Source organism: Calypte anna, chromosome 27, assembly GCF_003957555.1.
Source record: "Calypte anna isolate BGI_N300 chromosome 27, bCalAnn1_v1.p, whole genome shotgun sequence".
Classification (NCBI taxonomy): Eukaryota; Metazoa; Chordata; class Aves; order Apodiformes; family Trochilidae; genus Calypte; species Calypte anna.
In genome coordinates this window covers 1,054,187-1,156,686 of record NC_044272.1, presented here as the reverse complement: position 1 = coordinate 1,156,686, position 102,500 = coordinate 1,054,187, and the positions used below count along the sequence as shown (strand labels likewise).

At 51.5% G+C, this 102,500-nt stretch overlaps 6 protein-coding genes across 12 annotated transcripts; 4 read left to right on the top strand and 2 right to left on the bottom strand.

Moving 5' to 3' along the window:
• Positions 1–3,646: 3,646 nt before the first annotated feature.
• Positions 3,647–29,468, bottom strand: CDK12 (cyclin dependent kinase 12). Of its 4 annotated transcripts, none has more exons than XM_030465781.1 (14): positions 28,111–29,468; positions 21,750–22,631; positions 17,639–17,815; positions 16,629–16,768; positions 15,875–16,045; positions 15,063–15,252; positions 14,115–14,171; positions 13,513–13,614; positions 12,179–12,256; positions 11,625–11,741; positions 10,987–11,118; positions 10,102–10,316; positions 7,950–8,405; positions 3,647–5,549 (listed from the first exon to the last, which is right to left on the bottom strand). In XM_030465781.1, the coding sequence occupies exons 1-14, from the start codon at positions 29,154–29,156 to the stop codon at positions 4,831–4,833; spliced, it is 4,482 nt and encodes a 1,493-aa protein (XP_030321641.1). In that variant the 5' UTR covers positions 29,157–29,468; the 3' UTR covers positions 3,647–4,830. The 4 variants fall into 4 exon arrangements, with proteins under 4 accessions (XP_030321641.1, XP_030321643.1, XP_030321644.1 ...); XM_030465783.1 differs by having other exon boundaries at positions 7,950–8,402; XM_030465784.1 differs by lacking the exon at positions 3,647–5,549 and adding an exon at positions 6,591–7,058 and having other exon boundaries at positions 28,111–29,461.
• A 752-nt stretch (positions 29,469–30,220) lies between these two features.
• Positions 30,221–44,867, top strand: MED1 (mediator complex subunit 1). The gene is made up of 17 exons (XM_030466095.1): positions 30,221–30,390; positions 31,807–31,913; positions 32,485–32,563; positions 32,765–32,819; positions 32,945–33,077; positions 33,787–33,815; positions 34,179–34,250; positions 34,535–34,609; positions 35,171–35,244; positions 35,425–35,514; positions 35,921–36,032; positions 36,254–36,378; positions 36,566–36,684; positions 37,080–37,281; positions 37,912–38,007; positions 38,116–38,221; positions 39,448–44,867. The coding sequence occupies exons 1-17, from the start codon at positions 30,363–30,365 to the stop codon at positions 42,689–42,691; spliced, it is 4,746 nt and encodes a 1,581-aa protein (XP_030321955.1). The 5' UTR covers positions 30,221–30,362; the 3' UTR covers positions 42,692–44,867.
• A 1,232-nt stretch (positions 44,868–46,099) lies between these two features.
• FBXL20 (F-box and leucine rich repeat protein 20) lies at positions 46,100–80,725 on the top strand. Of its 3 annotated transcripts, none has more exons than XM_030466097.1 (15): positions 46,100–46,372; positions 59,949–60,010; positions 65,555–65,609; positions 67,852–67,926; positions 68,552–68,646; positions 69,098–69,166; positions 69,341–69,436; positions 69,793–69,868; positions 71,879–71,953; positions 73,261–73,391; positions 74,808–74,868; positions 75,382–75,426; positions 76,537–76,593; positions 77,610–77,822; positions 78,201–80,724. In XM_030466097.1, exons 1-15 carry the CDS (start codon positions 46,331–46,333, stop codon positions 78,306–78,308), a joined length of 1,260 nt encoding a protein of 419 aa, XP_030321957.1. In that variant the 5' UTR covers positions 46,100–46,330; the 3' UTR covers positions 78,309–80,724. The 3 variants fall into 3 exon arrangements, with proteins under 3 accessions (XP_030321957.1, XP_030321956.1, XP_030321958.1); XM_030466096.1 differs by having other exon boundaries at positions 69,793–69,919; XM_030466098.1 differs by lacking the exon at positions 68,552–68,646 and having other exon boundaries at positions 46,289–46,372; positions 69,793–69,919; positions 78,201–80,725.
• A 3,828-nt stretch (positions 80,726–84,553) lies between these two features.
• STAC2 (SH3 and cysteine rich domain 2) lies at positions 84,554–87,362 on the top strand. Its single transcript, XM_030465945.1, is given in 12 exon segments — positions 84,554–84,637; positions 85,011–85,102; positions 85,104–85,204; positions 85,298–85,395; positions 85,638–85,719; positions 85,827–85,930; positions 86,013–86,082; positions 86,162–86,214; positions 86,511–86,611; positions 86,725–86,776; positions 86,865–87,002; positions 87,142–87,362. Coding segments are annotated over 12 exon segments (1,071 nt in total). The 3' UTR covers positions 87,238–87,362.
• A 1,349-nt stretch (positions 87,363–88,711) lies between these two features.
• RPL19 (ribosomal protein L19) lies at positions 88,712–91,563 on the bottom strand. Its single transcript, XM_030465946.1, has 6 exons — positions 91,451–91,563; positions 90,991–91,097; positions 90,132–90,254; positions 89,624–89,744; positions 89,243–89,353; positions 88,712–88,907 (listed from the first exon to the last, which is right to left on the bottom strand). The coding sequence occupies exons 1-6, from the start codon at positions 91,453–91,455 to the stop codon at positions 88,784–88,786; spliced, it is 591 nt and encodes a 196-aa protein (XP_030321806.1). The 5' UTR covers positions 91,456–91,563; the 3' UTR covers positions 88,712–88,783.
• A 4,793-nt stretch (positions 91,564–96,356) lies between these two features.
• On the top strand, positions 96,357–102,407 carry CACNB1 (calcium voltage-gated channel auxiliary subunit beta 1). 2 transcript variants are annotated; one of them, XM_030465996.1, is made up of 7 exons: positions 96,357–96,506; positions 97,867–97,953; positions 99,583–99,702; positions 100,463–100,585; positions 101,020–101,156; positions 101,255–101,331; positions 101,647–102,407. In XM_030465996.1, exons 1-7 carry the CDS (start codon positions 96,420–96,422, stop codon positions 102,054–102,056), a joined length of 1,041 nt encoding a protein of 346 aa, XP_030321856.1. In that variant the 5' UTR covers positions 96,357–96,419; the 3' UTR covers positions 102,057–102,407. The 2 variants fall into 2 exon arrangements, with proteins under 2 accessions (XP_030321856.1, XP_030321857.1); XM_030465997.1 differs by lacking the exons at positions 96,357–96,506; positions 97,867–97,953 and adding an exon at positions 98,463–98,539.
• The last annotated feature ends 93 nt before the right edge of the window (positions 102,408–102,500 follow it).

Here is a 102,500-nt window from a genome sequence, read left to right as displayed (position 1 = left end):
CCAAAAAAAAAAAAAAAAAAAAAAAAAAAAAAAAACACCAAAAACCCAAACCCAAAACCCACAAACCCTTCTATGCCGACAGCCAGAGCAGCTGGAAGGACAAATATAGCCGGGGAAGGAGGATGGGGACACGGTGGGAGGTGGTGGCCGTGCCGAGAGCGACACCTGGTGACTGTCACACCCCGGACACGCGTGAACATGCATGTTGCACGCGCTCCCAGGTGTGCGCACACGCGTGTTCACGCGTGTGCGCACACCTGGGAGCGCGTGCAACATGCGTGAGCGTCCATCCCCGCAGCCAACACTGGAGGATTTATGGCAACTGCCACCCCCTAACCCCCCCCCCAGGGCCATTTGGCACAGCAGCTGCTTGCTGGGAGGAGTTGAATGGGTGACAAAAAAAAGGAAAAAAGAAATTAAATGGAATCAAACGCCCTCGGTCACCTTGGGATGGGGCAGAAGAGGCGGGAAGGAAGGAGGTAGCAGGAGCTGAGGGGACAAAGTGGGGACAGTGGTGGCTGCTGAGGGGATTTGTTTGCTCCTGGTTGGAAGGAAGGATGTGATGGAGCCTCAGCTGGGCTGGGATGTTCTGGAGGTGATGGAGAAGCTCTGGAGATGACAGAGCAGCTCTGGAGGTGACAAGAGTAGCTCTGGAGGTGATGGAGAAGCTCTGGAGGTGACTAAGGAGCTCTGGAGATGATGGAGAAGCTCTGGGGGTGATGGAGAAGATCTGGGAATGATGGAACAGTTCTGGTGGAGCAGCTCCAGAACCAACGAAACATCCCCAGGGCTGGGGAAGCATCCCTGGAGGTGATGGAGCAGCCCCGGAGCTGATGGAGAATTCCCAGAGCTGCTGGAACAACTCTGGAGGTGATGGAGCAGGAGGATGGATGAGCAGCTCCAGCTGCCCCGATCATAAATCACGGGAGAGGAGCTGGGGGGGGGTCCGGTCCGGGGCTCCCGGTTCGCTCCCGCTCTCCCGGGCAGAGCAACGCGCCCGGCGCCGAGGCCGCCCCCAACCCCCCCCCTTTTCCCCCCCTCGCCATCTGCACAGGGATATATTTTAAGACGTGTCAGCGGCAGAGATGCTAAACCAGGCGAGAGGAGAGCAAGAAAGCCGGGGCTGGAACGGGAGGCGATGGGCGGGCTCTGCACAGCCACGGCGTGGGGACCCCCGGGCAGAGACCCCCCCTGAGCACCCCCGTGCCCGCCTGGGGCTGCCCATACACCAGGGCTGGGACAAAGCCTCCTCTGACCCTCCCGGGAGCCACCTGGAGCTGGGACAAGCCAGGAGAACCCCCTCAAGATGGGAGATTGGTGGATGGGAGCCCCAGCCCCTCCATCACTGTGCCCTCCCCGTGTCCTCATGGCAGAATCTGCCCCCCAAGATTTCCTCCTGGGTCCTCTCCAAAGCCCAAGGGGCTGCCAGGAGCTCGGAGACAAAACTCCGAAGTGTCCCTTCCCTTTCCCATCCCCACAGCCCTGACTCCTCTCCTGGCTTCGGTTCCCACTCCCCCCATCACCCAAGCAGCAGCTGCATTCCAGCTCCCACCCATAGGACACCAAAACCCATGGGACACCAGCACCCATGGGAGGGGACATCAGCACCCATGGGAGGAGGCAACAGCACCCATGGGACAGCAGCATCCATGGGAAGGGATATCAGCACCCATGGGAGGGGACATCAGCACCCATGGGAGGAGGCAACAGCACCCATGGGACATCAGCACCCATGGGAGGGGACATCAGCACCCATGGGAGCCGAGTGATCCCTGGGGGGATAAAGTGGGCTTGGTTCTGCTCTCAATGAGCAGAGGTGAATTTGGGGGAGGGTTTACAGATGGTGCCAGCCACAAAGGGCAGAGAAGTGACAATGACAAGTCCCAGCCACTCTCAGCAGCACCAGGATTGGGGGGAAAAAAGGCTTTTGGAGACAAATCCGTGTGATTCGCAAAGGCTGTGGTGGGGTCGTTGAGTGCAAGGGAGCAAGAGGCAATACAGTAACAGGAAATATTTAATTTTCCAATCTCCACTTTCCATTTTTATAAACTGAAAAGAAAAAATTTCAATATATTACAAAATATCTGTACAGAGACAAAGGTACAACCGAAAAAAGGCGAGCTCAGTCTCAAAACAAAACTCAGGAGAGGTACAGTGAGAGCCTGCCCAGGCACTGCTCTGCTGGGAACTGGCTCCAGAGGGTCAGACATTGGCATCAAACCCAAAACTGATGGTGTGGAGGAAGAAAAGAGGGGCACGTTGCCACCTAGGACTTGTCTGTAACCTGCACCACATTTGAAATCCTTTTAAAGATTCATCTATCCCCCTGAAGTGAATCCTTTTGTCTTCTTTTGTACAGAGAGCCTTCAACAAAAGGAAAAAACCAAACAAACAGAAATGAAAAACAAAACAAAAGGAAAAAAACCCAAAACAACAACAAAAAGGAGCTTTGGGGAGGGCCTGGTAGTGACCCCCACAGCCACCTTGCAGGGATGGAAGTCTCTTACTGGGACCAGTTAAAAAAAGCCACTGGAAATGGAGCCCCTACCAGCACCATGGCCCTGACTTTCTCTGGGTGAGCTTGGACAAGGAGATGGTGAAAAGCACCTTCTGCAGGAGCCCAAAGTCACCTCCTGGGGTGTCCTGACCCTCTGGGGACAGCAGGCAGATGCCACCAGCCACCTTCATCCCAAGGGACAGCAGTCTGAGCTGTCTGTCCCTTGCTGGAGGTGGCAGAGAGGGACAGGAGCCCAGCCTGGCGCTCACTGTGACCTCCTCATCCCCGTGCTGCAACATCAACCAACACCAGAGAAGTGTCCCCAAGGTGGGGGGACCTGGTGGCACTGTCCCCCTACACCTGGGTCCCCCTGGGACAGAAGGTGGCAGGAGGCTGGGGCTGTGCTGGGGAAATGCCAGTTTGGAAAGACAAGAAATGGGCATTGGTTTCCTGAGAGGATCCAGCACTGGAACACACTGGAAAGCTTTTCCTTCCAAACTGGATAGGCTCAGGAAGAAAACCCAGAACAACAACAACAGCACCACCACCACCACAAGCTCCACCCCAGACTGGAGCTGCTCAGGGGAAAGGAAAAATAAAGAGAAATTAAAGAAGCCCTCAGGAGGTGAGCAGTTTATTTGGTGCACTCTGTACCTTCCACAACTGCCTTTTGTTTTTGTTTTTTTTTCCTTTCCCTGCAAATCAGGCCCTGAACTGGCAACTAGAAATCCCCCCAAAATCCCCAACCCAACCCATTTCTACTTCGAATTCTGCAGTGTTGCTCCTGGGTGCTGACTCAGTGCTATGGGTGGATGGTCCCCAGCACACAGGGGCCCCACACCTTAAAGATATTTTATTTTCTTTTATTTCTCCTCCTTGCCCCCACAGCAAAGCCAGGTCTGGCTGGGTAAGGCAGGTTTTCCCCAGTTAGAGAAGCACCACTTGTCCAGGTGCTTTTTTTTTTTTTTTTTTTTTTTTAATACTTTTTTTAAATGTTAAATTTCTCTCTTTATCAAAAATGAAACCAAATCCTGTTTGCAGCAAGAAGGTCTCTTGGCCCCCCAGCCTCCCACCCATCTAAGACTTCAGAACACTAAAGGAACAGAGCTGTTCTGTTTTCCATAGGAAAGGCCTAGCCAGGAAAAAAAAGCTCATAAATATGTACCTTTGTTTTATTCATCTCTTTTTAAGTCTCATTGAAATGGACAACATGGCAACGGTCTGCGGGAGGAGAAGACTCATTGTAAATACTTCCTTGACAACAACAAAAATATATATATGCTGATAGAAATGATACAGTAAACCCTGGCAAGCCTCAAAGGATTGAGCTGGGGCTTGGACAGCCCCACTGACCCCATCAGGACACACACCACCAGCTCAGGAAGATGCCAGGTACAAGACTCTTACCTGGTGGCACCTCCCCACCAAGTTGATTTTTTTTTTTTAATCCTTTTCTTTAATTCTTGAAGTGTTTTGGAAGTTAGGAAGATAAAGAAATACCCCTTGTGAGGTGAGGTGTTCTCTTCGGCTCTTAAAAAAAAAAACAGGAAGGAAAACCAAAAAGAAACAAAGCAACAAAAAAGACAATTCCCACGGTGAAGTTGTAACAGGAGAGATCCAAGGTCCAGAAGGAGCTGTCCCAAAAAGCAGCTGCCAGGAGAGACAGGACCTGGATCCAGCCCCAAGGGGCAGCTGGACACTTGGTGGGAGGAAAATAATGTCAGATAAATCAGGTACAAACCTGTGCCACAACCTGGCTCTACACAGCCAGGATAACTGATCCAAGCACCTCTGCAGCAATAAATTCCTATTTTTTTTTTTTATTTTTTTCCTTTTAAATTTAAATTGGATTGGGAAAACCAAAACCAAACCATCCCAAAACTGCTGGGAACCAGCTTCTCCCCCAGCCCTACCTGACCACTACCTGGTGCTTCCCCCACCTCCTGAAAAACTCTTTAATTTCCTTCTTCCCACCTGGATGGGTTTCATTTCATTCCTCCTATTTTGAAACAATCCCCTCCCTCTGCTGGCTCAGGGCAGGAAGCTCACTGCCCTTTGCTGTGGAGTTTAATTTTTCTTTTTAAATGGTTTTTTTTTTTTTTTTTTGTCTCTAACCAAGCATGAGAGGTTTAGGCCAGCGAGATGACCCTACAGAAAATCCTGGGGTGCCCCTTTTAGCAAGGAGTACAAGAGGGAGCTCTGCAGCAGCTGAAATGCAGACAAGACCTTGCTCTGGCCAAAAAAAAAAATTAAAAAAAAATGAAAAAAACCCACAAAAGTCATGTTGCTAAAGGTGGAGAGGTGAGGGAGGCCCAAGCTGAAAGCCATTTCTCTCAGTAAGGAACCCCCCTGCCCCGTCCCCCCCGTGCAGGCACTCTGCCAGGCCCTCGGTACTGCTGCTGCTTCCCGTAAGAAGTCGCCTGGGTTGGGGCACCCCAGCTGTGCCCTGTTCCTGCCCCACTGGAACTGGCACTGCCCGCTCCCAGCTCGCTGTAGTTTGGAATTTTGGCCTCTGGATGTCCCAGCGTGGTGGTGTTGGTGTTGGTGTTGTTGCTGCTGCTCCCCTCGGCTTTGGGAAAAGTTTGTCCCACCGAGTGGATGGCGACGGGGACTCTGGCGAAGCGGAGGTCCTGGTCCCCAGGGAACTGGACAGAGCCCATCCCCTGGTAATTGCTCGTCTCCCCGAGGTGGCTCACGGAGCCCAAGAAGGTTCTGCTTTTCCCCAGAGGTTGGGCTGAGGGTTCTAGGAGCGTCTGGCCCGAATTCAGCTCCTCGGCACCGAAACCCCCCTCTGAGCTCTCGGTGCTGTAAGTCCTGGAGGAGTGGGACCTGCTGTATTCTGAGGCTCTGGAGGTTTGGGCTTCCTGGGTGCTGTGGCCGAGTGGTTCCGTCTCCTGCTGGGAAAGGAGCTGGAGCAGAGCAGCGGTGACAGCGGGGCTGAGCTCGGGGGCAGCGCTGGACACGTCCCCTTCGGAGAGAGGAGGAGGAGGAGGCGGCGGTCCCGGGGGCTCTGGGGGTCTCTTCTCTGGTGGGAGAATGCCAGGAGGACAGGCTGTGGAAGGGTTACTTCTTTTAAACACCGTCTTAAAACATCACGCAAACAGATATAAATACATTTGTGTTTTAAAAGAAAATAAATAAATAATAAAAAAAAGGAACAAAACTGCCCAACAGCTCGCCCAGGCTGCCCCCTCTCTGGGATGCTCTGGGAAAAAGGTGCAGAGGTTTAAGAGCTGACTTTGGTTCCAAGATCAATGCAAGTGTTCCTTACATCTTCCCTGTCCCCCCAGCTGCTGTCCTAACACACGGGACTGGGGAGGGAATTCCTGCTCTGGGATTAAACCAGGAGGCAGAGGTGGAGCTGGGTGAGGGCAGGGATGGGGTTGTGGTACCCACAGAGCCTGTCCTCAGGTAGAGGTTTAGGAAATAAAAAACAACAACAAAAAGAGACAAAAGAAAAACCCCTCCCCAAACCCAGAGGTGGCAGCTCCTGCCTGCACCCAGGACAGATGATGGTTTCACCCCTTTTGTCCCCTCTCTCTGCTCCCCCTGCCTTCCACCTTTTTCACAAAGGAGGCTTCCAGTACGGAGTCCAAAACCATTTTCACCCCACAAACCTTTGCATTCATCATCCAGCCTGCCCTCTGGAGCATGAGAAAAACCTTTTGTCCCTGCTGCCCCCTCCTCCTCCCCTGGACACCCCTCTCCTCCTGCTCCCCCAGCTCAGACCTGAAGGCACAGGGATTTCTGCTCCAAAAGGACCCCCCCTAGCAGGAGCAAACCCCTCAGGACACCCCCACGCTCTTACTGCTTCGTGTTCCTGCTTCTGAGGCAGCAGGAAGGACAAAGCTGCCCGGATAGGAGGTGGGAGAGAGGGGGGAACAGAGCTCTGTCCCTCCCCCTGCTCAGAGGTGACACCACAGGGGGAGGACGCAGCTTCCAGCAGGACCCAGACCTGCTCCCAAACCAGTTCCTGACTCCTGCAGAGCAACACAACTGAACTGACTCCGGATCAGGGAGTCAAGTCCTTCCTGGAGATGCCATAAAAGGCCACGAACACCTTGTTTGGAATCAGATCCTCAAATCATTTGCAAAACTGGTTATTAAAAAGGTCAAACTTTATTGTGAAAACCAGTAGTCTTCCAGGACCACCCCTCCACCCGTATCAGTCAAGTCCACTTGAAAACTAGATTGTATTGAAATCCAGAAAACAATCTTCAGGGAATTTTTAAAGCCAAGCTGATTTGGGGGGGGAGGGGAGGGGGGACAGCATACCATCAAAAAGAATTATAAACAGAGAACAATGTTATTTGATTGAATCTGCTCTACAATAACCTAGTTATCTTCCAGTACTAGGGCAAAAAAAAAAAAAAAAAAAAGAAAAAAAAAAGCAGGGTCACAACTGGCTCGTGGTGGGCGGGTGTGTTGAAGGCACGAGAACACAGCACGTTCAGCTACATTGCAGAGGAGTTGTGTATCGGGCCAAAAGAGGCTCCCCGGAGAGTCTGAGACATACTCAGGAGGTGCTTCTAGAATTTGGTGAGGTCGTCACAGGATGTTGCTAATAATTCAGAAAAATCAACAGAAACAAAAGAGATGGAGACATTTACACTCACCTTTGAAAAGGAAACCCAAGAGTTGTTTTTTCTCGTTGGTTTGGTGTCTTTTTTTTTTTTTCCTTCCCCTCACTCTTTTTTTTTTCTCAGCCCTTCTAAACATGCCTCAAACCCTACAGGAAACAGCCCTTTGGCTCAGCTGCAGAAGTCCCTAAATTGAGGACTCAAAAGTCAGCTCTACAAATAAGCAGGCAGAGCTAAACTGGATGTGTGAATTTTTTTTAGGTACAACTGCCACCCTCCCTCCCTTCCAGCACTCTCCAGTCCTTCAGCTCTTGTGTTAAAATCATCTCTGCCCATTTTTGTTTTTTTAAATTTCTGAAAAGGCAGGAAGGGAATGGTGAAAGAGAGAGTTGGGATGTACAATCAAATGGGAAAATCCAGAGAGATCCAATGCTCTGTGCAAAAAAATGGGACAACTGATTACTGGGGGTATCAGAGGAGACAATGACCCTCCAAGTGTCCATTTCATTTTGGGGCAAAACCCAAAACCTTTAAAACTTCACTGACCCCCTCAGCGTGGAGCACTACTGGATTTTAGATGCTTTAGAGAAGTGAAGCAGAGTAGGATTTGTGTGTTTTGGCTTTTTGTAGTTGGCAAAACCCCCGGAGCAGTCCACACTTACTGCAGGGAGTGGGGCAGTGTCCTTCTCAGCCTGGAAATCTGAGGCTCGACTGCATCCTACCACCCAGCACCTTTTCCTCTTCCTATCCACAGCCCTGCCTCCCTCTGCCACAAGGCTCAGCTCTCCTCCTGGCCCTCCTCTGGAATATTTCAGTAGTTCCAACAGGCTCCCAGCATTGCGAGCAGGGCTGCTGGTTATTTATTTATTTACCTGTGCTTTCCTCTGGGTGCATGGTTGGGGTTTTCCTGGGCCCCCGTTGCTCGTTGCTCTTCTCCCCATTGCTCTCCTCCAGGGTGAGGACAGGTTCCTGGCTCTTCATCAGTTGACTCAGCAGGACAGCCAGCACGTTCTGCACATCTCCCTGAGCACTGGCTGCTTCTGGAGTCGCCTGCTCCTCCGGGAGCTGAGCCTCTGCTGGGGGCTCCTCTATGGCTTCCTCTGCTGCTGCTGCTGCTGCCTGAGACTCGTGCTGCTGAGTGGTGGCTTCTGTCAGGGCATTGATGGACTGGTTGAGAGCCTCCAGCTGCTGCTGCATCTCTGGGTTAGAGTGTACATTCAACAGCTGGGCCATCTGTGGGACGCTCAGATCCGTCTGGCTCTGCAGCAAGTTCAGCAGAACAGCCAGTTCACTCTGGTTCAGCTGCTGGGTGATATCTCCAAGGCCTGCTGGAAACACAAGCAGCATCACAGGAAGGTGAGGCAATGCCACAGCACGTGGGGTTTGTCATCATGACACTGCAATAAACACCTCTTCTCCATCCGCCCGCCTTGGGGGAAGGCACGGAGGCTCCGGGAGGATCATTCCAGGACATTTTCCTCAAATTTCCACCCTCTGCTTGCCCCTTCCTGAGCGAGATCAGCTCTGAGCAGCACTGCAGCAGCACCCGGTGGCACTGCACACACACTGCACTCACCCAGGGCTACAGCAGGGCACTGCTGTCACCTCCCCCACTGTCCCCTCAAACCTGCCACCACGACTGCACGGTGGAGCTGAGCCAAACCTCTGTTAGCCAAGAGCACCCCAAAAACCAGACTGGAGACCAAGGACACTCCCCAGTTATGGCAGCAGGTCTGGGGGTACATGCTGAAGATTGGAAACCCTTTGCCCACCTGAGGGGCAATCAGAGCAGCAGGTCTGGCAGCAGCTCAGCCCCTCCCCAGGTCCCTGCAGAATTCCCCCCTGCACTGGGAAACAGGTTTCCTGGGACAGAGCAAAGCTGCTGTTGGGGCTGGGGGAAGCAGAGTGTTCTACTAAGGCAGCAAAAAAAAAAATAATTAGGTCAAGCAGAAGGCAACTGCCTGCTGAAAGCTTGGCCTGGGATGACAGAGGACTCTGTCCTGACCTGCAAGTATCCAGGTTAGTCTAAAATACAAGCCTTGAGTGGCACCACCTCCCTTCACAGCACAGCCTCCTGAGTGACAAGTGACAAGGCTGTCCCTTCACACTGACATTTTAAGTACAGTTTTTTGGGAAAAAAGGGTGCAAGGATTTGGTTTTGGAAGCTTAAAATTAAGCTCCTCTTGCTGGTAGGCAACCAGGAACGTGACACTTGCTTCTCTCAACTCTGTGTTAATCCAACCACCTTTTGTCCATCTGCCATGTTTCATTGAACACATGGATTGTGCCTTCCCTCAAGCAAGAACTGTCTTCCCTGTTACTTGTCAGTACAACATTTGACACAAAGGAAGCTTCAACCCATATCTGTGTTTCTATAAAGCTTCTACAGAACAATCTGGGCAGCTCTCTGTATCTCTACAACCCCAGGAATCAAAATACCTCCACGCTCCAACTGTTTTCTAGACACCAAAAGATTGCTCACAGTTTTGGAAACAGTGGGCAAGTCCTGGTCCTGCAAGTCTTTCTGGCCAAGTGATCTTTCCTGCAACAAGCAAAGTAGAATAATGCACACTTTTGCCCACCAGCCACTGTTCTGTTACACCCCATGCTCAATCTTTACATAATTTGTTCAGATCAAACTTCAGCTCATTTGCACACCTTTTACAGGGCTGTACCTTCCAGCCTTTATCTGTTACTTTCCTGGCCTAAGGGACTCAATGACTTCTTTCATTATTCTCAGTTCAAAACCTGTACTATAACTCTGAGAACAAATTCATAGTCAGCTCATCAGCGAGTGATTTCTGGAGACCTGCCAGAATGCTCTGCAGCCAGTAGCTTTCAGAGCAGAGAAACAAAAAAAAAGGGAAAAAAAAATAATCAGGATAGGAAAATTCAAGAATGCTCTTTCTGTAGAAAGAGAAGTGAAAGAACCAGACTGGTCTGCAGACAGACATCAGCCTCCCACACCCAGACTAGAGAGGTAGCACATCAGAAAGCCTCTGACAGACCAGACTGGGCACTGACCTACTGCATCTCCAGCACCAGACTCTGTTTTGAGCTGGGCAGGCTGTGGGGGCACAGGACTGCTGTTGTTTTTGACAGTGTCTGTGCTGGTAACAGAGGTAGTTTCTTTCCGAGAAACTTTTGATAACGGGGGCTCCTCCACCGCCATCCCGCTCTGCCGCTGCCGCCGGCGCTTCTTACTCCACAGCTCGTGGCAATCCTGCCAGTGGGGAAGGCTGGAAGAAAACAACACTTAGCAGTTAATAAACACGGCAAGAGAAGTCATTTCATCCTCAAAACCCACTCAAAATTATTAGTGCTAACCCCCGAGTGGACTGAGTGAGCTACAAGGCACACAAGGCCCAACGAACACAAACCTGCCAAACTTTGAGGGTTTGGTGTTTGTAAGAAAGCAGCTGCCTTCCTGATTCTGAAGGAAAAGGGAATCTCCAAAGCCAATGCCAGACTTGCAAGCAAAGCAGCTAGAGCAGAGTTTTATAATCTGCTTGGATGAAGCAGGAGAAGAGGGCTGCAAACAGTGTGATGCTGCTCCACAGCCCCTCTTCTAGCCAATTAACAAGGAGCAGAAAGGAAGCTGGCTGGTCCTCCACAGCCCAGAGGACAGGGATATGCTACACTCTTGTCTATCTTCCAGCTGAGTTTTATTGCATTTTACAAGCATTAAAGTGAGCTTTGTAAAATCAGCCTGTCAGACAGAAACTCAACAGCACAAGAAGAACTCTGTGCTCAGCCAGACGACAAAACGCAAGAGCAGAGTCAAGAAAAGAACCCAGAAATAACTTAATTCTGACTGAAAAAAAAACCTCCAAGGCCAAGCCAGTGGCTCCTTCCCAAAGCTCATTAGCAGAGAGCCCACTGCAGAGGAGGATGCCAGCTGGAACTTACTCTGGAGGTGCCATTTTGCTGAGGTCAACATCCTTCAGGAAGTCACTCTGCAGGGCCTGCTCTGCCGTGCAGCGCTTGCCGGGGTCCAGCGTCAGCATGTGGTCCAGCAGGTCAAGAGCAGAGGAAGGAATGCTGCATGGAAAGTGGGAAAGATGGTGGAGTTAAGGGCTTGTATAGAACCCCCAGAAACACCTCAGGCTTAGGAAATCAAGGACATCAGATTTGATTATTTTTTCAGTTTAGGTTTTGCCATTTGTGAAGAGCAACTCCGCTTACAAATCCCAGATGATTATCACACAGTTCTGCTCTCCCTCCCCCAAAGAGGACACCTCTGAAGACAGCCAGCTTCAGCACCCTGAGGACACCAGACTGCTGGGTGTGCTTCCCAGACACACACCTCAGCTAGGACTGCCAGGAGCATGGAGACAGGGAACCCCCAGGCAGGCACCTGTGGCAGAGCAGGCATTTAAAAAAGGGATGGTGACCCCTTTCCAGATTTCCCCGGATGGGAGAAGCCCTCCTGGAGAGGGCAGAAGGGGAAGCACTGCTTTATCTGCCAAAGAATTGCAGATGAGGTGCACAACATCACAGCCCTATCCCCCAGGCAGCCACTTCTCTTCTGGCCTAACAAAACTCACAAGGAGAACTCCTCCCGCAGGCGCCGTCGGTATTGCTTCTTGGGTTTCATGGTGTTGAAGTAGGGCAGCTTGATGACATCTGGCCACACAGCTGGGCAGGGGCTGCCACAGAGTCGGCTGGGAACCAGAGAAGCAAAGTCCCATCAGTCCCCAGGCTGAGTAAAAACGTTTCCTGCCTAAGCAACTACCAATAACCTGGGTGCAGGAACACTTCGACAGAGGTTCGTTAACCCTCGGGTTAAAGAGGAGGCAGCAGGAAGAGGAAAAACACTGGAGTTTGCAAACCACCTGAAACCATCAATTTTCCAGTGTAAGAAGTAACTCAGCTTTGTGATTTTTACACTCAGCTAGCAGCAGCAACATTCACTGAGGGGGCAAACATTGGCAGGCATGGACACTTAGATGCCTAACTATTCCCATCTGCAGCTACAGCCATTTGCTGGTCCTGTTTTGCAGGCAGATTAGAGAAAGAGGGCTCTTATAACACAGAGCCTGTGTGCATGAGCAGTTTCTGCAGTACCTCTTCTCATAGGCATGCATGTGCAAAGCTTTACCTGATTAATTCAAGCTGAGCCAGTTCCAGATTGGCTTGAAAAATAGGCTTCTTTGTAAACAGTTCCCCGAGGATACAGCTGGAAAGAGGAAAAGCAAGAGGTCATGACAGCAAACCCTTGGGATGATCATTTGAACACTGCAGCATTTCTGTTCAGGAGCAGCTTTGCCTGAGGAGAGTTATTTGCATCAGGGCTTGTAGTTGAGAACTGACAAACTAACCTATGTGTCCAGAGTCACCCATCCCAGGCAGCTGGGAAATAACAGTCACTACTGGGCTGCTTCACACGTGCCAGGCTTCAGGTTTTAACTCTTTGCAGGGAAAGGAGGAGGTGCCAAGAACATGCCAAGAAAACCAGCCAGGCATCTCCTTTCCCTTCAGATTCAGCCTCTTTATTCTTTCAACTTCACTATCACAGTTTTGGGGGGGGATTATCTGCTGGCCCTGGTTTTCCTCTGCTGCCAGCAGAGCACTGAGCAGGATATTACCTTGTAGCTGCACACAAATGTTTGTGCAGCTGGGAAGGGAAGAAGAGAAGGGGCAACTCTGACTCATCCAGGGCTCAATATCCACCCTTAAGTGCTCAACATCCATAGGAATGACAATGGGTGCCAAATAAAGCTGTGGGCTGATAGAGGCACCTGTCTGCTGGAACCAAGCTGACCCCACAGGCACAGGACACTGAGGATGGAGCTTCCAGAAGTAATTAGCAAGGCCTGACTCTTACAAACCTTTGTTGTTTGAGTATTAAGCTCTGCTGAATGTTTACCTGTGAACATCCCAATGCCTTTGGTTCAGAATCACTTGGAAAAGCTGCCATTTCTGTAGGCTGAACAGCCCAGACTGCTCCCTACTCTACTAGAAACCTGAAATCTCTACTTTGAAATGTTTACTAGATTTAGCTGAAAAATTAGGTGACAGAGCAATCTGAAGAGCTTACAGAAAATCTCTATTGGGTACTTTAAACCATACACTGAAGTTATGCCCAGCAACAGGCAAGCTTGTCAGCCCTTCTGATCTTAGGGGTATGTTGTTATCAAAGGGTGGTTGGTCTGCTCTTAAATAACATGGATGCTGCTATGTGATAGCATAAAAAGCATCAAGCAAAATCTCATTCTAGGAGGTTTTTTCACTAAGTGGAACAACTTTAGAAAGGTGACACACACCCATTTCCTCAAAGCACAGAATTTTTAAGTATTGCTGTACTATTAAGACACTCTGCCTAGCTGGGACAGAGAGAGCTCCAGGAATCAGCACAAATCCAAGGCCACCTTCAACTAGAACTACTCTGCTCCTGTCCCAAACAGGAGAAAAGGATCCAAAGCAGGCACTTACCCACAGCTCCACACATCTATGGCTGGTGTGTAACGCTCCTCACCTAGCAGCAACTCTGGAGGTCGATACCATAATGTGATGACTTTGTTTGTGTAGGGACGGCTGGAAGGGAAGACACAAACACCCACTGAGGACAAGAGCCACACAAAACCCTCACAAAATTGGACTGATTACTCCCAAATTGCAGTTAGGCATGGAAGTAGAAGCAGAGGGCTTTTTCAGATGTCTACACTTCCATGGCACCTGCCTGAGTTCATGAAACTGGCACCACAGATCTTGCAGGGGGTACCCAGGACACAAAAAACTGATCAGCAGCAAAGTGCAGGGACTGAGAGTGACTGATTTCAACTGATCTCAAGAGTTAAAACTGGTCCAGAGCAGGTCCACAGCAATCAGATGTTTTGGTTGCTTATCAGCTGGTTTGTTTAACAAAAGGCTTTTAACACCAGCCAGAAGTTCACACATTTTTTTTTTCCCAACAGATGGAGCTGCATTATTCCATTTATACTGCAAAACATCTCTGGCACAGCCAGGACTTCTAAGTGAAGGGACAATGTGGACATGAGGACAGGTTCTCATCCCACCTCCACCCCACATCTCACCTCTCCTCTGAGCTGTAGAGTCGGGCAAGTCCAAAATCTGCAAGTTTGATCTGCCCACTGAAAGACAAGAAAATAAAGCAGTCACTGGTCTGAAGCACAGCTGGGTCACAGGCAGCACAGGTAAGGAAACCCTCCCACGTGGCAGAAAAGCCTGACAAATTACTGGCTGCAGTAATTACTTTTGGATATGCCAGTCTTAATTTTTCAAACATTATTTAATGCTTGGAAAAAATGGAAAAAGCAAACAAACAGTAATTTAGCCTCATCTCTATCACAAACCTTTTCCCAATAGACCAGTGTCCCAGAGAGATTTTTTTTAAAATGGATATCCAGACACGTGGAGGCAATTATGCAGAGTTTTATTCTCCCAGGCTCAAAGTTTACTTATGGGCATCCAGATGAAGCGTTGAGAATTAACAGCTAATGAGTAATTGTTCTGCATTCTGGGATGAACTATGTTACTGCCAAACACTGCTGTCTAGGGAAGAGAGAGCATTCATGGGGAACTGCTACCTCCTACCTCAACCCTCACTGGGTTCTCTGCATTAAAAACACTTCCACTGAACAGCACTTTGGCCAAAATACCACGGAGACCAAGTGTACACAGAGACCCATTTACTGCAAATCAACATGAAAGGAAGTTAACTCTAAGAAGCTGCAAACCAGTGAGCAGAGGGCCTCAGGTGGAGAGACTGCTGCTGACAGCAAGTTAAATAAAAGGTGGATGGGGCTGTTCAGGCTGGCAGGAGGAGCTGAGCCCTCAGCAGCACCCAGGAAATCCACTGGTGAATTATAACCACTTGTCACCCCACTGGTGGGAACATGCAGGGCTGTGCTCCTCCAGTGCATCAACACCTCCTCTTCCTGTGCACACTCAAGGTGAACCCAAGTGTTTGCTCTCGGCTGAACCCAGGGAAGAGCTTTGAAAGAACTGTAACTCCCAGTTACCTGTTGTTCAATAAGATGTTGGAGCACTTAATATCTCGATGAAGGAAATTCTTTTTGTGACAATAATCCAGACCCTCCATTAACTGTTTCATGAAAGACTTGATATGGTCCTCTGAGAAATGTACCAAGCCAGATTCTAGCAGCCCCATTAGGTCATGGTCCATGTACTCAAACACAAGGTAAAAGGCACCTGGTATCAAAAAGAGAGAAATGATTTAAGACAGGAGAGGAGAGACAAGAAAAAGGAGGAATAAAAGTAGATTTAATTGTTGAAATATTCTTTTCTCTGCACTGTTGTGTTCTGACTTTAAAGAAGTCTTGTGTTATTTATAGCTTACTGGGCATCCAAGATTGCCTTTTTTCCTCAAGGTGAAAAAAATAAAACAAAACAACAAAGTAGCCCCTTTTATACATCAAGCTGAACCTCTGAAATCAAAACATGAACAGTGGCAGAGCACAGACAACTTTTCACACTGTTAGTAAGTCTGTTACCAGTAATAGTGTTGAAAGTGACCCTGTAAAGGCTGATTTTTTTAAAACTGCCATTTTGTGACTCCACAGGAATGCAATGCATCTTTTTAAGGCAGTGTCTCCCTTTGCTCTGCAGTGTGCCAACTCCTTATAAACTGGAATCTCTCCCTTGATGAATCTCTCCCCCCACATCCAGATGCCAAACCGTGCACCGAGAGGGAGCGCAAAGCAGCAAACCTACCCCAGAGTTGGGAGATTTTTAGTTTGACACTGGGAACTAAACGAGGGGAGTTGCATCACCTGCCTGGCTAATCGAAACCACACCCTGCAGCAAATGCTACCTTTGTCCTTCTTGAAATCCAGTGCATCTTGTTTGTCTGTGACAATTTCCTTCATGTTGACGACGCTGCGGTGGATCAGCTGCCGGAGGATTTTGATCTCGCGGATGGCGGTGATGGGGAACCCCTCCTTCTCATTGTCCAACCTCACCTTCTTCAGAGCCACCAACTCACCTGCCAGGACAAACCAATGTCAAAGCTTCTGCACACCCCACTGCCAACAACTCTGTGGGTTTCCAGGGGGAAGCTGAGAGTAGTGATGAGCACAGAACAACTCCCGCGGGCACCCTGCCTTTTGTTAGGCTGCTCTGTCAGGAGTTACTACACCAACAACTCCAGACAGGTGACACCAGTGCTCCTCCTGATCTGCTTCAGGGGAAAAGTCACACAGATGAAGATAATTTTACCCTGGAAACTACTCTGGTCCTTTTCACAGCCTCTGCTACAATGCAGTCTGATCAAAGAACATTTAAAAGCAGGGGTTCAGCTGGCCCCTGTGGCTGCTGTGCATACAGGGCACATGATTTCACAAGCAGAGAGGGCAGGTGAGCACCAATTCACACTCAGCAGGATTTCTTTTACTCCTTTTGAAAACATCTGATATAAATGTTCATTCCAAGGACTGGAACCATCTCAGCTCCACATTTATTTGTGATTAACCAGCACCACCACTAACACCGGGATGGGTTTTGAGGCCTTGTTACTGTGGGTGTGCTTAAAGAAGAGGAGCCAGTCTGAAGCCCCTTGACATGCTCACCTGTATCTTTGTCCTTGGCTTTGTACACCTGCCCATATGTCCCTTCTCCAATAATCCCAATGATATCAAACTTGTCCACACAACGCTTCCCCCAGTCGCTTTCCGTCTGTCTCCTTTCTCCATACCGAGGACAGCAGATTCTGGAAGAGGGCAGAGGATTGTGAGAGAGAGGGAAAGAGCAGCAGAATGGATCTTGTGTCACTCTGCTCACCCTCTGTGTGCAAAACACTGAGGGAGCTTTTGACAACAGCACAAATTCTGTTATCAGAGGAAGTTCCACAACCCCTGTCTCAGTCACGCGTGGCCAAGAGGTGTTCTGCCTCCTGTTTGGCATAAACAACTTCTAGAAGCACCAAGAGCTTCACAGAGCTCATCAGGAGATTTCCTTGGTCTGCAGGCACAGCTAAATCAAAAGATGAGAGAGCTTTCAGGGGGATGTGACATGCTCAGCAATTTCCACCACTGAATGTGTCAAAGGGGAGAAGAACAGAATCAGTCACAGCCTCAGCACAGAGCCTGAGCCCTGCTCTGCTTGGTGCCCCATTTACACAACTTTTTTCCCCAAACTGCTGTGCTGTCAGTTCTCAAATAGATGGGGTAAGGCCTTCAACTGTGAGTGGTCCAAATATGAAACCACCCAGAGGAAACAGTTAATGCACCAGGAGAAGGAGAATTCTGAACTTGTTTCCTCCATGTTTCACTTCCCTTGATAAAGACAGCAAACAAAAGGATTTCGATACAACTGAACTAAATTTAGCTCAAGATTTACAACTAAGTGCATGGTAAGTGTTGTCCCCATCCAGTAAATGATGGGGAGGCTGCTGGGAAATGGTGAAGCAGCTGCCAGATTCCATTTCAAAACCAACTGTGCTCCCAGCAGCAGCACCTCCACACAGAGCTCTGCTGCGGGATACACCGAAAGTTTGGGAAACCCAGCCTGACACCTGTCAATGGCAAAAAAGCCATTAAAAAAATAAATAAAAATAAATAAAAATTAAAGGGAATCTTACTTTGGTCTCTTTTTGAACGGTTGCTGAGGTGGTGTGGCTGCCTTTGGTTCCGGGGAGTCAGGAGGAGATGGGTCCCCCCCAGGGAGCTCTGGAGGGAGCGGGAGGTCCGTGAGTAAGTGTCGTGGTCTCTGCTCTCTGTCTTTCTTCACAGGTTTTGGAGGAAGAATCTCTTTTGGACTAAACTCCAAAAAGTTAATACAATACAGAAGTCAGACTTAACAGCCAGATAGCAAAGGAAAAAACCTAGTGTAGGACAAGAGCTCTCTGCTTGGGAATGGGAAGTTAGGAGCCCAAGTTGAAGCACCAAAACGAGCACAGCCAAGTAGAAAACAAAACAGCCTTGAATTTTACAATGATAATATACCAGGAAAGAAAAGTGTTATGTTTGAATTCACTGCCTTCCAAAAAACACAAAGAAACAGCTCTTGCAGCTAGGACTCGCTCAATTTGCACAAAAAAAGCAGTTATTCTGAGTTTCCTGTAAGACAGTTCAGGTTACCAGCCAGCACCCACTTTCCCCCCATGACTTCCTCTATTTAGTCCATTTATCAAAATGAAATTAAATGCTTGACTTGTTAGGGACCACTGTAAGATCTCAGGATTCTATCTCTCTACATAAGTAACTTTTAACTTCTTGGCAAGGACTGAAACATAGCTTGAACTTGTGAAAACTGCTTAGAAACCAAAAGCTGACCTTTTCCAACAAAATCAAATTACCAAGGGCATCACAAGTTTGGTTTAAACTGGCAAGAGTCTTGTACATAGAACCCAACTTCCCTCTCATATGTGCAGCAGGGAAAATTCCTAGCTCTGAAGAGTCAGGAATTCTTCTCCATGCAAATCTTCACTTCACCAGGAAAAAGATTAAAGAGATCTGAGCAACCTTCCAAGGCTCCTTTTTAGGGCAGCCAGCAGGAGGTTTGCTGTTTGTCAGCATCACCAGGACTAACACTTCAGCACAGAGAGCTCTGCATAAACCAAGTAGGTCATTTTCCCAGGTTTTTTTTATTAGACACTGCCTAATCTGCAAGAAAAATCTCTTGTGAAATAAGAGTTAAGAAACAAGCAAGACAAAGAAAGATACTATTGTGGCCCTGAGCTCTGACATCTTCCCTAAGACATGTGGGAGCAACCTCTAAGAAGTCAGGAGGCAGAACTGATGACACCTCAGGTCAGCCCAGCACTCACCCACAGACACAAATATCCTGGAAACCCCACGAGTGGGAGAGCTGAACAGGCTGAACCTCACCCCCTTATTAAATGCAAAGCCTTCATGTGCAGGATGACACCCAGGAGGGTCACTTCACCATGGCAGAATCCAGGTTAAGCCTCAGAGAAGGTTCTTCAAAGCAGGATCTGGACAAGCAGGACCTCCAACTGCTTGTAGGAGGCCAGAGCCTTCGCTCCTGCAGAGCAGATCAACCAGGCTGGGCCTCTTTCATGTGTGGATTTGAAGCACAGATCTAACACCCAGCTCTTACAGACTGAACCTTTCCAGCCACAAAAAAGCAGCTGTTTATCTGACTGTGCTTAATCCACTTCTAATTGGCAATTCATTTGCTCCTGAGAGTATTTAAATACCTAATAATATATGCTAAGCTCAGGCCCTTTGACTCAATCCAAAAAAATGCAGCCTTTTTTCCAGACACACATCAAAAGGCAACTTCCTTGCAAGATTTCTTGGGAAGGGCAAAGCTGTGGCTGTGGGTTTAACCTGCAGGTGCCCAGCCTTCTCCCTCTTCCCACATAATTACCATTTTCTAGCTGACACACTCTGCTTAGTCACCTGCAGCTTAGTTCATCTATTTCCATAGCAGCACTGGTGCCACTGGATGGTACTGTCACTGTAACTACCCCCACAACATTTGGACATCTCACCAAGCACTTCTTTCCAAGTGAGAAAAGCCAAACAGACCCTTCAGAGCTTCCCAAGCAGAAAAACCCCAAAGTGCAAACACCCACTGCCTCAGAAAGACTCCTAGAAGCTCCCTCCCTACTCCCCCTCTCTGAAAATAGCAGGAATGTGCTCAGTCAGGGCTGTGTTTTTAGCTGTGAGTGCTGGGAAGAGCCCAGATGTTCCCAGGACCCTCCACAAGCAACCTCAAACCCCTCCAAAGTTTGTACCACTCTCTTCCAAGCAGCTTTCCCTCTCCTCCTGCTGCCCCTCCAGCCAGGTGAAGTGACCAGGGTGCACCTCTGCTGCTGTGAAACCTGAAATTCTTACAGGAAAAGGATGAGTCTTTGGAGCTCCAGCAAGATTGAAGAGTTTCTGACAGAATAAGGTGTGGTTTGCACACCTTGGGCTCTCCAAAATAAGTTTCCAGATCCTGTGCTGACCACAGCCTCAGAGCTGGAGCCTTCTGCAGCCTCTGCACATGAAACCAGGAGTCTAACAACAGTTCTGCTCACAACTACAAAGTCAGTAGGTTAAGAATGAGGCTGTGTACACAGCCAGCACCACAGGCAACTGCCACTCAGCAAAACAAAATGGGATTTCCCAGCCTTTTATTGGGAAAAAGTCACTGCAAATCCAGTTACTGAGCTTAGCAACCAGGGGCATTATCACCCACACTCCTACGCTGGCAGTGACGGCAGAGATAAAACACTTGGACAAAACTAAGCCACACCTTGGTGGCAAAAAAAACCTCAACACCTTCTAGATATGAGTGGCTAAAAAAAAAATAAAAATCAAATCAAATCCAGTATTTGCAGCCCAGTTTCTGTGTTTGGAAATCAGGGATCACAGCAGTAAAATCTTGCTTAGAGTGGCATTTGGGGTGGGAAAAATCTGCAATCTGTTAAAAGCTGCTGCTGGTGACAGATCCATTTCAACTAAATAACATTTGCTGAAAAACATTATGCAGCTTTGGAAGGGCAACATAAACATGCACAAGCCCAACTTCTGTTGATGGCAGTGACAATATTACCCTAATTTACATCAACACCAGGACAAACCATGAAAAGCAATTAAATGAATCAGGATATGGAGCATACTGTGTTCACTGACACCACAGGGTAATTATATCAAGTCATAACTATCAGGTAACACACTACTCATTAGAAGATGCTCCACTAACCAGTAAGATACCTGGGAGAGCTCTACCAATGGCCAGAGACAGTTTTTAGGGAACTACAGGCTAAGTAGATCAAGTAGAAAACAGAAAATAAACCAGTGATGACCTCATGTTAACAGCACTACAACTTCCTAACAGCTACCAAAAAGGAAAAGAAACATTTCTTTCTTCTTCTTCTCCACCCCATTCTGGATATTCTGTTCATTCTCCTCTTCTCCCCCATCAAAACCAACCCCATGGGAAGGTTTTTCAGACAAGCTCATCTATGGAGCCCAGACCACCACCAGCCAAGCCCCAGAGCAGTGAGCTAAAACTGCAGGGCAGAATTAAGCCTGCATGTTTTGATTAGAAATGGTAGGGAAACAAAAAAAGCTGAAGTTTGTGCAGCTTCACTCTTTCATTTTTAAATTCTTTTTCAACCAAACAATACCTACACTTCTTAAGCAGTGAGGACTATATTAATTATTCAAGAATTATTGACACAAACTTTTTCACAGGTGGGCATGACCTGCATGTTCAGTGAATTTGGAACAGAAACAGCTCTGGTTTGTGTCCTTGCTTTGGAACTCTTAAACCTTTTCCTGATACTTAAATACAGGTTTTGGAGGGATGAAACAAAAAATGTGTGTCAAAATACACCTGTGCAAGTTACTGCAGCACAGAGGGGTGCTGACTTATGGATCCACATTTCATCCTGTAGTAAGTAGGGAGAATTATGTGAATAGCTCTCAGTAGCACTGAAATTTACTATGTATTTTACTAAGTATTTTTATAATTACTAAGTAGCATGAAAGCAGCAGCCAAACCTCTCTTCCTCACCAAGATGAGATGTAACTACCTGCCCAGGATGATCAAACTCTCCACATAAACCTGACAAGGAAAAAAAACCAGGAACGGCCGTGCAAGAAGGCACTGAGCCCAAAAGCAGAGTGCTTACTCTGCAGAGTAAGCTAGCAACTGTCAAACTAACCAAAAAAATCAGTTTATTTACACGTTTGGCTTTTAAATGCAAGCTGGGTGCTCTGGTGTGACCTTACCTATCCAAGTCATCTTCCCCAACTAAAATAGGGGGGAGCGGAAGCGGAGGCAACGTTGAAGTTTTCAGGTGTGGGATAGCAGCCGTCACAGACACTTGGGTTTTTGTAGCGACTTGGACAGAGGACTGAGAGTTCACCTGAGAGGATAAAGTAGACGTCCTTGGGTGGGAAGAAGATGGCAAAGATGTTGGGGCTGAAGGAGGGGCCTGAACGGGAGCTGGTTGGGATGGTGGCAAAGGTGGAACAGCAGGAGATGGAGGCAAAGGCGGCAACGGTGGGGTGGGAGGTGGCGGTGTGGTTGTGGGCAGAGGTGGAGGAGGTGATTTTATTGAGGGTAGTGGGGGTGGAATCTCCTTCTCTGCTGCATCTGTCTCTTTTGGAGAGAGGAGGTCCTCTACCACTGCTACAGGCTTCAAGTCTTTTGTTCCCGTTTGTTTTGAATCTCTAACTGGAACAGGATGCTTCCTCTCCGAGTTCTCCTCTGCCTTCGCTTTCGCCGTCTCCGAAGGGGCTTTAGTCTCTGCGTTGGTATACAGTAAATTAACTAATTCTGTATCCGAAGAGGATTTTTCAGATTTAACAGTTTTGGTGACCTTTTTAGATTCCGTCCCGGATTCCTTAATTTCAGCCAAGCTGTTCTCCTTCCTAGAGAGGAAAATAGGGGAGCCCTTTGCCTCCTTCCCGTCCACCTTGGCTGCGGCCGCGGCCGCTGCCGCCCGCTCCTTCTTTTTCCTGCTGAGCTCTGCTCCCAGGCTGGAATTCAGGGGGAGCCTGGTTGGGGAGATACTGGAATGGCGACTGCGGGACCCAGACCTCGGCTTCTTGCTGTGAGATGAGTGCCTTGAATAGCCAGGACTTCTGCTTCGGGACTTCACAGATTTCCTGAGGAGAGAACGGGGAGAAAAGGGATGAAACGGAGCGTTTCTCCACCTCGGAGCTACTCACCAAGATTTTTGGAAAGTTCTCTTGGAAAAGAGTTCCAATCCATCGTTTGTCACCCAAGCTGAGTCCACAACCCCTGTGAGGAAAGACTGAAGCTTCTGAAATGAGTTCAGACTGAAGTAGTTCAACTTTCAGGTCAGCATGAAGCTTTCCAGTGTCAGGACCTCCCTCCCAGTCACACCAGGAAGGCAGAAACAAAGGCTCAAGACTGGACAAACCTCAAGGTAAGGACAAGATCACAGATCCAGGCACTAAAGAGAAGACTTCAGTGAGAGGATGAGTTGGCAGTTCATGGATATTTCACAGGAAACAACACATAAAATATGACTGCCCTCCTGGGAACACTGCCTCAGGAAACGTCTCACTTCAAGCTCATTTTCCCCCCTGGTTGTTCTACTATCAGCAGGACTCAAAGTTACATGTTGTGAGTCAGGAGAAGAAAAAAAAAAAACAAAAAACCAGGAGTTTTAATTCTCTTTGAGGTATATCCAGAGGGTCTCAGTCCTCCTCTACAATAAGTGGTTCCTAAATTAGGTCAATAGGCAGAAATAATAGTAATAATAATATAATAATAATAATAAAACCACTGAAAAATCTGTGTTGTGACACGAGGAAGACAGGAAATACCCCACACCATGGGGGAACCTGGTCAGAAGACAGCAGGAACCTCATGGTGGGCATTGGTGGGTTTAGAAGCTGTGAGACAACAGGAAACCAAGAAATGTTGAGCTCAGACCCTCTGGAGACTATAATCCAAACTGTGCTCAAAGTTTATTTTTACTGTGATTACTCAGAACATTTCTAGTGTTGAAAACAAGGATTTCTTTCAAAGAATGGTCCTCCAGTATTACGGAAAACACCTAAGAGCAAGCAGGGTTAAATGCAGCAGATGCTGACTTGCTTGTAATCATACTCAGGATGTAACCAACAAGAACTAAACTGTTTGCAGTGCTAGAGGATATAAACCTGAGGGAGCAGATGTTTGGAAATAAAACATAAAAACTGAGAGATTAATGCACAGGCCCTGGTGGGGCAGCACCTTCAAGGATGGACTGGGATTGGGGAGGCAAAGGGTCTCCAACAATCCCATACCTGGAGCTACCAGTGGTCAAAGAACACCCCAAGTGTAGGTGGTCCTTCCCTTAAGACTCAGAAAATAAACCCCCACCCAGAAACAGGAAACAAGAAGTGTCACCCAAAGCCACTCAACTATTTTCCTCTCCCACGGAGTGCTCTGCAGTGGGAATGCTGCCCCAGGATCACCTCCCTTCCCAAGGCTTCTGCTGAAGGAAGGAAGGAAGGAAGGGTCCAGGATGCACCCCATGGGCAGCACCTCATCAGGAGCTGGAAGAGCTGTGAGGTTTTTGCTGGGCTCAAAGACATTCCCAGGCCATTCCTCATGGGTCCTGTAGGATGCAGTTCACTGCAACCACCAGGTTTTGGGGCTAGCAGTCCCTACTGCAATTCTTCCAGGAGAGATGGTTGCAATACCTGCTCTCTGTCTCCCATCCTTCCCCACCATTTCCTCCCCAGCAGTAACTCCAATTCAGCTGCTCCCAGGGGATCATTCTCCACCAGCTCCCTCAGCAGATCTGACATAAAACTTTTCTCCAAATTCAATTTTACCTCCTTTTTAAGGGCTCTGTTAGAAACGCAGCCACCACAGACATGTGGACAGACACAAGGGAAGGGTAGTGCTGGGGTAGAGAGCACAGAGACAGCCAGGGCTCAGGGCAGGACCTCTGCAGCAGGAACTGCCCCACAGAGCCAGCACTTCCAAAGGCTGGGATGAATCCCTCTCCTTCCCTCAGAAAATACACACACTCCTCTCTTCCACCAGGATTAAATCAACTTTACTCCTTCCCTGTAGCCTTCTCTGCTCCACAGGCAGCACTCACACTTTCTCTTCAGTCTACTGATAATTACCAATAGTTATTTATACAAAGAGCTGTTGTTTCCAAGCCCATTTTCCAGCTTGGTGTTTACAGCTTCTTTGTTAAGACCTGGAAAAAGCTCCCCCCATCCAGAAGCTTGTCTGCTTCCCCAGCTTTCAGCAACACCCTACAGTTCCCACCCTACAACAACCCTTACCTCATGTCCTGTCCTCAGCACCAACACCTGCTTTTATCACTCCTGGGGATCTCAGAGGAGATGCAGTAAGAGCCAAGATGCAGAGGGAGATGTTGCTTTTTAAAAAGATTCTTTCCATCCTCTGGAGTGACCTTTGCTTGGCTTGTTAGCACTTTTACCCCTCTCACTCTTAACTGTGTCAAAGCAAAGCCCCACAGCTCACTCTCTTTTTTAAGGTTGGGCAGGGGCAATCTGGGCTCATGTGCAATTCTTTTTCTGGAGAGAAATGCTCTGGGGTAAAAGAAAAAAAAAAAAAAAAAAGGAAAACCAAACACCTTGCTGTTTCTCTGGCACTGGAAACCAGAAATACAAAATATTAACCCTGACAACTGTGAGCTAACAAAGAAGTCAGAGATGATGGCTCACCTAGGGACCCAAATTAAAAGGCATTATTAGATTAATTTAATTGATACAATCAGAAGATTAGAATGGTCTTTGGAGGAGGGAATACTCAAACTCTCCAGACCTGAGAACAACCACAGCTGACAGGTGTGAGCAGGGCTGCCCCTGAATCAGCTGGCAGGACAGAGCCCTCCATCTACTCATTTCCCTGTTATCCACAAACATCTCCAGGCATTAAAACATTTCACCTGCCCCAAACCACAAGAGAAAAGTGAAAAGTAACACCTGGGAAGCCCTTGCCTCATTCTCCACTTAATTGCTGCAGAAAGCAGCTCAGCCAGAAAGCCACTGGTTTGGATTTCCAAATATCCAGTGACCTTTTGCTGGGGCAAGGATCTGTGTGGTGGTGGCCACTGCTCCACTGACCCTGGGCTGCTCTACTGAGCTCAGAGCACATCCCACCTCCAGCAAACCCCCAGGGATTCTAGAACTCCTCCTTCTCCTTTTAGATGCAGTGACAAGAGTTGCTGGAAGGCATGGCAAGCCACATCTGGTATTTTTCCCTCCTGACCAAACCATCCTCATGTCCTCCTCCATGGGCAGCCCTCTGAAAAGCAAACACTCTGCTTTTTCTCCAGAGGGCAGGGGTTCAGGTTCCTAAAGCTGTGTTCTGGATGTGGAGATTACAGAGAACACAGAATGCACTAAAAAAAAACCCCAAAAAAACCCCAAAACAACAACCCCACGTTGTCTGTCAGTGGAAATAGCTCAGTGTCCCAGAAAAGCCTGTGTCACCTCCTCTGAAGAGCTGAAGCCACAGTCAGGTGCTCACTGCCCTACTGTGCCAATTAAAGAGGTTTTCTCTCCCAAAATTGCTCTGCCCCACTACAGGGGTCCAAGGAAGGGATCCTGCAGTCACTCCCCAGCTGCTCTGGTGCCATCAGCTGCCTCCACTTCCACCCCCACCTCCACAAAGCTGCCCAGGAACTCTCAGCCAGCTCAGCAAAGCAACCTCAACACCTTCATTACAATTTGTCTAATTACAATTTGTTTAAAATACAGAAAAAGCATTAAATTCCTTCCCTCTCTTTAGCAGAATCACTTCAGGTGGATGGTTTCTGAAGTTGTTAATCCATGGGCATTTTTCTGCTTTTAAAATATCTCCCCCAGGATGTTATCTGCCCAGGAAAAGACAGCAGAGCAGGAGGTTACCAACTGAAGTCAGAGATTCAAAGAATTCAGTCCAAGTCAAGTGTAAACAGTGAGTAACCTTTGGAACCTCTTTTAGTTTGGGATCCAGCATTATGTCAGCAAGTCAAAGATGCCCTTAAAAAGTTTCCCCCATGGGTATCTAAGCTGAGGGAAGCAGCACAAGGTGCTCCAGAAAGTCAGGAAAAGAAAACTCCTTGGTTTCCCCAGTCAGAACCAACTCCCCAGCTACAGGCAGAATAAGCTTCAGGTGCTCCTGGGAAGTGGGGAAAAACACCTCTTCATTTATCAGTCCAGTTCCCACCTGGTTTGGGCTGAATATGAACATTTCACAGGTGCCATAAAACACCTCAGGAGGTGGAGATCCTTTTCCTAGCACTGCATTCTCATTCTCCCAAAAGGATGAGCAAATAAGAGCAGAGCAGAAGGGATCAAGCAGACAGACATCAAGCACTATCCCCCAGGACCCCTGAGGTGTCCCCAGAGAGAAGAGGGCAGAGGAGGGACAGCCTGAAGGGAAGATTGGCTGTGCCAAATCCCAGCAGAATAAGGAGATTTCCAGGGTGCTAAAACCAAAGAGACCAAACCCAAAGAGACCTCTCTGCCAGCAAGGAGAAAAAGCAGAATTTCAGCCCCACAACAGTGTTGCTGAAGTGAGGAGCCTGAGCAACAAAGGGCAAATTCCAAACAGCTCTGAGTTTTCTGGGAACTGCTGATCACAGAACTGTGCTCTGGGGGCAGCCTCTTCCCAGCTCTTGTTGGGAGCAGAGGATGCAGCCCAGCTAACACAGAGCAGTTCTGTAGCCATTCCATTCCAGGGCACATCTTAATTGCCATGGAGCTACAAGCAAAACTCCACAGCACCCATGGTGACAACTGGAAACTTACTTAACATAAGCTGAAGCTAGGGAAAAAAAAATAATAAAGAAAATCAACATCAATCAACATGAGGCTGGGTGTCTGTGCATGTTAAGAGGATGAGTAACAAACAGCTGAAATAAAACAGAGTTAGCACTACCTTCAAATAACAGTTTCCTTCTGTAGCAAGGTTACCAACTAAAGAAAAAAAAGAGAATACTTTAGTTAAGCCAAAACACAGCTGGTTCCTACTTGCCCCTCCAGAATGCCCCATTCTGGAATGGAAGCAAGGAAGTTGAGTAGTGAGAAAAGAAAAAGTTCAGCTAGAAAGATGGAGTCTACCTGTGGTCACCTCTGCTCAGGGAAAAAGGAAAAACAAGTTCAGAAAGAGCCAAATGCACTCCAAGCAGGCAAACAACCCTCCTGGAAAGCAAGATCAAGTTTCCACATGCAGTAACCAGATAAAAGCTTCCAGAAAGAGGTGACAGCATTCTCCCTGGCTCCCCTTCTCACCAGGTTAGGGCCTTAAAGCCAGGAGTGGAGCAGCCCCAGCTCCTTCCAGTGCCCAGGGGGCAGCTCCAGAGGTAATTTAATCCAGGAGCTCCTTCAGCCCCAGGCCTCTCCCCAGGGAGCCACCATGGATGCTCCCTCTCTCCCTCCATCCCAGGAGGTGTTTCCCAAAGTGTGAACACCCTTAAAATGCAACATCCCACCCAATTCCAGGCCGATCCACTCCACACACCCCAAGGAAGCACCCGGGGAGAAGAAGAAAAGGATTATTATCCTCTGCCAGGCTCTGAGCCACCCTCGGACAACTCCCCCATTCCCTCGGGGCGAGGGGGGGGGAAGAACCAAACAAAGGAACAAAACCCACACGCACCTGGGGATGGGGCTGCGGCTCACGGAGCGCTTGGGGGCGAAGGGGCTGCTGGATCGGCGGCGGCTGTAGGGACTCGGGGACCTCCCGCTGTAGGAGCCGCTGCCCCGCTCGTAGCTGGAGGAACGTCTCCTGGGATAGGGGCTGATGGATCTCTGGCGCCGGGAGTAGGGGCTGGGGGAGCGGGCGTTGGATTGGTAAGCTGCGGGCTCCTTGTAGGGAGGGCTGAGAGACTGCCGGCGGGAGGAGCCGCCGGGGCTCTTCCTGTAGGGATCGTAGGTGCTGGAGGTGTGGGAGCGGGGAGGGCTGAGATCGTATTCCTGGATGTAGGAAGCTCCCGAAGGGCTGTCGTCTAATTTGGGGCTGTCAGACCATTTTCGGTGGGGACTCCTGGATTTCCGCTTGGGGCTGTCGAGAGTTTTGTAACTTTTAGGAGCGTCCCTTTTCCGGTGGCTTTTGCTGCTGCGTTCCTTGTGGCTGGATTTCAGCTCCCGATCCTTCCTGGATTTCTCCTTGTGAGCTTTGGCTGAGCGGGATTCCTTGTTGCTGCTCTTGGAGGACAAGGGCTTGGGGTGCTCTTCGCTTTCCAGGAGCCTCTTGGAGGACCCCGAGATCCTCTCCTTGGTGGACCCGGACCTGCTGGACGCTTCCAGGCTCTTTTCTAACTTCCTCTCTTTATCTGCCTGTTTGTTTTTCATCAGCTCACGGATCCGTTTGTGCTGGTGGTGCCGATGCTTCTGGATCCTCTCGCTCCTCTCTGCTTTCCTTTCCTCGGGCTCCCTCCTGTCCAGCTTGAGGGCCACATCATCGGAGAAGGTATCCGAATCCGAACTGATGTCATCGTACTCCACCAGGGGTTTGATCATCGCTCCCAAGGGGGCCGCCGGCTCCTGGGCTGCCAGCGGTGACTCCTTGGAGTGCCTGGACTTGTGCCTCTTGTGCCTGGAGGCCACCCGGTGCCTCTCTTTGCTGTTCGAGCCAGGCGTGTGCTGCGAGGACCCCCCGCCGCCCCCATCCTTCTTGCCCCCATGTCTCTCCGGGTTTGGCATTCCTCCTCCACTGTGCTCGAGAGAGGGGAGGGGGGGGGAAGCCTCCAAAACCCCCAAAACTTCAAACTTCCTCAGCGCCCGCTCCTGCCACCATTCACCCGGGGCCTCGGCCCTCCCTGCCGCCAACACCCCCTCCTACATGGGGGAGCGGGGCGGGGAGCGCGGCCCCGCCAGGCCCCGGAGGAGGCGGAAAAGGGTGAGGGGAAGGGAGGCGAGGTGGAAGGGCAGGAACCGGGATGGGGGGGGCAAGGGGGGGGAAGGCCCCGGCCTCACCGCCTCATCCGAGGGGCCCAGGCCCGGAGGGCAGCGCCGCCGCGGGGGCGCCCCGGGAAGGCGGGGCCTGGGCCCACGAGCCCTCCCCACCCCCTCAACCCCGGGCACCCGATCCGCCGCGCGGGTGCCTCAGCCGGGAAAGTCCCAGCGGCCGCCCCCGTACCCCCCCTGCCCGGCCCGGTCCGGTCCGGTCCCGGTCCCGCCGCCCCCCGCTCACTTCCCAAAGCGAAACGGCTCCGCGTCCAAGGGGGGCACCCGCCAACTCTCGCGAGACCCCGCCGCCTCTCGCGACAACACCACCGCCCTCCGCCCCGATCCCGCGAGAGCAGAGCGGGAAGAGGAGGAACGGGGAGGGAAAAGTCGCGTTCCTCTTCTCGCGAGAGCTGCTGCGCCGCCGCCGCTGCCGCCGCCGCCACCGCCTCCTCTCCACGCCCGTTACTGACACTTTATTGAGGCGCTCCCGCCCCTCCGGCCCTCAGCTCAGCCCCGGGAGGCGCCGCCCCGCCCGGACAGGCTAGGCCAAGCCTTGTCACAGCCTCGTCCCGTCCTATCCCGTCCTCCCGCCGCTCTCCTCCGGGCCGGGTGACGGCTAGAACCCGTTTGAGCGCAGCGTTCGGTTCGGTTGTGACCGCGGCCGCTGAACCGGCGGCTCCTCCCCCGCTGCCGCCGCCGCCGCCAGGGCCTGAGGGGAGGGCAGAGGGGGGAAGGGGCGGGGTTTGCCGCCGCGCGCCCCGCCCCGCCCCGCCGCTCGCTGCCGCCCGCGTTGTCTCGCGAGAGTCTCGCGAGAGGCGGGGAGCGCAGGGATGGCGGCGGCCGCTGCCGTGTGAGGCGGCTCCGCAGCGGCCCGGCCGCGGCTCAACCCCCGCCCGGCTCCCGGCCTGAGGTGACACCGCCGCTGCGGGGCCTTGAGGGCCGCCAGACCCCGCCGCCGCCATGAAGGCGACGCCGGGAGGTACCGAGGGTGAGTGAGGGACCGAGGGAGTGCTGCCGGGGAGGAGCGGCGGGCGCTGGGGTTCCTCGCCGGCTCCGTGAGGAGATGAGGCGGCCCGCGGGGCTGGGGCTGGGCTTGGGGCTGAGGTTGGGGCTGGGACTGGGGCTGGAGCTGGGCCTGGGCTTGGGGTTGGGGTGTGGGGCTGGGGCTTGGGCTGAGGTTGGAGCTGGGGCTGGGGCTGAGGTTGGGGCTGAGGTTTGGGTTTGGGTTTGGGTTGGGGTTGGGGCTGGGGTTGGGCTTGGAGCTGAGCTGAGGTATCTCCCTGGAAGGCAGCAGCCGGGATCCCTTGGTCGCTGGCACCACGCTGGGTTTTCCCTGGTGCTCTGGGGGAATCGTGTGGTGTCTGTGCCGGGGTGGTTCCGTTGGAGGAAATACAGGTGGATATGGTCCGGTGGGTCGAGTTTGGATGAGGTTTGGTAGAGCTGTTCTGTACCTGGAATCTTAGCCCTGCACCTTGATAAGGGTTGTCCTGGCATTGGACACTTTAAGTTTCAGCTGGATGGGGTGCTGGGCCGGCTTGTCCAGACGATGCTTTTGCCAAGAAAGGTTGGAACAAATGCTCCTTGATGTCCTCTCCAACCTGGCATTCTGTGAGACATAAATATTTGGAGGGAGGGTGGAAAGCAGCCTGAGCCTGGCTGGTTCCTCTGTGACCCAGTGGCCATGGGTCCAAGCTGAGGCAGGAGGCTCCAGCTGAGCATCAGGAGACACTTCTTCCCTGTCAGGATGCTCGAGCACTGGGTGCCCAGACAGCTGGTGGAGTTTCCACCCCTAAGGAGGTCCAAAAGCCACCCAGACATGGTCTGGCACAGCCCTGCTTGGGCAGGTTGAACCCAAGCTCATCACTTCTGTGGTTCTGACGTGGCTGAGAGGTATAAAGTGTCTGAGGTTTATTTGTTTCTTACCTGGGGTCAGCTTTAGGTCTGCAAACTGTGGGTGCAGCAACAATCAGACCCCCAGAGTTCTGCAGGTGGGGGCAGCAGGGCTGCATGGCCCAGCAGTTCAAATGTCACAGATGTGTTTGCCCTGGAGCTGCCAGTGACAGGGTTTGTTTTGGCAGGGGTGGCCACTGGGATGCTTTGGTGCAGAAAAAGCTGTTTCTTAGCCCAAAAAAAGGCAAAACCCCAGTAATGTTGAAACCTGCCTTCTCTGTGCATGTCTGGTTAGAGAGCAGGGAAGAACTGGACCAGTCTTTGTGCTTTTACCTGACTGGTGGCAACTGGATCAACTGGGTTGAGGTTCTTTTGATGATGGAAAAGTCTTGGAGCTAAACCAGCAGTAAAGGAGTTTGATGGAATTATGTTTAGTTGGAATCCCTTTCCATTACAACTGTAAAACTTCAGATATTGTCTTCTCCTCTTTTCTGAACACTCCCCTGGCTCCCAGAAACAGAGAAGCTGAATAAGATGAGCACCCTCTTGGAAAGGCTTCACACAAAGTACAACCAGAACAGACCTTGGACAGAAACCATGAAGTTAGTCCGTCAAGTCATGGTGAGAGCTGTTGGCATCTCAGCTGGAACCTTTCTCAAGTCTTTATAATAATTTTATTACCACTTTGCCTCCCCTTTTACAGCCTAGGGGCAGCTGTCACCTCAGAAAAGGCTCAAACTGGTGGGTTTGGCCAGTGCTGTGTCAGGCTGTTGGGCTTTGTAAGGAAGTTTGGTGATGCTCAGGGTTTGAAATACCAGTCCCTGGGTTTGGGAGAAGGAGGAGCAGGGAAGAGAGGAATATTTTGTATATTTTGTGGTGTTAAAAGTTCTCTTGTCTCATTGTTTCTGTGTCATCTCCTACAGAACTCTTTGGGTATTAAAATGTTTTAAGCAAGTTGCTCACAAGAAACTTTTAAAATCAATGCCAGGCCTGCCTGTGTTACCTGGCTTCCAAACTGGGGACTGCACTCCTGCAGGAACCAAAATGGGTCATTTTGATGTAATTTTGGAATGAAGGGTCCTCTGCTTTTGGTTGCCTGAAATAAACCTCACTCAGCTGATCAAATGTAGCAGTAATTCCCTCTTCCTGAACAATATGCAAAAAAAGGACCTTTTTCTTCTTTCTGTCTCAGGAAAAGAGAGTTGTGATGAACTCTGGGGGGCACCAGCACCTGGTGAGCTGTCTGGAGACTCTGCAGAAGGCATTAAAAGGTTGGTACCTCCTCTGGGGGCACCTACAAACAGCTCAGCACTGCTGGGGAAGTGCTCCAGACCCTAAAAGCAAGAGAGGTTGGTGCCTCTGGGCCTCTGTGAGCAGAGGTGGGAGGGAGCAGCTGGTTGGGGTTGGTTTTTATGCTGATGTTTGATTCCTGGGGCTCACTTTGGGTTTTTTTTTTTGCTCTTTCCATGCAGTATCTTCCCTGCCTGCCATGACAGATCGTTTGGAGTCCATTGCCAGACAAAACAGGTACCTCTGCTCCTTGGTTTTCTGCCAAAGGCTTTTCCTGTGGCTCTCTACACCTCAGTGCTGGTTTGATTGGTTTTTCTGTGTGCCTCTCACAGCAATGTTTTTTTCTTTGTGTTGTATTTAAGCCTCGGATCTCACCTGAGTGCAAATGGCACTGAGTGTTACATCACTTCAGACATGTTCTATGTGGAGGTCCAGTTAGATCCTACAGGGCTGCTCTGTGATGTCAAGGTGGCTCACCATGGAGAAAACCCTGTGGTATGTATTAATGACCAAGAGGAGGGTAATTAATGCCTTTGTGGCTTTGGAACTGTCATTTTGGGTCCCTTTTGTTTGTTTGGGTTGTATCAAATGTCCCACTGGACCAGGCTCTGCACCTTTGCTGCTCTGTTTAGGGCAAGCAAAAGCCTCCCCTGAGGGATCCTTTCTTGTGGGTTGAGCTGATCAACACAACACGTGCAGAGGCCATTTTATTGCTGGTCTCTCTTTCTCAGGGTGGTTTTATAACTGCCAGGATTGTTTGAGGAAGTTAGTGCTGTGGTTCTGAGAGTTCTGTTTCTGGAGGAAGGAGAGGGAAGTTAATGTAAAACTCAGGTCTGTGAATGGAAAGTACTAAAATGCAGAGTGCTGACAGAAAATGGCTTTACTCCCCTTCTGCACATGTATGAAGTGTGACAGTGGCCTGGCCACTTGGCTGAAAACAGACATTTTAATGTCTCTGTGCAAGATCACCATTTCTCACAACTTTTAAAGTTTATTTCAAGTGGAAACTGCATGAATTTGTCCCAGGTGGGGTTGATGAGCAGAACCAGAACCAGATGACTGTGGGGTTGTGAGCATTGTGTTGCTTCTCATGGAAAGCTGATGCTCAGAAATGTTTCTGTCCCAACATTTTACAGTTGTTGTGCTGCAAAAAGACTGAAATTGCTGCATTTGACATTAATATTGTATTTTCTTTCCTTTCCAGAGTTGTCCAGAACTGGTGCAACATCTGAGGTGAGCAAGAAGAGTTGTTTATTGCATTTTCTGACAGGTCTCTCTTTGCAGTAGTAATCTAATGCTATTTTATGTCTGGAAACACAAAATATTTCATAACTGTTCCTTCCCCACAAAGTCTCTTTACCTCTCCAGGGCTCTGGTTCTGCTTCTGAGTGCTGTGCATTCTCTCTTGGAAACCACAGCACCACATTCATCAGAATTATTAATGCTGAATAGTTTAAAGAATGTGTTTTGTAGCTTTCTTGTAGCAAAAGCCTTTCCTTAAGTGACTTTGTCTGTATTAATCCAACTCCTCACAACCAAACCTCACTGTTATGAGTTTTGAATGCTTGTTAAACTTCTCCTCCCTCTTCCTTTCAGAGAGAAAAATTTTGATGAGTTTTCTAAGCATCTGAGGGGGCTTGTGAACCTGTACAAGTTGCCAGGAGACAAGTGAGTCTGGAATCTCTTTATTTACACCCACTTAGCTCAAATTAAACAAATGCTTACATTTTCATCCTGTGTGAGCCCACTGACTTCATCACCAGGACTTCCACCTGCACACAGTGGCTGGGGAGGACTTGATGTGAAGTGGGAATGCAGGATGAGAAGCTGTAGTTTGGAATAAACTCTCAGTCTGACAGCCTGCAGCCCAGCTGGTTCTGGGAGCTGGACCTCACTGCCCAGTTCCTTTCCATTTTTCTGAGGTTTTTTGCTTTGTTTCTTTGTTTCCCCAGCAAACTGAAAACTAAGATGTACTTGGCTCTGCAGTCCTTGGAGTTGGATCTCTCCAAAATGGCAGGGATGTATTGGTAAGGAGATCTGCAGTGGTTTATTGGGTTATTTTTACTTGTTATTATTATTTACTTATTATTCTACTGCATCCTGGTGTCTGCCTGGCCATGCCAAGGGCTTTGTATCCAGGAATTGTCCCCTCAGTGCCTGTGATTTCTGACATGATTGCCAAGAAGCAGTTGAGTGCTGAGGCTGTAGATGGCCAGTGCCAGCAGGAGAGTGATAGAAAGATAAACAATTACTCAGAGCTTTCTGAGCTATTCCTTTCTAGCTGCAGAATTCAACTGAAAGGAAGTCAGGAAGGCAGAAAGTTTGTAACCAGGTAGATCAGTGCCTTTTACAGCAAGAAACTGAGAAACATTTGGCCCTTTTTCACTGGTGGAGGTGGAGTGGAGAAATCATCCACACTAGAGAGGGCAGGAGCTTGTGTTTTGCCTGTTGCAGTGTGAAGTTTAAGATTGCTTTCTCTGTGTGACTGAGAAGTGTGTGTGTGGGGCTAAGAGCTGCCATCAGCACATGAAATTGGGCTTCAGGTGGGACTCTGGCTTGCTACAGACCCATGGTTGCTTCTCTTGCAGGCAAGCCACCAATGCAAACCCCCTGGACAAGATTCTTCATGGCAGTGTTGGTTATCTCACCCCCAGGAGTGGAGGTATCTTCTATTAACAATTAAAAAAGCAAAAAAAACCCAATTCCTTTGCTCAGGCTCCCCTTGGACGTTGCTTTCAGCTTAACTGGTGGTGCACTGGGTGGTTACAGGGGTTACCAGTGGTCAGGTTAACTGGTTAACTGGTGTTGTCAGGATGCCTGTTCAAAAGCCTTTCTCCCACAGGTCTTCTGATGAATCTCAAGTATTATGTCTCACCCTATGATTTATTTGAAGATGGCACTGGAGCTCCTGTTATTTTGCACGAGAACAATGGTAGGTCAGCTTTAGAGCCTGCTGCCCACTCGTGCTTGAAGGAGAGGAGAAAAGCAGAGTTTGAGCAGTTTATCTCCTTTCTGTTGTCTCTCTGGAGGACAGGAAAACCATAGGTTGGCTTCCAGAGGAGCAATTAAAATTGAGGCTGGTCTTGGAAAAGAAAAAAAAGTGAAATTGTCTCATTCATGACTTGGTTTGCTTTATAAACAGCACATGGGAAACTTGAAATGTGCTTGGAATACATTTGGCCCACGTTGTGAGAGTGTCACTGCTTGGGCTGTAGAGTGATAAGAGTGAATGCTGAAAGCTGTCAAGGAAGAAAGGAGTTTCCAGCATTGTGATACTGAATTCCTGAAGCTTGCTTTGGGTTTTTTTCACCAATTTGGGTTTTTTTTTTCTCTTGCAGTTCCTCGGTCCCTGGGCATGAACGTGTCAGTGACAGTGGAGGGGACCATGGCCATGTACAAGCTCCCCATTGCTCCCCTGATTATGGGCTCTCACCCTGTTGACAGCAAAGGGTAAGGGAAGGAGGTGCCATAAAGCACTTCCATGCTGTCTTTAAGGCAAGAAATGTGTATTTTGGGTCTGTGAGGTGGGTTTTGAGCCATGTCTTGATTTTTAAGGACTAAAAATCTGCTTGCATTGAAGCAGCCAGCCAGCTGGATGTCTGGCTCTCCTACCAGAAGTCAAGAATCATTACCTGCCTCTAATGAGATCCTTTCTTAACCCACTATTTCAGAACTCCTTCCTTCTCCTCCATCACCAGTGCCAACAGTGTGGATTTACCTGCTTGTTTCTTCCTGAAATTCCCACGTCCCATCCCGGTCTCTCGAGCTTTCATTCAGAAGCTCCAGGGCTGCACAGGTGGGTTGCAGAGCTGTCAGACAGCTCCTCCTTAGGTTTTTATTAATAAACTGCTGCTAATTTTCAAAGCATGACATTTACTCAAGGTTTTTTCAGTACATTCTAGACAGGTTTCCTTTTCAAGACAGGAATGCACCATCTCTTCCTAGCTCCTGGCTGTCATCCTGTGCCATTTTTCTCTCCTCAGGCATCCCCTTGTTTGACACACCACCAACCTTTGTGCCCTTGTATGAGTTGATCACACAGTTTGAATTATCCAAGGAGGCTGATTCTCTGCCTTTGAACCACAACATGCATTTCTATGCAGTAAGTATGGGGTCAGAACCAGGGTGCTGCACTTCCAGATGAGCACTTTGGGCTTTTGCTACCTCTTCCCATGGGGCATAAAGGAAATGGGGACAGAATTTATCCCCAGGCAAAACCAACACTATCCAAACGTTAGAATTCAGATAGGTGTGACCACAGTAATTAATATAATTAGGTAATGAAAGATAGATTGCTGCAGGAATGACCCCAGAGTTCTAGGACTGACCTTCCCAGGTGTTGGATCCAGGGCTTGCTCTTTCCTTCCTTGATCTTGGATCCAGGGTTTGCTCTTTCCTTCCTTGATCTTGGATCCAGGGTTTGCTCTCTCCTTCCTTCCTCTCTTTTATCACCTTGAACCCAGCGGTATTTGGAATAAAGCAGAAATTGTTTGTCAGGCTCTTCCAGGACAGCAGCACTGTTACTTTCTGAACAAAGATGCTCCTCTCCCAGATGGAAGAAGCCTCCAAGGAACTCTGATCAGTAAAATCGCCTTCCAGCACCCTGGTCGGGTTCCTCTCATCCTCAACCTGATCAGACACCAGGTGGCCTACAACACCCTCATCGGCAGCTGCGTCAAGCGCACGGTGCTGAAAGAAGGTGGGTACAGCCCCGAGGGGAGTGGGCTGTGTGGGCAGCAGGAAGCCCTGACTGGGTTCCCAGCTGGAGGAATAACAAATGAGACCCTTGCTGCTCCCCTTCTGCCCAGGGTGTGTAAAGCCCTGAGTGGAATGGGCTGTATGGGTCACAGGAAACCCTGACTGGGTTCCCAGCTGGAGGAATAACAAATTGAGACTCTTGCTGCTCCCCTTTCTGCCCAAGGAGGGTACAGCCCCAAGTGGAGTGGGCTGTGTGGGCAGCAGGAAGCCCTGGCTGGGTTCCCACTGGAGGAACAACAAATGAGACCCTTGCTGCTCCCCTTTCTGCCCAAGGAGGGTAAAGCCCTGAGTGGAGTGGGCAACAGGAAGCCCTGGCTGGTTTTCCAGCTGGAGGAATAACAAATGAGACCCTTGCTGCTCCCCTTTCTGCCCAAGGAGGGTACAGCCCTGAGTGGAATGGGCAACAGGAAGCCCTGGCTGGGTTCCCACTGGAGGAATAACAAATGAGACCTTTGCTGTTCCCTTTCCCCCCTCCCCCTGTGTTTTTTTTCTCCTCTATATGGGGGTATTGAGGTGGTGCCTCTGGTTCATCCCCTGCGTTCCCTGATTTAACAGCTCCCACCTCTTTCAGATTCTCCTGGGATCCTGCAGTTTGAAGTTTGTCCTCTCTCTGACTCCTGTTTCAGTGTCTCCTTCCAGCATCCCGTGAACGACTCCCTGGTGTGTGGTAAGTGGACTCAGTAGTAGCAGGAGTGGTGTCTGTGGGGAGGCAGGCAGGGTTTTCTTGCACTGCAGCCAGGATTTTGATCTCCTCCAAACACCTCCTCTCTTTTAGTGGTAATGGATGTGCAAGACTCTACTCACGTGAACTGTAAGCTGTACAAGGGGCTGTCTGATGCTCTGATCTGTACAGATGATTTCATTGCCAAAGTTGTTCAAAGGTAAGCTGGATTTATTTTATTTTATTTTGTGCTGCTGCACTCTCCAAATCATACAGATGAACTCTCTGTTTATCTCACATTTATCCCAGCTCTTCTGGAGCCTTTCTGTCCCTGGGTGAGTTTTGGTAGTGATTGTTTGGAAGAGAGGAAAGCTTAGAGCCCTACTGAAAATTCCATTCCTGACACTGAACCACAGCTGCTTTTTTCTGAGTGTGTGACTGAGGTGCTGACCTATTTATGCCTCCTCCTGGAGTCAGCTGCTAAGTCTTGTAAAAAGTGGCAGAGCTCCCCTGCAGTTTGTCATTTACAGAGCCCTTTTATCCAGGTTCCTCCACCCCAGCCACCATTCAGCACGCAGCAGAGTGTTAACAGGGCAGAGCACAGCCCTCTGCAGTGCCAGTAGTTGGTTTTCCTTTCAGATTTTTATAGGCTTTGCCATCCTCCAGCAGAATGTGGCTCTACCTTTGGTTTTTGTAGGAAATTTGTTTTGCCAGGCTTAGACAAAAGTGTTTTCTGGCAGGCTCAGGGTAACAACCCAGACTGCATCCTCTGCTTTATTGACAAGATCCTGCTCTGTCAGCTATTGGAGTTAATGAATTGATTAATTTTGATTGATTTGGATTGATTAATTTTCCCTTTATGACTTCAAGGTGATGTGGAGAGGCTCAGTTGTCTTGTGGCTGGGGCATTTACAGCTCATGGACCTTGGCTCTTTTGTGCTGGTGTGATCTCTGCTGTTAAAATCTCTTCAGTGACTGTTGCTAGAGGGCAGCAAAATACACTCTCCCCTCTGCCTCCTGTCTTGCAGGTGTCTGTCCATCCCTGTCACTTCTCCCCTCTTTCTTTGTCTCCTGTCTTGCAGGTGTCTGTCCATCCCTGTCACTTCTCCTCTCTTTCTTTGTCTCCTGTCTTGCAGGTGTCTGTCCATCCCTGTCACTTCTCCCCTCTTTCTTTGCCTCCTGTCTTGCAGGTGTCTGTCCATCCCTGTCACTTCTCCTCTCTTTCTTTGCCTCCTGTCTTGCAGGTGTCTGTCCATCCCTGTCACTTCTCCCCTCCTTGTCTCCTGTCTTGCAGGTGTCTGTCCATCCCTGTCACTTCTCCTCTCTCTTTGCCTCCTGTCTTGCAGGTGTCTGTCCATCCCTGTCACTTCTCCCCTCCTTGTCTCCTGTCTTGCAGGTGTCTGTCCATCCCTCTCACCTCTCCCCTCCTTGTCTCCTGTCTTGCAGGTGTATGTCCATTCCTGTCACCATGAGAGCAATCCGTAGAAAAGCAGAAACAATTCAAGCAGACACACCAGCCCTGTCCCTCATTGCAGAGACAGTTGAAGACATGGTGAAGAAAAACCTTCCCCCAGCCAGCAGCCCAGGGTATGGCATGACAACAGGCAGCAACCCCATGAGTGGTACCACTACCCCAACCAACACTTTTCCTGGGGGGCCCATCACTACTTTGTTTAACATGAGCATAAGCATGAAAGAGAGGCATGACTCAGTGGGCCACGGGGAGGACTTCAGCAAAGTGTCCCAGAACCCTATTCTCACGAGTTTGTTGCAGATCACAGGGAATGTGGGCTCTGCCATTGGCTCAAGTCCAACCCCTCCCCACCACACGCCACCACCAGTATCCTCACCGGCAAGCAACACCAAGAACCACCCCATGCTCATGAACCTTCTCAAAGAGAATCCCCCTCAGGATTTCTCCACTCTGTATGGGAGCAGCCCCCTCGAAAGGCAGAACTCTTCCTCTGGCTCCCCCAGAATGGAAATGGGCCCGGGGGGGAATAAACAAAAGAAAAAAAAATCCCGCATGCCGGCCGACAAACCCAAGCATCAGACTGAGGATGATTTCCAGAGGGAGCTCTTTTCAATGGATGTTGACTCCCAGAATCCTATTTTTGATGTCAACATGACTGCAGACACCCTGGACACCCCTCACATTACTCCAGCACCCAGCCAGTGCAGCACCCCTCCTACTACCTACCCCCAGCCCATCCCTCACTCTCAGCCCAGCATTCAGAGGATGGTTCGGCTCTCCAGCTCCGACAGCATCGGGGCCGATGTCACTGACATCCTCTCAGATATAGCAGAGGAGGCTTCCAAGCTCCCCACCACTAACGAGGACTGTCCACCCATTGGTACTCCAGTCAGAGACTCATCTAGTTCAGGACATTCACAAAGTGCCCTCTTTGACCCAGATGTTTTTCAGACCAACAACAGTGAGAACCCTTACACAGACCCGGCAGACCTGATCGCAGACGCTGCCGTGAGTCCCAACAGTGATTCCTCAAACCATTTCTTTCCAGATGGGGTAGATTTCAATCCTGACTTGCTCAACAGCCAGAGTCAGAGTGGCTTTGGGGAGGAGTACTTTGATGAGAGCAGTCAGAGTGGAGACACTGATGATTTCAAGGGCTATGCATCCCAGGCTCTAACTACTTTGGGGGTGCAAGTCCTGGGAGCTGACGGGGGGGAAAATAAGTTTAAGGGGAGCGCTCAGTCTGACACGGTAGATTTTAGTATTATTGCAGCTGCAAGCAAAGCACTGGGGTCTTCTGACATCATGGAGCATCACAGTGGAGGTCAGAGCCCTTTACTGAGTACGGGGGATTTAGGGAAAGAAAAGTCTCAGAAACGGGTAAAGGAAGGCAATGGTTCTGGAAGCAACCTGGCAGGTCCCGGGATAGACGGGAAGCCGGGGAAGCGCAGCCGGACACCATCCAGTGATGGGAAAAGTAAAGAGAAACTTCCAAAGAGGAAGAAGCAGGAGACAGATGGGAAGTCTCCATCTCACAGCTCATCAAACAGGCCTTTCACCCCACCAGCAAGCACGGGTGGGTCCAAATCTCCTGGGAGTTCAGGCAGGTCTCAGACTCCTCCCGGTGTAGCTACTCCTCCTATTCCAAAAATAACCATTCAGATCCCCAAAGGAACAGTGACTGTTGGGAAACCCTCTTCACATGGCCAGTATACAAGTAGTGGCTCTGTCACCTCCTCCAGCAGCAAAAGCCATCATAGCCATTCTTCCTCCTCCTCCTCTTCTTCCTCCTCTTCAACCTCAGGCAAAATTAAAAGCAGCAAATCGGAAGGGTCTTCTGGCTCAAAGATGAGCAGCAGCCTCTACTCCAGCCAAGGCAGCTCAAGTTCAGGCCAGTCCAAAAGCTCAGCTCAGTCAGTAGGAAAGCCTGGATCCTCCCCCATCACCAAACATGGCCTCAGCAGTGGTTCTGGAAGTACCAAGATGAAGCCTCAAGGAAAGCCATCGTCGCTCATGAACCCTTCCATGAGTAAACCAAACATCTCCCCGTCTCATTCTAGACCCACGGGAGGTTCTGACAAGCTTGCTTCTCCCATGAAACCTGTCCCAGGAACTCCTCCATCATCTAAAGCAAAATCACCTATCAGTTCTGGTTCTGGAGGCTCCCATATGTCTGGGACTGGATCAAGCTCAAGTATGAAATCGTCTTCAGGAATGGGATCCTGTGGGTCTATGTCTCAGAAACCACCTCCTTCATCAAATTCTTCGACAGCATCTTCATCTTCCTTTTCATCTGGTGGGTCTTCCATGTCTTCATCTCAGAACCAGCATGGAAGTTCCAAAGGGAAATCTCCAAGCAGAAACAAGAAGCCATCTCTGACTGCAGTCATAGACAAACTTAAACACGGGGTTGTCACTAGCGGGCCTGGTGGAGATGACCCAATGGATGGGCAACTGGGGCCAAGTTCCAATTCCTCAAGCCATACTATTTCCTCCAAGCACAATATGTCTGGAGGTGAGTTCCAGGGCAAACGTGAGAAGAGTGACAAAGAGAAATCTAAAGTCTCTGTTTCTGGAGGAGCTGTTGACTCTTCCAAGAAGACTTCAGATTCCAAAAGCGTCGGGAGCACCGGAGTGGCCAAAATCATCATCAGCAAACATGATGGTGGTTCCCCTAGCATTAAAGCCAAAGTAACCTTGCAGAAACCTGGGGAAGGAGGTGGGGATAGCCTGAGGCCTCAGATGGCTTCTTCCAAGAGCTATGGATCCCCTCTCATCAGTGGATCCACTCCGAAACACGAGCGCTGCTCTCCCAGCCACAGCAAGTCACCAGCATACACTCCCCAGAACATCGACAGTGAGAGTGAGTCTGGCTCCTCCATTGCTGAGAAGTCCTACCAGAACAGCCCCAGCTCTGATGATGGCATTAGGCCTCTGCCTGAATATAGCTCAGAAAAACACAAGAAGCACAAAAAAGAGAAGAAAAAAGTCAAAGACAAAGACCGGGATAGGGATCGGGATAAAGACAGAGACAAGAAGAAATCCCACAGCATGAAGCCAGAGAGCTGGTCCAAGTCCCCCATTTCAGCTGATCAGTCTCTCTCCATGACAAGCAGCACAATCCTTTCAGCTGAGCGACCTTCCCGGGCTAGCCCTGAGTTTCTGATTGGGGAAGAAGATGATGATCTCATGGATGTTGCTCTAATTGGCAATTAATTCTCTTAATGTCTTCAGAAGACGAGCTGGACGCAGGACCTGCAGGTTCTGGAGGTGGAAAGAAAGGAACCATTTGTCACAAACCTGCCACGGGGATTTCTGTGGGGTGTGTTTGAAGAGGAAAAAAAAAAGTATTTCCAAGGATCTCCAAAGTCTTGAATGGAGTGAGAGCACCAGCAGCAGCTCCTTGGGCATGCTGAGTGCTGACTGTGGCCTTCACCCCATGGACACTTGCACCCTTCCTGAATTTCTAAGTATTAATGGCCCCGTTAGAGATAAGGGGCACAAAGCTCAGTATGTAAGCAAACCCCAAACTGATGCAAAGAGAAACATAGGCTGTTTGGGGAGAGTCTGAGTTCCTCTGCCCCTCTTCCCACTCAGAATTAAGTTGCTTTTGATTTTAGGAAGTTTTAAAGGAATTATTATAGGGTCGGGTTTTATTCTTTTTTTTTAAAAGGTGGTTGGAAAAAGAAAAGAAAAAAAAAGTTAATTTATTTTCTATTTGTGGCATTTCTTCATTCAATGCTGGATTCAGTGCTGTGGAACTTCACCTTCCTCTGACAGGAGCTGCTCTGCAGGATCAGGCACTGGGGCCTGCTGGGTGTCAACATTTTATTCCAGGTCACAGGGCTGAAGGAGCTGTTTTACCTTTGACTTCCCCAGCATTTAGTTATTTATTTATGTCTGGAGCTGAATGCCTGGTGCTGCTGGTTCTCACACAGCCTCTGCTTTAACTCTACCGTGTGGAGCCCGAAGGGTCTTGAGAATTAGGGTAAACCCCATGGATTTGGGCAGCTCTGCAGCCACTGTCACTTTGGTGACGTTGGGACAGACGTTGGAGCAAAGCTAAACAGACCAAGGACTCCTCCATCCTCTCCATCCAAGTGTTGCTTCCTTGCCAGCCTGGCAGACAGAGCTTCCCCTGATGCTGTTGGTGATGGACTGAGCCCTGTGGATGCTTTGGGGCCACAGTTCCTGGATCCACTGGGAATATTGCCATGGACATGGACAGAGCACCTCCTGTGTGCTCCCCACTCAAACCCCAGCCTTGTCTCCACAGTCTGATTCTGTTCCTGAGCCCTGCAGGGTTTCATTTTGCTTTTTTTTGTCTTTTTTTTTTTCCCTTTTACCTCCCTGACAGCAGTGCCCACACTACAGGTGAGCATTGCTCCTGCTGTGTCCTAGAGTCAGCACCAGCACTGCTGGAAAAACAACCTCTGGTTCCTCTGGGTAAGGCTTGCAGCAGATGGAGTGATTTCCTTAAAAGAAGGATTTTCCCCCTTTTTGGCTGGAATTAAGAGCATGACTCAGGCATCCTCTGTGATCTTCTCTTGTGGTCCCTGAAAGGAAAAGAGTCTCAGGGGAGCATTTTATTTTTAAAAGCAGTTAAATGTGATTCACTGAAGAGGAATGTGGGAAATCAGGAGTCCTGCAAACACATTTCCTTTGGAATTACTGAGCTGATTCCCACTCCCCTTGGATTTTGCTGTTGATTCCTGGAGATCAGGATTTTCCCTGCAGGGATCAGGTTATATTTAACTTTTGGGGGATGCAGTTTGAAAGGATGTTGAGGTTTTCAGTTGCTTTCAAACCACAGGGATTTCCAGCCCTGCTTTCAGTCCAACCCAGGCAAGGAATTTCTTTTCCAGCTCTTTCCAAGCTGGAGCTTTCTGTTAGGGGGCCACTGTCCCATTAATCACTGGGATTTCTCACCTCCTCCTCCTGCCCTCAGCTTAACTCCAGGGCTCCTGTGGAATCCAGGGGCCTGAATTTCCCCAGACTCCTTCCCTGGCTCTGGGGGAAAAAAAAACTTTTATTTCCCCCTTCCAGCCTTTTCTCCTCGTGCTCTGCATCCTGCAGCTTCCCCCTCACCATCCTCATGGGTCAAGAAAATAGGAAAAAAACAATCAGCAAAGTCTAAACCAGGAGCCAGTGGCAATTTGGGATCGTGTGGTTGTGGGGAGGCTTGGAGAGGGTGTAAGGAATGGGATAAATCTATCTGGAGCCTCCTCCAGAGGTGGTGCCTGCTCAGGAATGGTGCTTGGGGTGACTTTGTCAGGTTCTTCTCATGCTGCCCCTGATTTATTTTGAAGTTATTTTGTTATAGAGCCCTTTGATCTCTTCTGGCTGGTGTGAAAGCAGCAAGAGCCTTTGGAAAGACTGTTCCAAAGTTGAATCCTTTGGGTTTGGAGTTGTCACTTAGGTTGGAAAAGATCTTGAAGATCACTGAGTCCCTCAGTCAGGGTTTTATGGGGCTGTTTGCTGGGTTTGTGTTAACCAGGTGTGTTTTAGCAGTGTGAAACACAGGGAAAGGTGGGAGGAAACCTTCTGCAGCTCCAGGATTCACCCAAAAAACGTGGTTTGAAAGGAAAGAGCCACAAACCTTTCCTCTCTGCTCACCCCAGACCAAAGTTTGGGATCTGAAATGGCTCCTGGGGGAGCTGTGGGGTGGCACCCACCCCAGCTCACAGCTTTTCACCCCATTTCTGTGCATTGTCCCCTCCTCTTGTGCCATCAATCACAAGAGAGGGACCAGAGCAGATGGAGCTTCACAAAGTGTCTGTGCTGACTTCTGACTCGTGACTGCTCCATCTCTCAGAAATGTTCTATTTTTAATTTTTTTTTGGTTTTTTTCTGATTCTCAACAGTTCTTTTGGCATCTTTCAGTAATGGAAAGATAAAAGAGGTGTAAATAAAATTTTTAAAAAATATATATTAAAAAACCCACAAAAAACAAACCTTTTAATCTCGGGTCAAGTGGAGATTAGAAGCAAAATGGTTCTTTTTCCTGGAGGCTCGTGATGCAAAGACCCCAAAACTCTCCTGTTTTGTACCTCCCGCCTTGCCGGACTCTCCCCCCTTTCCTTTTGGAAGCAGGGCCAGAACCCGCTCTTTCTTTACACCCAATAAATCCAATGAATTTCCTACAGAGCTCTCGGGGTCTCTCTCGGGGTCTCTCTCGGGGTCTCTCTCGGGGCGCCCTTTCCAACCACGCTCGATTTTCCCGCCACGATGACATCACCGCAGCTCGCCCTCTGATTGGACGAGCCCTGCGGCCTCCACCCGGAAGCGACCGAAACCCTTGGGGTGTCTGTCTGTGTGGGGGGGTCCCCTTTATCCCTTCACCTCCTCCGTGTCCCCCCCCCCTCACTTTAGGACCCCCCCCCCACCTTAGGGCCCCCCCCCGATCCCCACGAAGCCCCCTGAGAAGGGGGGGGCCCAGGCGTCCCCATCCCACGGGTGGGGGGGGGGATCCCAGCAGCGAGTTGGGGGGTGGGCTTTAGAAGGGGGGGTGCTCTATGTGTCCCCCCCACCCCATATTCTGGGGGTCTCTCACTCACCCCTCACCCCCCCCGTCTTTTTTTTTCCCCATTATCTCCCCCCACCCCTCAGCGCGCCGTCCCCCCCCTCGCTGTCCAATCAGCGGCGGCGTTGCTGGCAGGTGCGGAGTGTTTTTGTTTTGGGTTGAAGTTGAGGCCGAAGGAGGAGACGCGGCGGGTGGAGGCCGCGGAAGCCCCGGCAGAACCCCCCCTTCCCTCCTTCCCCCTTTGCCCTTCCTCCCTCCGCTGGTTTTCCTCCCCCCTTCCCCCCCCCCTCCTCCTCCTCTTCCTCCTCCTCTTCCTCCTTCCCGGCCCCGCCATGCGGAGGGAGATGAACGGGGTCACCAAGAGCCGCTTTGAGGTGAGGCCTTGGGAAAGGGGGGGGGGAAAAACAAAGAAAACCCCCCCCCCCCCAAAAAAGGGGGATGAGGGAGGGGAAGGGGGGCTGGAAGGTCTTGTCCCAACCCCCGGTCGGTAAAGGGCAAAGGTTTGCGGGGGGGCAAAAAGTTTCGACCCTTCCCCCCCCAAATAAAGGAAAATCCCAATGGGGTTTTGGGGACACACACACACCCCCCAAAGGTGGTCCTAGGGGTGGGGGGAAAAGCTGGGAAATAAATAAAAGGGTGGGGGAAAGGTGGGAAATAAAAGGGGGGGAAAGCTGGAAAATAAAAGGGAGGGAAAAAGCTGGAAAATAAATAAAAGGGTGGGGAAAAGCTGGAAAATAAAGAGGGGGGGAAAGCTGGGAAATAAATAAAAGGGTGGGGAAAAAATGGAAACTAAAAGGGGGGAAAAGCTGGAAAATAAAAGGGGGGGGAAACTGGAAAATAAACAAAAGGGGGGGGGAAAGCTGGGAAATAAAAGGGGGGAAAAAGCTGGAAAATAAAAGTGGGGGGAAAAGCTGGGAAATGAAAGGGGGGGAAAGCTGGAAAATAAATAAAAGGGTGGAGGGGGAGGGTTTAGTTTTGGGGTGGTTTTATTTTGGGGGGGGGAATAGCCAGGGGAAAATGTGATTGAGAGAGTGGGGGGTGGACAGAAAGCTTGAAGGAATAGGACACAAATCCCTGTGGATGTTTGGGAATTCTGGAATAGTTCTCAGCCCCCAGAGGGAGAGCAGGGGGGGGGTGTTCATTTTTTATGGCTTTTGGGTGGAAATGCCCCCTCCTGCTTTCTCTGTTCCCTCCTGGTGTCTGCGAGGATAAAATGGGAGGAAAAGAGGAATATTGGGGATGTGTCTGAGTGTCCCTTGGGATGGTGTCCAGGGAGAATCCGGGTGGGGGTCTGGATCCCTGGGGAGGGGTGTGGGATTCCCCAGGGAATCAGCTCTGGAGAGGTTTTGTGATGGGGCAGGGGAAATGATTTAATTTTTTTTTTTTTGTGCTTCCTCTTCCCCTCTGTGTCTGGAGGAGGATTTGGGGTTAAATCCACTTTTCTAAAGGATAAAAACCTGGAGCAGAACCTGGGAAGCAGGAGGCTGCAGGCAGGATGTGCTCACCCAGGGTTGTTTTTCCCATTCTTGGCTGCAAAAGGGGGGGGTTATTTTTTAATATTTTTTTTGTCTGAGAGGGTTTGGTGTTGTTTTTTTTTAATGACTGCAGAGTGGCTGATTACAGGGAAGAGTGAAAACACCCTGCCAGCAATCTGTGGGGAAAATCTTCTTGTCAGGGCTGAAATGCTGGAGTTATTCCACTTTGGGGAGAGCTTTTCATGGGGTTGGACCAAAACAAGATTCACCCAAATCACTGGGGGAAAAAAAGAGTGGGGAAGAGTTTTGTTCTGGGGCTTTTATTTTATTTTATTTTATTTTATTTTATTTTATTTTATTTTATTTTATGGTGGAATTGTGTGTTAGTCTCTTCCTGCAGCCAGAAATGGATGATTTGGAAAAGCAAAATGCTCCAAGAGTATTCAAGGTATAAATAATTTCTCAGTTGAGGAGGAATTGGTGTGTTACAGCACTGGCTTTGAGCTGTAAGTGGCTTTGTTGTATTTTTGGGGTGTGTTTTTATTAGGAAATTGAGGGGTTTATTAACCCTTGCATTGATTAGCTCTGACCCACTCACCTAGATATCCTGGAGGGGATGAGTTTAAGACTCTTTTGCTTGAAATACCTGGCTTTCCAGTGAGGGTTTTTTGGGCTGAAAAGCTTCTCCAGTGTTAGTGTGTTCACACTTGGGAACAGATTTCTTTTTCAGAGCTAGCAAGCCAGCCCTGCTTTCTAGAAAGCAGCTTGGAATGTTTCTGCTTTAAAAGTAAAAGTCCTGAGTGAGGAGAGGATGCCTTTTGGTGTAATGGTTCCTATTTAATGTGCCATAAGGACAATTATGCAGAAATGTGTTGAGACTGGAAGGTGCTCTTCTGAGCTGCTGAATGTTGTGAGATGAGTGCAGGCAGCATGGGGCTGGATGCTTGGTGATTAATTCTGCTCCTACATAACCCCCTGCATCACCTCTGGATTAGACACAGAGCTGACTGCCCTGGTGGTTTCCCTGTCTGAGGAGGGGTAAGTAGGGCCTTTGGGTGTCTGGAGTCTTATCTTGGGGGAAAAAATAGCTTGATGCAATGACTGATGTAAATCGTGCCTGTTCCAGGCTTTAAATAACAAGGGAATTATTGGAAGGGAGGTTGGTTTGGGTTTTCAGACTTAGTTTATTGTCTTGTTAAGCCACCTGAACAGATTCCTGGACTCTTGTTGGGTAATTTGAAAAATCCCATCTAGATTGGATTTAATTTCTTCCTCCTGGAGTCGTGAGGAATGGTGATGGAACAGGGGTTAAGCTGCTTAAATCTGACTTGTTTCTGGGTTTCTGGTCCATTTGTGTAGCCAGCCAACCAGTCCAGGAAGAATGGAACTCTTTTAAAAGAGGGAAGGAACTCCAGCATGCCCAGCCAAAGCATATTCTAAATAAGTCCCTTTACAGGAGGTGTGGCCACCACAGAGAAAATAACCACTTACTGTAGCAGAGCAAACAAAAAGGCAGAACATTACCCAGATTGACTCCTAATTTTCTGTGGTGTTGGTTTAATATGGAGCATGCCCTGACAGGTCACAGTCCTGGCTTATATTTGGAGTTCTCTCTGCTTCCTCTCCTACCTGAGATGTGATGCCTGAAGAGCTACAACCAAAAAAAGAGCAAAGAAAAGGGGGATGTCATCTCCTGCTGCTCTGGAGTGACTGAAATCCTCCACTTTTAGAGCATTTTTGCCTCCCAAGGGCTCCATCACTTCTGCTCTCCCATTTCATCCATGTTTCCCTGGCCTGGGGTGTCACCTGGAAGCAGTGTCCCACTGGCCCTCCTCTCACCAAAATAAATGAGGCACAAGCTGCAGAGCTGTATAAAATCCTGTAAAATCCTCCTGGGTTTTTCCCCAAGCAGGGATCTCTTGCTCTGGTGCTCCCTGGAGCCATCTCTCAGCTTTAAGCCAATAATAGTTGCTTTTTCCCAAAGTATGAGCAGGACGTGGATTCTCCACATCCTTAAACAAAAATAACATCCCCAAAAAAACCCCAACATCCCCCAAAAAAAACCCACCAGCACCATCCCTCCCAGCTTCCTCAGGGAGCCTTTGAAACCTCCAATGAGCAGGAGGTGATTCTGGCTGTGAAGTGTTTCTCTGTGGGGCAGTTTGTCCTATTAAAAAAAAAAAAAAAAAAAAAAAGTGAAAACACACCAAAGTGTGAACACTGGGGATGGACCTGAGGGATGAGCATCCCTGTGAGGCTCAAAAATGCCCCAATCCAGTGCATTTCACAGCATTTCTCTCCTAGGATTGAGGATCTGAGGCAGTTCTGAACCTTTGGAGCTTTGCTGGTGGCCTCTGTAGCTCCCAGGCCATGAAATGAGGTGAAAGCAAAAGGAGGGACTCAAAATGCTTTAAAGTTGAGTTGTCTTCTGATAATGAATCCTCTCTGCATCCTGAAAGCTGAGCTGAGCCATCCCACCCATCCCCTTCCTGCATCTGCTGGGTTCCTGCCCCTTGGGTGCTGTTCCCGTGGATTCAGATGTTCCCTTTGGGTTCAGAGCTGATGCTTTTGGGGTTTCCTTTGGTCCCTTTTGCTCCTGGGTGTTTCATCCTTCTGCTCAGGGCTTTGTGATTTCAGGGGATGGAGGTTGTGTGAACAGACACAAAGCTGGGGGGAGTATCCAGAGCTCTTTGCACCCCACTGCCTCCTCTCTCAGTGCTGATTTTGAGCAGAAACTTGTAAAAGTTCTCCCCACCCTCTTTTTTTTCTTTAAATAAATGCCACACTTAGGTGTAATATTTTTTTTTTTTAAGCCAGCACTTGAGATCAGGGACCTATTTTTTGGCAGATGAATAATAACCCAGTGTTACTTTATTGTGCACAAAGTGATTGTTTCAGTGTTAAGAGATGCCAACCATCACTTGTGTCCCATCCCCCCCCTGCCCTTGTCCTGTGGCTCCCTGCTCCAGCAAAGAGGAATTCAGCAAGATTTGGAAGCAGAAGTCAAACTGGTTGTGCAAAAGAGCCTTGACCCAGGCCACAGGGAGGCTGGGAAGGATTAAAGAGGAAAATGGCTTTTTGTTGGAGGAGGGGGCAGCAGCTGAGTTGCTCAGGATTTCTCCTCTGCAGTCTCTGTGCTGTGTTTTGCTGCCCAGGTACAAAGAAACCAGAGAAGGTGTAAGGTGGGGGAAGGATTTAATTGTGAAATGAGCTGCTAAAGGTGTTCCAGAAACCACTTGTGATTGCTTTTCCTTTTTTTTTTTTTGTGGAATGGGGGGCAGGGGGAGGTTTCAGTCTCCTCACTCTTTCACCTTGTAGTCTTTGCACGAGGCAGCCACAAGCACATCTCAGCTGTGATTAGGCAGAGCAACAGCTTTACAAGTGTTGGATTAAATAAGGGTGTTCTTTGACCTCAGCCCGTGTCACCTGAGAGAACAAGCTGGTGCTGCAAATTTTTATTTATTTTTCTTCGTCCCCCAAACCAGATTCTTCCTTTTTTTTCTTTTTTCTTTTTTTTTTTCCTTTTCCCTCTACAAGGAGCTGTGCTTGCAAGTTGGGCAGCAGTGGGAAAGCTGGCAAACAGTCATTTCAGCAGCAAATACAAGCAGAAATGCCAGAAAAACCCTGGATGTCCCCCCCCTCCCCATCCCTTGGTGGCTTTGGGGCAGCTCCTGGTGAGGACTGATCCCTGTGGTCCTTGGGATGTTTGTGCAGCCCTGCTGGGGGCTTTTCCATCAGGTCCTGGAGGTCAAGGTCCCCTTGGTGCCAATGTCCCCTTGGTGCCAGAGTTCCCCAGGGTGGTTTTTTGTCAGGTTTACCCCTGGAAAATGGGGGTTCCCAACAAAAAGGACTCTGCTGCTGGGGCTGTGTCCCTCCTGCCTGGCAGTTTGCATACCAGGGAAGGGAGGTGGAGAGCAAAGGGATGGCTCTGGCTCCTTTCAGATACCATTATTATTATTATTATTATTATTACTTGGGGCCTGGGCTAGATCAGGTAATTATTGTTTTCAGCATGGGATTACCAGGCTGGGTGTTTGGTTTGACTCATGCCATTAGGAGAGGCAAGCTGGTGAGTGTTGTAGCTGTGCTGATAGGGTGTGAGGCTCTCTGAGCTCTCAGTTTTCCTTCCAGCTCAACCCTCCTTTTATCAGTGGCAAACTTGCCCCGTGCCTTCACACCTCATCCCAAGCAGGGTTTCTTGGAGACCCCATCATTAGACTTAATATCCAAGTCTTGCAGCCAGCTGGGCCCTCAGCATCTCCTTTGATAACAGCCAGATGTTGATAAAAAACTCATGTTGCCACTAACACAGAGCTGGCAGCTTTGGAGAGAGGTGGAACTGTAAGAAATCTGTTCCTCAAGGAAGCTGATTTGAAGTGGCAGGAGGTTTGGTGTGGACTCAGAGGTGTCTCAGCTCTGGCCTGAAAATACTGAGGTGTCAGTTCAGGGGGTTTTAAGGAAGTAAATAAATTCTACAATGCCTGTAGGAAGTCACTGCCCTGCTCAAATGAAGTGGGCAGTTCAAAATGGGTGTTTTTTTCTTTTCTACAAATTAAAAAATGAAGAGTTGTTGTGTTTTACAGCACAGGCCATGGCCACAGGCTGTGTCCCTGTGAAGTTAGGAAGTCCTTGCCTTGCATTCTCCTCCTTTGTGGGCTTGGATGTTGTTTTTACAGGCAACAGTGTGCACTTCAACCTTTGGAGGGTGTGTGTGTGTGTGAGAAAGCAGCCTTGGTTTAGATCAGATATCTTTAATAGGTCAGGAAATACCCAAATAACCATTCCTGGGGGTGTTGAGGTTTTTTGTGCAGCTAAAAGAAGGAGATGCCCAACCCAGTGCTGCTGGAAGCATCTGTGGTCCTTGTGCTTCTCCCTCCTTGTCCCAACCATTCCTCAGCCAGGTGACTGTCACCTCTGCAGCTCAGGGACGTGCCAGCTGCCACTGGTGTTTTCAGGGAGCGTTTCTCATTCAGCACCAGATACAACTTCTGGTAAGGACAAAGCCCATTAAGTGCCACCCTCTGCCTCCCCAGTCTGTCACCAAGCCCTGCTCTGCATCCCTGCCAGGGCTGTTGGGTGGGAACAGCTCAGCTGTGAATGTCCTGCAGCCTGGGGCAGCTGGGAGCAGTCAGGGAAGGTGCTGGAAATGGTCCTGTCTTTAAAATTGGCATTGAAAAATGAGCAGAGTGGGCTTTGAGGTATAGTTGTGGGATGCTTTGCTTGTGGAAGACTGTCTTGGAGCCAGGTCTGGGGTAGAAGAACAAAACAGATGAACAAAAAGTGTAAAACGTGCCCTTTTTTATCTGACAGCAGCTCCTGGTTTGGTTTTGTTTGGTTTTGAAGTTGGATCCAGCCAGTTGAAATGGTCCTTGGTAAATCAGAAATAGTCCCCCCAGCACCTCACCTGCACAGCCCAGCTGACTTGGAAGTTTTTTACCTTTTGAAGGCAGCAACCTGACCTTGTCTGTTTGCACATGGATCACCTGATGGATTTTTTTTCTCCCAGGTAGTTTCTGAGTTGCCCTGCTGGGTCAGCAGTGTGTGTGCTGCAGGCTGCTCCCAACCTGGCCTGCATCTCTGGGGGCCCTGACTTCATTTCTTTGTTCAACCTCACGTTTTTAGCATCGCTGCTTAAAAACAAACATGGAAGAAAAGGCTCTTTATTTAACTTTGTTCCTGAATGCAGAATGGAGCCATTCCCCAGCTGTTGATCCCCAGAAATTCCAGCTTTTCCCAAGCAATAGGAGGCAGGTGAGGGAGAAGTGATCCGGCCGCTGCGTGGTGAGCAGTTTGCCCATTGAGCTATTTTAAGGAATATTAAGCCTATAATAAGCCTTTTTGGCCAGGGTCTATTTCATCCTGGTTCTGTACTGCTTAGTCATGGTTTTGTCTGAGCTGAGCCCTGGGTGGGTGCCAGGCTGGGCCCTGGTGTCCCCTGCATGGCAGGAGGATGCTCAGGTGCTCCCTGCATCCCAGCTGCTAAGGATGGAGCTTGTCCCAGCTCTGCTCAGCAGCCACCCATTTCCCTTAACACAGATCAAACTGGATGCTTGGGGTTGTTGTGGTTGTTTTTTTCTTTTCAAAAACCAAAACACAACCAAAAAAACCCCAAATCCTTGGGTAGCTAAAGGCTGGGAGGAAAACTCACCCAGTCTGGAGTGCTCGAGGATGTAAACAACTCCATGCTCTGTGTCGTGTCCTCCAAAGAGCTGGGGATGTCCCTGCCATTCCCTGTGCCTTAGCTCTGCAGCATGGGGGGGGTTTCTTTGCCTCCTGTAAGGCAGCTCAGCCTCTGCCAGCTCCTGCTGCCCTCACCCCATTACAGGGAGGGAACACTACAGAGCTCCTTCACCTTTCCCTTCTTTGAGCCCTGTTACAGGCACAGAATTCTTTTTCCCCAGAAAGAGCAGAACTAGAGGTGTTCCTATAGACTGGCAGTGTTTGTAAGAAGTCACTTCAAAGCTTCACTCAGCTTTTCCAAAGGAAATACAGAATTAATTCCCCCTTTTTATTATTTTTTTTTTCCATGCTGTTTTACACTCAGCTTTTTTTTTGCTCCACTGGAGCTGTGTGCTCTGGGCTAGGTTTGGCCTTGGGTCTTGTCTTTGTTTCAGTGACTGCACTGTGCTTCTTCATCTCCTCCAACTGGACCAGAGCAGATAAAATTGATATAAATACTACCAGTAACTCAAGATGTTGGAGTCTGAGCCAAAAAAAAAAGCTGAAGATCAACCTCAGAGCATCCTCGACTCGTCAGGATTTCAGCTCTTTGAAGGAATCTGCACAGATGTTTCAGTTTCTTCACCTCAGAACAGCAAAGGATTCTTTGCTAGCTCTGAAGGTTCATCTCCAGAACATCTTGATGATATTGATTGGGTGGGGATGTGAACTGCCAATATGCCAGCTCCATCTGTAGTCCTTAATTTATGGTGGCAGCTCTCAATTCCCCACCTTTCCCAGCTTAAAAGCAGCTTCCAGAATGCATTATTTACTCTCTAATAATTACAGTCTGGTTTCTGTCTTGGCTTTAATTGCTTAATTTCCTGTGGTTATGGAGGGTCTGGCCAGCATTTGCTTGTGGACTGAGGATAGTGAGCTCCAGGTCTCAGCACCAGCTAACATTTCATCCTCAGCACCTGGTTACCTTTTTCTTTTGGGTTTACAAGGCTGCTGGGAGGAGTTTGTGTTACACAGAAGAGTCTGTTACACAAGTAAACCAGTCAAGGAATTTTAAAGCTATAATATTTACTGATATTTCATAGGTTTTTAAGAGGGGGTGTTTCTAAAATCTGCATGAAGTTTGTGTAATGCAGAGAAAGGAAGCACTTTATTGGGCGTGGTTGCCCTAAATTTGCATGTCCTGCTGCCCACCTCTGTGGATGTCCCTCTGGTTGGTTGGGTTGCCATGGTTATCCATGGATCTCCATCTTCTTCCTTTCTTTCCCCCTCTCTGCATCCCCCTGCTCCTGCCCTTGGCCGTGGCAGCGTTCACTGGGTTTGCTTTGTGCTTCTTGAATTGTTTTGGATTTTTGGTCTTCCTCAAGGGGCTGGGTGTGCCAGACCTTGTGCTTGTTTTTCACTGAACTGTGGGTCTTGGTGTAACAACTCATTGCAGTGCCTTTGCTAGCCTTGTAGCCACTGATTCCATCAAGCCCCAGATGAGCTTCATCCCTTTTTCTCCAGCGGGCTTTGAGTTTTCCCCTTTAGAAGAGAAAAGTTTGAGCTCAAAGTCCACGTCTGGGCTAACACCGTGTGCTGGGCTGTTGGCTTTGGCACTGGTGCTTCTAAAGTTAAAGCCTGGTGTGATTTTTATATATTTAGAAGGCCAACCATCCCCCTCCCTGTGCTGGTGCCAGATGTGGTCTCTGTTGCGCAGCAGCTGGGTTTGGCAGCTCCCACCCTCGCTGATGTGAGCAGCAGCTGCAGCCACTGCTGCCTCCTTCCATCACATACAAACAGGGACAAACACTTGATATCCTCTTCATGTTGGTTGTAGTGTGTTTCTTCTCCAACCAAACCACTTTTTCAGTACTTCTCAGGACCATACATACCCTAAAGACTCCCTCTGGGCACAGTTGTGTCCTTTCCGCAGCAGCACACAAGAGTTTTGTGTCAAAACTGCTCTGCAAGAGATCAGACTGAAACTGAACGACTCCTTGGGATCAGCCTCAACTTTATGCCAGTAAATTCCCTGGTGTTTGTTGACAGAGGAGGATTTTGGTGGTGCTGGGAGGTAGCACTGGGTGGTTGGGAAGTTCCAGCATCGGAGGTGCTGGGAGCAGGTGAGTGTTTGCCTGTCAGAGCTGTGCTTTAATCAGAGACCACCTGGGTGATGCTGCACATTGGCTCTGGCTTCTTCCTCACCTCTTCAGCAGGCAAAATTCTCCCAGTTAATGCTGGGAAAATTGGTGGTGTTTTCCAGTGTCCACTGGCATAGAGGTGAGAGAGGCTGGGATGTCTTTGAGCTGCAAAGTACTGAGAAAAGTCCCTGTTGCTGCTGTAGTGGAAAATCTTTTTGGTGTATCAGATGACTAAAAACTGTTATGTTCTTAAAAAAAATGCAGCCAGTAACTTAAGAATTGCTTACAGAGAGTAGTTTTGAGCATTTAGGGTAACATAAAGTCACTGTGGTTTACATTCTGTATGTTAATATTCCTACTTATTTCCAGTAAACACACTGGAAATGTTGAAACAACTCATTTAGAAACTTCTTTTCAAAGGCAAAAAAAAAAGTGAAAAACAAAACTTTTGGTCCCCATAGGAACACCCCTCCAGCCCTTCCCCAACAACAAAATCCAAACCATTGCCAGATGTGACATTTACAGGAAAGTTCCCTCTGCCCAGCCCAGCGCCGCAGCCAAGAGCCCGTGGCAGGTCCTGAGGGGTTTTTCCAGCTCTGTGTGAGCCAGACAAGACAGTTTTGTGCTAGTGTACGTTTGGAGACTTTCTCTGGAACCAGGAGGTTCTGGAAGCAAAGCTTTAGAGTTTTTAGAAACTGTTGAAAACCCAAAAAACTCTTCTGAGTGGAGAAGCTGCTGTGGAATCCCTGGGTCGGTGCCGAGAGCTCCCGATGGATGCAGGGATGGAAACTTCTCACCTACAGAAGATGTTAGCCAGGGTTTGTCCCACCTCCACTTGGCTTTGCCAGTGACAAATGTTTGTGTCATGGAACAGGGAGGAGTTGTGCAGTCTCCAGGAGCAGAGCAGTTGAATCAGTCCAGGACACCTCATTTCTGTGCTGAGTATCAGCCACATCGCTGCACTCCGAGCAGGGCAGAGAGGGTGGCACCAGCTCTGATGGGGAGAGCCAGGCCAAGTCCCCATGCCTGGGTGGCTTCTGAAGCCTGACAATGCAAGACTTGCTCCAAGGTTAAATGAGTGGCTGCAATAATGACAATAAAGGCTCTGCTTTGTGTTTTAACTCCAGTAATTCCTACCTCCTGAAGGTTGCTTCACTTGGAGAGCTTGCATCAACTGTTGTTCGTGTCCCTCTTTGCATGGGTGATGAGGACAGGATGTCTGTAGGTGTTTCTGGTGCTGGGACACTGGTAATTACACACTGTCACCCACTGTCATCTCAGCCCTGTGTTGATGTCATGCAGATGACCCAGTTTGGGTGGCTGGGTCCTGTAATGAGTGGCTGACACAGCCCAGTCCTCAATAGCAGCTCTGTCCCCAGCAGTGCTGCTGCAGATCCATCTGCTCATCAGCCCCTGCCCACTGCTGCAACCCAAGGAACTGAAAAACTTGGAATATTCTGAAAGGCAGGGGAAGAGTTACCAAACAGCAATGGTGCTGAGTGGCTTCAGTGTCGGGCAGCAAGAACAGGATCTTTTAATTGTCTTTGTCCGTTTGTTTTCAGGAATTTGCTTGGTTTGAATGCTGCTGGGTGACAGAGAAGCACAGCAGCTTTTCTGGCTTTGGGAGCAGAGCTGGGCAATACTTTTATTACAGGAAAATTAAATCACCTTCACTGAGCAATGGTCAAATCCTCTGGGTGCCCTGTGTAGCTCCAGCTGCTCAGGGCTTCCAACCTGGAGATGTTGCTTTGAAAACCAGTGAGAGATTTCTGGTAAAACCACTGGGAAATGCAGCAATCTGTTTTAAACTTTTTCCAGCTCTGGTGTTTTGGCAGGATGTGTGTGGCTGATGCTTGTATGGACTTGCTAACAACTCAGAATGTCCATATTTAACTTGTTCTACTTGCTGCCTTGGCTTTGCAATAGATCCCAACTCCAGCCTTGTTTTCACCCAGCCTCTTATCTGAGCAGGAATTGGAGGAAGGCTTGGAGAGAAGGGATCTGGTGATGGACCCTGGCACATCCCAGCCTGCAGCAGAGGGGAGTTCCAGAGCTGAGGTTCTCATCCTGCTTCCACTCCCTCAGCTCTGTCCATGGACTTATTTTAGTAAGATAAAACCCAAACTTCTCCTTAGTGTAGTCCTGCTCAAAGGGCAGCTTCTGCTGAAAAAAAAAAACCAAAAAAGCAGAAAGAAAACAATTTAAGGCTTTGATTTGCATTAAAATCAAGATCAGCTTTCTCCACAGAGCAATGTGATGGGCAGAAGTGGAGGAGTTCCCTGTGTTTTGCACAGAGCTGGGGCTGCTGCCTGTGTCCTCACAGGGAAATTTGAATTCAGACAAAGCCTTCTTGCCAATACAGATGAGACAGAAAAAGCTGGCTGGCTGCTTCTGGAATCTCTATTTTAATCCTTCCTGCCCCTTGCCTGTTGTCTTCTGGTCTGGTTCCTTTTCGGAAGTCTCCTGCTGCTCTCTGATTTGCACCTTTAATTTCTCTCACCCTTTTTCTGAGGGGGGTGGAGGTTTCTGCTTCAGATCTGCTCTGGACAATAATAGGAAAGAGGATAATCTGCCTGTTGTCTATTGTTCTCCTAGCTGGGGAAAGAAATCTCACAGCCGTGTTTTCCCATGAATAATTCCTCTGCCTTTCTCCTTCTTCAGAGCTTTCTCCAGAATTTTCTTAATTTCCCAGTGGATCAGCAAAGCCAGATAATGAGGTGATCCAGTCCCAGGAGGTGTCAGCTCCTTTCACAGCCTGCCCTGGCTCCCTGGGACACTCAGCACTTACCTGCCAAGAGGCAGAGAGTCACTGGAGGAGATGCTCTTCTGCCCTCACCTCTGAGGGGACAGACTTCCCAGAATTTGTGTTAGCTGGAGAGATGGCAAAACTTCCATTTTAATTACCTGCAAAACAGGCTGAGTAGTTGCCTGTCTAGAGGACTGGTTAGGACTTGCTAATTTGTGATATCTCCTGGTGGGAAGTGATAAAAGTGTCTTGGGGGGGGGGGGTGGGAAGCAACACTCTGCTTCTGTGTGGCATTTTGGGAAAGAGTTTGTGTCCCACTTCACTTTGTTGAGATAATCAGAAGGCCAACTGTGATTTAGAAACACAGCTTTGAAGTTTGACTCAAAAAACCATCATTTTTTGTGTGCTGGGGTGTTGGTGCTGCCATAATTCTGTTGTCAGACTCCTGTCACAGACTGGAACCCATGGAAAAGCCACTGGGTGCTTTGTGTTAAGCTCTGGTGGTCTCTGTGCTAGGTGCTGAGCTTGGGTTGATGCTTAGGCACGGAGTATTTGCTGTGAGGGAGGCCTAGCAGCACAGCTTTGTAAGCCACTAAGATCTTACTTTCCTTTTTTAACTCTTAATCTGATCCTCTGGCACTGAAGTGACCCAGCTGAGGCTTTATTTGCTTTGCATGCATCCAACTAAATTGCTTCAGCCTGATGAGAAAAGGTTTCTTCAGCCTCCAGTTTCAGGAGGAGTTTTTCCCAGGTGTGTAGCTCAGGAACATCAGCTCTCATCCCTTGTTCCAGGAGATTAAAGAGAAACTTGATTAATTCAATTAAAGCTCCTTCTCCTTGTTCCCTGCTTTGCTTTTGGAAATGTCAAACCCATCTTTCTGAATGAAGAGGCAGAGGGGGGGGCTCAGCAGTCTCAGTTCCCAGAGCCCTCCCATCATTCCTCCCCCAGGCACCAGTGTGTGGAGGTGGTTTGGTGGTTTTCTCCCCTTGGGAAGACAAGAGGAAAGCTTTTAAAGATGTGGAGATGTTTCCCAAGAAGCACATGAGGCTTTTGCTGGTTTTCTTTGGAGTCCTCTGTAAAGAGAAGCTTCTCTCACTCTTAGTGGTGTTGTTTTAGTTGGTTCATTTTGGGTTTATAAATGCTGCAGCTTCCTATAGGCAGTGCCAGCCCCTCATTATCCACAAGCATTCTTCCATTGATTTTTTAGTCTCTATTTTCTGTACCAGTCTATCCAGCCAAGGTCCAGTCCAGGAGTTTGAAAGCTTGAGCCCAACATTTTTATCTTTTCAGAATTTATTGAGCCAGGTGTCTCTCTTGAAATCTCCTTGTTAAGCAGCAGCTGCTTCCCTGGAGCTTTTGTTTCCATCATGAAAATATATGGCTGAAATGTTTAAATTGGGTTTTTTTGGTTTGTTTTTTTTTTTACAGATGTTCTCAAACAATGATGAAGCTGCAATCAACAAGAAACTTCCCAAAGAGCTGCTGCTTCGGTAAGGTTTTCCCCCATGTGTAAACTTGGAGACTCTGTTGTGGTTTTATTTCCAGCCAGGAGCTGATTTTGCTGATATGCTCCTAAGTCATGAGCTGGGATTGGGTCACTCAGGAAGCAGTAGACAAACAGAAACAAATCAAAAGTCTGCATCAGCAGCAGTTGATGCTAAATATCATTAGGGTTTGGTTTTGGAGATGTTCAATTAATTTGCTGTGGAAGAGCTAAGGGATAAACAAGAGAGGGCTGAATAGAAATTGTAAGTACAGGCTGATGGGGGGCACCCTGGCTGAAGGGTTCCACACAACAGAATTTTGTCCCTCTCTGGAGCAGATTTTTTCCTGTTCCTCATCCCTAAAAGATGCTCAGCACCCAGCAGGATGGTCCTGGTGGTGAAGAGCAAACAGCTCAGAGAGCTCTGCCCTCTCCTTGGGCTGCTCTTCCACCCATGGACACTTTGGGTTTGACTTTCCCAGCACAGGAGTAGGGGATGAGGGGGGGGGTTTGCCTCAGCCCTCAAGCTCCAGGTCCTAAAGTTCCTCAGCACTTCCAGTTGGGACACTGGGCTGGAAATGGGAAATTGCAGGTGGCAGCTTCAGTTCTTCACATGAACAAAATTCCTGCACTGTGAGGAGCTGTGTAGTGCTGTCAACATTTCATGGCAATAAAGAGGCTGAGGAGAGGAGCTCTGGCACAGGGAACTGCTTCTGGTTCACTTGTGAAATAAAATGAACAGAAAAAAAAATCTGACTCCTTCTTTTGACTGATGCTGCCTCCTCTGTTCCCTCTGATGGCATCTCCAGTCTGATTCAGTCTCTTTTATTCCACTATTATTGATCCAGAAGCAAGATGTGTGGCTCTAAAGCCCTCCTTTTGGAGGTGTCTTTGGGGTTTGAGGCTGGGATGCAGGCAAGGGGCTGTCCAGAAATCACTGGGTAAAAATCAGCATCCTGGAGCAGGGAAGGAGGAGGAGGAGGATGGAGTCACAAGAGGGATGTCCCAGCCCTGGTGACTCTGCATGGTGCCAGCACCCAGCACCTCTCCTGAGGTCATGGCATGGATGTGTTGCAGCAAGGTGGAATTGGAAGAGTAAGAGAAATGTCTGTCTGGATTTTCTGAGGAGAGGATTCATGTTTTCTGATGGAAGTGAGGAGGCTCTGGAACTGCAGATGCAACAAAATCAGGATTTGTCCTTGTGCAGGTGGTGAGGAGCAGGATGTGAAGCAAGGAGTTTGTGTGGCACGAGGGAAGCAGGGACTGTGGTAGGGAGGAGAAGTTTAGGGGGGAGTGGAATTTAATTGGGATTTTTGCATGAGGATTAGGAGAGGTGTGTGGGCACTGGGCTCCTGAGATCAGTCACAGTGGAATGATCCTGAGTGGGACATCTTGGGCCAGAGGAGGTGGCTGGTGCTGAGGAAGGTTACTGGGCAACTGGAAAAGGATTTGTGGTGAGTAGGAGGGAAGATCCTGCACCAAGCAGGGAATTTCAGCAGTGCAAGCCAAGTCCTCAGCAGCACACACACTGTTTTATCATTTTATCCCAAGTGTTTTCTCATTTGAGCCTTGGTGTCACTCATCATCCTGACCTGCAGAGCACAGCGAGTGCTCAGGACCCTGTGGAACCCTGACAAAATTGAGATGAAGTTTATAAATGTTAAAGTTCATAAGTGATGGTTTTGAGAGTTGGAATTCACTGTTAGCATACTGTGAAAATTAATTAGTGTGGATTGACAGTGCAGCCTTTGAAAGGGAAACTTGGATGCATTTATCTGCAGGAATCTCCTGTAAATGAGTGTCAGTGTCTACAAGACAAAGAGTTATGTGTGTAACAGTGCTGCTGTGTAATGTCTTGTTCTCTGGTTTGTTCATTCTGCAGATGGCATTGATGTCTCATGTGTGTGGTTGCAAAGTGGAAAGCTGTACTTGAGCAAAAGAAAGAGTAGGAGGGTATCAAAGGGGTGAACAGCAGCCTTTGTCACACCCCAAGAGACAGAAATGTGCAAATCCAGTGACACTTTTTGCCTGGGAGGTTGGGGGGGGAGGTGGAGAGTGCTTTGAAGAGCTGTCCCCAAAAGTCACCCCTTTACATGTGTCCATGGCACATCCTGGGGTCCCCTACCCCATGGCAGTGATGTTTGTCCTGCATTTCCCTGAGAGCAGAACTTCAACAAAGGTGTCCTGGAGCACCTGGGTGGAGAAACCAACTGATGGGTCACAACTCCTTGTCCTGATGCCACCAACCCCGCCTCAGCTTTGTCCCCTGCCAGCAGACAGCCCAGGAGCTCACACCTTTATCTCTGAGGGAACCTTTACACCCCCAAAAACGAGCCAAACCAGCAAAAAATGGCATTACCTTCACCACCCTCATTCATTGCCTGCTGCCAGCTCCTCTGTGGGCAGCATCTTGGTGACTCTGAAGGGTGAGTTTGTGGTCCCCATCAGCTGTGTCCCCAAAAGGGCCACCACATCCCAGTCCATCCCAGTCTCCCCATGCTGGTGCTCACCATGCCCTGCTGAAAGGTCCATTCCATCCCTGGGGGCTGCCAGCACCTCCTGCCTTGTCTGGAAGCCAAACCCCCAACCCCAGCCTGACTTTCCTGGGGGTCTCTGCTGGGGTCCTGATGAAGTTTGGACTCTTGGCTTGAGGTGGGGCTGCTGGGGAGCTGCTGGAGCTCATCTTTGCCTTACTGGTTCATGGGCAGGTCAAGCACTTGGCAGTTCTCTCCTGGGGTAAGCAGCTTTTGCTCAGTGCCACCTCCTGCTCAATGCCAGCCCCTTCCCAGCACACCCAGGCACTGCCATGGGCTTTGCCATCTGACCTCCAAGCCCATGGGGATTTATTTATCCCTCTCTGGGGACAAGGGAGCATTTGGAGGGGGGGATGTGGGTACTGGAGAGGTGGCAGCAAAGCTGTGGGTTCTGCCCTGCAAAGCCCTGAGCAGAATGTACCCTGACTGGGGGGTCACAGACAGACATTGATGGTGATAATTTTAGAAGGCTGGAGGTCTGAGCTTGGTCACCTCCAGACCTGCAGCATCCAGGGATTTCATGAAAGTCTTGACCCTAATCTAATTAGAGAGGCAGTGGGAAAGTGAGGAGTGCTAGAAAACCCTGAGTGGATTAAGAGATTGAAACCTGAAAAATGCTCCAGCTCCAGCATGTTTCAGCTCAGTTGGTGCTGGAGCAGTCAGGCAGAGCCCTAAAAGTGGTGAGTTTACTTGTTAGGGAAGTGATTTAATCTGCTGCAATACCAGACTTGGTTTAATTCCTGTTTGGAATACTTAGGCTGCCTTCACCCATGATCACTCTTTGATGATGAAGTTACTGGTGGATTATTTTCTTCCTGCCAGCTCTTCTGAAGAGTAAAAAGGCAAAAGTAAGAGTACAGCAGTCAGGAGAAGAGAAATTCTGTGTGCTGGGTGTGAAGCTGAGCATCCTTGCAATGGCCCTGCTGGATCTGTTCAGGCAGAATTAGGAAAGCCAGTGCTGCTTTCTTTCACCACATAAACTGAATCTGACAAGAGCAGCAGTTATTTTTGAAGGATTTGGTGCTTTGGAACAACTCCAACAGGAATTGTCCCTCCATTATTGAGAGAGGGGCTGGAGCCGACTGAATTTCCTGTCAGCCCAGTGGGTTTATTCCTTCTTGTCAAGTCCAGTTTTAATTGAGCCATAACGTAACAGCCAGAGCACATATTATTTCAGGTGAACATACAGAAGAGCTTTACTTTATTATTTTATTTAGTGGATGTGCAGTTTGCTGAAGGAGACCCAGGATTTGTCACCCATGCTGCTCACTACCTGGGCAGCTTCTCTGTGGGGTTCTGTTGCTTCTTTTATTTTATTTTAAATTGTTCCTTAACAGCTCCTTGGAGAGGAAAAAGCTTTTCCTCAGGGCTGCCTTGGAAAACTCAGCTGGGGTGGTTGTTCCTGCAGGATTTTAGCTGTGCCCCTCTTGTTCCCTCCAGTTCATGGGAAGCGCTGGAGTTGGAGCCGGTTCTGAAATGACCAAAATGCACAAGAGAGCTGCTGGAAAGAGTCATCTTTGCCATCTGATTCTGCTGAGTCATTGGCTGATAGTCTTGAACCAATGTGAGAGCAGCTCAGAAAACACTGGAAAATGCTCTTGAGCTTTTTCAGAGCCAAAGTCTCTCAGTCAGACAACAAAGGGGCTCCTGGCAGAGCTGGGAGGTGACCCCGGGATTGGGTTGATATCCCTTGTGTTCTGTGGGTTCAGTGGGAAGGGAGGAGCAGGAAGCAGGAAAGAATTCAACCAAGACCTACTAGCCCTGATAGATGGATGAGATGGTTATTAATAGCCTGGGATTTCCACGGAGAAAGCAATTTTCATGGAACTCCAGCAGCCCTGTGTAGTTACTGACCCAGCCACCGTTCCCAGGGAGTTTGATATTTTTTGCTGCTGTGATGGGAATCTAGGGTGAAAGTAAGAATTTTCCCTAGCTTCTCTCACTTCCCCAGGCTTTCCTTGTATTGTTGGATGTTGGCATTGTGCTAAAGAAATCCTCAGTGCTCCCATACATGCCTGAAGAAATGACATTTAATGCAAGGGGACGGTGCCTGTCAGAACTGCTGCTGCAGCCCAGGGGGGGTTTCCCAGGCACTGTCACAGTCTCTGCAGATGAACTTCACTTCCAAACCTCTTCCCTGGGTGCATCTCAGCGTGTCACTGGAAATTCTGTCTCGTGATGTGATGCATAAGGCACAGAGAAGGATCTGGAAGCAAACTCCCCGAATCTGGGTGTCTTTGGGCAGTGCAGAATCCCTGAGTGTGTGACTGTCACAAGGGATGTCTGAGCCCAGTGCAGCCTTGCAGGTATCACTATCAACATCCTTTATCCCAACAAATAAAACAGCAACACCAGGGTGTTGGCCTGAGCCCTTGGGTGTGCCCTGGCAGAGGAATTCCCTACCACAGAGTGACCCCATCACCTCATCCTAAAACATCCCCTGGACACTGCCCTGACACAACCAAACAGCTCAGCTGGCTGGGCAAGTTGTTTGGTGGTGGTGCAGAGTTAAAATGCTCCTCCTGGCTCTGTGTTAGCAGCACTTTGTGGAAAAGAAAAAGAAAAAAAATCATCCCTGCACTCCCATCCCAGGCTGTGGCATGGATCTGGTCCCACAACTTCCTACAATTCCAGCTCCTTCTTGCTGAAGGGGTTGGGGTTGTGCAGAGGCTGATCCCAGCCTGGGCTTTGCTCCTGCCATGCCCTGGCAGCTGAGGATTTGACTGACAGTCCCTATCAGTGCCTGTTTTGATCAATAATTGTCCTGTTCCCTGTCAGTAAACAGGGGAAGGTGTGAGATCAATATTCCACAGTGGTTCAGGATCTGTGTTTTGCTGTCGTTTGGTAACTGCTGGGTCTGCACTTCTTTTCACAGTCCAGCTTTCATCTGAATCACAAAGAAGTTTTGCTGTCTCCAGTCCTTTTTTTTTTTTTTTTTTTTCCCCTTCCTTTGTTTTCCATGTTCTCTTTGTTATAAATGTAAATAACTCACGAGGTGTCTTTTCCTTCTTTTCCAGAATTTTCTCTTTCCTGGATGTGGTCACTCTCTGTCGGTGTGCTCAAGTTTCCAGGGTAAGAACCTTCCTTCCTCCAGCCTCTTCTAACATGTCAAGCCAGGAGGATTTGTACCAGGGAGCTTTGTACAACCCAACCATTGTTATTTACTGCCCTGTGCTAATGCCACAACACCAGAAGCTTCTGCTGGCAGCAGGGATGGGGACTCAAAGCTGGAATCCTGCTGTGCTGCTGTCCCCAGCCCAGGTTACCAGGGGGAGGTGTCTGGCTTTTTGCCCAAGAACTCTCCAGGCAGCCTGGGTTGGTACAGGAGGTCTGTGCTGATGGAAATACCCAAACTTGGATGGGTCTAAAATGGCATCTTGGGGGTTTTGATGGAGATACAGAAGTTGTGGTTCATGAGGATGCTGCACAGTCAGGGGAAGTTCAACTTTCCTGCTCGGATGTAGTTGAAGGAAGCATGAGACAAAAAAAACCAATAATAGAGTGTCTGAATTGTTTAGGACTGGGTTTTTTTGGTTTTTTTCTTAAGTAGCTCTTAGTTTTGTGGGCTTCAGCTAATGAAATCCACCTTGGATTATTTGCTTGGGAAAGTTCCTCCAAGTGCAGGTCCAGCTGTCTGGAGCCAGGAGCTGTGTTCAGATTTGCCTTTCCAGTGTCTGATGAGGCATCCAGAGGAAGCAGCACTGCAGCACCAGGGAAGGCAGAGAGGAAAATGTTTGCAGTGGTGGTCACCAGGCTGGCAGAGCCCATGCTGAATGACACCTGTAGAAAAGTCACCAATTTTGGGTGCAAACTTGAGCCATATCTTGTTTCACTCCTCAGCCTACATAAGAATAAAAAAAAGACTCCTTAAACATCTTAAATGGCACTGAAAAAGAACCTGTGTGGTGCTCTGGGTCTTAGTTGTCCTCCCATCTTCTCTGGATGACCAGAATGCCACTGAAAGAGCTGAAATTCACTGCTCCAGCAGAACCATGACCAGACTGGGCTGGCAGAGAGCTTTGCCAATGTCAAGGTGTGCTCCCAGATCAGTCCCTGCCTCTGTTTGCAGAGTCCCCAGGGCATCTGGGAACACATCAGTCCCTGGGACACAGCCTGGCTTGGAAATGACTCCTATACCCACCCAGAGCTACAGAAATGCTGCTCCTGGTGTTCCCTCCATCACACATTCAATTATGCTGTGCTAGAACTTGCACCCACTGATGTGTTTCTTTTCCACTGATGTGTTTCTTTTCCACTGGAGCTATTAATTTTCTCATCAGGCAGCAAAACAAACAGCCAAATGAGGGCTTAAAATGCAGAAAATCAATTAATGCTTTCAGTCCTGGTGGCTGTTATAAAAAGGCTTGCACAAGAACCAGGGTGTTGTGATGGGGTTGGAGCCTGGTGCCTGGGTGAGATGTGGTGTAAAACCAGCCCTGGGTCCCTGCACGTGCATGGTTATTATGAGATCTGGTGGTTTAATTTGAATATGTAATTAAAACGTGGAGTAGAGTGCTGTGCTGACAGCCTTTTGGATTCATCAAGGGCAGGATTAGTAACATTCAGTTCCTGGTTCTCATCTGGAGCATCAACCACGTGAGATTTTCCTGTCGTTTAAAAAAGAAAAAAAAAAAAAAAAAAAGAGAAAAAATAAAAATCAATTTTTAAAATAATTTTTAAATCATTTAAAACTAAAGAGTGAAGCCAGAGGTGGTGAACACTGTCACTCTGTCACTCATCTGCAACAGCCTGGACTTTTCAGAGCTTACAGAGCTTTGAATTTCTCCACTTTTAGGACCCAGCACCCCAAGCACCAAGCTGTGGAGCTGCCCTGACCCCACCTCCTGCTGCTGGGGGTGTGCAGGGTGACAGCCTGGCCCTCCCCTGGGGGATGTCACCCCAGAACCTTCCATCCCAGTGCCACCAGGTCCTCCACACCCTCAGATTGTGTCACTTCTCTTGCCAGTGCAGGTGCCTGGTTTAGGGTCTCCTTTGGGACTCACCCATGTCGTGGGGTCCTTCATCTTTAGAGGATGCTGGAAATGGTTTAGGGGATTAGATTCCAACCAGGACTGAAGATTCCCACATTCCAGGACTGCTCCATCTCCTGTCCTGGCCACCTTCACATCCGTGCCACTTTTGGGGACATTCTGAGGCAGTGGTTCTGGTAACTGCAGAGTTTTCTTTCTCAGCTGGGATTGTTGCTTTCACATTGTTGTTCCTAAAAGGCCCAAACCCTCACTCTTGTCCCCACTGCCAGGTTTGGTTGTTTCATGTATTAACAACACATTTCCATTTTTTTCCCCTGATCAAGGCATGGAATGTTCTGGCCCTGGATGGCAGCAACTGGCAGCGAATTGACCTGTTTGATTTCCAGAGGGATATTGAGGTATAATTAAGTGACATACAAACCCATTTTTCTTCTTAAAATGTGATTACAGCCTAGGATGGATTAATACTCCCAGAGTAACCCTTTTTACCATCTCTGGGGATAGAAATCATTAATTTCACTTCTCCTTAGCTTCAGGGAGTCTTTAAAGTCTTGGCAATTCATTCAGCTTTTGAAAATGGCCAGAATTGGGTATCTCTACCAAAGCTTAAAGTAGTAATAGAAGGAAAGGGTTTTGTGTATCTTCTGGGAAGAGAAGTCAGGTGGATAGGTGTGTTCTTGTGGAAAACTGCTGTGCAGCAGAGTTTTGGCTGCTTTCCTTTCACTCCAAGAGAGGTGAACACAGCAGTGACCTGAGACCCTGGAGACTGAATGTCTTGTGAGAGGTGGCCTGGGATGCACCTCTGCTTTCCTGTCTGTAATGGAGAAAAAGTTATTCCTTGTCTCTCCATCTTCAGAAGCTGAATAATTCTCTTTCTCCCTGCCTTAGATGATTATAATGGCATTTTTATTATCCTTAGCACTGTTTTACCTAGAATGACAAACTGTTAAGTTTCTGTAATGCAGCTTTTTGGACAAGCAGGTGACTTTTGGGTTTTAATGCCATTCCTTCTGTCTCCAACAGGGCCGAGTGGTTGAGAATATTTCTAAAAGGTGTGGGGGCTTCTTGAGGAAGCTGAGCCTGAGGGGCTGCCTTGGAGTGGGAGACAATGCATTAAGGTGGTGCTACAGCTTCCTTCTGCCCTTCAGTAGGAGATAAAGAATGGATCAGTGTCTGCAACCACAGAGGACTCATTTATGGACACTCTAGGAACTGAGATATTTAACCTGAGTGTCAAACTTCAAGCATTGAGAGCAATAACACAGAAGCCTTTTTAATTTCTCATTTTTTAGCCTCAGACAGGAGCCATTTCTCTCAGTTCTCATTAAGATAACACCAGCTGCTGTTACAGGCTGAGTGGTAACTGGTGCTGGATTACAGACTTTTGCCTTTACCCTGGGAAATCCCAAGGCAGGATATGGGGGGCAACATGTCAAATATTTGATTTACTTCTTAATTTTGCCTGAGACAGTTTTGTAAAATTGTATCTAATTACCCAGTTAAACGCTGTAAAACACCTGGAAATTTATTGCCTAGAAAACACTGAGTTTCCTCTTTTCTTTGATCAAGGACTTTTGCACAGAACTGCAGAAACATTGAAGTTTTGAACCTAAATGGCTGCACCAAGATCACAGATGCGTGAGTAACCTTCCCATCTCTGCTCCCATCCCCTTCTCCCCATGTCCCAGCTTATATCCTCTGTCTCCTTTGCCAGGCCAGGCCAGGCCTGTGGTAGAAAATGCAATATTTGACACACCAAAACCCTGTGATTTCAGTCTGCTCCACGACTGTGTCTCCTCTGCTCTCTTCCAGCACGTGTACCAGCCTCAGTAAGTTCTGCTCTAAGCTCAGGCACCTTGATTTGGCTTCCTGCACCTCCATAACCAACCTATCTCTGAAAGCACTGAGGTAGGAGTCAAAAACTCTGGAGTTTTGCTGGTGGGACCCCCTGTGTGCTTGGGAGGAGAGTGATGTGGTCGGTGGGGAGAGTTCGGGCATCCCCAGCAGAGCTCAGCGTTCCCACCTCTGGGGTTGCAAGTAGAGGAGGAGGAGAACTCAGTAAAAGCTGCCTTCCACCTTGCTTGCATCCCTCCTGGTGGTTCTTAGTGATAAAAGAAGAATTTCATTCTGCTGGAAGCTTGGAGGAGGGATTTTTGGGGAGGCAGAAGTCTTGCTCTGCATTTTGAAAGTTGGGGCTTGGAGTGGGATTTCTTCCCAAACCAAAGCCAAGTTTCCACCTGTTTTTTTATCTTTCCCCTCCAAAGTGAGGGATGCCCACTGCTGGAACAGCTGAATATCTCCTGGTGTGACCAAGTGACCAAGGATGGCATCCAGGCCCTGGTGAGAGGCTGTGGGGGACTCAAAGCCCTGTTTCTGAAAGGCTGCACCCAGGTACGGCTCCACGCAGGGTCCTCATCCTGAGCACCAACAGCTGAGACTGTGGGGAGGAAATCTGGTGGATTTTGTCCTATTTCTAGAAATGTTACTTTTCTGAAAATCACTCACAGGCTGTCTGCTGGAGATTAACTGCTTGTATTGAAATTCTTCAGTAGCTTTGAGCTCAGCATGAGGTGTGTGGGGCAGTGAGCAAATTGCCCATCCAGCTGCAGAATCATCCTTCATTTTTCCCATGGGGAACACATTGAGCAAACTGGTTTAGAGCAGAGATAACTTTGTTATTCATGGCCATACCCATCCCTTTCTGAAGGCTCATCAGATTTTAGAAAGCATGGCAGTGCTTTCATCTGCCCTGGCTGAATTTCCTCTCCGTGCTCTTTGGATCTTCTGCTTTCCAAAAAAAAAAAAGCCCCATATGTGGGGGTCCTGCAGGAGCCATCCCTGCAGCTGGCCAGGAGCAGTTCCAGTCCCTCAGGTGGCTCCTGAGCTCTCACAGTGGATTTTGAAGAGGCTGCAGAGATTGTGACACTTGTACCTTGGGATGTATCAGTGGTGCACTCAGTCTAAAGGAGTTTTTGCCCCTTTGTTATGGTTTTTTCTCATTTAGATTAACTTCTTTTTTATCTTTACTGTCTTGTGAATCACTGGAAAGTCTGAATGTGTTAAACACTTCCATGTGTTGCAGCCTCACTGAGCTGTATCAGGGATGAGCTGGGATGTAGGGAACATCAGCATGGAGCTCCTTTAATGCCCAAGAGCTCTTGGCAAAGCTGTTTCCCCAGAAATGTGGGGGAATAATTCTTGTTTTCCTTACTGACATGGGCTGGGCTCTTCTTAATGCAGACAAAGAGGCTATAAAGGAGCAAACATTTAACTCAGAGTCTTCTCCTTGAAAAAAGGAGAATAAACTGACCCTGCAGGAGCTGAAACCTCTGAGCCAGAGGCTCCTCAGAGTTCCAGAGCCTCAAGGTAGAGCTGAGGAATGAGCTCTGCTCTGTTTGGTCCTTGTACCCAAAGACTGGCAGCACTCTTTTTTTTTTTTCCTTAAAGGTAGAAATGCTTTAAGGATGAGTTAATAAGTGTCCTTTTTTTATCTGCTATTAATTAACAGCTATTTATTTAAATTTTATTTTGCAAAACTAAAATAAATAAAGCATATTTCTCCTGTGCATAGACACAGAAAAGTCCTGAAAGGTTGTCAGGACAAAGCAGGAATCCACTGTTGTGTCCTGTGAGCACAAGGAAGCCCAGCTGTAAGGGCTCTAGCCAGTAGTTTTTCTGAATTTATATGTATTTATTTTTATTATACTACTGTTGGCTCTTTTATACGTGAGGTGGGTATACATGGCTGCAGAAATGACTTGATTAAAGATCTAACAATCTCAGCCTATTTTGAGAATTCAGGTCATAGGAACAGCTTGAGTTTCCAGTAATTTATGGAGCTGTGAGTCCTATTGATGGCAGTGCCTCCTTGGTATCAATTGCTTGCCATCTGTTCTTATAGGTTTCAGAATAGCAGGGTTTTTATCATCAGAAAGCAACCTGGGCATGGTTGTGCTCCTCACACTGAAAGAGCTTTTTGAGTTTTCCAGTATTGCCATAGAAAACCAGTGTTATTTCTAGGCCCTCACTAGTGAAGCATTGCTTTCATTCCTGTGAATTGGTGCTGATTTCACTACTTGCTTTGCAAGTGAGGCATGTTGGGTCAGATTAGCTTTTTTTTTAAAATCAGTAGCTTGGTATCCTGGGTTTTTGAACCCTGTTCCTGAAGTGATGGGGGGAAAAAAGCATAAAAAAAAGGCATGGTGTGTGTTTTGGGACAGCAGTGCATTGCCCTCCTCCCTCAGAGCTGTAAGACCCAGAGATGCTTTATTGGTTTCAAAGCTTTCTTTTGAAGATTTCCTGAAGTTTTAACAGGTTGCTTCACCCTCTGAATTCTTTTTTTCTTTGCAGCTTGAGGATGAAGCTCTGAAATACATCGGTGCACATTGTCCTGAACTGGTGACTTTAAACCTTCAGACATGCTTAGTAAGTAAAGCTGCCTCTGCTTGCCCAGCTGAGCCATCGTGCTGCATTTTGAGGCCATTTCCAAGCAGAGAGGGATGTGGGGATGCTGCTCCCTCCCCACAGCATCCTCAGCACTGCAGGCAGAGCAGGGTTTTATTTATGAGACTTTTTTAAAAATAGTTGTTGTGAAGCAGCTTTTTTAGTAGCATTCAGGAATGCTGAGTAAGCCCCCCAAGACAGGGTCATAGAATTCACTCTGTCAGAGTTGTTTGTTTGTCTCTCTGCCCTGCCCAAAGGGCTTCTAAACTCATTTCCAGGACTAGCTGGAAAAATTCCTTCCATTGGGCTGGAGCATCAGTGCAGAGATCCAGGCAGGCAGCTCCTCTGCCCACTTTATAAAGTTGAACCAAGTGCAGCTTCCCAGCAAAGAAAGGTTCTCACCCAGTTCTGGTGCAGTGCCACAAACTCATATTTATGCCAAGAAATAAAAGGGAAGGAGCTCTTTGCACATCCAGTCTGTCACAGGGAGGAACCCAACAGCTTCTTCTTTCTCCATGCACTGGCAGGGGCTGCAGGGCTGCTCTGTCCCTCTCCCATTTCAGGAGCAGCTTCACCAGTTAGGAGACTGGCCAGAGACTGGTGCCCATCCATCAGAGACTGGGAGGAGCTGGAGTGTGGGCAGGTTCCAAGAAAAAAAACCAAACAAGGTTCTTGGTTGCCTGCACTGAAGACACCGAGTTCTGCTCAGTTTCTTGCTCAGTTTCTGTTCCATTTCCCTCCAGTGTTTGGGCTCTCAAACCCTCCAGAACTGGGATTTACTGGTTTGAAGTCAGTCCTGAGGCTGGGGCTGTTCTGGAGCCTGATGGCACAGAGCAGCCAGACCCCTCTGAACACCTTGGGGTGAATTTAAGGGGATTTGGGCTGCAAATCTGCCTCTCACCATTCAGGTTTTGATCCCAAACAACTGAAACATCTTTTTAAAAAGCTGTCCGTGAAAACAACCTCCTGCTGCTGCTGCTTCTGGGGGTCACTTCAGCCAAGGGCTTTCCTGGGCAGGCATCCCCAGGAATGCACAGGAGGATGCTGCTCCTGTGCCATCCCCGTGGCCCCAGCTCAGGGACATTTCCCTGCCTGTGGAATCACTTTCAGAATGGTCACAAGTCACTTCCACGGGGCTTGTCCTGCTTCAGCTGCCCCACTGAAAAATTGGAAGACATTTCTGGGTTGAAAGCAGCAGAACTTGGAAGCCTGAGAAGGAAAATCTGCAGAGCCTTTCACCTCCACCTCCGTTGTTATGGCTTGTGATGTTGTTATTGTTTTTCTTGTAGCAAATAACAGATGATGGTCTCATTACAATATGCAGAGGATGCCACAAGTTACAATCCTTGTGTGCTTCAGGCTGCTCTAACATTACAGATGCCATCCTGAATGCCCTGGGACAGAACTGCCCCAGGCTTAGGTAAGTTGTCCCTACAGAGTGACCCCAACCCCAGTGCCCCCAACCCCAGTGCCCCATTGCATGCTGAGCAAAGGATCGTGGTGACATGGCCATGTCATCATTGGAGCTGCTTTAGACTCTGAAAGTCTGAAATCTCTTTATCAGAGGGATTTTTTTTCCCCAGGTTTTAGCTGGGGGGTGTCTGTAGTTTTGCCCAAACTTCTGGTTTTAAAGCTGTGTGAGTAAAAGAGTTGTAAAAGAGCTCCCTGCCATGGTGCTCTGCACTCAGGAGCAGCCTCCTTTTACACCATGGTGTAGCTGCTTTTGTTCTTTTGTGCAAACAGCAGTTGAGGGCAGGTTACTTTGTCCTGAGAACCTAAAATGCATTTAAAGGCCATTGTTTCACTTGCCATGTGACATTAACAGGGTTTTCATCATGATTTTCTAGCAGAAGGAATTTGTGGAAGCTTTCACTCTGCGTGGGCTCCCAGCCACATCTCTCCACGTGCTTGGTTTTTATTTTTTGGCCTTTTTTTAGGGCTTTTTTTAATTATTATTAGGACAAGTTATTCCAGGAAGACTTCACTATAATTCAGAAACTGGCCAGCTGCAGGAAGAAGTTTTATTTCCTGACATCTCTACCAGCTGAGCAGCCTGTTTTAAATGGCATTAAATCCCTGTTTTCCAGGGCTAAAGAAACCACCCCTGATTTCTGTGCTCAGTTTGCTTAAAGAAATTGGGACCCAAAGTGCAGCACTGGATGGAAACCAGTTTTGAAAGAGGAAGGGAAAACTTCATTTCCAACTGGTTTCTGTGTTGATGTTCAGCTGCAGCCTGCCAGCATCCAGCTCCATGCAGGTTTTATTTGCATAAAACAAATGATGCAAGGCAGATAAAACACAGATAGGTGCAGACATATCAAAGCAGATAAATCTGTTGACATTGTGAAGCAGCAGCTGCCAGGAAAATGACCTCTTGTCACAGAAGCAAGCAGTTCCCCTCTTAGAAGACCTCAGGTTCTTCTCTCATGGCATCAAACCTTTTTTTCTTTTCATGCCAGGTCCTGTGTGACACCCTGAGAGCTGTGCTGGGGGTGGAACCCAGAGGAGGTGCCCTGGGGAGGTTGTGGGGTGCCCAGCAGTGAATGAAGGGGGATCCTTAGTGGGATCACTGGTGGGATTGGAGCTCCCTGCCCCGTGGTGGGATGCATGACCCTGGGCATTCCCTTTTAGCCTGATTCCTTTATTTTTATTCTTTTTTTTTTTCCCTGTGACCTACACTGAGGTATAGAGGGTGGATGCTGTGTGCAAAGTCTCCTCTCAGGCAGCACAGCCTAAAAGGGGGTCAGATTTTTCTGGGTTGCTGGAAGCTTTTAATGAAACACTCTGCAAAGCAAAAATGACTCCACCATGGTTATTATAAATTCTTTCTGTGCAGAATATTAGAAGTTGCAAGGTGTTCTCAGCTAACAGACGTGGGCTTTACCACTCTAGCTAGGGTAAGTGCTCATCACTGCCCCTTCATCAAGTGTCTTTGCTTTTTTCCTGATCAATAACAACCAACAGCAGCTTTCTTTTGAATGTAGGTTTTTTAAAAACATCCTTTTGGGCCCCAATTTGAAGTGGAAGCTGTCAGAAAAATTGGGTTGTGTGTAATCTTTGGCATTGTCCTGGCCCACACATCTACAAGGATGTGTATCCAAACTACTCCAGAGTCACAGACTTTACTGGTTGTTTTTTTCTAGATGTTCTGTACAGCTGACCCTACCTTTAACCTCCCTTATTCCCTGTGAATAAAAACCCTCAGTGTCTTTAAATGAGTGAAATGGCTCAATTTCCTTTACTATACCTGGTGGTGCTCTTAAAGAAGCAGCAAAGCATCCTTTTAGTCATGATCTTTCGTGGAGAAAAAAACCCTTCATTTTTACAAAGGGCTCTTTTGTGTTGTGTTTATATTTGCTGGCTGAACTTTGCACTTAAGTTTGTGTGTTGGATCTTTTGTTTGTTCCCAGAACTGCCACGAGCTTGAAAAAATGGACCTGGAAGAGTGTGTCCAGGTAGGAGGTGCCACCTCTGGCTGCCACTTCTTCCTTTTTTTAGCACAGTTTGGAAAGATGATGGAAAAGCAGATTGAATCAGAACTTGATGTAGGATCCTGAGCAAGAGGATCAGATATCTTTGGATAAGACAATGCTGCTTGTGTAGCTTGAGCTTTTGTTCATATTTCCTAGGGATGAATGCTGCTGTAAATGAAATATTTAATAGTTGAAGGTCATGTAAGAGATGTGTGATGGGCACAGGACAAAGTCCCAGAGTGAGATCCCTGTCCATAAACCAAGGGAAAGTTTGTGCTACACAGATTGCTACAAATTCAGGGCTCCCAGTGTTCTGTAGGATCTGTGCCATGAGCTGATAACCAGTCCAGAGGGGCATTTCCAGTTGAATTTCCCTATGAAAAAGTCTCTCACCCTAAGGATGGGTTGGAAATTAATTCAGAGGAAGACAGTGGAGATAATAGGGTTTTGTTTGAGGACATGAGGACAGCAGGACCCTGGTATTCTGCACTTCCTGATGTTTACAGGGCAGAAATTCAGGAGCTCACCAGAGGAAATGACAATAGTCCAGACAGGAAGGGATTTAAAGTTAACCCAAAGAAAGGAAGGAGCAAAATGAGGCTGTGCCCTTGGCTTGGCTGCAGTGAACAGAGAGCCCAGCAAGTTCCCTCCTGGATGCTTTAAATTGAGTGGAGTTTCTGTCTTCCTGAAGAATGAAGAGGAACAAGGGGTGGGGGTTTGAACACCCCTTGTGCTTCCAGAGCCAAACATTGAGGAGACCTTGGGGTGTTGAAGAGGTCTGGTCCCTTCCTTCTTTGAATTGTGAGCTTATTCCATGAGAGCTGCTTAAGGGAGTGCAGGGAAACAGCAACATTTCTGCCACAGCTGTCCTTTAGGGAGCTGATTTCTGTAAGGGGGTGGGAAAATCTGTACATCTGAGATTTAGTCTCATGGGAGATGAGTTCCTGAGGGTTTCAGGAGAGTGGCTGTGGGGAGCAGTGTCCTGGATTGGGGACAAGTTTGCAGTTTTTCTCTTGCAGGGGGGAAGAACATCCTTGTGCAAAGCACCCAGCATGAAAGGGCTGTTTCTGTTTTTGTTTTTTTCCCCTCCAGATAACAGACAGCACATTAATCCAGCTTTCCATACACTGTCCACGGCTTCAGGTTCTGGTGAGTATCAAAAGTGAGACTTTGAGCATTTTCTTTCTCTAAACAAAGGGATTTTGAGCCCTGCCTGTGGGGATTTGTCTCTGACTTCATAGACGTGTTGTGAAGGCTTGGAAGAACTGGGATAGAAACTTGACCCTGAAGAACCCATTGTCCCTTCCCTACTGATAACACTAATCCTGTGCCAGGCACCCACAGCTGCCTGAAAGTGAATTCTGGGACACTGGATTCTCCTGGTCCCAGCAAGCCAGACAAAACCTGTCTGCAAACTGGGCTGTCAGGGCATCTGGAGGAGAGGAGACTGGAGCCCTTCTAGTGTGGAGCTGGGCAACCAAGACCTGGAAAGGTTGCTGGCTCTGGCAAGGAATGTTCTTCTTGGTCTCAATTTCTGGGACTTCCAAGTCTGAGTCTCCTCTGGATCCCTTTTTGTGTTGCTCATCATGGGAAATCCTGGCCTGGGAGGTGGGGGGTGCAGTGGGTGGGTTCTCCTGAGCAGCCATCCCTGCTCTGCCCCCCAGCAAACCAACAGGGTGATGCCAGCTCAAGCCCCACTTCCTCCTCAAGAGCTTCTAAGATGCAGCCCCACCAAAAAAAAAAAAATTTAAAAAAAGCACCAAGTAGGTGGTGATGTCTTGGTGTCTTCCTGCTGGTTCTTGGACCTGATGGGAGGGTCCTTCCCTCCACGTGTAAGGCCACAGATTTTACAAAGGTGTTTTTTTCAATAGCAGGGGTATTTCTTTTATTTCTGTGCTGTCCTCCTGGCCCTGTGGGTCTCCTCTTTCAGCAGCTGCCTTTCCCCTTCCCTTCCAGCTCTGGGTTTTCCCCTTGCAGGCACCTTGGCCATTGGGATTCCAGCCCGATGCCTGGAATCCGGGGAGCAGCGATGGCTTTGGGGCAAGGAGAGCCTCAACCTCTACCCAAAACCCCAGTGTGGCAAACGTGGGGGGCAGCTCCTCCCTCACCCCCCAGTGTCCCCAGGCAGGGGATCAGCTTCCCTAACGTGCTGTGTTTGGATGCAGAGTTTGTCCCACTGTGAGCTGATCACAGACGATGGGATCCGTCACCTGGGGAACGGCGCCTGCGCCCACGACCGCCTGGAGGTGATCGAGTTGGACAACTGCCCCTTGATCACAGATGCTTCCCTGGAGCACCTGAAAAGCTGCCACAGCTTGGAGAGGATAGAACTCTACGACTGTCAGCAAATCACCCGGGCAGGGATCAAGAGACTCAGGGTAAAGGGAATCAATGAAATGAAAACCCCGCTCAAGGCTGCGGCTTGATCCGGTGGGAGGAGGGAGGGATGAGGGTTTGAGCATCCCATGAGGACCCATGGAGGGATGGTGCTGGTTCTTAAAAGTGCTGTGAGAAGCATCGTGTGCTGCTGGTTCTTAAAAAGTGTTGTGAGAACCCTCGGGTGTGAAATTGGGAAGCTTGGGTGGGCAGGAGGTGGGAGGGATGGAGGGAGGGGGGGTGATGGCTGTGTCACGGGGAGTTTGGCTCTGGGTTTTGTGCTTCTGTTTAGAAGAGAAGTGAGGCAGGGCTGGCTGGGGATCTGTGGCTCTCACTTTGCTCTCTGTGCCACTTCTCACCTCGGTGTTTTCTCTTTCCAGACCCATTTACCCAACATTAAAGTCCACGCCTACTTCGCGCCTGTGACTCCACCTCCCTCGGTCGGGGGCAGCCGGCAACGCTTCTGCAGATGCTGCATCATCCTATGACCCTGGAAGGGGTCACCCCTGCAAACTGAGTATTTAATTTACACCTGTAGAGTTATGGTGGACACCAGTATCTCCAAGGAAAGCGATGCCAGTCTCCTTTGGGAGGGCCAGAGAGCAGGAGGTGGTGTGGGACCCCCCTACCCACCCCTGCACCTTACATATCCCACCCCTTCCAGCAAACTGATGAACTTGGCAGGCTGGGAGCTGGAGCTGGGCTGGCTCTTTTCCCCGTAGGTGGAATTGGTGTAATCCTGAACCATTCCTACTGGGCATGCTCAGATAAAACCCATGCGGTAAGGAGGGGGAGGGTTTTGGTTTGGTTTTTTTGGTTTGTTGTTTTTTTTTTTGCCAACCCAGGATGCCCTGGTTCCTGCTGCTGAGGTTGGAGTAGTAACAGGAATCCTTTGAGAGGGGGAGAGGAAAGGAACATGCTTTAACCCTGCACCCCTTGGCCAGAAGAAACAAAAACAACAAAAAACCCCGAACCTGAAAATCCCCACAAATTGGGGTTATTTGGGGGTTTTAGGTTTTTTTTTGTGTCCGTTTTTCAGTGAGGGAATGAAACAGCAGCTGTTGTGAGCCACAACTTTCTTGTGCTTCTCTGCTTCCTGTTCCTTGCTGACCACCCTGAGCATGCTCACAGTGAAGGTTCAGCTGTTTCCTCTGTGTTCTGTAGCATCCAGCTCGGAGGCTGCCGAGGTTGTTGTGATATAGCTTGAAATCTGTAATGTCAGGCTCAAGTTTTTTTACCCTCCCTACATCCTGCTTTTGGTTGGGTTTTTGGGGTTTTTTTTTTGTTGTTTGTTTTTTAATATTTCTAATTCAGTCATTCTTTGAGATTTACCAAGCAAAAAAAAGAGAGGAATTGGTAATTTAAACTTACCAAAAAAAAAAAAAAATAATAATAATACCTGGAAAGCTGAGCCTGGAATAACCCACTGGGAAGATTTTTAAATGGGAAGTGAGCTGCACTACAGGCTGGGCTCTTGGAGGCTTCTTGGCCTGTTTTTACCCGTGCTAGGGTGTCCCAGTTTGTATTTCAGTTTTTATCCCAGTGACAAAAATATAACTCTTGCTATAGGGAAACAGTTGTAGTCTCTGTTCCAGTGACTCTCAAGTCCTCCTGTCCTTTCCCTCTGACCCCTCATCCTACCCGTGAGGAAAAGCAAATTAGAATCAGTTTTACTCCTTGCCCTGATCACCAAATCCCAAAGTGGCAGCGGGAGGAGCAGCAGGGGTGTAAAACACCCTCAGGAATTGTCACCTTTTCCTACACCCAGGTGTGAGCTCTGGGGGATGCTCTGACTCTGCCACCTTTTGCAGGTAAGTGTCTTGCCCAGAAGAGGAACCATGGGGATGAGCTGGGGGGTTTGCTCCTCCCTCAGCTTCAGGGAAATGTTCACAGCAGTTGGTTTGGGGCCATTTCAGGCAGGATTAGCCCAGGTGCTGCCCACAGCCCTGGGAGCTCCAGTTGCAAACCTGAACAGATGCCAGGGGTGTAATGGGGCAGAACTGGGGCAGACCCTAAGAGGTTGGTGAAGGATGAGCTGGGGTGGAAGTGCTGCCAACTCCTCCACACAGCTCTAGGGATGCTTCTCATCCTCCAGGGGATGTGAAGCTGAAGAACCTTCTGCTGGGGGACACAATGCTTTGGGTTGAAGGGCCCAGGGGGTTTTTGGTGGGTTTTTTTTTTTCCCCTGTGGGTTTGCTTCGAGGCACTTCCCACCCCTCTTCCCTCTCAGGCAATCAGGAGGTTGCTGAGTGCCACCCAAGCTCTGTCCCCTTCATCTGCAACCTCAGATTTCCCACCCCATCTGTATATGCTTAGCCAAGTCTTGCAGCTGCAGAGTCTGCTGGGAGGAACTGTGCTGTGGTTAAAAGGATACTGTCAATTCCTTGCCTGTAGAGAGCTTTTAATCCCTTATATTTATTCAAATCCTCTTTAGCACCATGGATTCTCTCTCTCTCTCCTCAACGAGCACGTTCCTAGGCATCATCTGCAGAGCTCCTTTCTCCCATGTGCAGGGTGGCAGAAGATAAAGGTGCTTCCCAAGGTGCCAGGCTGACCCAAAGGGAGGGTGTGGGCAGCACCCCCAGGAATTGCACAGCTCTGGAAAGCACTTGGTGCAGTTGATGCTGTGGCAGGGGAGAGCTAAAATGGATTTGCAAGCCAGGGTGTGTGGCTGGATGACAGATTTCCTTGTAACAGAGTGGAGTTTTCAAGGGGAAAACTCAAGAATACAGAACCCAAAGCTTTTTTTTTTTTTTTTTTTTTTTATTTTTTATTTTTTATTTTTATTTTTTCCAAACAGGGTGACAGCATTAAAGTAGCTCAAACTACTTGACAGTGTCCTTTTAAGTCAATTATCCGTCTTCAAATGGACTCTTCCTTATGTTTGTATTTATAAATACCAATAAACACCATTTTCCAAGCTGTGTCTCACTAGAGAAATAACTTTGTAGAGCAAAAAAAAAAATACTTTCTGTCTGTGGCAGGGGGCTGGGAATGCTGCAGTGGGATGGGTGAGGGGTTGATCCAGTGGCTGCAGACAGGAAGGGCCCAAGGAAGGGCTTTGTTGTGTCCTTGTTTTGGGGGTAAGTGATGCAAAATGGTGGCTCTGCTGATGGAAGGTTGGGTGAGGAGCAAGCCCTGACTGAACATCAATTTACACAACTCCTCCCTTGTGCCAAATGGTTCTGGTCCAACCCCTGCTGGATCAGCTCCTGGAGTAACCACCTCCAGGCTCTTCCCCTTACCTCAAAACCCAGGGTGCACCCCAGCCCCCCCGAGATGTCTCTGCAGATGTTCCCAGTGTGTTCCCACCTGGAAAAGCCACGGCTTGTGGACCCTGGGACCCTTTCAGCACCTCCCATGGTGCAGCCCCCCCCAGAGCTGCCCCCATCCAGCACCCTCTTGGGGAGCAGATGGGTGCAGAGCCAAGGGACAGCTCCAGGGAAACCTCCTGGGGTGGTGCTGGGGAGGTGTGAGGGGATCTAATACAACAAAAAATCCAGGTTTTTCAGGTGTTTTCAGGCACACAACAGCAGTTTTTACCCCAGTTCTCTGCCTGCTCCCCACCAGGACAGGGCAGGTGTAACACTGGTGCAGTTGTGACACAGAACAAACGTTTCTAGCAAATTCCCATTTTCTAAACATTCTTGTCATTCCCTTTTTTATTTATTTTTTATTTGGCTCTTTTGGTCATGGCTGGCCCATGGTGTTGTGGTTTGGGGGGCAGAGTTTGGTTTGGTTTTCTTCTTTTGGTGGGTATGACAAGGTTCTTCACTGCAGTGTAGTGGGAGTGTACCCCAAAAATGAGCTTTAGAACACCTAAAGGAGGGTTGGGTGATGGTGTGGGGGGGGTATTTTTAGGTTGGGGATTTTTTTTTTTCATCTTTTGCTTAATTTTCTGGCATCCAAGTGTCCTGGCTGCTGTTTCTCTTCCCTCGTGGTGCTGGAGCCTGGCCCTGGCAGGTGCTGATGTCCTGGTGCTGCAGCTCAGGGACTTGCAAAGGGACAAAAAAAAATGTTGGGGGGGAGAAGCCACTTTTCCTTTTCCTTTTCCTTTTCCTTTTCCTTTTCCTTTTCCTTTTCCTTTTCCTTTTCCTTTTCCTTTTCCTTTTCCTCTGCTCCTGCCCTCCTGTGCCCCCCAGGGCTCCAGTCCAGAGGGGACATCTCAGCACAGGCTTCATCAGGTGCCACCTCCCCTGTCCCCAAGGGGTTGGCAGAGCCCTCGGTCCCTGCTCTCCCAGTGGATTTTGGGGGATTTTTTTACTTATTAAGAGATGAAGACATCATCCCCTGCTGGCACACACCAAGCTGGCTCCGAGCTCCCTTCTCCTTCTCCCCATCCCAGCTCTTCCCTCCTAACCCGGGTTCTGCACCCCCCGGGCTCCCCCCTGCCCCAGACCCCTTGCTGGGGGGCAGGATGGACCCCTCGGTATTTTTAACACCTTTTTAACCTCGGGTGGGCTCACGGGGTCTGTTCTGGACTGGGACTGGGGTCTGTTCTGGACTGGGGAGCTGGAACTTTGTCATACACTCCCTTGGTTATATATATATATATTTATGGGTGTGTGTATATAGAGATATATAGCAGAGAGAGAGAGCTGTAAAACCCTATTTTAATGATACTGTGATCTGTGCTTTCCTTGACACTGTGTGCATATAATAATGCCATTAACTACAAGTAAATATATATATATATATAGCTAGGTTGTCCCTGGTCTGTGTGATGTGCCCTGCGGGGTCAGGGCTGGGGGGGACACTCAGGGCAGGGCTGGGGGGGTCTCCCCTCGACAGCCAATGTTTTCCTGGGGGGGTTTCTGGGTGCACGGCCCGTGTCTGTCCCCACCCTCCATGCAGTCCCCTCCCTCTGATCTCGGCACCGGGCCGGGGAGGGGGGGTCCCGGTGTTCTCCCGGCTTCAGGTGCGGGACCCCCGTTGTCCGAAGTGCTGCCGGGATGGGGCCACGCAGGGGGGTGAAGGGGACACGGCGGGGTTGGGGACACGGCGGGGTTGGGGACACAGCCACCACCGGTCCAGGGAGCAGGGAACGGAGGTGAAGCGGTCCAGGACCCCCCTGGGCAGCCGGGGGGATGCAGCGCGGGGGTCCGGGTCCTCCCGCAGCACCAGGGGGGGCTTCCCCCTCGGAGACGGCTCAGCCGGGGGACAATGTCCCCTGCCTGGCTCTGCCTGCCCGTGGCCACCACGTTACCTTCGCTGGTGGTCACCGTGAAGCACGACTCGTCCAGGAGGTTCCTGATCGCCCACGGGGCGAGGTGCGGGGGAGCCCGGGCTGGGGCTGAGCTTTGCTGGGGAGCAGATTGGGGACCCTGTGGGGTCCCGCAGCTCCCCGCTGTCCCCATGGCTGTCCCCCTCGGTCCTGACCATGTCGCTGAAGAGGAGGTGGATGGCAGAGGGTCCCCGCCGGGCCCGTGGGCAGCCCCAGAGCTCGGGCACCGTCAGCTCCTCCAGGAGCTCAGCCCTGGGGACAAGGACGGGGAGGGGACAGTGAGCCCGGACCCTCCATCCCCATCCTGCCCCATGCAGCCCCCGGAGCTGAGCATCCACAGCCCGCACCCTCGGGGGGTTCCCGCAACGTGTGGAGGGTTTGGCGGGGACCTGCGGAGGCAGAAGGGGGTCTGGGGGGGGGCTCAGGATCCGGCTCAGGATCAGGAACCGCGGAGCCTCCCGGGGATCCCCGGGAATGAGTCCCCAGGCCCCCCGAACCCCCCTGCCCGCCCGCTGAAGCCTTCGGGGGGGGGGGGATCCCACCTGCACGGACTGGTCCCGGAGGGGTCCCAGATGCCCCCCACCCTGTTAAGCAGCGTGGGGGGGATTTAGGGTTCGAGGATGCCGACGGAGAGGGGGATGTCTGAGGGAGGGGGGTGAGCACGGCCCCCCCAAACACCCCTCAGCCCCTTCAGCACTCACCGTTGTCGAGGATGCCATGGCCCTCCCGGCTGGAGCCCCCCCGTGAACAGTCCCGTGTGTCCCCCCCAAACTTGTCCCCTTGTCCCGGCCCAGCCAAGGACATCTTGCCACCCCCGATTGTCCCCCCCCCCCGCCATTGCAGTCCACTCTGTCCAGGGCGAGAAGCCAAACCCGCCCTGTGCCAGCCCGCCGGGCCCCCGCTGAATTTTAATGCCTTTAATTTCGCCCCGATTTGGCTCATTCTGGGCACAAAAAAGGGGACGGGCGGGTGTTACTCATCCAGGGTTCTGACCTCCCCCCAGCTGTCGTCAATGAGGGGACATGGGGTGTTACGGAGGGGGGAGGAGGGTGTGATTATGGGTACTGTTCCCCTCGCTTTAGGTGTCAAAGTGAGGGGGGGGTCCATGGGTGTTTCCCCGCCCCACGGAGGTGTCTGTATGTGCTACCCCCCCCCCGACCCCCCAAAAGGGGTCAGTGACCGCTGACACCCTCGGGATATCGCGGGGGGTGAGGAATGGGTGCTGCCCCCTAAGTGTCAACAGGGGGGTCCCTGGGTGCTGCCCCCCGCCCCAAGCTGTCAATGGGGGGGTCCTCCTCAGGCCCCCCCCCCCCATGCAGCGCCTGGTGATGGGGGGCAAGCCCCGCCCCATGGGGGCCAGCAGCCAATGGGCAGCCAAAAATCAGCGTAAATCTCCATGGCCCCCGCAGGGAGGGGCCAGCAACAGCTCGAGCGCAGCCCTGTCGCGACCGGGTCGCGGCGCTGTCGCGACAGCGGGGAGGGAGTGGCGGCGGGGGGCGTGGCGGGTGCATGACGGAGCCACCCGGGGAGACCGAACCGGCGGGACCCCCGGAGCCGCCCCCCCACGGCCCCGGGGACGGGCACGGTACCAAGGTACGAGGGGGCAGAGGGGCGGGTGCCCGGGGGGCAACCGTGCCCACACTCCCGGGCACTTTCAGCCGCTTCGGGGGTCGCTGGGCCATCCCGGGGGGGTTCAGCTCCCCCTCACCCCCCCTCGGCTGCCTCTCCGGTCCCGCGGTGGGTCTGGGTTACTGCAGCGGGGGAAGGGGGGGACACGACCCTGGGAGGGGTCCCTGCCACCCCTGGGGGGTCCTTCGGTCCCTCCCGGGGTGGTTATCGCTCCTGGGGGAGTCTACCCGGCCCCTGCGGGGTCATTCCGGTCCGTGGGGGGTTTCTACTATATAGGGGGGGGGTCCCCCCGATCCCCTAGGGGATCCTTGCCAGCCCTGGGGGGTCCCTCGGGCAGATGCAGCGGCTGAAGCGGTCACTGTCCCTCCGGACGCTGCTGCGGAGCAAGAGCGTGGAGAACCTGTTCCCGCGGCCGGGCGGGGGGGGACAACCCCCCGGGACCCCCCCCGTCCCCCCCTCGGACACACGGCTTCCAGCAGTACGTCTTCAAAAAGCATTGCCCCTGCGAGCTGTGCCGGCAGCTCATCGCAGGTAGGACCGGGGGGAGGGAGGGATGTGGGGGGCCGGGAAGGAGTGCGGGAGTATGGGGGGGCAGCTCCCGTGACCCCCCCTCGTTGCCTGCAGGTAACTCACGGCAGGGCCTGCGGTGCAAGGCGTGCAAGGCCGGCGTGCACCTCTGGTGCTCCCAGGGCATCTCGCATCAGCACTGCCCCGGCAAGACGGTACGTGCTGGGGGGACACACACACACAGAGAGACCCAGATCCCCCCGAACCTCCCCGACACAGCCCTATCCCCGGGGGGGGCTGCAGACACTGTGATGCGTGGCTGCGCACACGCGTGTGCACAGGGCTGCGTGTCCACGGGCGCGGGTGGGCACAGCGAGGATCCCCCCCCTCCAGCACCTCAGCTCAGGAGTGCCGGGTGCTCTTTTTTTCCCCAAATTCCTGGGTTTTTTCTTCCCAGGCTACTTCTTTCCGACGCAATTTCAGCTCTCCCCTCCTGCTGCCGGCACAGGGGGGCTCCGTGCAGGATGAGACCCCCCCAGGTGAGCCCCCCGACTGCACCCTCCGTGGGGTGCAATCTCTCCCTGGGGTGCAGGCTGGGCTGGGGGGGGTGTCTGACCACCCTGTTCTACCCCCCCCCCCCCCCCAGCCTCAGACCACGACGCGGGGTTGGACCCGGTGTACGAGGCGCTGCGGTTCGGTACCTCCCTGGCACACAGCACCGGCCCCCCGGAGCTGCCCCCCGGCACCCAGGTAACCCCAGGACTGGGGAGGGGTGGGGGCACCGCCGGGGGTGTGGGGACACCCCCCCCTCCAAGACCTTCCTCTGCTCTAGGGTGACAAAGTGGGGGCCGGGGAGGAGAGTGGGGACACTCTGGGCAGCGTGGGGACCCCAAGTGACAGCGGTAAGGAAGTGGGGGAGGTGGGTGTAGGGGTGGGGGGGTCAGGGCTGACTCTGTCCCCCCCGTCTGTCTGTCTGGGCAGATGTGACACCAATGGAAAGGGACAGCACGGAGGAGAAGAGCCCTGGGCAGCAGGTGGGGGGTTAGGGGGGTGATGGGATGGGAATGAAAAGGGGGGGGGGCTCAATGATGGATGGGGATGTGGGGCAGAGGGCTGGGGATGTGGGGCGGAGGCATCGGGAGTTGGAAGAGGGGGTTGTGGGGCAGAAGGATGGGGCACTGCCACTGGGATGGAGGCCTTGGAGCAAGGGCTGTGGGGCTGGGGCCATGGGGCTGGAGGGCTGGGGGTCCAGGGGCTGTGGGGCTGTGGGTCCGGGGACCGGGGGGCTGGGGGTCCGAGGGCCATAGGGCAGAGCTTGCTGTGCCCACAGGCTGCCCAGGGGCTCCCGGTGAGGCGGGATGGGGCTCCCATGTTCTCCTACGTGGCTCTCTACAAGTTCGTGCCCCAGGAGCAGCAGGACCTGGCGCTGCAGTGAGTGAGGAGGGGGTTCGGGGGGGTGGGGGGTTGGGGGTCACCCTGCGAAACTTTGTGGGGGACACCTCCACACTGCCCCACACCCCACACCTCCCTCCTTCCCTCCCCAGGCCCGGGGACAGGGTGACACTGGTGGACGACTCCAACGAGGACTGGTGGAAGGTCAGGGGGGATCTGGGGGTGGCAGCGGGGGGGGCAGTTTGTCCTGGTGTAGCGAGTTTGCGGGGTCTCAGCCTCCGCGGGGCCGCAGGGGAAGGTGGGCGACCGTCTGGGCTTCTTCCCGGCCAACTTCGTCCAGCGGGTCCGTCCCGGGGAGAGCGTCTGGAGGAGCTGCCGGGCCGTGCGGGGCGACCGGGACCAGGGACGCATCAGCCTCCGGGAGAACCAGGTAAGGGAGAGGGGACTCCTCTGCTCCCACCCCCGGCATCCCCCACCCCGTTCCCCCGGGGTGTGAGGAGCTGGGTTGGGTGGCAGCGAGGTGACCGTCTGCCTGTCCCTCCCTCCGCCTGTCCCTCTGTCTGTCCCAGATCTGTGTCGGCGTGGGTCGGGCCGAGGGGCTCCTGCGAGTGACGAGTGGGAGGAAGAGGGGTTTGGTCCCTGCCGAAGCTCTGACCCAGATCTGAGGGGCAGCGTCCAACCTCGCTGTCCCTGTCCCCACCCAGTGCCACCACCGCGCCTCAGGAAGCTCAGTCCGGGCAGTGCTTGACACCCCCCACACAACCCCCCCCTCCCCGAGCCATTCCCGGGGCGCTGTCCCCAGTGTCCCCAACCCCGGGGGGACACCTCGTGGCGTGTGCCCAGGGGACACAGGGGTGTCCCCCCCACCCCCAGCGTGGCACTGCCCACGGATGGGCCACCCAGACGTGCACACTCCCCACGCACGCTCCAGAGCCAGATGTGTCTGTATGTGTGCACTGACACGCGTGTGTGCAACCCCACGTGTGTTCAGCCTCACGAGTGTGTGTGTGCAGCCCCACACGTGTGTGCAGCCCGGCTCACCCAAGCAATAACACCGCAGGGTCCCCAATTAAACATTTGTCACCACTGCCGTGTTGGTGCCACAAAGTAATTATTATTTTTTATTATTATTTTATTTTTTGCACCATCTGGAAGAGTTTTGGTGTTGTCACCTGTCCTGGCAGAGGGGCTGTGGGTCAGGTGTCTGTGTCCCCTCCCCAGGGCGTGGGGGGGTCCCTGTCCCCTCATCTTGGTGCTGTGGGGTCCCTCTGTGGGCTCTTTGTTGGCCACGACAATGGTGTCACCAGTGGTGTCACCGTGGTGTCACCCTGGGTGGAGCCAGCAGCAGGACCGAGGGGAATGGGGGGGACACGTTGGGGGGTCCTGGAATGGGATTGAGGGAGGGGGGGGGTGACGTGGGGACATCATGGGCAAGCACAGAGCATCGGGGGCAACCACCCCCTGCAGGCCTGTGCCCAGGGGCTGCCATCACCTGGGTGAGGGGGGCTTGGGGGGGTCCCAGCTGCATTTCCTGGGGGGGGGGGAACCCCCTCTCCTCGGTTTATAAAGCCCTGGGGGGACAGGGGGGCAGGAAGAGGGCAGCTTTTGGGAGTTGGGGTACTGTGCCAGCCCCCCCTGCAGCATACAGCCCCCCAGCACCAGGTGACAGCACCCACAGGTGAGTGGGGGGGTTTGGAGGGTCCTGGGGGGAGGTGTGGGGTCTGGGGGTGTTCTCTGCTGTCAGCTGTGGCCCCACAGCTCCTCACTGTGGGGCCAGGGGATGTGCAGCTCCCTGCCCTCCCCCAAGGGGCTTTGGGATCAGAGCCCCCCCCACAACAGCTCTGCACTGAGCCAGGAGCTGCGTGTCCCTCCCTTCAGTGACCTCCTGGGATCCCCCCCTCTCCCAGGGGCTGCTCCTGGCTCTGCCAGACACCATCAGGAGCCCCCCCTGAGGCTCCTCACTCCCCCCGGAACATCTGGAGGGGCACCAGGGACACCCCAGTGCCTTCAGCTGCTGCCAAGGCCCCCACCTGGGGCTCCTTCCCCAGCTCGGGGCAGCCTCAGGCTGAGAGCACTTTGGGGGTTTTGGTGTTTGGCTCCCGGCTCCTCCCTCCCCGTGATCCAGAGTGTGACAAACACTGGGAGGGGTCCTGAAGGTTTTTATTGACCACTCCTGAAGGGCACACACTCTGTACACAAGCCAGGGAGCTTTTACTTCTTGGTCTCTTCCTCCTTGGAGAGGGTTTTGATGATCTCCTCCTTCTTGGCTTGCAGCCGTTCCTCCCGGCGTTTCCGAGCCTCCTTGGTCTTGGACCTGCGAGCTTCAGCCTGATCCCTGCAGGAAATCCACAGGGATTGGGGATACAGTTTGGGATGGGCTCAACCACCATCCCTGGGCTCCTTCTTTACCAATCCAGAGATCACCTCCTTCACTTCACCCCCTCGGAAGATTTGGCTCTTTGGCCTCCTTGCCTCCCCCCCAACAACCATTCACTGATCCCAGGAACTGAACTGGGAGATGTCCCAGTATCCAGCCAACCCCCTGCCCTGCTTCAACCCCACCCGACCCAGTTTTGGTTTGATCCTTCACCAGGGCTCCAGAATCCACCTGGAATGAACGCCCAACCTCAACTCCAGCTCTTGCCAGACCAAAGCTGGATCAGCACTTACGCCAGGAGCTTCTTGCGAGCTTTGTCTGCCTTCAGCTTGTGGATGTGTTCCATGAGGATCCGTTTGTTCTTGAAAACGTTCCCCTTCACCTTCAGGTACAGACTGTGATACCTGAGAGAGCACAACGGGGTGGGTTGTTAACCACCAAACCACTACACACCTTCCAGACACCCCAACACCTCTCCTGGCACACAGCAGCAACACACAGGAGCGTGCAGTGAGGAGCAGGGACACTCCTGCTTCCAAACAGCATGTCTGGAAAAACCTCTCTGCTGCTGAGCTTCCCTGAGAGGTTTTATTCCCCCCCCCCTTCCCATCTGCACTCTGAGAGGAAGGAATGGGGGATCCAGGGGTGCAGCCAGAGGAGCCCCAGCAGCTCACATGTGGCGGTCGATTTTCTTGGATTCCCTGTATCTGCGGAGCAGGCGCCGGAGGATCCGCATCCTCCTCATCCAGGTCACCTTCTCGGGCATCCGAGCGTTTGCTGTGCCCTTTCTCTTACCTGGGGAGGGGGAAAGGGGGTGAGGAGGGGGGGAAAAGGGGGTGAGGAGGAGGGGGGAAAAAGGGGGAGGAGGAGGGGGGAACAAGGGGGAGGAGGAGGGGGGAACAAGGGGGAGGAGGAGGGGGGAACAAGGGGGAGGAGGAGGGGGAACAAGGGGAGGAGGAGGGGGAACAAGGGGGAGGAGGAGGGGGGAACAAGGGGGAGGAAGAGGGGGGAACAAGGGGGAGGAAGAGGGGAAAAAGGGATGAGAAGGAGAGGCCAAACTTCCGCAGGTTGAACCACACAAAACTCTACTTCCAGGCCCTGGGAGATCCCTGCTCCATGTAAGTTCCCGGGCAGAACATCTCCCCTGGAGCAGGGAGAGGGGTGGTGGGAAGCAGGACTCACCAATGCCCATGTGCCTCCCCTTCCTCCGGGCCAGGGTGTTCTTCCTGCACCGGGCACGGGAATGCACGGTCACAGGTTTGCGGATGATCAGCCCATCCTTGATTAATTTCCTGATCTGCTGACCTGGGGAAAGACATTCCGTGTTCAGCATCCATGCAAGGAGAGAAGAAGCAGAGAGTCCCTGGTACAAACAGGATTCAACACAAAGGGTGAGCTAGAGCCTCCCCCAGAGCCCCTCAAGCTGCTCTGTTCCCCTCCCATTTCACCCTCGTTGGGCTCCTCTGAGGACTGAAGCTGCTCCCAGGAACCACCTTCTGCACCTCTGCACCAGGGAGCTCTGTAAATCCTCCCAATGGCCTCACCATCCCTCAAGTGCAAAGCAGTCACTTCAGTCTGGAGAAAATGAGGCTCAGGGGACACCTCATCACTCCCTACAGCTCCCTGAAAAGAGGTTGGAGAAGAGGTTGGGCTCTACTCCCAGGCAGCTCTCAGTAAGACAAGAGGGAAGGGGCTGAAGCTCTGCCAGGGGAGGGTTAGATTGGGTATTAGGAAAAGATTCTTTGCAGAGAGGGTGATTGGAATGGGCTGCCCAGGAAGGGGGTGGATCCTCCATCCCTCGACGTTTTTAAGAGGCTGAATGTGGCACTGAATGCCATGGGCTGGGAACCTCAGGAGTGGATCAATGGTTGGATTTGATGATCTCAAAGCTCCATTTCCATGGAAATTTCCACCTCAAATAATTCTGTGGTTCAAGCATCCCAATTTTCCCTAAACCAACCCCTAAGCCACCAAGCGATCCCAAACTCCCCTGCCCCATCCAACCCCCCTCCTATCCCAGCCTGGCCGTGCCGGGACTCACGGGAATTGGCATTGGCGATCTCGTTGGTCTCGTTGGGATCCAACCACACCTTTTTCTTCCCGCAGCGCAACACGCTGGACGCCAACCTCTTCTGGAGCCGGAGCATACTGCGGGGAGGCGGGCAGACACCTCAGCGACAGACCGGACAAAGCCCGGGACTCCACGATGGGACCGGGGGAAGCAGCCAAGGGCACCATCCCTGTCCCGGTACCGCTCAGCGCTCCCTTCGCTCTCTCCCTCCCCTCAGCGCAGCCCCCGCCGCCATTTCGCCCCCTCCCCAGCGCGCTGCCCTGCCGCCATTTCCCCCCCCCCCCCAACGCCTGAGGAGGCGGCAGCCGCTTCACAGCGCCCGGAGCTTTCCCGTAACGCTGTCAAACATCCCCGCTGCTATTAGAACCCTTTCCCCGGTGCTCCCCGGGGCAGGGGCAGAGCTGGGGGTCGGCGGAGCGCTGCTCCTCACCTCATGGCGGCGGCCGAGCTGAGAGGAAGAGGCGGCGGCGATGGCCGCGCCCACTGCCGGCACCGCGGGGAGCGGGACCAACCAACACCCGCCCGCCCCGCTCCGTCCCCGCAGCCTCGGGGAGGCTCGAAATGCGGCGAGAGAAAAGCGTTGGTGGGATTGAGAGGAAAAGGACGGTCGGGTGCTCCGGGGCTTGCTGGGGATGAGGAGAAACAGGCGCCTTTCCCTCCTCCTCCCCCCCCTCTCCTCTCCGCGGGGTGGTACAGCCCGAGCCTGCGCGGCTGGAAGGGGTGGGAGGGCTCCGCGCATGCGCGGTGCGGGGTGGGGGAACTGGGAGGGGAGTAGGGCGGGGACTGGGAGCACTGGTTGGGAGTCTCCATTGGGAAGGTGCCCCTGGGGTAGCAGGAGGGGTGCAGGGTTCATTCCTGCGGGGCGGTGAAGGTCCCCAGCTTGGGCCTGAGGAGCCCGGGGCTGCCCCCTCCTCACCCTTCCCTCCCACGAGGTCAGGACAAATTCCCGTATTTTGTTAGGAAATGGGTTCCCAGTTCCTTGTTTCCCAAGAAATCGCCTTAAAAAGCAGCGGTGTGGGTCGCAGGGGGCTGGGGTCCACTTCCTCTCCTCCCCCCCCATCCCTCCTGGATTGTGGTTCTGAGGAGGAAAGAGGGGATGTGGGGATTGGAAAAGGGATTTTGTGCTTCCCTGTGGAATGGCACAGGTGGTGCCAGGGCTGGGGTTGGCACAGGGCGTTTCACTTCCCAACAATTCATTGCTGGAAGCCCTGGTGTCTCCGTTCCGTGTTGGGAAGCAGAGGCAGGGATGGGCTGAGGAGGCTCCCCCAGCCAGGACTGAGACCCCAAAACCCCCCTGGGGAGGTTTGGAAGGGACCTGGAATCATCTGGAGTCCTCTGAGGAGGAGAAAGGACCCAGGAAAGTGTTGGAGCCTCTCCAGGAACAGATGGGGAAAGGATTCCTGGAAGAAGGAAAAGCTTAAGAAATCATAAGGTGTAAATTGCCCTAAAAAACCTCGGGGTTCCCCCTTGGCTGAGCTCCTATTGCAGAGCAAACTTTTCCAGAGAAGAATTTTCCTTTTTTAACTGCCCTGGTTTTAGGTGATGCTCAAATTCATCACTTTTTGTCAATCCTCTCACCTTCCTCCTCCTCCTCCTTTCAACCACTGAAGGTTGTGAGTGGTTGGGGGGTGAAAACCCCCCAAAAAAGCCTCCTCATCCCCCAGTTCCCCCCCAGCCAAGGCTCCCTCAGCTCCTCTGGGATCTGGCGGCCGTGGCACAGCTCACATATGGTGTGAGAAGAGGAGCTGGTGGCAACAGATTTTTTGCTTCGTTTTGAGGGAAAACACAGGGGTAAACACAGGCTTTTGGTGTTTAAAAACTGACTCATCATTTTCATAAAACAAAACAAAAAAAAACTCAGCCCAAATCTGGAGGTTCCCGGTGGGAGAGTGGCTGGGATTTAATTACTGGCCTGGGAGCAGCTCCCAGGTTTTTTCCTCCTGGGAATCCAGTTTTCTCTGATTGCCTGGGCTGGAAAAGTGCACACGTGTGACACAGAAGTGTCCCCAAACCCTGTGCAAGTCTCACCTTGTGTTTTGTGCTTTGCAGGGATGAAGAGACTGCTGGGTCCCTAAATTCCAGGAGAGGAATCATCAGCAAATTCACAGATGACACCAAGCTGGAGGGAGTGTGGATCAGCTGGAAGGCAGGAGGGCTCTGCAGAGGGACCTGGACAGACTGGAGAGTTGGGATGATCCCAAGGGGATGAGGTTCAACATTCCAAGTGCCGGGTCCTGCACTTTGGCCACAACAACCCCAAAAGGTGCCCAGCAGAACAGGCAAGGCCTTTGACACCATATCCCACAGGATTCTCCTGAAAAGGCTGTGGATCAGCCAGGAGCACTCTGTGCTGGGTCAGGAACTGGCTTGAAAGGGCCCAGAGAGTGGTGCTGAACGGGGCTGCATCAAAATGGCGGCTGTGGTGTCCAAAATGGCGGCTGTGGTGTCCCCCAGGGATCAGTGTTGGGCCCAGTGCTGTTCAATGTCTTCATTGATGATTTAGATGAGGGGATTGAGTCCATCATCAGCAAATTCACAGATGACACCAAGCTGGGGGGAGTGTGGATCAGCTGGAAGGCAGGAGGGCTCTGCAGAGGGACCTGGACAGACTGGAGAGTTGGGATGATCCCAAGGGGATGAGGTTCAACACAACAACCCCATGGGGAGCTCCAGGCTGGGCACAGAGTGGCAGAAAGGGAGCTGGGAGTCTGGATTGCCAGGAAGCTGAAGAGGAGGCAGCAGTGTGCCCAGGTGGCCAAGAAGGCCAATGGCATCCTGGGCTGGCTCAGGAACAGCGTGGCCAGCAGGTCCAGGGAAGGGATTCTGCCCCTGTGCTCAGCTCTGGGGAGGCCACAGCTTGAGTCCTGTGTCCAGTTCTGGGCCCCTCAGCTCAGGAAGGAGCTTGAGGTGCTGGAGCAGGTCCAGAGAAGAGCAAGGAGGCTGTGAAGGGATCCAGCAGAATTGCTGTGAGGAAGGGCTGAGGGAGCTGGGGGTGTTGAGGCTGGAGAAGAGGAGGCTCAGGGGAGACCTCATCACTCTCTGCAACTCCCTGAAAGGAGGTTGGAGCCAGGGGGGGTCGGGGAGGTATCAGTGGGATAAGAGGGCTCGGACTAAAGAATTTTTTCCTAATATCCAACCTAAACCTCCCCTGGCAGAGCTGAAGCTCTGCCAGGGGAGGTTTAGGTTGGATATTAGGAAAGGATTCTTTGCAGAGAGGGTGATCAGACACTGGAATGGGCTGCCCAGGGAAGTAGTGGATTCTCCGTGTCTGGAGATCTTTCCAAAGAGCCTGGATGTGGCACTGAGTGCCATGGGCTGGGAACCACGGGGGGAGTGGATCAAGGGTTGGACTTGATGAGCTCTGAGGTCCCTTCCAACCCAGCCAGTTCTATGGTTCTATGACTCTTGGTCTCATCCTGCATTTCAGCCCAGGTAGGGATAATGCTTCCATCCCTTCTCCACCTGCTCTGCTGCATCCCATGCTTGATGGATCCCATCCAGGCCTGGCAGGGGGGTTTTGCTGCCATGCTCTGCTTCCCCCCCCCAACCCCTCTGGCAGAAAAGGGGGGGGGAAACCCTTGGGAGCATCTCTGGAGTGGGAAGGGAAAGATGGGATAATTGCATTGTGCTCCCACGCAGCTGCCAGGGAATGGTGCATCACCCTCCACCCCCGGGCAGGATCCCTGATGGCAGGGCCCCCGCTGCCTCTGCCCCCCCCAAAAACATCCTCTGCCCCCCCAAAACACTCTCTGCTTCCCAAAACACCCTCTGCTCCCCCCAAAATCACCCTCTGCTCCCCCAAAATACTCTGCCCCTCAGAAACACCCTCTGCCCCCCAAAACACCCTCTGCCCCCCCAAAACACCTTCTGCCCCCCAAAAAACACACTGCCTCCCAAAAACATCCTCTGTCCCCCAAAAAACACCCCCTGCCTCCCCAAAACACCCCCCTGCTCCCCCAAAACACCTTCTTCCCCCCCAAAACCACCCTCTGTTCCCCCCCCCAGACCCTTCAGGGGTTTCATCCCAGTCCTGGGTTTTGGTGTTGGGGGCTCAGTGAGGTCCTCACCACCCTGCATGGGCACACTTGGGGTTTTGGGGTCGTGGTGCCAAATCCCCCCTCTCACACCCCCCTCTTTGAGCCCTCCCACCCCCTTCCCCCCCTGCTGCAGGCACCTGAAGGTGATGGATGGGGACTGAGCATGGAAACTGTGGTGTCAGCTGTCCCTGGGGACATTGTCCCACAGCTGCTGGAGCAGGAGAAACCCCCCCCGGGGAGGGCAGGGAAAGGGGGGGGGGGGGAATTTTTAAATTTAATTTTTTTTTTATTTTATTTTTTAATTTTCCAACAGCCGGGAGCAGCTCCTGGGGTGCAGCTGATGTGTGATGAGGGGGGGAAGTCTCAGCCCCCCCCTTCCTGAGTTAGGGGCTCAGGGGGGGGAGAAGCAGGAGGTTTAGGGGGGATCCCTTCTCTTGAGGGATCCCCAGGTTCTCCAGAGGGTGAGGGGAGCATGGCTGCCCCTGCAGCCCCCCCCCCCCCAAACCACAAACAGCCCTGGGGAGCCTCTTCTGTCCCCCCATCTCTTTTTTGGGACCCCCCTCCCTCAGGAAACGAATCTGCTAAACCCTGAGTGTGCAATCTGCACCCCCTCCTTTTGGGGGATCCTCATCACACCCCCCCTACTTTATTTCCCTCACCCCTTTTTTTTCCCTCACCTCTTTTTTCCTTCACCTCCCTTTTTTCCTTCGCCCCCCTTTTTTTCCCCCCACACCCCCTTTTCTTTTCTCCTCACCCCTTTTTCCCCCCCCTTTTCCCCTTCTTTCCCCCCCTTTCTTTTTATCCCCCCTCCTTTCTTTCTCTTTTTATTTCCCCCCTCCTTTTTTTTCTCCCACCCCCTTTTTCTTCCCACACCCTTTTTCTTTTCCCCCCTTTTTTCTTCCCCCCCCCTTTTTTCTTTCCATCCCCCTTTTTTTTTCCCACTCCCTTTTCCTTTTTCCCCCCTTTTTTCCCCACCCCCTTTTTTTTTTCCGCCCCCTCTTCCCCCCCCCCATTTATCTCCTCCCCCCCTTTTTCCTTTCCATTTTTTTGGGGGCTTACCCTACCTGTAAAGCCGATGGGGGGGGGATATCCCTTACATTCCCCACCCCTCTCAGGAAGGAGGTGGGAGAGGGGTGGGGGCGGTCTCCATCCTTCATCCCCCCCCCTTTTTTACCGCCATCCCCATTCCTCCTCCTCCTCCTCCTCCTCGTCACCACGGGGGCCAGGCCTGGGTTCCATCGTCATCATCTTGTCCCTTTCTTTTTCTCTCTCTGTCTGTCTGTTCCCCCCCCCCCCCCAAAAAAAACCCAAAAAACCAAAAACCCCTAAATCTTAATTAAAACGCCGAGCGCGGCGAGCTCCATGGTGCGAGAAGGTGGGATGGCCCGGACCCCTTACAGCTCCACACAGGACATCCAGATGGACGTTTTTGACAACGCCACACTCCAGGTGACCCCCCCAGGGATTTTGGGATGGGGAGGGGGCTGCATTCCTACTCCTGGGGGGGGGGGGATGAGCCCCATCTGTTCCCCCACGTTCCCACCGATGGGACTCATCCCCCTCCCCCTCCATCCCATAACCTCTACACCCTATAACCCCCCCTCCCCAAAATAATATCACACCCCCCCCTGCATGAAAATAAGGGTGTCCCCCACCCTATACCCCCGGGAGACCCCACAGCCCCCCCCCCAAAAAAAAAAAATAAAGGGAAGGTGTTCACCCCCCTGGTTTTGGGAGCACATATTGGGGAGGGGGCTAAGGGGGAGGGTCCTGTGTGTCCTTTGCTGTGTCACTGGTCCCCCCCCCCCCGTGTGGAGAGGTGGGGGTGTTGAGAGCATGAGGAAAGTTTGAGGGATTTGGGAAAACTCTGCTTTGGGGGGGTGGTGCCCACCCCCTCCCTTTTGGTTTGTCCACTCCAGCTTTGGGGGGGGGAAATGTGCCCCCAAATGGTCCCAAGAGATTGGGGGGGGGGCCCTGTGGACCCCTCAGCCCCCCACACACTATGGGGACAGACCCCCCCCCCTGGTCCCTGGCAGCCTGGGGAGCATTGGGGTGACAGTTTTGGGTTTTTTTTTTCGGGGGGGGGGACACAGCCCTTGGCACATCCATCTGGGGTCTCTGAGTTGGGGGGGGGTCTCTGGGTGGCTGCAGTGAACCCCACACTCTCTGTCCCCACTGTCCCCACCCCAGGGAGCTGGGGGGGTGGCTGGGGGGGGGACAGGGGGGTGAAGGACCTAAAAATACCCAGTGTTGGGACCCCCCCCCCCCTGGGCTGGGTGGCAGCTGGGCCCAGCTGTCCCTCTGAGACACCAGGGAGGTGACAGTCCCTCTTGTCCCAGCCTCCCACCCCCCAGGACCCCCACCCCCACCCCAAAGGAGCTGCCCCCTCCAGGAGGGGGGCACTGGGACATCTCCCCCATCTCCTCCAGTCCCTCCCAGTTGGGAGGGAACGGGGGTCCTGTGGGTGTGTGGGGTGGGCACAGGGGTCCTTGTGGGGTGGGCAAGAAGGGGGAGGCTGTAGCCAGGAAGTCCTCAGATCTGCTCAGCCTCCCCCTGCCCCCCCATAAGGAAATGGGGGTCCCTGGGGAGGAGGGGGGGGAATCCTCATCCCTTTCCCTGCCTCAGTTTCCCTTCTGTCATCACCTGGCTTTGCTTGAAGGGGTGGGTGGGGAAGAGGGGGTGGAGTGAGGAGGGGAGGGATGGAGCATCCCTGGCAGGTGGGGATGGGGGGGTCTGAGGTGCCCCCCAAGTCCTGGGGCTCCAGAACTCCCCCCCTTTCCCCCTTTCCCCCTTTCCCCCCCCCCCCCAGGGCAAATACAGCAAACGGAAAAGCCGCTTCAAGCGCTCGGACGGGAGCACCTCCTCTGACACCACCTCCAACAGCTTCGTCAGGCAGGTGAGCCAGGGGGGGAGCAGCTCTCCTGGGGGGGGCCCACGGGGGGGACCTGTCTGCCTGCGGGGGTCCTTGTGCCCCCAGAAATTGAGGGGGGGGCCAGGATCACACCCAAGCTCCAAGCCCGCCAGGGGTGTGGGCACCGCAGTGGAGGAGCCAAACCCAGCTCTGCCCCCCCCCCCCCTTATCCCCACTCTCCCCTGTGGGAGGTGCTGGGGGAGTCTCCCCCCTCCCATATTGATCCTGTAGCCCCCCCCTGGGGGTCCACTGCCCTTCCTGGGGGTGCCAAGCATCGGACAGAGCCCTGGCACCCCCTGCTTGGCATCAGAACCACCCTCCCCAGCACCAGCCACCTCCTAGAGCTGCTTGGCTTGGCTGCAGCCCCCCCCCAGCACCACCACCCCCCCCAGGCCTTCCCCCCCCCTCACCCCTGCCCAGCACTGGGCTAAATATACCCCTGGTGGTGGCTGCCACTCTCCTGGGGCTGAAACCTGACCCAGGGGCACCCCAGCCTGGCGCCCGCCCGCCCCACTCACCCCCCAGCCCTGACACCATGGAGATCCCCAGCAAAGACCACCCTGCCGGCCCGGTGAGCAGCCCTCCCCTCCCACAAACCCCCCCCCCCGAGGTCCCCTTTGGATCCTCCTCTCCCAGTTTCCCCATTCTGCCCTTGGCACTGGGTCCCCGCTGCCTCCATGGGGTTGGAACGGGGTGGGGAGGGGTCCTGGGGGGGATGGGGGGGTCTGCAGGCTGAGGGCATCATGCTTGGACATGGGGGGACCCCCACACACACCCCAAATGGCCCCTCTGGGCTCAGTGTGGGGCTGGGGGGGCTCTGGAAGGGACAGACCCCCAGCTGGGGGGGGGGAGGAGATGGGGCAGCTACCCCATGGGTTTTGGGGAGGGGGCTGCTGCCCCATTGCTGGGGCCTGTGAGAAGGAGACCCCCCCCACACCCCCCTGTTTGGAAGGGATGGGGCAAAGGGGGGGCTCCAGTGAGGTTTAGGGGATTATAGAGGGGCTGAGAGGGAGCAGCCCCCCCCTCCCTTCATCACTTCACCATCACCTGCAGCACCCCCTGCCCCGGGACTGTGGGATCCCCCCCAACCCCCATGGCCAGGGGGACAGACAGGGGGTCCCCAGTTCCAGCTTTGTCCTGGGGTCACCCTGGGTCACCCCACAGCTCCCCTTCCCCATTGCCATGGAAGCCTTTGGGACGGGACAGAGCTGTCCCCCTGTCCTTCCCTTGGCCGGGTGGGGGGGTCTCAGGGGGGGTGGGTGGGGGGTCCCTGTCCCCTGTCCCCTTCCCGGTGGTGGGGAGGGACCCGGGGAGGGGGTGGGAAGGGAGCAGGAACTGGCTCAGTGTCACCTTCCCTGCCCGAGCTGTGACAACAGCTGCTCGGCCCCTTGTAACCCTGACAGAGGAGGAAGAGGAGGAGGAGGAGAAGGAGAAGGAGTAGGAGGAGGAGGAGAAGGGGAAGGAGAAGGGGAAGGAGGAGGCAGTTTTGGGGGACTCTATCCTCCCTGGCACACCCAGAGGCCACGATGATGGGCACCAAATCATTACAGAGAGGGAGAGAGAGAGGTCCCAGAGCAGACTCGGGTGGGCTGAGCTTTCTCCCTCCTCCCCCAGGGCTCGGCTGAATCCTACACCAGCCGCCCCTCGGACTCGGATGTGTCCCTGGAGGAGGATCGGGAAGCGCTGCGCAAGGAGGCGGAGAGGCAGGCGATGGCCCAGCTGGAGAAAGCCAAGGTGGGAGGGGGCTGGGCTGGGCTGGGCTGGAGACCCCCCCAACCCCTGGCCTGCCCCGGAACCCCCCCACCCCACCCACCTCCACACCCCCTGAGTCCCGGAACATGGACACCCTCACCCCTCCCTTGCTCTGTGTCCCTACAGTAACCCCTTCCCATGAAGTGGTGACCCTGGGGTCACTGGGTGGCACTGGGAAGGTGTCAGGTCCACTGGGTGGGGTTGGGAAGGTGTGAAGTCTACTGGGTGTAGCTGGGAAGGTGATGGGGTCTACTGGGTGTGACTGGGAAGGTGTGAGCTCTACTGGGTGTAGTTGGAGAGTGTGAGTCTACTGGGTGACACTGGGAAGGTGTGAAGTCTACTGGGTGTAGCTGGGAAGGTGTGAGGTCTACTGGGTGTAGTTGGAGGGTGTGAGGTCTACTGGGTAGGACTGGGAGGGTGTGAAGTCTACTGGATGGCACTGGGAAGGTGTGAGGTCTACTGGGTGTAGCTGGGAAGGTGATGGGACCTGCTGGGTGTGACTGGGAGCCTGGACACCCAGTTCTCTCCCCTTGGCTGAGCACCCGTGGTGTCAGGCTCAGGGAGCAATTAGCTAATTACCCATTAGCTCATGGGGTGTCATGGGCACAGTGTCCCCAAGCCAGGCACCCAGAGGAGCTGAGCCAGCACCTGCCTGGCCTGGGGGGCACTGGTTCTGACTGGTGGGTGGGGGTGGCACCCACATTGTGGGGTGGGGGGGTTGCTGAGCCCTCTCCTGTTGCAGACCAAGCCCGTGGCCTTCGCTGTCAGGACCAACGTTGGCTACAACCCCTCTGCCAGTGACGATGTCCCCGTGCAGGGCATGGCCATCTGCTTCGAGCCCAAAGACTTCCTGCACATCAAGGAGGTAGGGAAGGGGCTGGGGGGGGGCTGCAGGGCTGGGGGGGCTGCAGGACAGGAGGGGTTGAAGAGCTATGGGGGGGTTTCAGGGCTCTGGGGGTTGCAGGAGTTGGGGGGGTTGAAGGGCTTGAAGGGATTGAAGGAGTTGGGGTGTTACAGGGTTTGTTTGGGGGTGTTACAGGGTTTGGGGGGAGTTACATCGCTGGGGGGGAGTTGCAGGAGTGGGGGGGGTTGCAGGGTTTGGGGGGTTGCAGGAGTGGGGCGGTTGCAGGGCTTGGGAGGGTTGAAGGGCTTTGGGGCTGTTCCAGGGCTGGGGGTTTGCAGGGTTTGGGGTGGTTGCAGGGCTTGGAGGGGTTGAAGAGCTGGGGTTGCTCTGGAGGGGCTGGCAGCCCCTGGGGGGGGTGTTTGGGGTTTCAGGCATTTCTCCCTTTCCTGTCTCAGAAGTACAACAATGAGTGGTGGATCGGGAGGCTGGTGAAGGAGGGCTGTGAGGTGGGCTTCATCCCCAGCCCTGTCAAGCTGGAGAACATGAGGCTGCTGCAGGAGCAGAAGATGAGGCAGAACCGTCTGAGCTCGGGGTAGGGCCCATCCCTGACCCCGAGCACCCCTCGGGGTGTCCCCCCTCCCCTCCATCCCACCCTTACCCCCTCCCTTTCTCCGTGTTTCTCTCATCCAGTAAATCAGGGGACAACTCCAGCTCCAGCCTGGGTGATGTGGTGACAGGGACCCGCCGGGCCACCCCCCCCGCCAGCGGTAAGAGTGTCCGGGGTCCAGCCTGGGGGGTTCCTTCCCCCTGGTGCTGGGTAAACCCCCCCTTATCCACAGCTCTGGCCCTTCCACCCCGGGTGTAGGCAGGCGGGTGCATCCCCCTCCCCACAACGTCCCTGGAGACCCCCTGCTTCTCCTCCCTCCCATCCCATCCCATCCCATCCCATCCCATCCCATCCCACCACCCTCCTGCTCTTCCCAGCTCCCCCATCTCCATTTTTTCCCCCCCCTTTTTCCATCTCCATCATCACTTTTCTTTTCTCCCTCTCCCCTCCTCCTGCTGCCCCCCCCCGTCCCCAGGTGCCCTGGACATGCCTAGCTTTGCCTTTGACCCTGATGAGTTAGAGGAGGAGGAGGAGGAGGCCCTGGAGACCCAACGCTCCCCTAAGAGTAGCGTGAGCAGTGTCACCACCCCCCCAGCCCACTCCAAGCGCATCCCTTTCTTTAGGAAGGTAACAGCACCCCCCGGCCCCACGCTCGCCTGCTGCACCCTGCCTGCCCTAACACTGCCTGCGAGAGGGCTGGCGGGGGCACCCATGGGTGCTGGGGGCCACGGGCTGCCCCAGCACCCTCCCCGTGCTGACATGGTGTGGTGTGTCCCCAGCATGGGCGTCAGCAGGGGACGGGGTGGAACCCAGGAGATGGGGAGTGGGGGAATCCCTGGCTGCCTCCCCTCCCACGGGCCATGGGGTGGATCAGTCCGTGGGTAAATTCTTTCCTGGGATGGTTCAGTCGAGGGATAACTCCCCCCATGGTCCATGGGATGGTTCAGTCCATGACTGGCTGTCCTCCCCCCATAGAACATGGGATGGTTCAGTCCACGGCTGTCTCACCCCCCCCAGGCCATGGGATGGTTCAGTCCATGGATAACTCCCCCCACCATGGTCCATGGGATGGTTCAGTCCATGACTGGCTGTCCTCCCCCCATAGAACATGGGATGGTTCAGTCCACGGCTGTCTCACCCCCCACGGGCCATGGGATGGTTCAGTCCATGGATAACTCCCCCACCATGGTCCATGGAATGGTTCAGCCTGTGGCTGTCTCCCCCCATGGGTATGGTTTCAGTCCATGGGATGGTTCAGTCCATGACTGTCTCCCCCCCATGGAGTGGTTCAGTCCATGACTGTCTCCCCCCCATGGTCCAGGGAATGGT

Coding starts and splice junctions, on each gene's coding strand:
- CDK12 (XM_030465781.1), bottom strand. CDS start 29,156: ATGCCAAACCCGGAGAGACATGGGGGCAAGAAGGATGGGGGCGGCGGG. Junction 22,632..28,110: donor AGCCGCAGCCCCATCCCCAG/GTGCGTGTGGGT, acceptor TTCTCTCCTCAG/GAAATCTGTGAAGTCCCGAA. Junction 15,253..15,874: donor GGATTTCAAGAAGGACAAAG/GTAGCATTTGCT, acceptor TTTTGATACCAG/GTGCCTTTTACCTTGTGTTT.
- MED1 (XM_030466095.1), top strand. CDS start 30,363: ATGAAGGCGACGCCGGGAGGTACCGAGG. Junction 30,391..31,806: donor GACGCCGGGAGGTACCGAGG/GTGAGTGAGGGA, acceptor CCTGGCTCCCAG/AAACAGAGAAGCTGAATAAG. Junction 36,379..36,565: donor GAAGCTCCAGGGCTGCACAG/GTGGGTTGCAGA, acceptor TTCTCTCCTCAG/GCATCCCCTTGTTTGACACA.
- FBXL20 (XM_030466096.1), top strand. CDS start 46,331: ATGCGGAGGGAGATGAACGGGGTCACCAAGAGCCGCTTTGAG. Junction 75,427..76,536: donor ACCTGGAAGAGTGTGTCCAG/GTAGGAGGTGCC, acceptor TTTCCCCTCCAG/ATAACAGACAGCACATTAAT. Junction 77,823..78,200: donor CAGGGATCAAGAGACTCAGG/GTAAAGGGAATC, acceptor TTCTCTTTCCAG/ACCCATTTACCCAACATTAA.
- RPL19 (XM_030465946.1), bottom strand. Junction 90,255..90,990: donor GATCGCCAATGCCAATTCCC/GTGAGTCCCGGC, acceptor GTCTTTCCCCAG/GTCAGCAGATCAGGAAATTA. Junction 88,908..89,242: donor GCTCGCAAGAAGCTCCTGGC/GTAAGTGCTGAT, acceptor GATTTCCTGCAG/GGATCAGGCTGAAGCTCGCA.
- CACNB1 (XM_030465996.1), top strand. CDS start 96,420: ATGGTGCGAGAAGGTGGGATGGCCCGGACCCCTTACAGCTCCACACAG. Junction 99,703..100,462: donor CCCAGCTGGAGAAAGCCAAG/GTGGGAGGGGGC, acceptor CTCCTGTTGCAG/ACCAAGCCCGTGGCCTTCGC. Junction 100,586..101,019: donor ACTTCCTGCACATCAAGGAG/GTAGGGAAGGGG, acceptor TTCCTGTCTCAG/AAGTACAACAATGAGTGGTG.